This window comes from Gouania willdenowi, chromosome 12, assembly GCF_900634775.1.
Source record: "Gouania willdenowi chromosome 12, fGouWil2.1, whole genome shotgun sequence".
NCBI classification, from domain to species: Eukaryota; Metazoa; Chordata; class Actinopteri; order Blenniiformes; family Gobiesocidae; genus Gouania; species Gouania willdenowi.
The window spans coordinates 14,263,521-14,407,699 of NC_041055.1; the positions used below are offsets into that span (position 1 = coordinate 14,263,521).

A 144,179-nucleotide genomic window follows, 5' to 3' on the forward strand; every position below is an offset into this window, starting at 1 on the left:
TCACAGCCACCACCATTATTCCTAAACCACACACTGGTCACCAAACTGGCTTGACAACACAACAATAAACACAATATACACAACCACAATTTCACATCGCATCACTTAAAACTATTCCCCACCCATTCCATATCCTATCTTGTATCCCTCTTCCCTGTTAACTTCCCCACCCCCCTCCAACCCCTCACCTTGGTGTAACACTGCCCTCTCTTTTTTACATCCTCCCTTTAATAAAGTATTTCTTACCCTTCCCTAGGGAAAAAAAAAAAAAAAAAAAAAAAAAAAAAAGGAGGGAGCTGTGGGCCAAAATAAACACAAACAAAATACGGCCGCTCAAAAGTCTCTCACACTCGTCCCACACTCCTGACTGTTGTCTGCTCCAATGGTTGAGACCAGTGAAGAGTGACAAGGTGCGCCTCTCTCTCTCCCGCCGCGCCGTCAGGCAGCGTTGTCTCCTCCCCTTTGACTGGTCGGCCTGTGGAGGTTTGACCAATCAGGAAGGGACCCGTCACTCCATCCCCTCCTCCACAGGTGGAATGAATCCTGGATGATAGGCTGACAAGACACACCCACCAAAGCACACACACACAGCATAGACAGACACACTCACATATACGACCTCAGTCGTAAACACCCCCTTTCCCAAGAATTAAAACCATGGGACAGGGTTTTAATTCAAAGAGGATCGGGACAACGTATCTGCCAGCACATTTTCTGAGCCTCTCTTGTGTCAAATCGATATGTTAAAGTCCTGTATCAGAAGGGACCAACGCATAAGACGATTGTTGGAGTTCCTCATTTGTGAGAGAAACACCAGAGGGTTATGATCCGTAAAAAAATGGATGGGCTGCGAGCTAGAACCTAAATAATCTTCAAAATGTTGTAATGCTAATAACAAGGCTAATGCTTCCTTTTCTATTGTACTGTAATGCGTTTGATGTTTATTGAATTTCTTTAAAAAGTAGCAGACAGGATGATCAATCTCTTGAGTATCAGCCTGAAGTAAGACTGCACCGGCGCCCCACAAACTTGCATCAACTTCTAATTTAAAGGGGCGCTCAAAGTTAGGTGCCGTGAGAACGGGCGAGCTGCACAAGAGGGCTTTGGCTGACTCAAAGGCATTCTGACAAATGGAAGTCCAGACAAAATTTTTCGAAGCGCTAACAAGGCTAGTGAGAGGAGCGACAACCTCAAAAAATTCCTACAAAATCCTCTGTAGTACCCACACATGCCTAAAAAATGACGAAGGGCACGTTTAGACCGAGGAGCCGGGAACTCAACTATAGCTTGCACTTTAGTTGCAACAGGGCGAACCTGGCCCTGACCTACCTGTTTCCCTAAGTAGGTCACAGTTCCCTTCCCAAACTCACATTTTGCTAAGTTAAGCGTGAGAGATGCTTGGCCTAAACGAGTAAAAATGTCTGACAACGTCTTTTTATGGTCAGACCAATTGGATGAATAGGCAACTATATCATCCAAGTACGCCTCACAGTTTTCCACCCCAGCCAGTACTTTATGTACAAGGCGCTGAAAAGTAGCATTTTTCAAACCGAAGGGCATCACTGAATATTGTAGAAAAGCGTCAGGAGTAACAAATGCTGAGATTTCAGCTGCACGGGGAGTTAGTGGAACCTGCCAATATCCTTTTAAAGATCTAACTTTGTAACATATTTAGCAGATCCTACACGATCGACACAATCCTCCATCCTGGGTAGCGAATAAGAATCAGGTTTTGTGAGAGCATTCACTTTTCTATAATCGTTACAAAATCGGATTGTTCCATCAGGTTTTGGAACCAAAACACAGGGGGAGCTCCATGCACTGAGGCTAGGGATAGCTAAATTGTGCTCAACAAGATAGCTCACCTCATTTTTCATTATGGCCCGTTTTGTTGGGTTGACCCGGTAAGAGTGTTGTTTAATGGGGGAATGACCCTGTACATCAACATCATGAAACAAAACAGAGGTTTGATGGGGGTGATCAAAAAAAAGAATCAGATTGTCTTTGATTAGTTGAGTAACATCAGCTCGAGCAAGCTCTGACAAATAGGACAAGAATGACTCTAAATCATTTAAGATCTCAGAGTTTGGTAAACGAGTAATGGGCATTAACCCACTTTTCTCCATTAAACCATCGTCTGTAACTTTGTATAACGGGGGCGATTCACAACTGACCATCACAGGGGTTTTGACCGATGGCGTAGGGGTGTTATCGTGACCGAGATAACGCTTTAACATGTTTATATGACACACACGAGTCTGTCTTTTTCTGTCTGGGGTTTTTATGAGGTAATCCGTGTCACTTATTTTACGTTCTACCACATATGGTCCAGTGAACCGACATTGTAAGCTGGATCCGGGCAGGGGTAGTAACACTAAAACCTGATCACCGGGGTGAAAAACCCTCAGCACAGACTTTTTGTCATATCTACGTTTCATTTTAACTTGAGCCTGTGCAAGATTCTCCTTAGCCAGTCTACACACATGGTGGAGACGTTCACAAAACGAGCTGACATAATCAAGAACATTATGTTCAGTAGGAGGCGACTCAGACAGCCACCTCTCTTTAAGGAGGCGCAAAGGACCACGCACCGTGTGGCCGAATACCAAATCGCAGGGACTGAAACCTAACGATTCCTGTGGCGTTTCACGAATGGCGAACATAAGCAAAGGTAAACCCTCATCCCAATCTCTTTCAGTCTCCAAACAAAATTTGCGCAACATGGATTTAAGGGTTTGATGAAAACGTTCTAAGGCTCCCTGAGACTCCGGATGATAAGGACTGGATTTTCTATGTTTGATGTTCAGTTCTTTAACTACTTGTGCGAACAACTTAGATGTGAAGTTGGTGCCTTGATCAGTCTGGATCTCCTTAGGTAACCCAAACATAGAGAAAAACTGTACAAGGGCTTTTATTACTGGTTTGGTTCTAATGGATCGTAAAGCTATGGCATGGGGAAAACGAGTAGCTGAACACATTAAAGTCAAAATGTATTTATGTCCAGATTTTGTTCTTGGTAACGGTCCTACACAGTTTAAAATCACTTTGTCAAACGGTTCCCCAAAAACAGGAATTGGATGCAAAGGGGCTTGTGGAACAGGCTGATTTGGTTTTCCAGCAATTTGACATGTGTGGCACGATTTACAGTATATAGCAACATCTGCTTTCAAACCTGGCCAAAAGAAATTTCGCAACACACGTTGGTATGTGTTTTTAATACCAAGGTGCACTGCTAAGCAGGAATCATGTGCAAGGTTAAGAACTTGGGGCCGGTATTCTGTTGGCACCACTACCTGATTTACAGCACGTAATTCATCCGTATCAGGACTCCACCTCCTCATCAGGACCCCATTTTCTAAGAAGAAAGCTGGAAATGTGCTAGCAGAAACTGTGGCAGAAGAGAATCACAAAGTCAACGTGGGATCGCTTTTCTGTGCAGAAATCAACATTTCTCAATTTACATTCAGCTTTAGTGCTTCATCAGAGAACAATGAACTTTCATTATGACAAGTAGACTGATTTTCAGGTTTTACAACAGGCTCAACACAATCAAATTTAACATTTTCATCCAATTTTACCATGAACAACTCAGACAAGTCAATATCGGCAAGTTTCCGAGCCTGTGCGCGTGTCACAGCGCACACAGGAAACAGATCTGGGGCGGAAGGGTCGGCAGGAGCGGCTTCAAACGAAACAGAGACTGGAATGTCCGCAACGCAGGGTTGGAAAAAACGCTTCCTACGGCCAAATCATTACCTAAAATGAACGAGACCTCACTGATAGGCACCCGGTCACACACAGCTACTTTAACCTGTCCTGTCACTAGCGGTGATTCTAAAAACACCATGTGTAGTGGAGTTCTCAGCACAGTCATACCAATGCCCCACACTAACAGATCAGAACCACATGACGTCTCACTGGATAATGGCAGGACATCAGCCAGCATCATTGAATGAGAAGCAGCAGTATCGCGAAGAATTTTAATCAGAATCTTCTCTTTTCCTTCCTCTGACACAGAAACTAGACCTTCTGAAACGAATGGCTTAAAACGAACGTCAATGTCAGAAGATTTACACACAGCAGGCGATGGAACACTTTTAATAAGACACACCCCTGCAGGTGGTTTATTAGACTTGGTTGAATTTTACTTTTTAAGAAGAGGACAAACCGCGATCAGATGACCCGCCTCACAACAGTAAAAACACTCACGGCTGTCACCGTTAACCGTGGGAACATTTTTACGCTCAAGCTTCGGTGACCTATTTTTTCGCTCATACACAACATTTGGACTGCGAGAGGACGGCCACGAAAACACACTCTTATGAGTTAAAATAAACTCATCAGCTAAAACAGCTGCTTTTGTAACAAAGGCGACCTTCTGTTCATTTAAATAAACCACGATGCGCTCCGGCAGACATTTCTTAAATTCTTCAAGCAAAATTAATTCACGCATGTCTTCCACAGTTCTAACGTTAGTTGCCTGACACCACTTGTCGAACAAAACACATTTTTCCCGCACAAACTCAAGGTATGTCTGGTTGGTATTTTTTTCCCTATTTCTAAACTTCTGTCTATATGCCTCAGGCACCAATTCACATGCTTGTAACACAGCTTTCTTTAACGTTTGATAATCTAAACTCTGCTCTAAGGATAAACTAGCACACACTTCTTGCGCTTTTCCCACAAGTTTACACTGAAGAAACAAAGACCAAAACTCTGCAGGCCAATGGAGAGCTGCAGCTATGCGCTCAAAAGCACTAAAATACGAGTCAACCTCCGCTTCACAGAACGGAGGAACCAGAGCAATGTGTTGGCTCATGTCAAACCCACCTGAAGAAACAGGTGCACTGTGCGGGCTGGACTGTGGCATGGAGACGGGAGACTGGCTCCTCTCCAGTTCCATAGCTCGGAGGCGGAGCTGCATTGTCTGCACCTCCAGCTCTTGGTGTCTCACTTCCGCCTCTTTGATCGCCAGGGTCAGGCGGAGATCTTCCGCAGACATCCCTGTCAGAGATGTCACGGCCGATTTTCGGTCAACACCAGACGGGGACTCAGCGGGACCCATCGGTTCTGCTGCATCCACCTGGTGTGCGCCGCCGACCGGTTCACTCACACCGCCCCGCGCAGGAAGCACACCAGCGTCAACCAGCTGTTTAGCCAACACAGACTGCATCTCTGCTTTTCCAGCCTGATAGGACACATTAAAACTAAACTGATTTGCAATCATTAATAAATCAACTTTTTTACATTTATCAAATTTCTCCCAAGAGGGATTTTCACCAAAGTCGTCAATAGAGAAATCTGCCATCTCCCTTCCTAAATTCCTCCCACACTAAAGAGAAAAATACCAACCAGAAAAAAAACTTCACCACTGCGCCTAAAAAATCCGAAAAATTCGAAGGGAGAAAAAAAAACTAACGGACAAGCCCCCAATTCATGTTACGGCCCAGCCTAGGAGAACTGGACTGTAAGATGAAAGTGTGCCACCTTTCCCTGGTCTCAAGCAGACACATCGACAAAACAAAGTTTATAATTATTTATTCACAATTTTCTAAAACACAAAAGAGAATTAACTAAAGGAGGGAGCTGTGGGCCAAAATAAACACAAACAAAATACGGCCGCTCAAAAGTCTCTCACACTCGTCCCACACTCCTGACTGTTGTCTGCTCCAATGGTTGAGACCAGTGAAGAGTGACAAGGTGCGCCTCTCTCTCTCCCGCCGCGCCGTCAGGCAGCGTTGTCTCCTCCCCTTTGACTGGTCGGCCTGTGGAGGTTTGACCAATCAGGAAGGGACCCGTCACTCCATCCCCTCCTCCACAGGTGGAATGAATCCCGGATGATAGGCTGACAAGACACACCCACCAAAGCACACACACACAGCATAGACAGACACACTCATATACGACCTCAGTCGTAACAACACACAAAATATAAAACACCGGATAAAGAAGGTTTCTGTATCTAAATTATTGGGCAAGCAAAAATGAGAAAATATTAACAAATCTATTACGTAAAAATTAGTATTTCAAAATTACAAGTAATTACTGTACATACCATCATAACACGAAACTGAACAATTTATTAAATAAGTAAATAATGCAATAAATGTATTCAAAACAAAAAACAGCATTTAGTAAAAGGAACTTAAGTTAAAAATGAAATATGCTTTAATAAACTGAATTGCTTTTATTAATCAGGGGGGTATTTTGTCCAAACCAGGTCAGGGTTAAGTCCAGGTTTAACCAGAGAGTCCGGCTCCGTTAAGCCGGGTTCTAACTGGAAAGACGGTTTCATCAACGAGAAAACACCTTGGTTACCATGGTAACACATTCTGTGGGTCAAACCTGCTCCCGACCAGGTTTAAGCAGCACACTTGGCTTGAGCTGCAGACGCACTCTCATAAAACCACGTCATCATTTAACTCATTCAGTGCCAGCCATTCTCAGATTTTCTACCCTCAGTGTCAGCCGTTTTTGAGCATTTTGACTGATTTTAAAGACCCACAGAATATTTTCTACTATGACTATCTGAAATCTGACACCAGATTCTAAAAGATTGAAGCCTCTACTTTCATCAAAAAAAAAATTGCTTCTGGCTCGTTTCATTCTTTTGCAATCAGCCGTTGACTAGAGCAAGTTTTACACAAATCTTCAGTTTCAGAGCAAAAAGCTGAGAAAAAAGCCTTTTTGTAAAAAAAAAAACCCGTCAGTGACTTTAAAGCTTTTTTTTTGCTTTAGTGACAACTCTAATATCTGAACATCGTTTCCTTATATAAAACTAAAAACACAGACCGGGCTTTTGATGGCAAAATTATTATTATTTATCTATCTGGGTCAGAGTTGAATGGATTTCTTACTGTATTTTGGCGTTCCTCCAACTTTCTCTCCCGTCAGTCTGCACATACATAACTTCCTCTTCCTCCCGGACATGCAGAGGGTCACTGCTTACCCCGTTTTTTCATGGTTTTATCTCACAATCGCCACACTATCCATGAGTTCCACACTTGCTCTGGTCGGAGTGTGCGCTGCTGGGAACGTCAGCTCTGCACGTAGCGCCATTTTCTATCTCGTAAACTCCTTTCCTCTCTCCCTCTGAGCTCCAATGAGCATGGATGATCTCACATCCAAAGGTGCACTGCAACCTCCTACATGTCACCTATTATTTTGCTATCTGGCTCACAGGCTGGGGGTATTTTGTACCCACCTCCACACCCCACACCCTCCTCCCCCCTCCCCCCGACACGCAGGGATGACCCGTTTGGCCCTGTTAGTTGATAATTTTATCTCACGATCACAACGTTATCAATAATCCACTCAGGTCCACACAGGTTCTGTGTTAGTATGTGGTGCTGTGAGCTGCTGGATACGTCACAATATCACTTCATAGAGCCATAATCTCACTTCTTTTCCTGCTTCTTCCTCCTTTTCTGGGTAGCATCAGTGGCTAATCTCTCGTCTAAAGGTGCACTACTGCCATCTTCTGGACACAGTTGGTCACTACAACACCCCACAGCTTAGATATTGATGAGGGACCTCCGCCAGGGTGTTTTCTAGTAATCTCCGTGAAAAAACGCAAATGACGAGTCTCTCTTCAATGGTGCTGAGCGTTTGGATTTGAAATGACGAGATATCTCGTCAATGGCACTGAGTGAGTTAAAACATTCAACAAAGATCTACAAAAGGAGAAAAGAGTCAAAAAGACTTCTGTTATACTTTTTTTTAAAAAAATTTTTATTACCGCTTTAATGCAGTATTTTAAAAAGAAATTCAACAGAATATCATGGTAAATGTTTTAATATGATTTTAAATCCATACAAATGACGGTAGATTCATTGTCTAATCTTGTTTAATGTAGTACCGTATTTTTAAAGAGATATCACAGTCTCCATGTGTTTATACCATCAGTAATAATATATGCGCACATGCGTATCCATCACCTCTGTTTACAGCTGAGTTCAACAAACTATTCATCAAACACTCACAACTTTAATAAATTACATTTTATTTAATTGTGAGTTACATCATCTCTTTTATTAAACGTGTGTGATCACATGCTTCAAATTTTTGCTATGATAAAATGACTAAATAACACCTTCTTTAACCCTTTACTACTTTTAAAATGTTCAAACCACAGTCAGTCCTTTTTTTTTTTAAAGAGTCCATTTATTTTCACTGCTCTAATCATTAAATCTGTGATCGATCTTGTGGGTCGTATGAGGAAGTGCACATACGCTAAACACTGTCCGATGGCTCGGCTCAGCTGGAGAGATTCAAGCTGAGAAGAGGTTGATGAAATGATAAAAGCCAGCATGGTCACGGACGGCTTAGCTGAGAACACTTTGATGAAATACCCCCCTGGTCATGTATTTATAATTTTTAAAAAACAACAAGATTTCATAATTCCTTTGCTCTTCAATAAAAACATTTTTGAAGAAAGTCTAAAAAATGAGAGATGGCTATTTACTTAGATATCATTAATAGGCTCCCAGTTGTAATATCCACTGGGCAGACACATAAGCAAGTAAGACACAAATCAACTTGATCTTTACTAAACAAAAATAATAATGACCTCAAATGTCTGTCAACAAGTCTGTCAGTGTCTGTTTTTGCAAAACTCACCTAAAGAGAGGCACAGGCCAAAGAGAAAGACGGTCTGGATGGTATTCATCCTGCTTGGTGGAGGTTCGTCACAGAGTAGTGTAACCTGTATCCCCACCTCATCATTTTTGTGTGTGCGCTGTGGGCGTGTCTTGTGGGTGTGGTGACACAAGTGCAGATATTCAGCTCTGAGAAACACTCTCCACTTAAAGAGTAACTAAACTAAACTTGCCTTTTGCTGAGCTGCCACTAGGAGGGAAATGTAAAAACTTCCTTGATTATGGGCTTTACAGCAGTAGCAGTAAGACACGCCCACTTACAGTGCAAATTAATATCTATGATCAAACACTACAATCCCTATGTAAAACTGCACCCACGCACACACAACACTACACACACTATCACTGGCGCTCCAGCCTCTGTTCATGACCCAGCAGAGGCTGGGACGCTGCTTACACACACACAGGATGACGCACAGACCAAACAAAAACGTCTGCACACATGCAGAGACAGACGGGAATACACATAGGTTGTGTCTGTAAATACATATAGCTTGATAAACCCTCTGATTAGTGCAAATTCTGCTCTTTATAGAAGCACAGAGTTAAAAACATCACAGCTGAAAAGAGTAGTTCTTCATTGAAACTGTCAATCAATGCTCACTGAGGGCTGTGATTGGAGGAAACCTTCCTCCCTCATCTCAGTTTTATAGGAGAGGTGGAGCACACAGTGAAAGTTGATGACGCAGGGGAATCCGGAAGTATCTGTTTCAGCCAATAGCAAAATTAATTTGTAATAGCCGGTGTTCAACCCTTAGTGGCCAGTATGACAGACATTTTATAACTAAATATGCTAAATGAAATCCTTTTACTAAAATGTGAAGAGTGGGACTAGGATCAATCAACAGCACTACTTAATACCCAAATAAACATGTATTCAGCTGAAAAAAGTTGATTTGGGGTTTTGTTTCTTTTTAAGCAGCAGACTCTCAATATTAACAGAATACACTCTTGAAAACCTAAAACTGCTCATGTACTTTCGCTCATTCTCCCTTTACTATATTTGGCTCAGAAATGCTTGTGTTTTTATGTTACTTATTCTCTCTGTGTCCCTGGTTCTTGCTGTCCAGGTGTGCTGGAGGAGGATCTATTATTATCGATTAATAGAATAGAATAGAATAGAATAGAATAGAATAGAATAGCCTTTTATTATCATTACATAACATGTAATGAGATAGAGCTCCCTATAAAAATACAAACATAAGAATAAACAATGTATATACAATATAAATAGATTTTAAAAAAGTTCACATACACTCATATCAGTATTAACATAATACTGTGCCAGCGTATTGCATAGAAACTATTGCACATTGCCCAGTATATTGCACCAGTCAGATAATATTGCATAACAGTGTATGGATTGTAGATTTAGTGCATATGAGAGTTCAGAGTGGTTATGCCTTTCGGAAAGAAACTGTTCTTGAATCTGTTTGTTCTAGCTTTGATACATCTGTAGCGCCTACCAGAGGGCAACAGGTTGAACATGTGGAAACCAGGGTGTGAACTGTCCTTGATGATGCTATGTGCTCTGTTGAGGCAGCGTGAGGTGTAGATGTCCGTCAGGGAGGGGAGAGGGCAGCCAACAATCCTTTGAGCCGTTTTTATTACCCTCTGAAGCCTCCTCCTATCTGCCTCAGTGCAGCTCCCGTACCATACAGTTATACAGTACGTGAGCAGGCTCTCGATGGTCGAGCGGTAAAAGGTCAGCAGCAGTTTTGAGTCCAGGTTGTGCTTCCTGAGGACTCTCAGGAAATGTAGTCTCTGTTGGGCCTTCTTGGTAACCGCAGAGATGTTGTTTGACCAGGAGAGGTCCGCAGAGATGAGGACACCGAGGAACCTGAAGGTGTGGACCCTTTCCACACACTCACCGTTGATGTAGAGGGGGGCAGGGTCTGCTCTGTGCCTCCGGAAGTCCACGACAATCTCCTTGGTCTTTGTGATGTTAAGCTGCAGGTTGTTAGCAGAGCACCACGCTGTCAGCTTCAGGACCTCCTCTCTGTAGGCTGACTCGTCCCCCCTTGAGATCAGACCAACCACTGTGGTGTCATCAGCAAATTTCACAGTGATGTTGCTCTCATGGGTTGGCCTGCAGTCGTAGGTGTAGAGACCGTACAGGAGGGGACTCAGCACGCAGCCCTGTGGAGAGCCAGTACTCAGTGTGCGGGTGGAGGAGAGGTGGGGTCCAAGTCTCACAGTCTGGGGCCGGTTGGTCAGAAAGTCTCTTATCCAGGCACATGTGAGAGGGCGGAGGCCCAGGGTGTTCAGCTTGGTGATCAAAATGTTTGGGATGATTGTGTTAAATGCTGAGCTATAGTCCACAAAGAGCATCCTCACATAGCTCTGCTGGTGTTCCAGGTGGCTGAGTGCAGAATGGAGGGCTATGGCGATGGCATCCTCTGTGGATCTATTAGTCCGATATGCAAATTGGTGGGTGTCGAGGGTGGAGGGGAGACAACCTTTGATGTGATGAAGAACCAATCTCTCAAAGCATTTCATCACTATAGCTGTTAGGGCCACAGGACGGTAATCATTGTGGCTGACAGGAGGCGACTTCTTTGGCACGGGAATGATTGTGGCAGATTTTAGGCAGGGGGGGATGACTGCTTGGTTCAGGGAGAGATTGAAAATCCTACTGAAGATGGGCATGAGCTGGTGGGCACATGCTCTGAGCACCTTGCCAGGTACTCCATCTGGACCATCAGCCTTCCTGGGGTTCACTGCCAGGAGCACCCTTCTGACGTCACGCTCCTCAATAGTGAGTGAAGAGGTGCTGGAACCTGGTGGGGGCGGGGCTGAGGCTGGTGAGTGCTGTGGGGTCTCAAAACGAGCAAAGAAGTAGTTGAGCTCCTCTGCCAGTTAAGCACTTCCATCCACTGTTGGTACATCACAGCCCCTGTAGTTTGTGATGTTCTGTAGCTCCTGCCACACCTGCCGTGGGTTGTTGCTGGACAGATGGGACTCAATCCTCCTCTTGTAGTCCGCTTTGGCTTCCTTGATTCCCCTTTTCAGGTCGGCTCGGGCAATGCTGTATAGGGCCTTGTCACCAGATCTGAAGGCAGCATCGCGGACTCTGATGAGTTTGCGGACCTGGCTGGTCATCCAGGGTTTCTGGTTAGGGAAAACCCGAATGATTTTATCCACAGTCACGTTCTCGATGCAGAACTTGATGTAATCTAGTACAGTCACTGTGAATATTTCCAGATCCTGATGTTCAAATATGTCCCAGTCGGTGTGATCAAAGCAGTCCTGTAATTCTAGAAGTGCATTATCAGGCCAAGATGTAACAGTCTTAATGACAGGCCTGGTTCTCCGTCTGATGGGGGTGTATGCTGGAGTGAGCAGCAGGGAGAGATGGTCTGACTGGCCAAGGTGGGAGAGAGGTATAGCTCTGTAAGCATGCTTGATGTTAGAGTACACATGGTCCAGAGTGTTCTCCCCTCTCGTAGGACACTTGACATGCTGATGGAATTTTGGAAGTACAGTCTTTAGATTAGCCTTATTAAAATCTCCTGCAATAATGTGGACACCATCAGGGTGGACTCGCTGTTGTTCGTTTATGGTGTTTAGCAGGAGAGAGAGCGCTGTGTTGACATTGGCGTCAGGCGGGATATAGACAGCCGTGATGATGACTACAGTTAGCTCTCTTGGTAGGAAAAAAGGCCGGCATCTAATGGACATGTACTCCAGATCAGGAGAGCCGTGCTTGTGAGTGATCACACCATTGTTACACCAGTCATTGTGCACGTAAATACAGAGCCCCCCTCCTCTGCTCTTACCGGAGTCCTCGGTACGATCCCAGCGGAGCAGAGCGCGGCCTGCTAGCTGCACGCTAGCATCGGGGATCATCGGGTGGAGCCAGGTCTCCGTAATGATTAGGATACAGCTGTCCCGGACATAGCAATTTCCAGCCAGCTGTAATTCCAGGTCCTCTGTTTTGTGTACCAGGGATCTGGCGTTAGAGAGGTACAGGCTCGGCAGAGGTAGCTTGTGTGGTCGCTTCCTTAGCTTTAGCAGGAGTCCTGACCTGCAGCCCCGCTTCTGCTTCCTCTCCCTCCGCCGTCTGCGTCTCCTTCCAGACCCGACAACAATCCACGGGGAGCCCGGCGGTCTCGCCAACTCCTCCAGTATATTGTACGTATTGTGGAAGTCACTCGAGACAGCTATGTTGTGTCGGTAACCAATGTCCAAAAGGTTCTGGCGAGTGTAGAAAAAGTTCATCTTCCACATGTTCGCTATATAGTGTTGCATCTTCTGACAAAGGCCACGCCCACTCCCACGACATATTGCTCTTTGTAAGTCACTACATATCAAAAACCTACTTTTTTTAATTACTCCTTGGGGTTTTGTCAAATCAGCATGAAACTTGGCACGTAGAGTCTTCAGTTGGACCTGATCTAAAGTTGATAAAAGAAATTTGTTGGCTCAAAATATGCGTGAATAATTATTGAGTAAAGTTTTCTAGCAAAATAAATGCTAACAACACTAAATCTGAGATCCGTGATTGGCATGTGACTGTAAGGGTATGAGCAAAATTTTAATAATTTATGCCACTAGGGGTCGCTACAAAAATGGGAAATTTATTTTATCTCAAAGTTAATTGCGAATGGTCAAAGTGGCATATTACAACAAACTTTTATTTCAGCTGAATTATTATGTTGAGGGCTCTGAAATTTACAGGGTACATATATAAGAGCACACAGATCACGCATACCAAAATGTGCACCACTAGGTGGCACTATATTGGATGCAAATGCATTTTGGCCTGTAACTTTCACACTTTAAATCACATCTTACAAAACTTCATATCCAACTGTTCACAGCAAATGACACGTTGGCCTGTGTCCTGACGCTTGCCCCAAGCCCGTCATCCTTTGTGACTTACGTCCACGGGCTCCGCGAAAACTGGGGGCCGAGTCCAAGGCTTGGCTCCCTTTCATAACTGCTTGCAGTTCTAGTTAGGGGGCCAAGCCCGCGGGGCCTAGCGACTGCGTATGTAAGCATAAGCGGTTCCTAGGACCAGCGGTCCTAGGAACCCTAATGTAATTGTAAGGATTTTATTTAGGGGGCCAAGCCCCCAAATTCCCTGAGTAGCACTGAATCACCTGGGCTAGGCCCCGCCCATTTCCGCCTAAACTTTTGTTGAAGCAAAATCACAAAAACTGGAAAACCTACTTTTTCGAACTCCTCCTTGGTATTTTGTCTAATCAGTGTGAAACTTGGCACGTAGAGTCTTCAGTTGGACCTAATCTAAAGTTCTGCGAATAATTTTGTTCGAGCAAAATATGTGCAAATTGTTAACAAGTAAAGTTTTCTAGTTTGCTATGAAAACGCAAACTGGTACATGTCTCGGTCAAAATAAATGCTAACAACAACCAAATCTTGGTAAGCATGTGACTGTGGGGGTACGCGGCAAATTTGAATAATGTAGGTCACTAGGGGGCGCTGCAAATATGGAATTTTTATATCTAAGACTAATTTTTACCAAATTTGGTGGGTATGATCCTGGGTCCTTCCTGAGGCCATATCTCAAATTTGTTCGCGATTGGTTAAAGTGGGCGTAGCTTATTACATCATAACATATAAATAAACATTCATTTTAGCTGAATTATTATGTTGAGGGCTCTAAATTTTACAGGGTAGATATAGAAGACCACACAGACCACCCATACCAAAAATTGCGACACTTGGTGGCGCTATAATTGCAAACACATTTTGGCCTCTGACTTTGACATTTTAAAAACCACATTTGCATTGAAAGGAGTGCCAGTGGACTTTAGAGCTGAACTGACACTTTGCTGCCTAGAGGGGAAGGCCAAAAGAGAAATTTTAATTTTGTCACAAAACAGATGAGACACCGCAGAGAAAATATTTACAGAACTTGACAAACTGCATGGGGATAAAGTCACAGCCTCAGTGTTGCATTCACATCTACCTATAAAAGCAAGGAATCCCTATGTGCGTGTGTGTGCGTGGAGAAAATACCCCAAGTGTGTGCATCTGTTATTTTGGAGTAATTTGGTGAAGCAAAACGGTCAAAACGTTAGTTTTAAAATTACGGCCTTCTCAATATTGAGCACGGTATTGAGCGTGCCACTTGTGGTTGCGGGTTCATGATGTCACTGAGTCGCAGTTTGTTTGGGTAAAAAAAAAAAAAAGTCAATATCAAAAACCTTTTTGTACTGATAAAAGTTATTTAAGTTAATATTTCAGATTATTTAAAATTATCCCCGTGATCTCAAACTTCCTTTAAGTCGCGGGTCACGGAGTCCACTTCCTCTAAAAAGAAAAGAAAAAAAGTACACTTCCTTCTCCATCTCCATCTCTGTGCCTGCCAGGGTGTCGCGCATCTCAAAAACGGGAGCTCTCTGAATAAGTCATTTGAAACCGTCAGGTGAGTCTTTTACCGACAAGTTTCCCATTGTTTAAACTATATACAGTAACTGTCCGTGTAATTGCTTGCTGTTTCACTAGAGTCGGTATTGAACTTAACCCGTTTAATACTCCATCTGGAAAACTACAGATTTGCGATGGTAGCGCGCATGTAAGTTAAGCTCTGACTAGTCGGTTTGAAGGTAAACAATGATTTTTGTTTTTAAAAAAAGACAGCCAAATTGTTGATAATTCTTTAATTTACTTACTCACTCGTGTAGTTTGGAGCTTTACATTTTGTTTTGCGCAGTTTTGTTGTTTTTCTGATTGGCGCTACAATGCTTATGGAGTTTTGTTATCAGCGTCTCAAACATTTCACGGGAACACACACACAGTGTTTATTTATAATAAAAAAAAAATTCTAAAATAAAACAAAAAACTAAACAATATTTATACAAAAAGTACAAAGAAATTACTCCAGAATCACACTACAATGGCAATAAAACAAATAATTATACAAAAAATGCACAAAAAGATAACTGAAAGAAAAAAAAAAACATAGAATGATGACTCCATAAAACATACATTACAGAAAAATACTACAAAAACATAATGGCTCAAAATACACAAAACTAAATATTTACACAAAAAATACACAAAATGACTCCAGAATCACACTACAATAGAAAGAAATGCACAAAAACACAACAGAAAGATACAAAAATACACATGACTCCAAAAAACTAAAAATAAAAATGAAAATAAAAAAACAACAAACACAGTTATTCAAAAAAATGCACAAAAACACAACAGAAAGATACACAAATACACATAATGACTCCAAAAAATATACATTACAGAAAAATACACCAAACAAAAAAAATATAAAAGTGAGTTAAAAAAACAACAAACACATTTATCCTGCACGTGTCCCATAGAATTAAACCAGGAAAATTGCACCCACATTTTGCACTGACAAATACACCCCTTTATAACATGAGGTGTATTATCTGCGCCAATATGATATTCATTTAATACAATATACATTTTACCTAAAGTTGAGTATATGTGATCACCAAGCTGGATTTGGCCACCAGTGCTCTCACCGGAGTTCTGCCTTTCTCCTGTTTTTGGCCTGAGAACATGATTTGACCTCCTTTGTTCTCCCAGGGATTCTGTCTCAGCCCTGGTTTTTGATTCTGCTTGTTTTAATAAACTTTGTATTATTATGCGAGCCAGTTTCATTGATGACCTTTTTTCCACATTACACAACCTTTTTCATCGTCCACATCATCACATGGGGGAAACCACGACAAACACAACAGAGTACAGAGTCTGTACACCTCTTTTACATCCAACCTTCACATACTCATTTGGCCATAATTGACAACTCTACTCATGCTCCCACAAAAATGCATACTTCCGACGGGCACTGTACTAGTTCTTTTAATGCTAAACAACAGCTACATGAGGACATTTGTACTTTTGCTCTCATATTACAAGAGGATTTTAACGGACTCAAAAACAAAGACCCAAGAGAAATTAACGATAATGACGTTTTACTCAGAAACCACTTGATTGAAGGCCTAAGAGACCCAGCAACCAGGGGTAAGTTTCAAATGAAAATGTTGCTGGATGACACACTCACGTTTGAAACTGTCAAAGACAAACTGTGTTTGAGAGAACAGGGCTATAGTGAGACATTTGAACAGGCTCAGTGTTTTACTTTGAAGGGCCACGACAGTAACGCCGTGAATGCTAAAGACTTTGAACAATTGAAATCTCAATTAAGGGAAGAAATGAATGCTCAAATGATGACAAAATTCACTGAACAGTCCAAAACCATTATAGGTCCGAGCTGCAGAGGACCCCACCCGGATCAGCCCCCTCTCCCCTCCTTCTCACAAACCAGACCTGTTGGCAGGAGCCCTCATATGAACTCTACAAACCGGTATGATGAATCGGGGCAACCCAATTTGCAATTACTGTAGTCAGCGAGGACACATTGCTCGCTTTTGTAATGGTAGACAATGATCGGCATCTTTAAACTAGTAGACACCATTGTAGCGGCCCACACAGTGGGGTATCCAGAGCTTAAAGAGCCTAAAAAGAAAGTTGTTAACAAATTGATTGGACAAGTACTAAATGTTGATTTTATAATTGAAAATGTTCCAGTCCGCTACATCCTGGACATGGGATCTAATGTCTTTCTAATGAAAAACAGTTTCTCCCTTAGCCATTAAGCCACATGGGGAAAGGAATTAGAGGACTCAGGTCACTGACTAACACTAGAGGCCGCCTGTGGACCTAAAATCTCCTACATGGGTTATGTGATCTTCCCTATTAAAGAGGGTGAAGCTGAGCTGAGGGGCCGGACCAAAGGAGCAATCGACGGGAAGGATTATCAGTGGAAAATGACTTGAAGTGGGTGGACTTTCAATTGCTCGTTCTTTATCCACCGTTCAATGTGGACAAGATTTGATAGAAGTCAGAAACCCAAATAATTCACCAATGTACCTGTAGAAACACCAAATGCTAGCCAAAATGTGTGAAGTTTATTCTGCAGATATAATTCCTGAGAATAATGTAACCTTGACCCATGTCAATGCAATTGCAGTAAGAGTGAGTACAGACAAAAATGATGTGTGTGCTGAGCCCAATACCTTGCCTAATGTCAATGATTTTGACCTGTGTGCAGAAAGCAAAGAGCGCTTGCAAGCCCTCCTCCACAACACAGGGCAGTCTTTGCAACAAATTATGAAGACTATGGACGGACATGTGAGACATGTAATACCAACGGCATTAGAGAAGTCTATCGTCAAAAACCACCGCGAATGTACCAAGAGGTGTAGGCCTTGATTCAAGGTATGTTGGACCCTGAGTTCATTGTACCCAGCACCAGTCCGTGGGCTGCTCCATAGTGTTGGTCTGAAAAAAGATGGGACTCTTAAATTTTGTGTGGACTACCGCAAATTGAATGCAGTGACTCATAAAGATGCCTACCCACTGCCTCAGATAGAGAAGTCACTGGCATGTGCAGGTTGCTTCAAATGACAAAGAAAAAATTATTACACCATTGGGGCTGTATGAATTTACAAGAATGCCCTTGGTTTGTCCAGTGTACCGGCAACTTTCCAGCGGTTAATGCACACGTCTTGGAGACCAACATTTTCAGTCTGTACGATGTGATCATATATTCACTGGATTTTGGCTCCCATCAGACCCATTAGGACTCTATGTTAGAGAAATTGGGGAAACACGGCCTAAAACTGAAACCGGAAAAATGCCATTTCCTGAAAAAAGAGGTGCAATACCTGTGCCCTAGAGTGTCTGCTGTGTAGGAGGAGTTATTAATAATGGGTTATATGAATTATGATTATGATTTTCAATATTACAATATTTTGCCGGGGGTGCCACTCCTTTTTGACAGGAGAAATATTGTCTAAGTTTTTAGAGTAAAAACATTAATTTAAAACCAGGGAAATAGATTTGTACAGCACTTCTACACCTTTATACACAGCTTTAATAACTCAGAGAAATCAAGAAAGCAGTTTAACCTTTTATTTCATAATTCATTAGTAAACACAAGCAATGTGGTAATTAAGTTGTGATAAAATGCATTTCTAATCTAATAAAAGTGGGATTGTACGTAATAGGCAAAATCACTACTCTAAAAGAATGCTAGTCTACTAATTTAGGTATAAAAAGGTAAAATACATATTTGAATAAGAGGATCATAAAGCCAAAGAATAAAATCATAAAGCAAGCTTATAAAACAATTAAAAAGGGGAATTCAACACTTACACAAGCCTCACAATGGGGCTCCAATGGTTTCACACATGCACAACCTGGCCTGCCTGGGCTGCCATCGTGAGTTCACCCTTAAAGTCACTGACCTATTGTATTTCTTTATTTTCTCAAGTGCTCAACTGGCATCCTTGTCTGCTTTACCTCCTAAAGGAGGGTTAATCCCAACATGTTAAAGCTGTGGTACTCAAATAATTTTTTTTCATTTAAAAGAAAGATTCTTATTAGCATAATATAGCATATCGTAAAAGTAATCATTTCTGAAGAAAGTGTATGTCTGCGTGCTATCAGTGCCTTTTAATTAAGTATTTTAGTTAACACTAGAAGTCCCAGGATTTTCCAGACACCCTCTAAGTCCCGGCAATGGGTCAAAAGACCCTCAGCTCAACCTGACACCGACAATCACCATCCTTTCATTTGTAAATGAAGCAATGTGACCATTGCTGGAGGACTCAGCAGGGGAGGGGGAGAGGAATTTTTCACACCTTCCAAGCCTTTTCACACTCTCGCTCTGGTTCAGTACTTCCGAATTAGGCCTCCAAAGTAGAAATGATGAGTTAGCTGCTAAAGCTAATGCTGCACACAAGTTAAAAAAAAAATCAGGTTTTTCCTGGCTTTTCAACAGTGATCAATCAGCTAAACAGTGCTGTTTCACTTATCGGCCTGTCCATCTTGTGCGCTTCAAATTTGTAAAATAATATCTTAATGAAAATAATCATGGACCTGGTTAGAGAATGGTATACCTCGTAAATTTACCTTTTCAAAGTGAGAACGCATACTGTGCTTTTCACACTCGAAAATCTAGCTTTACTATCAATAATAACAATACATTTTATTTATAAGCACATTTCAAAAACACTTTACAGGTGTTAAAAAAGTAAATAAAATAAAAAACTATCAACAATAAAAGTAAATAGAGAAAATACAAGAGTAGGAAGCAGAGGAGCTCTAACTATAATACTGCTTCTCACATTGGATATGAGTATCATCAACTGTAATGCAGATTTCACTTGTTTGTTACTCAATTGTCTGACTGTGGCACAAAAAGAGGCGTACAAACAGGGGAGTTTTGAGAGGATCGTTCATTGACCATTTCTCACATTGTCATGTAGGGTCACCGGTCAGGTGTGAAATGGTCCAAATTTGCATATTTATAGAAATAGCTTATAGCTTGCTCTCAAATGAGAATTCATTTCAGCTGGTCAGCAAACCTGGGAAACCCACGGATCATTGCAACTACTGTATGTCCCGAAACCGGCCCCAAGACATCATGCGACACCTACGCTTTGATGACATGTTCACGTGCAGTGAGCGAGTGGAGATCGATAAGTTCGCTGCAATTTCCGATGTGTGGGGATTGTTTGTCACCAACTACATCACATCCTACAACACATCACTATTGATGAACAGCTTTTCCCGTCAAAGACTCGCTGCTGTTTCCTGCAGTACATTGCAACAAAACCTGACAAGTTGGGGATCAAATTTTGGGTGGCTTGTGACTTGAAATCCAAGTACATATGCAATGTCCTCCCATATCTTGACAAGGACCCCAGTCGTCCTAGTGGGGAGAGACTGTCAGAAAGTGTAGTGATGAGGCTGATGGAACCATTCATGAACAAGGGCCGAACTGTCACCACCGACAATTTCTTCACATCGCTCTCACTTGCACAATGACTGCTGGGATTGAAAACCACTATCCTTGGCACAGTTAACACGATTCGCAGGGAAATTCCTCTGTAAACTAGACAAACCGCATTGAATTCACCACTCAGGTATGTTGCAGGTCTTGTTTTCATCAACACCTGTGTGTCATTGTGTGTGCTGTGAAAATAACAATGTATCTTATTTAGTTTCAAAGTGGTTGACGATAAAGTTTGAGATGGCATTTAAGTTTATTGTGTTGTATTTTGTCACATTGAACTTAATCAAATGGAGCCCATCATAGCTTTCTGAACCACTGAATTAATATGAAGCAAATCTGTTTAAATGGTTCAGGATTATGAAACATTCCATACAACTAAAAACAACAAAAGGAAAATAAAGATTAATCCAGGGAAACAAAACCTGCCTTATTATTATATTAATATTTTTAAAAAAGGGGAGAGGAAGAGGGAAAATAATGACAATGAACAAAGGATGCACTGCAAACAAAACGCTTTTTTGTAGAACATTTGACTAGTGTTGTGGTGGTCAAGACCGGTCTTGGTCTCGAGACCAAATTTTAAAGGTCTTGGTCTCGTCTCGCCCTCTGAAGCATTTTGACTCGGTCTTGTCTCTGACTCGGGCTGCCCGGACTCGGGATTTTCCGTCAAGACCGTTCGAGACCAGCACTAATTCCTGCTATTTTTAAACTTTTTTATAATGTGATAATAACACGGAGAAGAACGGAATAAAACAATCCTTTATTCATTATTTAATCCACCCTGTTATAATGACCACAACCTTCCTTAATGTGACTGAGTGACGTGTGTGACACACTCATACGTGTGTGACACACTCATACGTGTGTGGCTACGGTGTCAGTTTGGACCGCGGAGCGCAAGGGAGAAATGAACTAATCACCGGTATAAATCCCAGTAAAACTCCAGAAAACAATCACCAGTAATAAATATTATCTCCCTGGTAAAGACAGTAGCTCTAATAACTGGTAAAATGATAAACTGATGATATTACAGCCTGTGAAGGCTGGATAGGGGACGCACTTACTCTGCTTCTGGGTCCTAGTGCCAGCCGAGCGGTGAAGTCTGTTCTGTTTACCGTGTTTACTGAGGTCCGTGTGTGTTTAATAAGTCTGTGTGTGTTTAATAAGTCCGTGTGTGTTTAATAAGTCTGTGTGTGTTTAATAAGTCCTTGTGTGTCCGTGTGAAAGTCTGCATGTTTATGCATCTGTCCATCCACTCTTTTCATTATATCCATGTCTTTTAAGGCTTTATTACATAATGTCGGCTGTCGTCCGGGCCGCCGCCATCTTGGATTATGTCGTCACCAGCGCGTCATCGCCGCAGAGTTGCACTAGCACAGAATGACTCAAATAACTGTAAAGAGGTCTTATATTAGTCTATTTTCTTTATAAAGTGGTGTTTTTTTGTGTCTTTAGACTCCAATTACATGTATGTATATAATATGTTCCCCACAATATAAACAGGTTCACAATATAATTATTTTTATAGTTTCTGTTTCCACTGTATCCAGAATAATAATAATAATTCTCAGCAATAACTATTGATTAATTTGTCACATGACTGTTCCAGGGTTTGAGTTTGTTTTATTTAGTTTCACATCTACCTGTAGCTCTATGTTTTTTACACTGATGACAACTTGTTTGTAGTTTTATTTCAGAAAGTTTCACTTTTACAGTTACAGTTGGAAACCTTTGTTAATTAAATATCCTAGTTACATTACAGTAACCAAATTACACTATATCAACTAAGTGAATTAATAAAAATAACCTGTGTAAAGGCTTTTTCAAACTAAAAAATTATCTTATGAAATCTGTGACCTGTTGACCTGCACAACTGAAAGAATCAGAATCAAGAATCATTATTTCTTGGCAGAAATGCTTTTAAACACTTGCTGTACATTCAGCTGACAAAAAAATCTTGTTTTCAAATATGTAGAATAATTGTGAATTTATCAGTAGCAGTAGTAGTTTTAATATTTTAGTTAATTTTTTGCAGGAACCTTTTTTGTCCGTCAAATGTATTTAAAATAAACTAAAATTAAAGAGAGAATGTTATTTAACTGTTGACCCTTGCCATAATTTTATTTATTTATATATTTTTTTAAATTGAAAAAAATAATGTTTATGGTCTTGGTCTTGGTCTTGGTCTCGGCTTGTCTCGGTCTTGGTCTTGACTCGGTCTCGGCTCCCGAAAGTCTTAGTCTTGTCTTGGTCTCGGTGCATTCTGGTCTCGGGCAAGTCTTGGTCTCGGATAGTGCGGTCTTGAACACAACACTACATTTGACCATTAGCAGCTTTTTTCCTGTAAGGTGTTGCAATTTATATTTAGATTGATATTTTTACATTTAAATATCCACAAAGCTGCTGCGTTTGGACATTAATATTATTATATATATTTTTGCACTACAAAGAAATCTAAAACTTAAAACACTTTAGTGGTGGTTTAAGATGCTTTGTTCGTTTGTCCTGTAGATTATTATTTTATCATCTACCTCAAACCTTGTGATTTTCTTTATTTGCAAAACCAAAACACTGCGGTGTACTTTATTTTTGGAAAAGAGCTTCAAACAGTTCTGCAATGCAACTTGTTGCACAAGTTTTGTTTGTTTTTAAAATCTGAAAAAAGGAAAGATTAAAGGAAGTGGAATAATTTAGTATTTTGTACAGCAATGCTCTAAACTTTTCATTTATATTTGAGATAACTACCTCATGTGCATTTAAAACAACACATTTGTATTGTTTCACAATTGTTCAATGTGTTACAATGAAAAAAGATTGGAACATTTAAGGTGTATGCTGCAGTTGTAAAAAACAAGTTCTGATGAACTACGGCCGGGCCCGCGGAACTTCCCAGCGCCGAATAGCACGTTTCACGTTCCTGAGAATTCAGTGAAATGACTCGGTTCCACTGAGTAAAACAAATGAAATTGTGCGACGTAAAAATGCAATCTACGTTGAATTGCCTTTGAAATGATATCACACAACTATGTTCCGATACATTTAGAAATGACCAGAAAAGTGGGTGGGCCCCGACCCCCCACCCCCCAACCCCCGCGGCTCTTGACATCCGCTCATAGAATATTCATGTCGAATGACAGCCCGATTCAACGAGCATTACCGGAGGAATAGTCATTTGAAAAATAGCCCCCCTGGAGCCCCCGTGGCACATATGGAGTGCCACGGGGGCACTCCATATGTGCTGTGAAAATAAGAATTTGTCGTATTTATTAGGTGTTTTCAACCACTGGTGCCACACTGACGGTGTATGCGCCCAAACGGAAGAAGACCGTCTACGTTCTCAGCAGCATGCACAGCATGGTTGAGACTGAGGATACCACCAAAAGGAAGCCAAACACCATCACCCGATACAACACCACAAAGTGCGGCGTACATGTGATGGACCAGGAGTACAGTGTGCGCACAGGAACACGGCGATGGCCAGTCGCAGTGTTCTACAACATGATTGACATGGCAGCACTGAATGCATATGTGCTTTATCAAACATGCACCGGGAGGCAGGAGAGACGGAAAGACTTCCTGTTGGAGCTTGCAACAGAGTTGTCTAACTCTCATGTGGGTGCGAAGAAGGCATGCAAGGAGCAACTTCTTCTTCAACAACCTCCCACACCTGGTCCTGGGAAAAGAGCCAAGTGTCAGGTCAACCATCGATGCATGAAATATTGTGCCTCTGTACGATGTGTTGACTGCTACAAATACACATGTGGCAAATGTAGAAAGAACATATATGGCAGTGCCAGGTATGTTCCGATCAATGCTGAGTGAGGGAGTGAGAGCTGAAATGATACACACACACACACACACACACACACACACACACACCTAATAATGCATACTTTTTTAAAATTGTAAAAATTTGTTTTATTACTTGTATTTTGTACAATTTTCCTGTTTTCCTAAACTATGATAAAAGCAAACAAAAAAACAAATCTCAGTTGTTCTTTTGTATATTTCTCATGTCACACACTCCTCATCAATAAACCTCAGCAAGAACTGAAAAAAAGTGGCTCCGCCTCCTGTGGTGCCTTGTTTACATAACAAAAGCGTCTGTTTGCAGCTTAGGAGAAGGTGTTTGGTAAAAATCTTGAGGTCAAATGACCCTTCTGTGGGCTTTATAGGTATAAAGATCAAATGACCCCCTCAATTGGACTTCTAGTGTTAATAACTCTTTTCACACTCTCGTACTGGTTCATTAGGTCAAAAGTCAAGAGGGATAAACTCGCCATGGCTGACAGTGTAGGAAGCGAGTCTGACAGAGATTTTGATTATTTAACCCATTTGAGCATTGATTTATTGAAAGATTTTTTGCGTAAACATGATATCGGTCTCCAAGGCAGAAAGCCTGACTTTTCAAACTGTTTCAGTTGATGGCATTACTTCATTTCACTTACCGACCTGTACATCTTGTGCACTTCCTTCAAATTTGTAAATTGATATAAAAAAACAGCTTAATAAAAATAATCATGGACCTGGTTAATGAATGGTGTACCTAGTAAATTTACCTTTTCAAAGTGAGAACTCATACGGTCCTTTTCACACTCGGAAATCTCGCTTGTCCCATCAATAATAATAACACATTTTATTTACAAGCACTTTTCAAAAACTCTAAGACACTTTACAGTTGTTAAAACAATTACAAAAGTAAAAAAAAAAGAAACCAACAACAATAAAGTAAACACAGAAAATACATAATAATCAAAAGTTGAAAGCTGGTAGAAGTAGTGTGGAAGCAGAGGAGGTCTGTCGCTTTGATACGGCTTCTCACATCGGTTTTACAAAAGTGTTCAGATTAGCGGAAAGCCATCTCCCTGAGTCCGAATATGTGCGTCATTCCCGGGTAGAGTCCGCTTGAGACTTGAGAGAGCACCATCAATGGGAGAGAAGTGTGGGAACAGAGGAAGTCTGTTGCTTTAATACTGCATCTCCTATGAGTTTTACAAAAGTGCTCGGATATGTGCATCATGTAAAGTCCGTGTCGGTGTTTTCATTCACCAGGGGTGGAAGCGAGGGGACTGCCCTTGCTGAGCTGCTCCCATCGGTTTTTAAAAGTGCTTGGATCGGCCGAAATCGGCATCAGCGGAAAATACTGGACACCTCCTCGAGTCCTAATATGTGTAATAATAATAATATACACTATTAAAACACTAACGATCTCTGGAATAACATTAAAAACGCTGTTAGGTTGGAAATATCAACAGAGTGGATGAGCTTGTTTACGTTTTTATCCCTCTCGACCTATGACCCCCGCAGGTTGCGCATGTAAAGTTCCAGAGTGTAAAAAGAAGAAGACAAAATCTTGGTGGTCACCCCCTCCAGCTCCAATCACAGGATTTAGAGAAAGGAGGGGTGAGCAGAGCCCACGAAGGAGCCTCCTGATTGGCTGCGATATATAGTGAAGTGTGTGCACGGTGCTAACTTGTTTTCAGTAAAGCATAGCTGCTGAACACCCACCAGGAAAGATCGCTATACCTGCGCTTGCTGTTACTGCATATACTGCTAAAAGACTCAAAAAGAGAAAATCAGAGAAAGAAAAGAAAGAGATAGGTAATAGGTATTACAATTGTTCAGCATGAATCATGGTATGCTGTACCTTGTAAAGGGCAGATTTTTTTTAAATATTATTATCATGGATTGGCTGTTATGTGCTAGGTTATGAAGATATGTTTTTGTTTAAATAAAGATTTAAGATCACAAAAGAAAAAATCAAGGGGTATAGCCTTAATATAAGCCTAACAAGTTAACCAAGAGATGAGAAACAAATTAGATGACATATACTTGTTTCAGTGTATTTTACAGCTGCTTTAAGACATGGTTAAGACATTTAGTAATTGAGAATTGAATTGTAATTGACTTTAAGAGGAAAAATAATCATAATTTAATTGTACTTAAAAAAAAATGCTGGTCAATGTAGTCGTAATTGAATTGTAATTGAACATGGATAATTGAAGACCAACCCTGGTCAGGGCATACAAAAGAGAAAATAGTTCACACTACAGACAAGCGAAAAATACATTTATTTTTCATGGCCAAAAACCACATGAGCAAATTTAGGAGGTCGCAAGGTGACCTCATACTTGTGTAATAAGACCATTGAGGATGACTCTTAGGGATGGTGTTTTCTTGTGGTATGAATTGGTGTGTGCATGCAAGATTCACACATTCCTGTCCTCAACATGTTTGAGAACTGTTGTGTTCGTACGTTACTAGTTATTCCATTAATCGGTGTCTGTTTACCTTGTAGCGTATACAGTACCCAAGCTGCCAACCCTTTTGTAACCTGTATGTATGGGTATGCATGGGTACACTCTGTCCAGGGTGTACCCATGCCTAATGCCCAAAGAAAGCTGGAGATAAGCACCGTAGACCCCTGTGTCAGAAAATGGAGGGATGGAAGTTAGCTCAGGTTCTTATTTGCACTGGTCACTGGGAGGTGCTCATGCTCGAGTTTCCGAGGTGATCAGGCAAAAACACTCTGCGGCCTTCCTGTCACACTCGCATATCAACATCCCACATTTGTCATTTGCACCTTAAAAAGATGCCTTTAATGCTTGGTTTACATCATTAGAGAGAAATACAAGTATAGTAAATAGAATTTATAAATGCTTATTTTTGGTTTTACTAACTGCCACATGTGACCTTCCTGTTTTTCTGATCATAGCTGTAGAGGTAAGGGTTGTCCACAAAGGGCCAGCAGTCAGGATTCTGAATGGCATCACTGTAACACTGGTCATGCACCTTTAACCCCAAAAGGCAAATGGAAAAAATGTTAAAGCTGACCAAATAAACTGAAATGTTGTTGGAATGTGGTTCAATAAAGACCTGTCAAGATCATCTTTCCACAGTAACAACCATAATCAGCATGGCCAAAAATTTGGGTTTTCACGGCGCATCAACCCGGAAGTCGCCATTTTGGAGATAAAGCAGGCTGTATCAATCGGTCAAACAGTGAGACACATTTGGAGTTTTATAGATGGCCAAAAATTAGAAGAAATCAGGGAAAACAATCTCAAGTTATCAGAGGAAAGGAGGCGCTTGTGGCGAGCAAAGCTAAACCAGGATCTACGAGGCAAAAATCTGGACAACATGCGATTTTGTTCGGCCCATTTCTTGTCAGGTAAGTAAATTGTCGTTTGCAGCAGCTCTTAACTAATTTTCTAGTGTGATGATAATAATATAATTCATATCAACACCAAAACAACCCATCAAAAGAACCGTTTCTTCCCCCAGGTTGTCACTCTAATGAACGCTAAACAGTAAAAGAGTGTCAGACCTGTTGCTGTGAAATAACCCAGGGACTAAATAGTAACTGTGAATGTACATACACGTATATTATTTAATCACCACGGCAGACGTTACTTACCTTCACGGCCGTCCGAATATTACATCACCTTGTTAAAGTGTGTCTGATTGTCAAAACAAACGTAATGGCCTTTTCCTTAGTCCTCTCCTAACACCTTTCCTTAACCCCATGATCCGCGGGGTTATATACAAGTGGATAAGAAAGGAGATAAGAGGGACTATTCAGACGCAGCCAGTGTCTGCTTTACCTTGTAACATACACAATACCCAAGCTGCCATCCCTTTTGTAACCTATAGGTCTTTAAACAGTATTGGTGACTGACTACATACTGAGTAACTGACTCTAAGTAAATAAGACCAGTGTTTAGTGCGGGCATGTAGGAATCAAAAAAAAAAATAATTGAAATGCAAACATCTTCTTAACGGTTCCGGAACCGGACGTTAGGAATCAGTTCCTATTTGGAACCGGTTCTCGGTGCCCAACCATAAGTATCAGTGACTGACTACATACTGAGTAACTGACTCTAAATTAAATAGTAAGTAAATAAGACCAGTGTTTTACTAGGATTTGGTACAGTCTGTTCTCTTGACTATAAAAAACTTGACAAAACAATTTTGAAAAACATTTATTATATTTTTATTTGATAAGTTAGCTCGGGTGCCCTGTCCAGGGTGTACCCATGCCTAGTGCCGGAAGAAAGCTGGAGATAAGCACCGTAGACCCCTGCGACCCTACAGAAAAAGAGCAAGCAGATCGTAAAATGGACGGATGGAAGTTAGCTCGGGTTGTTATTTGCACTGGTCACTGGGGAGGTGCTCATGCTCAGGATTCCAAGGTGATCGGGCAAAACACTCTGCGGCCTTCCTGTCACACTCGCAGATGAACATCTCACATTCGTCATTTGCACCTTAAAACGACAATGTGTATAATGTTCAGCTTATCATTACAGAGAAGTACAAGTATAGTCACGATACATGATAACATTTAATGTTTTTATTCTACTTACTGCCACATGTGACCTTCCTGTTTTTCTCATCACAGCTGTAGTGGTAGAGCTCAGTGTACGGGTTGTCCAAGATGGGCCAGCAGTCAGGATGCTGCATGGCATCACTGAAACACTGGTCATGCACCTGGCAGCACCTTTAACCCCCAAAGGCAAATGGAAAAAAAACATTACAGCTGACCAAATAAACTGTGCAATGTTGTTTGAATGTGGTTCAATAAAGACCTGTCAAGATCATCCACAGGTGTGCCTGAGCCTCCCTTTCCACAGTAACAACCATAATCAGCATAGTCAAAAATAGGCCAGCTGTCAGGCATTACACACAGGATCATGTTTCTGAACTGATTGAGTGCGTGGATGTCCAAGCATTGAGCTGAAAAACAACTTATTATCAGTGTGTGCAGTCACAAGGTTAAAACAAGATTATTTTTTTTTAGGCACACACACACACACACACACACGCACACAAAAAAAAACCCCATAAAACATTATTGAGCAAAGCTAAAATTACAATTTATTAAATAAGTAAATAATGCACTAAGTTTATCCAAAACAAAGATAAGCATTTAGTGAAAAAGAAAAAATTTAAGTTAAAAATAAAACTTTGTGCTTTTATTAACCTGGTCATGTATTTAGAATTAAAAAACAACAACAACCAAGATTTCAGACACATAAGCAAGACAGACACAAATCAACTTGATCTTTACTAAACAAAAACAATAATGACCTCTAATGTCTGTCAACAAGTCTGTCAGTGTCTGTTTTTGCAAAACTCACCAAAAGAGAGGCACAGGCCAAAGAGAAAGACGGTCTGGATGGTATTCATCCTGCTTGGTGGAGGTTCGTCACAGAGTAGCAAGCAGACCATTATCTGCCACCTTTTATTTGGACAATGAGGAGGCCTTCGTCCGTCAGCTGTTCATACTACAGGGAGTCACATGGAGCCAGAGGTTCAAAGACAAGCACACGCCAAGCACATAACCATTTTCACACTTGAGATTAGACCCTCACAAATTACCAGCAAAGCAAAATTTACCATGACAAGGAACAACGATGATATTTCATTTTCAAAGTCCATAAATAATCACGAAAAACTGCGTTTGATAGGATCATTTCACAGTACTGTATAGTTGTCTTGTGATGATAGTGTGATCATCACTATGTTGTTGTTGACCATTAGATCATGTATAGTTCACACAATTAAAAATCACTTTAACTGCAATATTGTTTAAAATAATTCAATTTTACAAAGTATTATGAATGTGTATATGAAAACTGAAAACCTTTTTTTTTTCTTCTAAATTCTCCATTTTCTAAAATGTAATTTTTTTTCCCCATCAGACGTCTACAATATCTGAAAATATAACCACGCCCCAACCCCTCATGCTAGAAACAGTAAAAAAAACAAATAAAAACAAACTATAGGCAAGTCAGATGATAAAGCTTTTGTCAATGTGGTTGTGTGAGTATGAGGCCATACCAGCCTGTCATTGCCAAATCTCCTCACTCAGTATCTGTTTGTATCTTTAGGCAAGACACTTCACCCACATTGCCTAGTATGAACGTGTTGGTGGTGGTCGGACGGACCAATGGCGCATTATGGCAGCTTCGCTTCTGTCAGTCTGCCCCAGGGCAGCAGTGGCTACAATCATAGCTTACCACCAGTGTGTGTAGTGAATTTATGTTTGTGTGTTTTAACTATATGTGCCATGTGAAAAGTACTACATAAAACCCAATACAATATAATTATCATTATCTGAAATACTAATAGATAATGGCAATACTAACTAATAAATTCCATTTTATTCAATCTTAGTGTCAGGTAAGAGTGAAATTATAAATGCAATATTAATAAAATAAAGTTATAATAATGTAATTGATAGGCTACGTTGTTGCCGAGTTAGCAGAGGCGATGGTGGAATAGTTAAAAAGGTTAACATGTGATGCTTCTTTCCTCCATCCATTTAAGCAAAATACTTTGAAAAGAAGTATCACAGGTAGACATTGCATGTAACACATCTTAAGCATATGTGTGGCATACATATATTCAGCCATTTTGGGAGGGGATCTCTATGTTCAATGGAATGTAGTTCTTTTACATGTTAACATCTCATGGGTTCCATCTTCAATTCTCACCATTGCACAGTCCGACAGCAGCCAAAGACATCAAATAGCTTATATAGCTTGTAATGGCATAATCACAATGCTTCATTGCAGTTCCTGAACACAATTCATTTAATTAATAGGTACTGCAGGTTTTCCCATTGTAACAAAGGTCAGGTGATACAATTGAGCTTATTGGATGAAAATCAGAAATTACAAAATAAAAGTCAATGTGCAGATAAAGTATTGTACCAGGAAGTCCAGAGGCTGAGATTTGCCATTTATTCACAAGTTAAGCACTGGAGTATCAAAGACATGAGATCTGAGGCTGGAGCATCACAGATCTACTTCTTTGCAGCAATTGTAGCAGAAATATAAACAGATCAGAAACGTACCAACTGCAACCACAGTCACTGTTGAATTGTGTAAGTGCACCACTACAGCAGGAAGTTTTAAGAAGCAAAAACAAAGCAAAAACCCTGTTAATAACTCTGTCGCTCTAAATTAAATACATTCACACTATATAAAAAAAACATAAAACAATATTAATTGTGTAAACAGTGTCTAAACAAAGTTAAATAAATAACAGTGTGTCTTAGAACATTTTCATGCTCCATGTGCTTCTATCAGCTAAAAAGATACTTTTAACAAGAATAATTTATACATAAATCATTCACCAACATTAAAAAGACAGCGAGTGACAAGCTAGATATTAATAGTATAGATGAGTGATACATTTACACCTTTCACCTTATTATTCTGAGCAAATTGAGAGGTACATTTGAAAGGTGTAGAGTGGCTTGTATTAACAGTGCATCCAGTTGTTTTCTTACTCTGAAACCTAGCACAGAATTGTGATCGTCTTGCCAACCAATGGAGATCCATGATTTGAAATTCAGATTTTTAGTCCCTGCTAGAGTTTGAGCAGTATCTCATTAAAATTGATTTAGTCCGTCCTCTTGTTCACATTATTATGTTTAACAGAGCAGTGCTGTATAACCAACACTGATGTGTGTTTTTGGTCAATGTAAAGTATTTATCTTTTTTTTTTGTTTAATTAAACTAAATACATCAAGGCAAAGTGCCATCCAGATATAGCATTGGTAATTCCTTGTCACTCCTGTATTTTTTTTAATGTTACACATTACTGAATACAGTGCGTGCAGCTGAAAAAAAGGGCAGGTTTTTATTTCCACATGAAATGACAGTGAAAAGCTGCTCCTGGGAGTGCACCCCCTTTCTATTTTCATTTCAACATTCATGATTTAGACTCCTGTCCTTAGATTCATCATCTCGTCTTCCCTGAAACGAGCAACAGCAGCAGTTTGACTGAGGACTTTCAGAGTCACTGGCTCAGCATTTCATTGCCTTTCAACATATATCCTTATTTTTATCAGACAAAAACAAGACAGAGCAATCTTAGCCCGTCTTAATTTTGCATACAGATGTGCAAAATAACTAAAAATTGCAGTCAGTGCAATACATCTATGATAGGTTGAAAGATTCTGTGACATTTCTCATTGAGGGACCTAATAAGCATAGTGAAAATATACAGGTTCTGTAAAAGATTTTACAGAAATGTGTTTTACCCCCAAGTTATCCTTTCTTATCTGTTCTGTCTTATTTTTTGCAGTCTTTAAAGTTCAGGTGGCCTTTGTAATTGTAGTTTAACTGAAATGACTTAAGATTTATTGATGCCTTCATTGTGGAAAAAAACAGAAGTGGATATTTCGTACACAGTGTACGATATTGGACACAATCGATTTAAACAAGACAACTGAAGTTCTTGGGAGTTTGGGAGCCTCTTCAAGTTACCCTTCAAACAAGTCTACATCCACCAGTGAAGATCTTTGTGCTGGAGTTGAATCACTGATCAGATGGGCTTGTATAGTAAGGTGGTGACATACTTCTTTTTATAGCGGTGCGTTGCGCTGAGCACCATCACTCCATCCTGTGACAGAAAAAGAGAAACAGGGAAAATCCTCACTGAAATGTCACACAACTACTTCAAACCAAACTGAAATGTTATCAGTGCCTGAATGTTAGACTTTTAAGTGTGAAGTAATAGAAAATAAAGTTTAATCATTATGCAATATCCCAACAAAGCAAACACTAAAGAAAAGCACTCAGAGCGCAAACATCCGCCAACTGCCAAATCTCCTCTTTGCCAAATATGAGCAGTGATCTGGATCAATAAACCTGATCATGGTACTATGATCATTCACACATTAATGGCTTATAAGGCATTTCTACCCCCATTAAAGGCTCAAATACACTCAGACAGACCCCGTACACAACGGGGACTGCGCTAACTGTCCGCTCTCCTCACAGCTGACATACTTGTGTGCACTGCCCTGTAGCAGTTTCCATTCAAATCCAACATGTCCCATGACTCTTAGCACATCTCTGTAGTCCTTGTTCTCCTGGGACATGTTTTAAATGTTTTAAAGGGCCTGTAGGTCTCTCCTCTAAGCTCGTGTTCATCTCTCCTGCTTTGCTTCACCAAGCAGGTGAAATGCAGGTCGGTGTTATATTTAATGTCAAGCAGTGTTTTGTGTGACATCAACTATGCAGAGAAGTCCGCGTGGTCGTAAAATCTGTGCTTTGCATTTAATTGGCCTGGCAGACCTCCGCCCGAGTATGTTTCAGCCTTAATAATGAGGCTGTGATGGTCTAACGGGGAATAGAAGCGGCCATCAATGTGGGACGTTGAGTCCCTTAACCCTAACTGCTCCTCAGGGATTGGTTAAAAGCTGAGAACACATTTTGTGTATGTACCTATACATATATGGCAATAAAGGTGCTTGATCTAACAATATGGTAGGCAGAAAATGAATGAGCAACCTTAATTTTTTGCGATAAAATGCACAATCCAGATATGATCCGGTTGAAACTTAGTCAGGTAATTAAGGAATCAACTCTACATAATTGGGTAAAACTTTATAGAGATCGGTCAATTATGCCAGTTATATATTTCAGAAAACTACCATTTTTTTTAAACTGATCCAGAGTCACTATACTGATACAGACCCCCTCCAAAATTTGATGAGATCTTCCTTGGCGTAAGGTTTATCTTCACTTAAAATGTTGACAAGATCCGTTACTTTTAACATAATCCTGCTTACAGAAAAATAAACCAAAGAAAGCCGATAAAATTATTAGCTTCTTTCGGAGGTCGAGATTGGACAATAATAAGTTTAGTGTGAGTTACAGTGGCACTCCAATGTGCAAATAAATTGACTAAAAACTCATTTTTAAATACAAACTTTACAAAACGATGAACCAAAGTGTGAAGCTGACCTGTACTGAGTGGTAGCAGTGTTGTCATGTGCACAGTGCATGAAAAGCATACTGAATCAGTGAGTTCAGTGGACATGCGAGCTATTGTTTTCAGACTATGACACAATGACAGCCTGGAAAGTGTAAGTGAAATAGCTACAGCATGTACAGATTTAATAACAGCGAGTGAAAAACTCAGAGCTGAACATGTTGCACCTGACACACCTTTGTGTAGGCTGGAAAAAACATGATAAAAACACACTGGAATCAATTATCATTTTAGAGGGGGGTGCTAGTTTTTCACTAATTCTCTGGTGATGGATTAAGCATGTTCTCGGATTTCTATGGCAGACAATGGGACTCTAAGGTTTTACCAACTGAAACCCTCTTTTACCTGCCAATACGAAACAAACCTGCAAAGCAGTATTTTGGTATCTCGTTGTTAAAACCAGAAACAACTTATTTAGTAACTTCATGTCAGTAGCTAGCTGATACTTAGATCAGTCAACAGACCAGAAACAGCTTTGCACTAGCTTAAATGAGCCATGGCTTTTGATTCTTCCTTTAATTAATACATTAATAAATGTTGGCTTCCAACCAGTCCAGGACCAGACAGATGCTCCCTCTAGCTTCCACACATTGTGCTTTGTCAAACTTATCACACAATGTTCAATTGATGTCTAATAAAACCCATCATTTAGTAATGTTATCCTATTCACATACTGTATCTTGGCCATAATGTTATGACTACATGTACACAGTGGTTTTAGCCTGGATTACCAAAGAAATTGTGTAGTTAGACTGCCCCCTGTTGGTTGTCATAGTGATAACCACAACAGTTGCTGAACTGGAGACTGATAAATCATGCCAACCTATTTATATTAGAATACATGCATCATTTCACAGTAAGCAAGGTCACACAGAATATTAGCTGGTTACAAGCTGTAAATACAATGGTGAAAGCAAAGAAGTGGCTGTCCTGTTGTTTAAAATGTAGCCTGATTTATAGCTTTAAAGAAGGTTTACAGCCACTTTGTGCAGTTGTTTGCTTAGCTCTAAATACTTGTCAGTCTTTGGTCTTCATTTTATCTTTGCTAACAGTCATCCTTTTTTGTGGGGTGGGGGAATGTGATGGGACACTTTCCGCTGTAAGATATGACTTGTAGAGTCCAATCTGTTGACTATTTTAGAACCCATTAATCAGCTCTAGTCTCAAATTCCCACTCCATAAGTGATTCATAATTTATACCAATTGCATAAAGTTTATGACGCATCATGACTACTCTCTTGGTCTTATGCTGATTGGGGTCTTTAAATCCTAAACTATCCCACAAAAAACATTTAATTCTCGGAGCACTTAAACCAGAGTTGGGGTCATTTCTAATTGTAATTGCATAATTGATCATTAATTGCAATTATGAATCAATTACAATTGTAATTTTAAAAATGTGTTAATATTGTAATCATAAATAAATTGTAATTGAGTTTAGATAATTTACTTTGTAATTGTAATTGCCATGAAAAATTATAAAAATTGTCAATTATAATTGAATGTAAAACTGGGGAACCATGTCACAGTTCTACATGTATGTAGTTAACAATTGTTAAAATACGTTTCATAACAAGTTTTCTCATATTTTACCATTTTAAAAACATTGAAATCTAGGGGTATACTGACAAAAAAGGCTCAGATGCCCACACCAAAAATAACCAACAAAACCAATAGATAGGAAAAAAAATAGATAATAGATAATTGTTTTTAGCGTATTTTACAGCTGATTTAGGACCTGTTATCATTAATAAGGGTGCACCGATCACCAATTTTTTAAAAGCCTAACCGGCCTATACTGATTTTGGCTGTTCCCGATTTTTCTTTATTTATAACTGACAGCATACACCTTGAATATTTCACTCTTATTTTATTGTAAAACAGTGAAACAAAATAAATGTGTTGTTTTAACTGCACATGAAATATAATATAACCGATCGATCGGTTCATCCTCAATCATAAGAGATGTTACCAGAAAGCTAACTTTTGTCAGGTTATTTATTTCAGGCTCGGTAATTGTGATTAATTGATATTTAATTATAGTAATTGAGAACGTAATTGTAATTGCCTTTCTAAGAATAAAAAATATTTGAAATTTTATTGTAATTAGGAAAAATGCTGGTCACTGTAATCAAAATGTAATTGTAATTCAACATGGACAATTGAAAATATAATTGTAACTGAAAAATGTAATTGACGCAAACCCTAACTCAAACCAACTTGGACTAAATTGTGTTCATTTAAACATGTATAACTACTTTATTATGTTCAGAAAACATCACTATTTCCATTGAGATCCTGATAAAGTGCACAGCAGAAATCATATCAGTCTATTAGGAATTAACATGTCCAACTCTTCCAAAGTTTAAAACTAGTAGAGATGCGCAGACTGCTCTGAACTTGACAATGTAGCTTTGATATCTGAGTTAGCTCCTTGGTCCAACAGGTTAAAGTCAGACAGACAAACCAAGCTTATTTTAAAGAAAGCGATTGCCACATGACCTTTTCTACAAGTGCAACTAGCAAGACAAATTCGATATCAGACTGCGTGAGCATCTGACGGCTGCACTGGAAAATATTCGTTATGGAAACACAAGCGTGAACTCTGTGTCTCCACTGCCTACGTCTTTGTCTAAACATGCTGTTTGTTTTTCCTGTCAGTGTTCTTTAAGAAGACCAATTATCTGCCCTTGACCTGTGTCCATCTGTACCATTCACCTTCTTTTATCAACGCGGCCACTCTGTCTATACGATCTGCTGTGAAAGCTGCATCTGAAGTCAAAGGCCCCTTAAGCTGTCAGACTTACACAAATGCTAACAAAGCTACACGACTTTCACAAATGTCAGCTGCCAAAAAAAGCTAAAAATATGACGGAAAAAAAACCGACATGAACAAAAAACCCACTTAGTCAGCATGAAGCCTTACCTTAATGGAGAGAGCATAGAGGTGGTTAAGCATGACGTGGTTGGGTTCTGGGAGGAGTGCAGGGTCACACTGAATATGAAAACAAAACAAATGGAAAATAAAAGCAAACTAAATACAGTATATTAGTGTACTTTGAATATAGTATATTTGCTAAATTTTTAGAGATTTAGATACAAAAAGCATCATCAGCATAGTCCTAAAAGACTTCCTTTAAGCAACTCAAAATGGAATTGTAAGATAAATCCTAGAGTGAGAACAAGTTACACAGTTACTTACAGAGATCCCAGTGTCTTTGTTAAGAATGACCTGTAGGAGGTGAGGGGGGAGTATGGGGGGAGACTTAAACTTCTCTTCCTGTTTGGGGACATAAGCGTCTTGATGATAAGGCCCCGGGGGAGAACTGGACAGATCTGATAAAGAGAAGACAGAAATATTTGGCACACAGCTTCATAAAGGAGTGACAGAAGGATTTCAAGTTTGTTTCTTAGCAAAAAGAAACTATCAGAGAACAAAATGTCCCAAAAACCAAGACTGCATTCCTCAGTTAGTTCCTGACTGAAAAGCAGAAGCATTTGTGATGAAAGCACCCAAACCGCCTACGTTGGTGAGAAGGCACACATGCTGCTTTTTAATGATCGTACACAACTCGAGACATGACGACACACAAACAAACATTATTTTGCAGCCTCTAGCCTAAACTCACATGTAGTTAACATGATCATGAATTAAACAACATCAATATCATGTACTTTTTTTTTTAATTGCCTTTACATTTTTCTTTAAAAAATCCTTATTTTTTTCCATAGGCGGGCTTAGACACACACCTGACATGTCGGAGCATTTTTGTGAGTCCACCATCAGAGCGTCAAACACCTCAAAGTCGGTTTTCTTCACCTGGATTATGTTGTTGACTGTGCCTAGTTGGCTGGTCACAACAGGCTGTCGGGAAACACGCCACAAATATAAACCACCTTGCACACTTCAAATCTCCATCTCCATCTCCATTTTGAGGCATTTTGGTTAATGAGGAGATAATTACATGAAACTACTAACTATCACAGGGTGCAGTGTGTAGAAGAAAGCTTTAATAATAATATTTAAAAAAAAATGCTGCACTCTTGTGCAAAATATCATTGTCACCTCAGCAGGATCATGGGTCCACTGGCCATCAACATAAAACTTGTACTGATGCTCCCCTTCAGGTAGATCAACAATCGCCACAAAAGTGTTCTGACTGTAAAAGATCATAAGAACACAGGATTTATATACAGCGGTGTAATTGATTTATTTCTATTGTTTTTTTTATAATGTTTGGGGTTGGGCTCCGAAAAGCAGTTACTACTTCAGCCCATTACATTTTTGGTTGTTTAAATTAATGTTTATTCTTCGTATTGAATTCTATATGTTGGCTGACAGCCAAGAACAAACAAATATCAATCATCACACACACACGCAAAATATATATGTATCTCTCATCACATTCATGGACAACACTTCATATCTCTAACAGTAATCCTGTACAGATACACAAGATGAATGACCACATTTGGATTTATATATGTGGTAGTAATCAACAACCTTTTTCTAATTATTGAGATAATTTCCATCAGTAGCAATGGCTACCTCAATTGGGAATTTTGATGAAGGAGGACACAATAAAAGGAATTTTAAAAAGAATTAACGGGACAATATGTAACTTTTTTTTGCCATCATTTGGTCAAAAATCCAGAATCATCTTTGAGCATATTGTAATCGAATTGGAATCTCATCTCCTTCTCCTGGATCTGTAAAATGACATTTAGAAATCCAGGAGCGAGACGCTCCTAGAATCTGCCGATGGCAGTAGCCGCTGCTCGGGACAGTAACTACAAAGTGATATGTGTATTCATGTTAGAGTCTCTAAAACACCAGGAAAATATCCAATAACACAAGATAAAGTGAATACACTTGTCACTAGTCTATATTGAGAAAAAAAGTCACCCAGAGCGTGAACAAAAAACACCGGTAAGGGAAGTTGAGTTTTGATTTCAAAATGTAGCAGAGAGAGGATTCTACAAACTGCAGCTTTAACAAGTAAAAAACTAGTTCCAAGTTTAAATCAAGTTGTTAGTGTAATAATAACACTGATGTATAATACAAAAATTGTTTTGACAAGAATAATTTAAAGACATTTACCAAAAAAAAAAACATTTGATGCATAAGATAATTCAAGTAGTTTTTTAAAATTGTGGTTTACCTTCTTATGAGAGGAATCTTGTTGGCCCAGTTGTTGAAAGATCCACAGAGGAACACCTCTTTTCCATCGCCAGTCCAGCGAAAGACAGTTGGTCGATCTAAGGTTGAATCTTTATCTTCTGCCTCTAGGTCTTGCTGCCATGCAAGAAACTCCTCTTTCTCTAAAGGAGCCTGAAATTCCCATGAGAACAAGATGTTGAGGTCAAAAAAATCAACTGTCATGTTAAATTTAAAAAAAAAAAAAAACTACTGTAATGACATACCTTCATGTCCTCAGAATGAAAAATATCTGCGTCTTCTGGGCTATCCATCAGGATTTTTGGTCTGTCTCCCTCTTTGCTTCCACGGCTGTCCCTGCGCTGGGCCTTCTCCCCATGGCCCAGAGCAGCCCTCTCACTGCTTGTATTCCCCATGGTTTCAGATTCTTAGAGGGTTTTTCAAGGTCACTTAAAAAAGAAAAAGAAAGAAAAATGACAAGTGAAATTCTACACAGCTGCAAACATCTTTGGGAAAATATCTGAAGCTGCTTTTCAGCAACTAGAATACAAATATAATCTTTGCAATGATTTATCACATGAGAAATTTTTTTCAACACTGTTTTTTTGGGACTTTTTCGCATTCCGTCCTTTTGGGTTACCATAGCGCGATGTGAGCCAGCCCCCTCTTTGTTTACCCTTTGATAAGGCTATATGTGTGTGCCATAGGCATGTTTCATTTTTTATTTGCACTATGCTGAGATGCTAAGGGAAGAGTTTATTATGTTTTTAATGGTAATGTTATAAAATATGTAGTTATCTAATTTCTTAATCAGACAATTTAAGCTACTGTGAAGTTGCTGTTGCATTTTTGCTTAAATCTGGGTTAAAGCTTGAAATAGTTGAATGACAGAGCCTCATTTACTTTTTTATTTTGGGATTGTTCTGTGCATTTTAACTCTTGAGGACAATCACAGCAATAAAGTTGTACTTTTGATAATATATCTGATGTCTGCAGTCATTTTTAAGTGCACTGAAAAACAAAAAAATTTTTAACTCAAATTTTTCTTAAATATTAAAATTCTGAGATTTTTTTAGGCAAAATTGCCCAGCCCTAGTCTATTGTAAAATATGCTCCAACCAAACCAATTATGTTGACCAGAAATTGTCTACATTTTTTAAGTGACAATAACTAAACTATGACAAATGTGGAAAAAATACATGTAAACAAAATTAATTAACAATATATTGATAATTTCATCGACCAATACATATTAGGGGTGTCCCGATCCGATATTGATATATCGGTCTGATATCAGCCAGAAAGCGATTATCGGATTTTATTAGATTGCATCTAAAATTTCCAATATATATTATATTTATTCAATTGTAAAATACTGTATATATTTTGTTGAAGGTTAAACTTTATGTAACCAATTAGTTTTCACATTTCAAAACAATGATACATACATGGATTTAATAATAAATGGGTCAGTTTTTCTCATCCCTACTGTTGCTGACTATTGTTCTCTGTTTGAGTAACATCACTTGCTCAAGCCTTTTCTAACATTCCACACTACAAAATAAGTAATAAAAGTATGTATGAGTCGTGCTGATATTGCATCGGATTGATATCGGTGTCGACCAATATTCAAGGCTACAATAGTGATATGTGAAAAAGTTATATCGGGACATCCCTAATACAATTGTTACATGAGATTGAAATCTAATACAAACTGATATTATCATGTATTCTTACACATTGATCTGTGTGCATTTAAAAACATTAATACCATCCCCAAAACAGGTTGATAAATGCTAATTTAAACTTTAAGAAAAATGCATAAACTAGGAATGTGCAATATTTTATCGTTTATGATTTATCGTCAAAAATATTCTCACCGGTAAAAATATGTCATCCCACAATATAAACGATAAATTCCCATATCGGAAATTAGCGAGGGCCACGGGCCATTTGTCCCTCAATTTAGTCGAGAATGCCCCTAAAAACCTTGTTCCACAGGCCAAAACTGCCCGTTTGTTGTCAACTTATAATTCTCTGGAGCGGAACGTTGTTTACGGGAGCCTCTGCAGCCACGGTGTGCAACACGCCTCCCGCCGCCGGCTCTCACACCCACAGATGCCGGTGCTCGTCAAGGCTACCTGGAGCTGCCGAGCTGCGATACATCATGGGCCGCTACTTGGTTAAGACCAGATAACCATCCAACAAAGTGAACCAATCCAAGTTCCTCCATCAGATCCACCCAAAGTCCCACAAACACGGGGACAGAGATGAACCCGTAGCAACGATTATGAACTGGAAACTCAACTAAAGCTAACTATGCTATGCTAACCCACCGACACACAGACTGGGCTAAGAGCTAATGCTAACCACTCCAAAGAACACGTCTGTCATAAAACCACAGAGAGCCACTGATTTGTTTACGGTCAGATTTAACATTTGTATGAAAGGATAAAAGCTAAACATGTCACACATTGTGTAAAATTAATGTTAGCATAATATTAATGTCACTATGCATCCATCCAAACTTGTGAAATGCAATATTTTTTAATTATATTTCACGTGTTCACAGATAAATTAGTCTAATGGGACCAATGTAACTACTGAGATTATTACACCAAAATATACTGAATGATTAAATAATCAGCTTGATCTGGTTTAATTATAGGAAATCACAGAGTTATTTATTAACCACACCTTTATGTAACTCATAAGATGAATGAATCAAGATTCAGCAACAGTAAAAACACTGATGGAATTATTTGTGCTCTTCATGTGCTTTTTTTAATAATTTAATTTTAAGTGAGGAAATAAATTAATATCATACAATAACACTAATAGAGTGATCCACATGCACTGATTTTAAATGTGTTGATGTATTCAAATGTATGTATTTAAAACCAGAGGAGACCTGGCGTTCCAGGCTGCAGCCCCCAGACTATGGAATGGTCTGCCCCAGTCTCTCCGGGAGATGAACTGCGTGGACACTTTTAAAAAACATTTGAAGACTTCGCTTTTCAAAAAAGCTTTTAGTTAACAAGATTTTATTTTTAATTTTTACTGCCCTTTTATGATGCTACACATGTGATGTAAATGTATGTTTATTGTTTCTGTGTACAGCACTTTGTGATTTTATCTGCGAAAAGCGCTTTATAAATAAATACTTACTTACTTAAGGAACCTGTTTACACTTTAAGTTGGGAATTGTTTTATTTATTTATAGTTTTTTTTTTTTTTTTTTTTTTTTTTATCGTGATGTTAATCGTTATCGTGATAAATACCAGAAATTATCGGGATATTTTTTTTAAAGTCCATATTGCCCATCCCTAGCATAAACCCTTGTTCTATATTTTAGTCGACGCTATACATCAACTAAAATTAGACTATAACTGAAATAATCCCAATGACTAAAACAAATTAATTAAACTTTTAGTCAGAAGACTGGGACTAAATCTAAATCAACATTTGCAGTCAAAATAACCTTGATAGCCTGTAATGGAAAAGCCTTGGTGAGAACTTTCCAGAGTCCCAACAATCCACCAGCACAAGCCGATCTGTGATGTTTGCTTTAATATTATGCTAACATAAATGTTCCAGGGGTGATACCTTATCTCAGCGTGTTGTTGCAAGATGTGTTTCCAGTCCATATCAGTTACATAACAGCAGCCCTGGGAACTACAGCTATAGGTTTGTATAATCTCTGTGCTATTTTCAAAGCAGCATCTCAATATCAGCAGTCACTTCATAACATAACATAACATAACATAACATAACATAACATAACATAACATAACATAACATACTATTGCCCTCAGACAGCTTAGCAAGTTCACTGAATACCAGTACATTTGTTCATTTTGGTTTCTCATTACTTTTAAATAGGAAATCATTTGTAATTATATATTGTTCAATTTAAATAAAAATAAAAAAAAACTTATTGCAGATTACATTTTTAGTCAAAGCGTACTTTATAAATTAACACAAATATCTTGCACCACACCTGTCTGAGTTCTTTACCTCATCTCCATTTCTCAATTGCTATTAGCTGTCTCCTTCCATATAATTTACAATTAATTATACTCTTGATTATAGTTACCTGTTTTTCTACTCGTTGTCACCGCTGGGCTCGAAAAAACAACTGAGACGCTGTGCCTAATGAGACATGCTAATAATGATGCTTAATGATGGAAGCAAATATCTTCATGACAAAACTACAAAACGTTCTGCAGAGGCAAATTCAGACTAAATAGTAGGAACAAAAACGGCTTGAGTGCAATTTTTTATAATATAGACTGAATGAATAAGGCCAACCCCCTTTTGTTTATTTCTTATTTTATGATCACCATTTGTTTTGCGATTTATATACATCATTATATGTTGTTGTGTGTATGTATAGATATACTTTATATGCATATAAAAGCATATTAGTAAATAAATACTGAAGAAACAAAAAATCCTAGATTTGGTTAAATATGCTTTGGATCAACGTTGCAGTACCAACATTTAAGAATATTATTTTATTCTATTTAAGCTAAATTCAAGCTGTGTTATGAATTAGCATTATCAGTTGGCTTCTGGTAGATTGGGAGAGGAAGTGAAGCTGTTGAGGGCGGGACATCAAGACGTTTCTCAGAAACTTCGGATAAGCAGCTTTAACCAATTGGTTACATAAATTTTAACCTTCAACATAATATCTACAGTATTCTACAATTTAATAAATATAATATATATATCGGAGATTTTAGATGCAGTCAGATAAAATCTGATCTTCATTTTCTGGCTGACATCGAATCGATATGCTATATCAATATCGGATTGGGACACCCCTAATTTGAACTGTGCAATGTCCTTTCTTGTCACTTGTCTGCTGTCTTTCTTTCTATATTGTGTACAGGCCCATGTGCATATATATCTTTTTATTTTTATGCTGCTTTATTTTCTTTTATTTATCTACTGCTGAAACTGTGCACATTTCCCCTTTGTGGGACTAATAAAGGTTATCTTTATCGTTTATCTTTAGTTTCTATATGAAGATATCAGCCTTGAATTATACTTTAAACAACACTGAGTAAAACCATCTCCCAGCTCCAACACATGTAGCTATGTAGAGGCTTTCTGTAGGGGTTCAAAATGAAACCATCACATTTAGGTCAGTTGGAGGACATTCTGTATTATCGTGGCCCTCCAGAGTCACATTTTAACACATAACTGCTAAATAATGGAATACAGTATAGTTGCAAATGAAATCGATGTCCAGTTAAATGAAAGGAAGACGGAGCGATTTATAACCACAATGTTAACCTAATTTCAATGTAAAAACCAGGTCAAGAAATAAGTGAGCAATGCACGTCAAATATTGTGTTTGGTAAGAAAATACTAAGAAAGATGTTGAAGTCAAAATGTTAACACTTTCTACAAACATGGGTGTAAAGGTAGAGATTTACTACTTTTAATGCTCCAAACGATGCGTTTAATGCATGTTAGCTTGAATTATGAAATCATACAATGTACGCAGCTGCTCCATTTACAACAGCAAACAATCAGCACTTATCTGTTGATTGGGCATCACATTCACAGCTGGTATTTTACGTCTTATTAGTTCTGAATGGGATCGTTAGTGGTTTTCTCGGGCTAGCTAACTGGTAGCATCCCGGCTCTGTGCAGGTAGGACGTCAAAATGTAAAACCGAACCATGCGTAACGAGGCGAAACAAGGTCAATAATAGAATATTCAATGTGCACACAGTCAGGTTAGTTACACTATTATTTTACCTGACGACGACAGGTAGAACATAGAAGCAACAGAGATGGCTTGAGAGTTACACTCCATCCGCGCTTCACCCACAACATCTGAAGATGCTAAAGTAACAAACCCGGCGCATGCGCACATGTAAAGACGTCATCTTAAAATAAATAATTCGAAATATATTTATTTGCTACATTTCAACTATTATTCCTCACGAAACTGAAACATTATTAAATATTTCTATTTTTTGGGAATAGTTAAAACAGATATATTTACCTGTGTTCTCCTTTGTAATTGTATTTACCTCCAGATGGCAGTGTAGGTCTAGTCCAGAGCATCAGGCAAGCCAAATAGACCATAGACATTATATACGTAGACGCTGGATACAATTTCTTCCTGAGTGATTTTATGAGATTGATTATGAACTAGTCTACATTTAAATTGTAATTTATTCAGTAATGACTGAAATGTTTATGGCTAGTATGTCTAACTTAAAGACAAGCAACGTGAAATTAACAGTAAATATGCGTTGACTTGTATATGAACTGTAAGTATATTAATTCAATAAATTTGCTTCATATACCCATTTTATTGTTTTAATTTAGGCTGCATTGTTATTTTTATTATTATTATTATTATTATTATTATTATTATTATTATTATTATTATTATTATTTGCAGCACTAGCCTACATTAGCCACATTGCACAATGAGCCAATTATCATGATGATACAGGCCTATATAGACAAAAACACATACATAAGCCTACCTTAAAGAAAATATATGCATCGAAGCTTTTGTAAGTCCTCATTTTCTCCGTTGTGTAGATGCCAGGGCTGTTAATGAGGTATTTGTAAATAGCAGGCCATTGGAGATCTGGCCATGTTGTCGGGTTGTTTTTCAATTAACCTTGAGGTGCTCTGTATGGACATGATTCCAAACCAACCAGATGTAACTTCCCTTCATATCGGTGCTTGGCCTTTGGCTCTAATCTGCTGAAATATTCACAACATTGAGTAAAACCTTTGTGTTGTCTGTGGTAAATAGCGGTTATCAGACAAATGTAAACCCCTCTTAAAATGGCGGAGGGCGTTGCTAAAGCAAATGTCCCGGATGATGTCACCGCGAAAAGGTGTATAGATGTAATGCACTGTAGGAGCGATTGCCACTGGTCCAAGATGGCCGCCCTGTGGACACACCGCTCTAGTGAGCGACAGCAGCCAATGCGGCGTCTATGTATATAATGTCTATGAAATAAACCCATTGATTGTTTGTAAAAATAGTGACATATTTTGTTGGGCGGGGCTTAACCTAGAGGCAAAACCACAATTGTCTTCATTTTTCTGAGTGTTTGCTGGAATCCTATAAAACTTTAATTTACTTCCATTAACGTTATTCCTCCTATTCTGACACCCAAACACACAACAAGACGATTCTATAGCTGTAACATTACTAGCCTCCACAGTCTTTAGCCAGTGGCGTTTCCTGTTTTTGCCTCATGACGTGTGCCATTAAGGGGTCTATTTGTACTTCACACGCACTAGTAAATAATAAACTATTCCAAATGTAAATTATTGCCCAAAGATTTTATTTATAAGATTTGATGAATTCCAGCAGGTTATTTTTGTCTTCTTTGTCTCATAAGGCTGAAAGCCATTAGAAGATGCTTATGTTTTCCTTATGAAAGAACTCGTTGGGATACTTCAAATCACCTCTGAGGAAGACTGGCAGTTGACAGTTCAAACATGTAAGGAGATAAAAATTTCCTGAAAAAAACTGAATAAACGAAACCGTAACATATTATAAGATTTGATGAAGATCAAACAACATATATTATTTTTTTTTCATTGGGGAACCTTCATTTTATTTTACATTGGTACAAGTTGTACAGATGTAACTTTAAACACAATTGTCCTTGATTGCAGGACACAAATGACAGGGTATTTGATTATAGAAATATCTGCAAAATAATTGTTTAGGATACCTTAGTAGTTGTAATGTATAGGACAACCATGGAAAAACAAATAATAATCTTGTTTTAAATCTAAAGAGTAGAATAATTGTTCTTGGAATAGCAGGCAGCTGTAAATTGCTAGTGTCAGCAGCAAAGACTGAATTGGCACCAAGAATTTGGCCTCGCTGTTAAAGGTGGGATGTGGAGGCGGATCTGCAACGTGGATCGACTGAAAGAACGGGAATGTTTTTCATATTGGTTTTTGTTTTGCATGTGTTCAAAATTAGATGGAAAAATACCTTGGCAACAAACGGAGAGGATTATTGTCCCTGATAACAGATAACATTTTCTATAGTTTGATTCAACAGGCACAGTTTAAAATGAATGTTTTTGTGGATTAAAAAAAAACAATGATGTCATATAAACTGTAAACATTTAAATAACATATTAGGTTGTATACATTCAAATTATGTTTGCAGAATATCTTTTCAAACGTGTATTATTCACTCTAAAATGTCACAAAGTATTTTTTTTAATAGAGACAAACAATGCATGGATGATTTTAGACTGATATCAACTCTTCATCAGTTATTCAAGTTACCAAAGTTAATATTTGACAAACCAAAAATATTTGTTTGTATTAATAAGTTAAATTTAGTTTAGGTTTAGAGAAAAGTGCACTGCACTAAAATAGTTAGGAACATAGCCAAGGAAAAGAAGACAAATAAATGTTCTGTTGGGGTTTTTGTTAATTTCTTTTATGGTTTTCTTGGTAATGACCATAAAAGATTACTGAGGAAACAACTGAATTATGGGATATGAGGTGTAATCAATAGATGCCTCAAAATACACTTAGTAAGTGCAATGTGTAGTAATTAGAAATGATGTTTTGATATTTAGAGATATTACCTGTGGAGTACCAAAGGACTTGCGCTTGGTTTAAAATTATTCATACCATACATAAATGATATCTGTAATGTTATTTTCACATTTTTGTGATGTATGCTGAGGTTTATTTTGCTCAAGTAGGAATTTAAAAGAACATTTGAATAAAAAAGATGCAGCTATATGTCTTTGAAGTAAATACAATACAATATGTACAGGACAGATACACACACAAATTAATATGTAGCGCCCGGGGAGCAGTAAGTGTTAAGCAACTTGCTCAACATCCCACAGTGAGGGCCCATCTTGAATTTGAACCAATGCCCGTCTAATTACAAGCTTGATTCCTTAACCATTAGGCCTGCACTGTCCAAACAATGTTTCCCACTATTAAAAAGAGACAACTTAATGTAACAGATGGTAATAATTTAGTATTTTTCAAAAGGTTATATTAAGGGAAATTTTGACAGAAAATACATTATTGGTTATCATTAATTGTGGAAATAACCAATCAAATAATATGAAATAAAGAGTTGCAAAGCAATAGCAAACAGTATTTTCCTTAACAAGAATTCATGGAGCAAAGTTAAACACAATCTCTACATGGAATAATTTGATATCAGAGTTCAAAGATGTTTTTTTTCTGAATAATGCACATGTTTCAGCTGTAAATAATGTTCAATTTTAATGTAGTGCTATGGACTTAATGAATAACTTAATCAAGAAAAAACAAACCTGTACACCAGGCTGTTCATTATTATTTTTTTACAGTGTGTGTAGTCTAGTGAGTATAAAAGCATCTCCACAAGTAAAATTCTAATGTGTATTCTCGTATGACTCATACAATATGAATTGTGATTTTAAATGGCTAATTTAACCTGCTGGTAATGAAATGAACTTGATAATTGAAGTACTCAGTCCAAAAAAGGTTTTTGAAAAACTGTATCAATTCTTAATTTAGGCCAGGGCAAGTTAATTATATGAAGGTTTCATTTCATTCTAATTTGGTGTGTGTTTGCAGCCGTAACTCATAATTAAACACTGAGATGCTCGAGATGTGAAGTTTTGCTGTGTTTATTTTCTGACACTGTTTCACTGGGCCATGAGAGCCAATGGCTCTCTTGTTTACCATCACTCATCCCTGCAGAGAAAAGCCATCACAGAAACAGCAGCCAACTACCCTGCTGCCCATCAGCCGACAGCTGGCTCTGATGAACTTTTTGTTGCCAGGGGCCTTATACAGTAACCTTTGTATTGAGCTCCTTTGACTTACTCACAGGGAAACGTGACTCAAACTCATCATTGTTCGACTGGCGCACACACAAGCTCACATCTGTGGAGGAAAGTCTGACACATTTGCAGTTAAGCATTTGTTTCGTTCAATGTTGGACACATATTGAGCTGCTATTAGGGTGACAATGGGTCATTACCAAACAATGCTATCTTGCTACCCAGGAAAAGAGACAGCATTTAGTTTTTTCTTTGCACACGTTTCTATAAAATTCAGAGCCAAGTCTTTGCCTTTGATTTATTTTGGAAATCATTTGAGGTAAAGACCTGTGATTTAGCTTTCACTATCTGTCATTGTGACAGTCTACATATTACAGATTTAATCAGTGATTTACCAAACACAAATCTGTAGGTACACCAATTATGAATGATGGGGGAAGAAGTGGAGGCAGGAATAGTGTGTAAATCAAGGTCCAAATAATGAATAATAATAATAATAATAATGCAACACAAAGAGTAGTTTGATGATATTATTCTAGCGCTGTGACTGCAGTAAAGGTAACGTACAACGTCCTGAGTGAGCAAGCCGCTAATCAGTAACAAAGGCTAATCTTTCGAAAATAAAAAAGCATGTATTTTTGTTGCCATGGCAACATGATTTCCACTTGTCTTTAGTGTTGCAAGGAACAACTTTTTCCTGCTGAGTGGCATGAAATGTTTGCATGCTGCATGACAATTTTTTAAGTTTTGCGCTGCTAGGAAAATAGTGCAAACCGATATTCAGTAGGTCAATGGCATCCATCACCTTAACCTAAATTATATGTTGTAATAACATTTAATTACAAAGCATCCTATTTGTGTCATCTGTTTTCCTGTGAGATTGTACAATCTTTTATTTCTGAATCAGAGTAGCCTGTCCCCTTTGTCCGAATACAACATTTTACTCAGAATACTATGAAAAAATTACTATTGAACATAATGATGGAATTAATGAGTGATTACACACATTTTAAAGAATCCTATTTTGTAAGCAGAATGAAACATTATTTAGTGCCTCTCGAATAGATTTATATTTATAGTTTTTATCATTTCCGGTCATCTCCTGCCTGGTGTGGGACCAAGACTGACTCTTGTATTTTCAGTTCATGTTCTAATCAAGATCATTTCCATCATCATTATATGATGATCTTTTTTAACTAAAAATAAAGATAAAATCCAATATTTTTAATGCTTTCATTTGTTAATTTTCCAGTCTCTCCCACTCTCAAGTACCCTCTGTACTACCGATGTGTACCCCCATTTGAGAAACACTGGTCTGTATAATTGTTCTTCAATAAACACTTTTACCTAAAGACCAGAACAAAGTCTGGCAGAGCCTTGCACAGTTTTCAGCATCATTTGCCAAACAAAGTATATCCCTGACAGAATGTCCGTCCTGTTTACATTTGTTTTGTTAGGTACTGTAATACCATTTAACAGAATTTAATGTTATTCATTGATTATGTGTGTATAGCCCATATCCAAATATAATTGTTTAACCTGACAGAACCTATTCATTTTCTTTCCCTGAACTAGCTGCACTCATAAAAAGATGTAGCAGTTCTATGTATATTAAGTGGATAAACAATACTGCTGACTCAAACCCAGGTCATATTAGCTAGGAAGCTGTTGTGTTTAACTGAGTAGCCATGGTCATTTGTATGACTCAAGTAAGGTGTTTAGACTTTGTTGTTATCACTGTGTTTTTTCTCTCTCTCCATTGTTTCAGTTTATTTCAATTACTTAATAACTCTAACCCCACTTAAATGCTGGCAGCAATTTTTTTAGGTTATGACCCTTTAGTTGATATTTATTGAAATACACATTTTTTAATAAATCAAACAGCTATTTAGACCTGTTTAATCTTCATGGATTATTGTTCACGCACCCATTGAGTCTGATTGCAAAAAAGATAACAATCTTTACTTGCCACATAATTAAAATAGTACAGCTATGTGTATCAGGTCTTTGTTTAAAGATAAAATGGCTCTTGTTCATAATTTTATAAATGATGAAAATGTAGCATCATCATGCTTTCCTTCCCACTCACTCAGTAATTTGTGTGCCAATTTGAGTGGAATCACCTTGAACTCATTCAAAGCTCAAGTCTCACATTTGACTCCCCATCTATTGGAGCAATTATTCTAGTCAAGAGGAGCATTATTGAATTTGTTATAAAATAATTACATAACAGCCACATTTAAGGATTTCACTCCAACCCTTTTAGCTGGCAACAGATGAACATCAAAGAAAGAAAGAAAGAAAGAAAGAAAGAAAGAAAGAAAGAAAGAAAGAAAGAAAATGCTATTTGACCAAAGCTTTACTATTTAAAACTTGCCTGCCATCTTTAAAAACAAGGTACACTGTATGTGCCAAACACAATATGAACTTCCAATTAGTTGAAAGTAACCTTTTATGTGACACGAGGAAAGCAACTTTTGATTTTAATTATAGACTAACAAAAGATGCAGTATCCATGAATCTCATTGAGCCACCACCTAACCCCAATTTGCTTGATGATTACCACTGTTACTTTCTCTACACTTTTACAGGCAATGCAGCTTCTGCTTTGGGTTATTAATGTTGAAGGAGATGCAAGATCTAATCTAATTAAATCTGATCCCTCAATGAGAATGATGATTGCAAAATGATGATTCCCCCCCCCATGACAGCCGTTTTTGAGCATTTTGACTGATTTTAAAGACCCACAGAATATGTTCTACTATGACTATCTGAAATCAGATTCTGAAAGATTGAAGCCTCTACTTTCATCAAAAAAAATAATTTGTTTCTGGCTTGTTTTGTTCTTTTGTAATCAGCTGTTGAATAGAGTGAGTTTTACACAAATCTTCAGTTTCAGAGCAAAAAGCTGAGAAAAAAGCCTTTTTCTGAAAAAAAAAAAACCCTGTCAGTGACTTTACAGCTTTTTTTTTTTTTTTTTGCTTAAGTGACAACTCTAACATCCGAACATTGTTTCCTTATAAAAAAAAAAAAAAACACTGAGACCGGGCATTTGATGGCAAAATTATTATTATTATTTATCTATGAAAAACCAGTTAAACCAGTTAGAAGTCCAGTTTATACCAGTATTATGTGTTAAAATCCCAGTATGGAAGGAAAAACCAGTTAAACCAGTTAGAAGTCCAGTTTATACCAGTATTATGTGTTAAAATCCCAGTATGGAAGGAAAAACCAGTTAAACCAGTTAGAAGTCCAGTTTATACCAGTATTATGTGTTAAAATCCCAGTATGGAAGGAAAAACCAGTGTAACCAGTTGGAAGTCCAGTTGACACAGCAGTATGTGTAAAAATCCCAGTTTGAAGGGAAAAACCATTAAAACCAGTTAGACGTCCAGTTCACACAGTAGTATGTTTAAAAATCCCAGTATGAGCAGAAAGTGAACAAACAGCTGAACATGTCAAAGTTTGAATGGTGGAAATCCGTTAAAAAATGGCTGAGCAGTGAAGGATCTAAGTTGTAAGTGTGAAATGAGAACCTGCAAACCCCACACAAAAGAAAGTTTGGTGATGAAGAGGAGGGCTGATGATGAAGAGCTGAATTTTTGACACATTTCAAAGTTTGAATGGTGAAAATCCATTGAAGTATCGCTCTGCGATTGAAGATTTATGTTTTAAGTGTGAAATGAGAACCTGCAAACCCCACACAAGAGGAGGTTTGGTGATGAAGAGGAGCAGTGATGATGAAGAGTAGAATGATGGAAATCGGATGAATAATGGCTAAAATGAATTCACGATTCAGAATCTATCTATTGCACTGAATCCATTTCACATGAATTACAAAGCAGTCAATCAATTTCAAATGAATGACAACCAAGTGTATACTGTACTGCACACTGGCTCTTCTTAACATATATAATCATTTTGATGCATTGCTCCAAAGTCAAAAAGTCATCCTCCCTAGCAAATTAAAGCATTTTTTTTTTTTGCAATTAGTCTCACTGATAGGTGTTTTTTTAAGGCTACATTCACACTGCAAGCCTTAATGCTCAATTCCGATTTTTTGTTTGTCCGTTCAGATTACCATTCAAATGTGACCTGTATCAGACTCCAGTGTGAACTGGCTCCAAAATGACCCACATGCGTATTGTCGCGTTTGTCTCAGTTTTTGTGCAGCCAGAGAATGAATGATCAGGTGCAGAAGAGGACTAGGAGAAAGAAAAAGAGAGACAAATATTTAGTTTTGGATTTTTGTAGTGCCGTTTTGCTTTTAAACACATTTTATGACTTGAACCTTCAAGCTTTGAACAGAACCCGACAGAGCAAAACTGAAACCGACAGGTCCAACAGACATTAGTCTGTGCCCGACCCGAAACCAACAATTAAAACCTAAATTTTCCTCATACAAATAACATATTTACATTGTAAATACATGTTTTAGTGGTAAGCTTGCTTTTGTCAACACAACAGATCAGCGCAAGGGGAAACCATCAGTACGTGCAAGAAACAGTGGAACTATTTACATAATCCAGGTATCAAATATGAGGATAATCCATGTTCTTGTGCAGAAAAAAAGATTGATTCAACAGTAGATGCTTCAAGCCTGTCCCAGTTCTGTCCCTCTCTGCTCCATGGTGATCAGAGGACAGCGCAGCAAAGTCACAGCTCCAGCTATTAATGATGCCAACGTATCAAATTCACATTAAATCAGCCTTGACCGCTCACACTGAGGTAGCATTAAAAAAGATAAGATGCAGGACCACATATGAAAGTGGTCTAAATCTGATTTGAAAAAATCAGATATGGGTCAGGTTTGAGTGTTCATACTGCTTTTAAAAAATCCAATCTGGACACTTGACCCCCAAAAAATGAGATTTGGGCCACATTTAGTCTGGACAGCACAGAGCTTAAGAACTTTCAGCCAATATCAAAGCTCCCTTTCTTGGATGTTTGGAGAACATGACATCCTTCCTTTAGCAACACAACCTCTACGACAGGTAGGGTTTTGGACGCACCACTCCACTGAAGCAGCACTGCTGAAAGTGTCCAGCAACATCCTGACTCAGGAAGGTGTACCGTACTGGTTCTGTTAGACCTGTCCTCGGCCTTTGACAGAGTTGACTACTGCATCATGGTACATTGGCTGCGCGATCTGGTGTGAATGAGGTAAACCTAGAGTGGTTTACCTCATATCTGACGTTTAGGAGCTTCAGTGTCTTAGTCATATTATGTTGAGGTCAGCTGACCTATCCTGGGGTGTTCTGCAGGGCTCAGTCCTAGGGCCACTTTTGTTTTTATTGTACCTTCTCCCTCTTGGACAGATAATTCAGAGGTTCAGTGATGTGTCTTATCACCTGTTCACGAATGACATACAACTGTACTGCTTGTTTAAGATCTCCAAAGTCCACAAACTTACCTCTTTAATGGATTGCCTGTCCCATGTAAAGCAGTGGCTGAGTGAGAACAGTCTCCAATTAAACTCAGAGAAAACTTAAACACTAATTGTTGCCCCTGACAGTGTCATCCCTGGTATTAAGTAACACCTGGAAGACCTGAGTAAAAGTAGTTTGCGAAACCTCGGAGTTATCTTTGATAAAGACATTCGAGACAGTTATTTAATAACTGTTTCCTTCAACTGCGTAATATCGCCAAGCTGAGACAGTTGGTTTCACAAAAAGAGTTGGAGACTATAATTCATGCTTTTGTGTCATTGCGGTTGGTCTATTGTAACAGTCTGTTCACCTGCCTAAATAAGAAGGTGCTGACCCTCCTACGTATGTTCAAAACTCTGCAGCAAGGCTCCCGACGCGCTCCAACAGGAGAAACCATATTACTCCTGTTCTGAAGTCTCTCGCTTGGCTCAGTGTTTACTTCAAAGTGAAATGTAAAATTCCGGTCCTGACTATCAGGGCGCTTCACGGACAGGTTCCAGATTATATCACTGATCTGATCCAGCCCTACGCTTCAGCTCGGAGTCTGAGGTCTGCAGGCCAAAACCTGCCAATGGTCCCTCGAACCCGTCACAAAACCCGAGGAGACGGGTCTTTTAAAGCCGTTGTACCCCATCTCTGGAATAAACTTCCTCTGTCCTTACGCTCCCTTGATTCTGTGGAGACTTTTTTTAAACAGGCTTTCCAGAGTCAATAGAGCTGCTTATATGATTGTGTATCTTATTATTTTGAATTGCATTGTGTTCACTGTAAAGCACTTTGTGACCTATGTGAAAAGCACTACATAAATGAAGTTTACTTACATTTGCCTGCAGTGTGAACGCAGCCTAATAGTTCCCTTTACATTGTGCATATGGAAATGTTCTTACTTTCACAAATAAACATAACATTGAGAGTCAACAACAAACCAAGTCTGAAAATGGATGGATAGGTGAGTTCTACAGTTGTTGTTTTTTACAATTTGATTTACTGTTTAAGTAATTGCTGGCCACAATCATTCAATATTTCTTTCTGACCATTTTCTTTTTTCGAAAAAAATGTTTTCCAATTGTCCTTCCAGTTCCTAATAATTTTTTGGACAATTATTAACCCTAATTTAGTAGTTTAGATGTTTTATCTATTTGATCCATAGCAATAAATGAACTCTTTTGAAAGAATTTAAGGCGGCGCAAGGTGGAATAGTGGTTAGCACCTCTACCTCACAGCAAAAAGATCGTTATCAGCAGACCCGCACGACCCTGAAAAAAGGAACAAGCGGGTCTGAAAATGGATCGATGGAAACAAATTAACAGCTTTTTCACAACCACAGAATGTTTCTTTAGTTGTTCAATGTGTGAAAAGCCACCCACTGCATCAGTTATGGTAAATTGTTGCTAGCAGAAACATAATCACCCATGTAGTATTTCCAATGGGAGTCTCTTGCTTACTGTATTTGCTTTATTGAATCCAGGTGGCAGCCAATGTATTTAAATCATGTGCAAATCATATTTACCAAGGTGAGATTCAGATTCAAACACCTAATTTATATTATTGACAGCTAGTTTGATGAAAATTTTTGTTAGCATAATTGCTATCGTCTCCCTCTGGTAAGTCTATAATGTTAGCCGGTTGTAGAAGAAAGTTAATCAATAGTTTATATAAAACCTGGGAAATTTTACAATAAATCTACTAAATAACATTTCATTATTATTATTTACAAGATACATGAATTGGCTTATGATGTTTTTAAGGAAAAACATATCTAATTTATAGAATTGTATATAAACCACCAAAATCACAAAACCATGGAATTGGCAATTAGTGCAGGCTACTAAGTGTATACTTTAAGACAGCGATTCTCAACTGGTGGGTCGTGGGCCTGTACTGGGTGGGTCACGGACAGTTGGTCAAAAAAAACAAAACATATTTACAGTCTCTCATGTTGGCTTGTCTTTGATTTTGAAAGAAACTTTTCTTTTGAACGGCATGCTGTGGAATGCATGTTGCACAAGAAAATATATAGATTTATGTATTAAAAAAGAATATATGTGTGTTTTCAACAGCTGTTTTTGAAAAACAAAATTTGGTTGGTTGAATTCGAAAAAAAAGTGAGTCGCGTTTTACTGACCGTGGCAAAATGTGGGCCCCAGGGTGAGACCAGTTGCGAACCCCTGCTTTAAGAGTACCTTATTGACTCTAAATTGCAAGCTCTTTTAAATGAAGTTTGTAAACTGGAAAATATCCACAAATTTGCCGCGTCATTGGTTAAGCCGCAAGGTTCAAAGCATGGGAAAAAAAAGTAGCGCCTTATAGTCCGGAAATGACGGGATGCACATATTTTGTTTATTGGTAATACATTATACACTTTTTATGTTATATACAGGAACCCTTTTCACAACAATACAAATATCTCTGACTGTTTCATATCATCGTAGTACTTTATTCACTCAAAGCATCTGGCAAATAAATTTCATTACATGGCATAAACGTTACATGAAGTCCCACTTGTTACAGCATATCAAGTACAGTGATTCTAGTGGCCAATGCAGGTGCATTAAAATCCTCATCCAATTTGTAACAACTGAGACAGTCCTTGTTTACCATAGTAGTGATTAGCACATTAACAAAGCATGGATATTTGCTCCAAAACTCTCATTGTTTGTTCAGTACATCATTACAGTCATTACAGTGATGACCATGGTCCTACTTTACCTCATTCTCACTGTGTAAATAATCACATTAGAACAATAGGACCCAATGTATTCACCTTAATTGTCATAAGTACACGAGAACATAATGTACTAAATGTACTGTGGCAATATATACACATCTCCTGCAGCGTTTTGATTAATGCTCAATTAACATCATTTTCACAGTTAGTATTTCAGCAGAACACAGATTCTTGGGTGGGAATGTGGAGTGAAAAAAAACTCATTGATAGGATCCAGGAATAAATACAGCATTTGAATGCATAACAATTAATGCTTGTACAGTAGGTGTAGCACTTCATTCAAATGTATAGCTTTATTCAATGTTGTTTGGTATACTGTGTGTTCTAATGATGAGGATTCCCCCCTCCCCAGAAATTAAATAGTATTTGTAATAAAGTTACATGTGCATTTGTGTAGTTGAATAAACATTAGATAGTGAGGAACACAATTCAATTAACGTAAGCATGAACGTAAAAGGATGGGATCTAAAAACAGTGTGTAACACCATTACAACCATTTGAAAAAAGGTTCTGTAATCTTTAAAGACTGTTGAGTCTTGAATTGATAATTGTGAGCGTCAAAAAGGTTTGTTTGACCATATACAATGTATTCAAAGTTGGAGCAAACACAGGGAGAAAAGAGTGGTCAGTTTTATGTTGGTTGTCATCACTTGTGTTGTCATTGTGTTTGTGTTTGGGCAGTAAAGGTTTGAGGTGACACACAGAAGGGGAGATGGCTTGATCCGCTTTATCCCAGTGCATCGTCAGATTTCTTGTTGTTGCCACCTTTGCGTCATTATGTCTACCTTCCCCCGCTCATCTATGAGGGTACAGCCGTCCTCTCTGCTGGGTGCATGAGGAGGATCCTGGGCTATAGTGGCATCCTAATGTGCATGGCCGAACTATTGGGCCGTGCAGCCAAAATGTAAATGGCACTCTCCTTCAAGAAGTCTGCCCAGGTCACTGGCCTGTGAATGGAAACAGGAATTATATCATTACTCACTCTAAAACACTTCTTTGGTAATTGAATTACATGGTTTAATTTTGTGTGTACAAACGTCAAAATTAGGCTATTTTCTCGCTTGTTTGAAAGTGTTTGTGCAGCATCTAATTGGTGTAAATTGTCTATTAGGGAAATCTTCTTAATTGTGGATCCCTGATGTTAATTGCTTATTGCTTTGTGCATTAGTTATATTAAGTAGTACTACAAAGTTGTTTAAATCAGGAAAGCATAATGCAGAGTATCCTCCCATATGTCACACAGGATTTTTGTTTTCACAAGGTCTTTTGTAAGGGTCCTTTGACTTTGAGGCATATTCACATTGGTAACTTGATCATTTGTCCTTGTTTCAGTTTAAGGAACATAGAAATGCCAAAAGAACATACAGTTACTTAGGAAAGGATACGTAGCATATAGCCAGTTGGATATTTATTACAAGCCTGGCCCTTTAGTCTAGAATAAGGCTAGGACAGTTGATAACAGACTGCAAAATAGTCTCAAGTTTTTTAATATAGTTTTAGTTTTTTCATTGGAAATGTAATTGATTACTGGGATAGTTTGCATTTATTACTTGTCTTGTTATAGTCGAATGGAAATGTATAGTTGAAGAAAACAATGAAACATGAGAACCACAATTCCCATCATTGCAGCCTGCGATTATCACCAGATATTATTCTGCTTTCTAGCCTGCCAGTACACAATATCAAGTCCACTGTATGTAACTCATCAATCTAATGCTGGGCTTCTAAATTATTATTGGCTGGGCCTGACACTAAAATGTGCACACAAAAGTGGATCAATGCATAGACACATTGATAAAGAGGTGAACAGAGACAGACCTGGTCTCATCAGTCTTGCTCCTCTCGCTGCCTGAGCTGGCTGGACTGCTCTCGCATATTGGGCCAACATGACTTATACTGGAATAAAAATCAAGATATATACACATAAGTTCACTGGAAAACAGGCAGTAAAGGACAGTAAGCATCAGTTCCTGAGAGAAGAAGGAAACACTGTTGAACAAAAGTAGATGTACTCTTTATTAACAGTACATTCTTGAAGTTGTCAGCATCCATGATAGTGATTTTTTGTGAAGTTAAACAAATTTTCTGATGAAATCTTGTCTGGTAACTGCACATTTCATCCAGGTGTAGTTTTTAAGAAATGCAAATCAGAGAAATAAAAACAATATTGTTAGCTTTACATCATTATTCCTTTATTCATGACATTCTGTGCAGATGCCTGTCATAAATTTTTTTCTTCAATAGTTTTCATTTTTATATATATATATAGTATGAAAAATGCCTATGCTGTGAGGCTAAAAGTAGGCTTAATATGAAAATGTTACCCAACAGTATTGCCCCATGTGGACAGTTTTGACAACTCAGATTGATGCTACATTGCTGCGCTGCGTTGAGGGATCGGCTCTAAAGTCACAATAATCAAACTATGTGCATGAACAATTTTGAGTCACGAGAGAAATATGAACTGTGATATCAAACACTGAAATGTGGCCATACCTGCCTGTCATAGCCCGATCTCATCAGATCTTGGAAGCTAAGCAGGGCTGTGTCTGGTTAGTAGTTGGATGGGAGACCACTTAGAATTTCAGGTGGCACAGTGGGGTGGCAGTAGCTCTAGTTGTGTCTGTCATTGTGTCTTTAGGCAAGACATTTCACCCACTTTGCTATGGATGTGGTGTGTCGGTGGTGATCGGTAAGGGCAATGGTGCACCATGGCTGCCTCGCTTCCATCAGTCTGCCCAGGGTAGCTGTAGCTACAACAGTAGCTTACCACCACTGGGTGTGGAGTGAAAGAATAATGCAATGTAAAGCGCTTTGAGTCAAAAAAAAAAAGTTCTATATAAATCCAATGTATTAATATTAGGGATGTAACAATTAATCGTAAGGCAGTTAAAAATTGATTCATAGGTATCACACGGTACACATCGATATTGTGAAAATTGAATCACAGTACTTTTTTTAAACAGCAGAGGGCGCTATATATATTTATCCTTCTCTTGTCCAGAAGTGTTGGCGGCGGGCGGAATCTGCTACTACTTTCTTTCTGGCCGCCTTCTACTCTTAAACATGTTCATAAATGATTCCTTAACCCTTTAGCACCGAAAGAATATCTGTAATATTACGGGTATATCTGTAAGAGTCACGTTTTTCTATTAGCTCTGTGTGCTAGCGCATAGCATCTCTTCTTCACTGCTAGAATTTCTGCATGCCATCCGACCACTGGGTTACCAGCGCCCTCTGCTGGTCCAAACAAATATCTGATGTAAATACAGTGAAATGATTGTTTTTTTGTTTTTTTAAGTTTAAGTCCAATTGTTAAGTCACAAAATACGTTTTCAGTTGCACTTTTAAAAAGAAAAATAATTATTATGCAACTATTATGCAGTTTTGCAGTGTTTACTATAGAACCAGAATTTAAACTATTAGGCTTCTTCTTCATTTGTATTATTCCTTTATTTATTTCATTCAAGATTTATTTTTAGTTAAATTGCATTGTTTTGAATAGTTTATCAAGGGATTCTTTTGACAATGAAAAATAAAAGGAAAATAGTACAGTATTTTCCCAAAAAAATAGAGGAATATTTTTCAGTCATTTGTGTACAGTCCCATTTTGTAAAATGAATTGTATTGTGAACCCAGTATCGTGAATCAAATCGTATCGGGAGTTGAGTGAATCGTTACATCCCTAATTAATATTGTTATTATTAAAAATTTAGTGATTTGAAAAATGTTTACAATTTCTGAAAAACATTAGGATGAACTTTTGAATGCAGACTTGGACCAAAACTGTCCAATTGTTTCATCATAGCAAAAGCAAATGTCATCTGCATGAATACAACAACTTGCTGGTTTTAGAATCCTACCATTCCCTTTGGGATCTTCTTGGCGAGTGTGTCCCTACACATTTGCCAACGGGACTCGATAGTTTTTGACTAAAGATTTGACAAAAATTTGAGTTGCATCATTTCATTCCACAGAGGGGGTGGTTGGAGCGGCGGGTGGTTTTTTCTTTGAGATTTGACATACAAAGTCTCTTTCGCCTCCGTTATTGTTATTATTCCTGTAGTAAGCTAGATGCAGCAGAGGCATGTTGCTGCCCATGAAGTTCAGCAAAGGTAGTGTCTGTGGACCGTAAAGAGTTCATGGTGTAGACCAGGGGTTGGCAACCTTTAGCATCATAAGAGCCTCTAAAGCCCTGCCCACCAAACAAACAGGAGGCTGAGATCCACAGATCAATAACTTTTAATAAATCAACAATAAAATGCAAATAAAAGAGAACATACACACCAACATTTATAGATGATACTAATGGCTGTATCGGTAGGATGGCCCGGTACCGAAGCATCCAGAAACCAGTGAAGGAGATTTTCTACAACCATTGGGGTTGGTTTACGGGGCGTTGAGGTGGTTTTATCAGCCGGGATAGTCAAGGTTAGGTGGGTCTACGAGGAAATCATGGGTAGGTTTGGTTAGGGGGAGTCTCTTAAATGTTTTGTAATGTTTTTAAAAGTAAAGTAACCTTTTTGTTTGAAGCACAGTATAAATACAATAACATTGGATTTCTGATCGCTTTCAACCTTTTTTTGAATAAAAATTCAGCCAGTGCCATATCTGACTACTACATCCGCTAAAAACATGAGGTTGCACATCATGTAATATCAATTGAAAATGTTAAGAGTCACACTTATTGGAGCTTAAAGGTCAAAAGCTTTACTGTTAAACATAATTACTGCTTTACATTCAGAGCAGGTTGCTTCTGACAGACTGTCAATCTAATTTTGACATTTAATTGCTTTCTAATGATCATGATGCATTTTCCTTTGTGTACTTTTTCCTAAAGCCTCAATTATTAGAATTGACCATTTAGGAAATGTCTCTTTCCTGTTTTTCTTTCTGTGTATTTCCTCATGCAAAGGTGGATTACACGATTATTCTAATTACAAGTCTGTCTCAGAGTGCAGACTGCTTGAGGGCGTGTAGTACGTGTGAAAAAAAAAAAATGGGACAAACCATGCAGCATTGAGTCACACTCACCCACAATTCATAGGAGAGCAGAATCCCATGAGTCTGTGGGAGATACCGCATGGTGAATGGATGAGAGGCATGAGATGATTAAACACACACTCACACACACAAATAGAAACAAGGAGTTCACCTTAGATTGATTTGATTTGTAACTGATTTGATGCGTGGTCAGTGTGATAATGACAAGGACAACTTATGAATGCTCAAGGTGACAGATGTATGAAGTGTGAAAGCGCTTGTATCATGGGTCAGCGTGCGGTATGTTTTATTAGAAAATGGGTTTGTTTCCCCTCTGGGGTCACCTGCATTGCTGGTCTCGCACATCTGTACAGACATACCTGGAGCTTTGTGACCGTTCTCATTGTGACATAATAGAAATGTTTGCTACCAACAAATAGCTCTGTCACACTTGTAAGTACACATCTACTTCCCCTGTTCACTCTTTGCTCATTGCAATGCTTCCACCAGTGACGGCTGGCCAATAGAGGGCGCTAGGGCGCCGCCCCACCACTCACCGTGTTTGTTTGAGGGAGACATAGGAAATAACAAAAAATTATATTGAATTAAAAACACTACGAAACAAATGTATATCTGTATTATGATAATCAGAATAAATATTATATAGATAATGATGATGTGTGAAGTTGTTTCGTCTGATTGGTGACGTGTTTCCTCCTTGGGGTGCAAAAATCTTTACCGTCCACTCTCGTTCAAAGTTGTGCATTCACAGTAACGCCTCTTCAATACAAGTCAATTAAGAGTCTCTGGGCGCAGGTAAACGCTGAGGCTGTGTAGAGTTGAATGAGGCCGGAACATTTACACAACACCTTCCTCCCGCCATGGAAGGGGCTGATGTCACAGTGGTCTGTCATAAAGTCGCTTTCACAGGCGAAGCCGTGGGACGGTAGAAGGAAATGCAAAATGAAGAAAGAGAAATTAAATAATTCTGCTTTCCCTGCCTACCTGCTGACTCAGCATGGAAAAAGACAGGTAGGAGCCATTTAAAGCACTTTTCAGAGAAGGCAAAGAAAATTTTGGAACTAACTAAATTTTTCACCCCCATTTTTATTGAATTACTTGTTAAACTAACTATAACTGTAGAAAAAAGGCAAAATCTGAAAAACAAAATTAAAAAAACAAAACAAATTAAATTTCAAGAAGTATAATAACCCTGAAACACACTCACTCACACTATTGTATATACCAGTGTTTCTCAAATTGGGGTACGTGTACCCATAAGGGTACGCAATGGCACTACAGGGGGTACTTAAGAGAAAGAGAAGGAAAATTAACAAATGAAAGCATTAAAAATATGGGGTTTTATAAAGTTTATATATTTAGTTCAAAATGATAATACTACTAAATATTACCAGCAATTCACAAAAAAATAATAAAAACACCAAATAAGAGAAAAATATACTGAATAAAAAAGAACAGACAACCAACAACAAAATCTGCAAAATGACACCAAAAACACACACTAAGAGATTAAAATACTTACTATTACCAGCAACACACAAAACGACAACAAAGACACATTGCTACATTTACAAAAACAAAACAGAAAAACATTCAAAATGACATAAGAAGCAGACTGAGATGGAATAATTTAAATAATACCAACCACACACAAAAACAAAATACACAAAATGAAACCAGAAACACACACATTAACACAGAAAAGCCACAACATGATGATAGAAATTATACTGATTAGAACACTGAAAAAACATCAGAATTCTCCTGGTCCCACATCAGGAGGGAGATGACCATAAATGATAAAAACTAAAGAAATGAATCTATTCATGAAGCACTAAATACTGTTTCTTTCTACTTATTTACAAAATGAGATTATTTAAAATGTGTGTTATTACTCATTCAAACCATCATTATGATCTATAGTTTTTTTTGTAGTATTCTGAGGGGGTACATGGATTTAGAAATGAGAGAAAGGGAGTACTTGAACCAAAAAAGTTTGAGAACCACTGGTATATACTACTACTATATACTATATTTGTTCTTGCATGTTTATGGGTTGGATGGCAATAAATGTGGTTAGTTTGAAAGCAGTTCTGTAAGTGCAATTGTCCTTACTTAATTGTTCAAAGCTACACAAAACCTGTTTTTGATGAATATCTATTTTGGAGTTGTAGCCCCACCTGGAAAAAAATGCACCAGCCGCCACTAGTTTCCACTAAATATTCAACATATGTCACTACACTGGCACAAGAGATTTCACTCATCTACTCAACAGTAGCATCAGATGATACCAACAGTACAACAACCAAAATAGCTTATCTCTTCTTCTGTCCTCCTAACCCTTTACCCTTTTATTTTCTCCCCTCAATCAGGTGGAAATCTGCTCTCTTTTTACTTCTTTACCTCCTAAAAAAAATTAGGTTTTCTTTTCTTAGGGAGGAATGGTGACGATAACAATTGTGCAATAAAATAAATGCACTAATTTAAAATTTGCAAGAAAAAGACATGCATAGTTGTGGCAAAAAGATTGCACTACATGTAGTGTCAATTTATAACAGTGGTTCTTAACCTTATTGAAGGTACTGCACTCTGCAAGCTTTGTCAGTGCATTCACCGAACCCTTTGTGATTGGAAAAAAATAAAACATGATTTCTTCAAAGCACAAGTATATGTTATTTGGACACACGTAAGCCCAGCATACTTTTTGCTTAGTTTAAAATGTTTTTTTAATATTAATTAAAATTTTTATGTATTTGAAAATGTAACATTGTTGTCATAATCTATCTTTTAATACACTTCTTTATCATGAAAATTAATTTTGTATTACACATTTTTACATGTGTCTTGATTCCAGCCGAACCCCTGGGTTCAATCAAACCCAGGTTAAGAACCGTTGATCTATGAGGGCAAATGCAGACAAAGAAAGAAAATAACTGTTTTGTTTTGTTTTGATGTCTCACTATGGAATATACGCCTCCGCGTCATATCACAGAAGCACTTTCTCATAAAGCCAACCTGATTGGCTGGTGAAATGTATTCATCCTACCCCCTATAACTAGAGTGGGTGGAGAATACATTAACATTAAAAAAACCTCTCATCAGGAAGCTTCTCGCAGCTGGAGCTCGACTGTCCACAGGTGGACCCTATTTCGAATTCCGTCAACGGACTCTACTGCTCTATCCTTCCCTGTGACCATTAGGTCAACCAGTGCTTTTTTCTGTGCCCCCACGGCCGTCGAGGAGGAACCAACCATTGACACCCCAGTCTTTGGCTCAGCCTCTCCACCTGCACACTCAACGCCACCCCACAGTCACGCCACAGCTCTCGCTACCCCATGCGGTCACCAGGCGTAAGTTGTCTGCCTCCACTTGCTTAGCGGCTAGTAGCTACTTGCTAGCTTCTTCTTCCTGCTGCACCCCAGCACAGAGAGGAAGAATGGAAGTCAATGCCCCACACACCGGAGGGGCTGAAGGCATGGGGGCCCACCTCTGCAGTTGTGGGAAGAAGAAATCTGAACGTGACAAGCACCAGTTCTGCTCCAGGTGCCTCGGGCTGGAACATGCCCAGCGGGCCCTGGACGCCCCCCTGTCCTGCCTCCACTGCGCCACCTTCATCATGAAAAGCCTCCACAGGCAACTGGCACAACAGGTCAGCCTGGCGGACGAGGAACCCCTCTCGACACCAAATTTGTTGCTGCGGAAAAGATGGAGATGGACACCTGAGCTAGGCCCCGTTGGGGTTCACAGTCCGACATTGCCTTTGTCCCTCCGCCCGGAGAGCACATTCTGGATTTGGACTGTGGGTACGATAATGACGTGACCTTGGAATTACTCATCTCAGAGGACGAGGAGGATGACAACATCTTCTTCACCCTGGTTTGGGCACCGCCTCTGCCACCTCCACAGAGGGAATGGAGGGAAGCACCCCAGCCTCTCCCCTCCAGTGTGACAGCTGCTCCCCATCTTCCCGGAGCTGTTGGATGAGGTGGCGCACTCCTGGATGGACCGGCCGTTCACCAACAGGGGTACCTAGCTCTTCTTCCCTGGCAGGGAAGAAGAGCTAGGAGGGCCTGGGCCTGCTCTGCATGCTTCCAGTAAACCCGCTGGTTGCTACGCACCTGCTTCCTTGGGCTCCTGTCGTTTCTTCCCAGAAACCAAGCCTGGAGCGGGCCTGCTGGCTTGACCTGAAGGAGACATTCTGGACATGCCCGTCATCTCGGAAGGTGTCTTCGGCTCTGCCTCCCCAGGAAGCCCCCGGTCCTGACTCCCATCTCCTCAGGGCACGTAGTTTAAAAGTTCATAACTGTCCATGCCCTGGCCTTTACAACCGGCGGGTCAAAGTGGTGCCTTTGGTTGGCCCAGGAAGCCCACGGCCCCGGCTGTGGCAGAGACGCCCGCTGTTCCCTCTTGTTGGGGGAGTTGGTAGTGTCTCCAACGCCGTGCTGCACCCTGGGGAGAGCGCTAGTCCTTTCCCCCGGGGGCGCCAGCACAGTCCCTCCGCGTACCACAGTGCGGACCCCTCTCAGTGGACAAGCGGCATCTCTCTCCTCCAAAGGGGGGAGATGGACTCGCTGCTTTATGAGAAAGGGCTTCTGTGATATGACGCGGAGGCGTATATCCCATAGTGAAACATCTCACTCATATTACTGATAGTACCGGGGTAATGTACCATAAATAACCTAAAGTTTTTTAAGATCATAAACATGTTCCAGGTTGGGTGTCTTTTATCAGTACTACCATACCAAACTTGATAAAACTGAATATATTACAGGGAGGGACTATGTGAAATATGATGTTATGATTTGTTTATTTTCTTGTAAAACTGTAAAATAACTAGTGGGGAGTGTGGACGTGAAATTATTCAGACAGATGTAAACTAGATTAGAACAAAGCTCATCTGGCTGCTTTGTCCTTGCTTTTTTCTGCTCTGGCTCACATTTTCTTTACAGTCTCAATCTCAGATGGGATTCACATTCACCCAAAACAACTGCCAATTGGTGTGCAGCTTTACTTGCCTCACGTTGCAGAACTGGGAGTCCTTGTTGAGCTTGTGGAACCAGGACTGCTGGGCTTGGCGACAGTCTGCTTTTGTGATCACACCATCTTTATCCTCGGTGAGGCCCTGGAACACTGTCCTGGCCTTGTCTCTCTCCTTGGCAGTCAACAGACGAACCAGTGAGTTCTACAGAAAGCAGATCCAAAAAAGCTTGGAATGAGGCATCCTTAGGTAACCTTTTTTAAACCTCACACTCACTCTTTCACCTTTTATTGTTTGGAGGATGTTATTTTGGGACCAGGCTCAAGGATTTTCTCTGGGAGGATTATTGTTGTTTTCTTTATTCAATTGTTCTCAATCACATTACTGCCATGACATGATCCTCAAGCGCTGCTTTACCTTCTGTCACCCCAGAGTCCCTCTCACACAGCAAGCTACATAGAAAACATGCACTTTAAAACGTGTTTAACTAATTTTAGTTTAGGGGCCACAATCAGCCCAGTTTAAGTTTAAGTGAGCCGTACTTTAGGTGTATTTGTAAGTAGGTGTATTATTATATTTGTAAGTATGAATCACAACTACAACAGATACTAGAGAACCTGTTGGAACAAAACATTTACCACTGGAACTATTACGGTGTTACAATGTTTTACCAATGCTATGATGGGCCAAGTTTTGCCCACAGACTTTGAGTGACACACATGTAGGTACAATTAGTTACAATATAAATGAAGTGTAGGACAATATATTGCGTGACAAAATATTGCTATATGGAAACGTCATAAGATATATCATCGATTATATAAGTGATATCGCGATTTTGCGAGAGGGTCAGCGGTACCTTTCCATCCCTGTTACATTCGTCCCAAGCGAGTCTTTTGAGCTGCAATAGACATAGTCAATGTCCAAATTTCTCAATTGCTTCAATATTATTGAAAAAGAAGAATGTCCATATCTGAAATCCCAGCACGTCGACAGTTCTAGTTTGTTTTTTTAAAAAAAAAAATTTATGCAAAGTTAATGCACACATTAATTTTTTTTTTGAAGAATGTCATGATGATGACAAAATTTGGTTATAATTTTAGCCTGGCATGAATTGTCAACCACTGTTTTTGCATTGTATTTACTGATTGGCATGTTTTGCGCTTGAGTTGAAAAGGTCATACCCAGAGCCAGTCAAACTAATGTATTTTTCCAACTGCATTGTTTTGTCATTTATATGTGTTTTGCCATTGTTCAGAAATGTCATCCTGTATCATTATGAGTCCAGTGTCAAATAATCTCATCTTGTGATCTTTGTATATCGTGCCAACCCATGAATAATTTGTCAATTTATTGACTAAGTCTCTTTTCTGTATTTACCTTAATTTTATCTTTGTAGTCTTTGAAAATATAATAGTAACCAAGCATTGCGATTAGGTAATCAGGTTAGGTGTTCCTAACTATTTGAGGCAAGGCTAAACTCCCATTATTTTAAACCTTTAAATAACTGAACATTCAACTGCAACTGGATTTTAAATCGAGAATATAAGATACTAGACAATTCCAGCCTCTGTTTATATTTTTAAACGATGCATTCTATGTAAAGTGTCATTAGACGATAGTCTTTTGAGATGCAGTATATGATTAAAATGTGACCAAAGGTCAACAAATCATGGCTTAGCAAGCTGTATTTTCAAACTAAAGAAACACATGGTATATATGGAATCAGAACAGTATCATAATGAATGAACTCTTGCAGGGTTTTTTACATATGCACACAATCTGTTTTGCAAATATATATTTTATGCAAACTTGTAATATAAATTCTGAAATGCACACGCTCTACTTCACAAATATTATTTTGAGGCACACTTGTAATATAAATCCACAGATAATGCAAACTGCTGAATGTGCATTTATAAACTGCTTCTGTGCTGTGAAACCTCTGCGCATTTGTGAGAGAAATCTGTGTGGTGAATTTTGAGACTGCCCTCACATCACGGGTCAACAAACGTCACCATTGGCTGATAAAATTGATGATTGACAAAATTCATCAGCCAATCAGCTGTGTTTGCTTTCAGCCAATCAAATGACTTCTTACATTTTCTCCACACTTTTGTTTGAACACTGCGCAAGCGCACATATCAGTAGCTCTGCAATTGGTTTAAAAGTGTGGAGAAAATGTGAGAAACAGATCGTGTGCATTTGTGAATTTGAAATACAACTGCAAAACAAAGCATGTGCATTCATGAAAAACCCTGCAAGACTTTATTCATTATGATACTGTTCTGATTCCATAGATAAATTCTAGTGTGAAATGTGTGATTCAAACAATACAGTGAGTGATTCTATTTGCATAGGTCCATACCTCTGTGCGAAACGTTCTGAGCACCACCAGAGACTCAAAGTATAGGAAGTCCGACCATTCAATGTGACCCTTCTTCTCAGGATCCAGTGCAGTAAACTGGGAAAGAACTTCCTCTTCCTGCTCATCTGTCAAGTCCTTATCAAACTGCTGCTTAGATACAAAGTGGCGGTACTGCAGGAGCTCATCTGACACCAGGCACGACTCTGTAGCAGTGAAGAGCAATTCATCATATCAGATTTAATTAGCCACCCAGCAGCTTTCTTGGGATAACTGACTTATGTGATCCATTTTCAACAGGGACAAACGCACCTCCCACTGGCTGCTGGGAAAAGTGTTATTCAGAAACCCAGTTGGGGAGTTGGCTTTTAGGTCAATTCATTTCTACTAATAATAATAATAGCAGGGTTTTTAACAATCTTATGCCTTTGGTGTATATTTTGGCATAATCTATGCATGACGAGTCAGAACCAGAACAAGAACCTTATTGCCATTGTAGGCAAATATTTAGTTTATTGTTAGTTAATGGCAATAAAGAGTTAAAGCAAACCTGTGTGGAGACATAAAGAAGGAGGAAATGCTACTCATTCTCTCTGCATACACACTGAAGAAGAGACAGGGGGGCAGTGGTGATCTAATTGCTAAAAAAGTGTATTTGTAACGGGAGAGTTTCTGACAGTGTTGGGCGGTAACGCGTTGCAAATAACGCACCATCGTGACCTTTGACAGTAACTAGTACTCTAATATTTTTTAAGAAATAAACCCAGTTACTGTTACAATATGGTGTTTTTGTCCGTTACTTGGCTAGCTGCAGTGTACTTCTTGCTTACAGTGGATGCCGTGCCAACCACCGTAAAACAGAAGAAGAAGCGTTGTCGGCGTGTCTCTGTTTGCTATAACGTGCGCTAATCATAGAGTGTCAATTCCAAAGCAAGACAAGCTTCTCAAAGTGGAAATACGTGCACTATTTTACTTCAGTAGAACATTGAGACAAAAACATTTCAGTGAAGTGTAAGCTGTGCTTTTCAGGCTCCAGGGTTCTATCTACTGCGACAAACAGCAACTCCAATCTGCCTCCAAAAGATACAATCATCGGCGAAACTCTAAGCTAACCCTGCGTTGGTGGACACAGTCGATGTGAGGTGAGCCCCTCCACCGAAACCACAGCGGCTAGAATTTAACCAAACTGTTAGCCAGTGAAAGATCAGCAAAGCTATTGCACCGTATGTTGTTGAAAATGTGCAGCCTGTCGCTACTGTAGCGTCACCCACTGTCAGGCAGCTCGTTAGCCTCATACATACCTGTCAACTTTTGAATTTGAAAATAAGGGAAATTTTCTGGCGCCCACTACGAGCCGTCCTACCCGCTCAACCAAGCTCCAGTATCCCTTATATTTTAAGATAAGTGTACAATAAATCTAAAATACCCACTTATCAATAATTAACTAAATACAATGATGTGATTAGAATCTGGTAGGTCGACCTTTAATAACATTTAAATTCTGTGAACATTTCTACTAGGGCTGGAAGATATGGACCAAAACTCATATCTCAATATATTTTCTCAAAATGGTGATATATGATATAAATCTAGATAATTTTATCAAATAAAGTCTGACCAGGAAAACAATTCTGGGTTAAATTTGCTGATGCAAAATGCTACACAGGGACATTTATTAACAAACAGGTGATCAATATGTGCAATCATTAATAATCTAACTGAGCTTTACATGTTGTTCTGAGAAGTAAAAGCAGCGACTCCTAAAACTAGTATTTTGATACATAATAAGCTATAATATACACATATATATACATAAATATATATATGTATATTATTATATATATATATATATATATATATATATATATATATATATATATGTATATTATAGCTTATTATGTATCAAAATACTAGTTTTAGGAGTATATGAGTATATTATATGAAATAATATAGTTTTCTATATCGCCAAAATAGAAAACTTGATGCATTTTGAATCTCAATATATCACCCAGCCCTAATTCCTAAATTATGAAACAGCCTAAATAAAAACATAAATGTGTATATGAAGCACATGTGTTTATTTAATATACTTACAGTTTATATACAAGTCAACACATTGCATATTTATTGTTGGACATTAACATTTTATTTTCATTATATATTTTATTTTAATTTCTCATGCTCACTCGTAGTTCTCTGGTATTCACTCATGACTTATTAGACACATTTATTACAGATTTTACATCTTTTAACACTTTTTTAAAGCAGTATATATATTTGTGGTGGTTGTGATTGGCTGATTTTTCATGGTGACTTACGTGGTTCCTTCTGCTGTGGTAGACGTTAAAATCTCAGTTATTAATGTAACAGAACGTGTAACTGTGTCACATCCTGCTGCTCTTTATGAAGATAAACTCTGTCACATTTCACAACATATTTACACCAGTTCTTTGTTTTTTTCACCGGAACGTCTTCATTCATCATCTCTCTTCTGAGTTGTTTCCGGGTTTGGTGCCACTGTCAGCACAAATATCGCTGGAGCTGCCACATCAGGCCATTTCAGGTGGAAGTTCTCACGAGGCTAGTGACGGCGTTCAGTTTAGTAAGGCATCTTTTATTTATTACATTAAAATACGGGATATTTACAGGAAAATACTAATACGGGAAGATGGCGGGAAAGACGGGTAAAATACGGGAGTTTCCCTGCCAAAACGGGATACTTGACAGGTATGGCCTCATACCATGTCCTATGCATTGTATTGTGTAGCTCAGAAAAATATTTACCACTGAGCATAGTTTAGTACTGTGAACGCAAATAATTAGAAACCTTAGGGTTGGATACAATAACATTTCATTTATCAGAGACTTTTATCCAAAGCAATGTTAATACAGGAGTAGTAGGGTTAGGCTGGATTCAAACCACTGACCCTCTGATTACAAGCCAGTTTTTTAACCACTATTCCTCCACAGAGATCAACAGTGGATTATTTTATGATACAGCACTGATATGAATCTGTATGGACACAAATGACTGAAAAAACAATACATTCTTTAATTCTAAGTAACTTAAAAGTCACTTTTACTAGTCACGCATTGGTTTTTGGTGTAAGTAATCAAAATAGTAACTGAGTTACTTTGTGAATGAAATAACTAGTAATGGTGAGTCGTTATGTTTTTTCAGTAACTAGCACAACACTGGTTGCTGGTTTAATTCTGCTGTGCACCATCATAGTGGGCCCTTGAGCAAGGCCCTTATCCCTAAAATGCACCCCGGGCACTGCATTGTGGCTTTTAACTGCGCCTCACGGATCGGTTAGATACAGAGAATGAGTTTTGTGTATGTACTTGTGTATATATCTGACATTGTGACAAATAAGTAAATATATATTTGTAAACAAGAAGAAGAGATTATGGCTCTTAAAAAAACCGTGCAACTAAAAAAAAAGTATCACATTAAGGTTTAAACTCACATTATTGTAAATACAAGACAAAGACCAAACTGATCGTGCAACTCAGACAACTGGCTACATTTCACTGGAAAATAATCAACCATTATGGTTTTTCCAATGTTCAAAAGTTTTTGTTTTGTTACTGGTATAATTATTCATTTTTTTAAAGAATTGAATTTAATAAATTAAGTTTTTGTTTTTTAAATGAATCAGTTTTTGTTTTTATCATATGCACAACTGCTGAGAAACTATAATTAGATTATTTGTGTCAATTTAGAGGTTAAAAAGTCCTCAATTTTAATGATAAATATTGCAGACTTATTGTTAAATCTTGTGCATTATTTGAATGTTGGTAAATGAATGAAAGAAATAGAAAATGTTGTAATTTTTGCATGGTTTGGTCAATGTAGCTTGGTACATTAGGAAACTTGCTCACCTGGGATGATCTTGCACTGCTTGAAGGTCTCCATTAGGCTGTACATCTCTTCCTCTGTTAGCAGCAGATTAAGATTGTCCTGCAGAAAACCATGAAACAAAATGACATTACATAAAATGATTTAAAACCAGTAGGTACATTATTCAAGTGAAATAAGGTATTGTTATTATTAGTGTGTGTGTGTGTGTGTGTGTGTGTGTGTGTGTGTGTGTGTGTGTGTGTGTGTGTGTGTGTGTGTGTGTGTGCGTGCGTGCGTGCGTGCGTGCGTGCGTGCGTGCGTCTTTTGTGTTTCCAGGGTGATAGACATGGTACTCTGTTCTTTTTCATTTATTTTACACCACAAGAAAGGGAAAGTCGGAAAACCTTGTAAGGTTAGTCTTATTGAAGGGATTTCATTTGATTACATAATATGTAGAACTTGCATTATCTTTTTAATATAGTTTAATATTAAATAAATGATTTAATAATTTGCTATGATATCATGTAATATGCTGAGCTTGTTGCATCCATGTTGTTACATTTTTACTACTAGAGCTTCATGAATCACACCCATGAGTTAAAGTGTAAAATGTTTGTCTTTATATCAACTGATCTTGTGGACATTTGGTAAGAGCAGTTGTTGCATGCAGGAATCTTAAAATATTGCATGTGGTAAGAATAATTATCCATCATATGTGACCAAAGATGGTCACATATGGAAGTCCTCATCCCCATCGTATTACAAAAATGAATTTTAATCTATGTTCTTCTCATTTTATGCAAAGAAAAAATGAGATTTAGAAGCTCTAATTTTGTGTTTTCAAATGCCCTGTTTTCAGAGATTTTTTTGCGAAGTTATGTGAGATGAGTATAGTAAAAACTACAGGGTGTTCATTGGCCATTCAGCATGCATATCATCATGCTATTGTTATGAGCAATGAGCAATCAAAATGTACAATAACAAAGCCTGCATGGGTCTAGCACCCAACCACATTGGGATACACAAATACAGATGTTTCACCACTCTTGTTATTATCTTTAGCAATGTTCTTACATAGGAATAACAAAATATTTATACTGGTTGATTTATTAGATGAACCACTGCCTAATTAGGCTGGATTGGCATGATTGACCTTTGAGATAATCCAACTTAGACCGTGGATCCTTAGGTATGCTAGTGACTCACACTATAGGTTAATCATGGCTATTTAATTCCCAAGTATAAATCCGTTCATTCCCAACTAAAGGCACAGGACTGAAAAAGTCTTTTAGAAAAAGCTGAAACGTGATATATGATAGGATGGTTTTTTATGGGGGTTTTTTTTATTATTATTTGTTTTTTTGCTCTGGGTAATAAATATAGATTTCTCAATTAAATCTGTTATTCAGTCTGGGTAGAACTTTGTTCTCATGAGGATCAAGAAGTCAATGGTTCTTGTTGGAGACAGGGAGCCATAGTCTGGTGATTTCTCAGGGTTACTGCTGTATCATTGATGAAGTGAGAATTGTTTTAATAGTTTTGAGCAGGTGAGCCAAGCTAAAGGCTTGTGGGCCAAATCTATTCCTTAAAAATTAGCCAATAATATGATATTGTCCCAGATACATATAATGAAATGCTTGGGAAATTCCAAGTAATTAATGAAGAGTTGTTTTGTGTAAACTTTAAGTTGCATTTATTTCCTTTTAAAAAGCAATGACCTTTCTGTTGCTGCCCACTTCATTAAAATAAATTGTGTAAGTGGACTTTGAACTAATTTAAGGTTGAGTATTACCATCCCCTTTGCATCTAATGTGTGGATGAGCTGCTTCAAGACAACCAAAACAATCCCAGAAAAACCATCACATCTCACCCATCCCCTGTTTGACCCTCAGCCATCTGCTCAGTGGCTGACGTCAAAAAATCCCACCAGACTCAGCAGCAATTCATTCTCACTCAACGTGTAAATCTTAGAAATATCTGTTCGGACTAAAGTCTAATAATAATGTATATATATAATAATGTGAGTTTTGTACATAAATAAGTTTTCCCCTTTTAGCAAAATTAAAATGCAATGTGTGTGCAACTTTATTGTATCACCTTACATCACACAAATACACTTTAGATGATTAGTCTAAAGCTGAAAAATAAAACCTTGGATTAGAAATGTCTTTGTATTCATTTACAATAATTATTATCCTTCAAAAAAAAAAAAAAAAAAAGTCCCATGGTAGTAAATGTGCACTTGTTGAGTGTTGTCTGTTAGTGGCCACTGCCTGAACCTCAGTATATCACAAAAAGGATTCTTTTAGCAATTTGGACTGGATATTTAAAAAAAGGGCTGCAAGATACATATACCACAAGAGTAATGGAGCCAAAGTGCTGAGTACTACATTTTGGAGTGTACTTGAATGCACAGATTTGCATTTCGTGCTTCAACAATCCTTAAAATGAGGATTAAAGGCCTCGGTCACAACTGAGCACTTCAGAATAGTTTTTCATGACTAAGATGACTTTTTATCCTAAAAACAAAATCACGTGTTAAGTCAGTTGGCTGAAAGTGAAAACACATTTTAGAATTACACTCATAAAAGAAACAGTGGCAAAATTTGGTCCAGGAAGGATGCGGTCCATAAGCTGATAATGTCATTCACCCCAAAAATGAGACCAACACATATAAACAAGCTGTGTGTGTTGAACTAAAACCAAACTGAAGACAACGTTTCCCAGGAGGAGGTAATTTAATATTTAAATATAATGTTTTTACCGCTGTCTATTTATATGTTTGTTTTTTGTGTGTCAGGATCACGTCAAAAGCACTTAATGGAATTTGACAAACGTTTAACGCTATGGAATATTTTTGGAGGAGATCTGATCAATACTAATTCTGGATCAGTTTAAAAAAAATGTAAATCAAAACTCTCATCATTGGCGAATTATTAAAAATTCATAGCTTGCTTAATAATTGTCCAATCTTTATTAAAGTGTAACCAAACCCCAAAACCATTTTTTTCTACTGAATGCAAATGTATTTGGGTATGAAGTAGTGTTGCTGATTGATCCTGGTCCAACTCTCAACATTTTAGTCAAAGTATTTCAATTTGGCATATTTAGTTTTAAAATGTCAGAGTGACTGTCCTCTATTGAAACCAGGCTATTGGCTGAGAACAAGATTGATTAGGAGATGTTTTGGGACCATCTTGGTGAGTAGATTGGATTGAGAGAAAGGTGAATAGAGAGGTATCTTGAGTAATGAGTAGCTAGTTAGCATAGCTTAGATTTTATAGTATAGACTGGGCATGTCTTTTGAATTTCCCTCTTACTGGCAGGTCAGGAGAAAGCAGGGGTTTAGTTACTCTTTGAGTTTGACTGTTGGCTTGGTTCTTCAATTAACCCACCGTGTTTCATCCTGATCAGATTTAGATCTTTTTTTTTTTTTTTTTTAATAGGGCTGCCCATACATTGTGATCTACTGTATCGGTATTAATTATTGGTCTTCACAGTGTGAATGATCATGGTACCTTGATCAGGGTTTCTGATCCAGATAACTGCACATTTCTGGCAAAGCAGATGTTTGGTGCTTGCTGGTGGTTTGTGCTTGAGTACTTTTGTTGTGGTAATGGTACAGTATCAATGTATGACCCATGTAGACTGGTGGTCAGTTTAGTCTGCAGTGTTTGGTTTTTCAAAGTTAATTTAATCACTGACACCTACATTTTAGCATGTTTTCGATTACTGTTGCAATTTCCAAACCAGTTCATACTTTTGCAAAGTTGCATGTTCTCTATCTAATCTGGTAAAAAGAGGTTGAAACAGAAACCTACAGTATGTGTGAGTTGTGTGTTGATATCTGCCAACCTTTGACCCATTGGCTCCAGTTACATTGACGCTAAATAAATTAAATAGTGATTGATCATTTTGTGCAGTAGAATTTTTAGTGTTTTAAAAAAATGAATTTAAATGAGTCATGGGGCGTAGAATCTTACTTGATATGATTTGTGTTTAAAAGTAAAAAATACTTTTCTTAAACTTTATAATCAACAAAATGTAACGGCAGTAATATTTTAGGAAACAACGTCTAAAGTCTGCTGAGCAGGTGGGACATTCAAAAAACCTCGAAGCAAAACGTATAAAAATAACTCGTTGTAGCTTTCTTGTGACAGGGTGTAAAAATAGTTATCAGAGACATGTGGGGAGAGGTGACAGTGTGGGTGCTGTGCTGAACACAAATCATTCTTGTTTAGTCTTTGAAGATGAGTTGAAGATTTTAAAATAGATGTTCTAGTTTTCTATTTATGTTAAAGTCAGATGACAAAGTGATATGAAAAAAAATAGCACTAAGTACCTGAAATGACACAAGCTTTGCAAAGTGAGTCACGTTCCATTAAATGTTAACAGCTCAAACGCAAAAGAGAATTGAAAAGATCTTCAGGTGTGTCATTTGAAAGGGTTCCATTTTACTGGTGTAATTTTTATGCTATATTGAATGTCAGTGCCGTCAACGTATATACGTTAAATATCTTTCTTCAACTAACCAAACTTCTGATATCTACATTATAATCAGTTCCCATAATCTGTTGTAAAACTTGGGGTTTAATGGCTGTTCTATTAGAAAACTGAACCTGAATTGATCTGAAAAATGCCACTGCTTCATTTTAATGCTGCAGTATGTAAGTTTTTTTTGGAGTCATTTGGTCAAAAACCCATAATCGTCTTTGAGCATATTGTAATCCAAAGTTTTTCTGAGTGGATGGCGAATCGCTTTTGCTTCTCCTGGCTCCGTAAATGAGCTTTAGAAATACTGGAGCGTGAGGGTGTACTTCAGCCAATCACTGATCTTTCTACCAAGAGCGCGATCCATTAGTTGTTTTTGCCATTACTTTTGGCTGCTTGAGCTGCTCGTCAAAAGTCAATGCGCATTCACAGTCTGAGAGTAGTGAAATTCCGATGGCAGATGTTCAAGCAGAAGTCTATAATGTGGCTTTTGGTACAGCTCTTACATGGCAAAGCAAGAGGAAAAAGGAAGACTGAGGTGGAGAAGCAACAGAATAAAGGCATAAACGTGTTTGGGAGGAACGGACTCCGTGTAGGTCCTTCTGACTCGGTGTGTGGGGCAGACTGCACGCAATCCGCTTTCAGTCCATGCGCAGTCTGCCCGACATATCGAGTTAGAGAGAGAGAGAGAGAGAGAGAGAGAGAGAGTGATAATTAATTAAGTCTGTTCTTTCCACCTTGGATAAGGTTTCTCTTAGCTTTTCAAGCTATTTATCCCGTCTGTTATTTCTCTCTCTCTCTCTCTCTCTAACTCGATATGTCAGGCAGACTGCGCATGGACTGAAAGCAGATTGCGCGCAGTCTGCCTGACATATCGAGTTAGAGAGAGAGAGAGAGGCAGAGAGAGAGATGGAGAGAGTAATAACAGACAGGATAAATAGCTTGAAAAACTAAGAGAAACCTTATCCAAGGTGGAAAGAACAGACGCAATTAATTTACAGTGTGGGTGTGGAGTGTCTGTCTGCTCTGCAGCTGGGATCAGGAGGTGGAGGAGCGGCTGTGAGCCTCTTACTGTCTTCACAACAACTAGTGACACGTGCTTTCATGTTTCTAAAACATCAGAAAACTCTCCAATAACACAAAACAAAATCCATACATTTGTCACGAGTCGCTATAAAAAAAAAACAGTCTCAATTCCACAGCATGCACATTCGTGCAAGCGTTCACAAGAAGACCGGTAAGTTCCATTCAGGAGGGGAGGGGGGAGCGTGGAGCATCTCACAATTCTACATACTGCAACTTTAATCCAAATCGGTATTAGAATTGTGCAAAATATAAAGTTTAGCAAATCAAATTCTGCAAAAAAATATCCTAAATGTTTTTGATTAACCACTTAAAAACTAATGGTGCTCCTTCAAGCCAGATGTAACAACAATAATGTTTGTACAGTAAGGACTAACTAATATGAATACCAGTACAAAATTAATCTGAAACAACACCATGTATTAGCCCTTTAGCTCACAGATTAATAATCCATACACACTTATTCTGTACAGAGTCATGTGGGTGCTGGGACTAATACCAGCTGATCAACAGAATACTAGACTAACTTATAAACTAATAACTTAACCTAACATTTAGGTTTTATGTATTATAAATGGAAACAAGGGTTTAAAGAACAAACCCAGTGACAGGGGGAAATGTTTGCAGAGAGAAGTGGCCTGAGCAGAACTATTAGGCATTCTTCAACTCACAGGAGTTTGACAAAAATTGAACCTAAAAAGGCTCAGTTGCATGAAGGAAACCTCTCTCCCATGACAGGTCCTTCAATTTTCTTTGAAAAATGCCTAAAAATCTGCTTTCAAGGAAACTCAGTCCATCTACCCGCCTGCAGACGGAAATGTCTCAACGAAATTAAATGTCACATCTGACAGAGAAGAGAAGAGGAGGATTTGTAACAGCTGGCGGACGTTCGCTAACATGACAACTGGTTTCTTCAGAAATGAGAAATACTTTGAATTACACTTATTTCAATATGAAAGAGTTACAGTCCATCTTTTTCTCTGATTGTGTGAAACATTCCCTCAGTGAGTTTTATAGGTATGCTGGCAGGTTAAGCCCCTACTTCATTCTCAGGAGTACTTCAGCAAAATGCACGCTTCAGCTGTTTACGCTTGGATTAAAACTGATTGCATTAGGGCTTTTAAAGGTTGGTGATCACCAGAGGATTCTTTTTTTAGAGGCACATTTTGCATTTCCTAATAAAGAAAACAATTACTCCTCTATAGTATTTTACATATGATGACATCCGTTCTGTTTTTCTTTTTTACAACATCAAATATTTTTCTCCTGCTTGTGAAAGTCACTGTTAGCAATGCAAACTTACACAATAATAGCAGCTCCAGCCAGTAACTGTGTGGGCTGTGTCTCTCATCTCCTGCAGAGCTTCTGCACGCAGGTAGCCTAACCCACTCAGGCAGCCGTCGTGGAACACCCGAGTGCAGATTCTGCAAGGGTAAAGGTCGTCGGCGGTCCACACCTCACACACATCGCACATCTCGTCGCTTCGTGGCTGAAAGAAATAAAAATTAAAAAAAACTTACATTACAATGAGAGTGCATATTAAGTGATTGATAGTATAAGTTGTGTGATATAATTGGAGACCAATTTGTGTCAGGAATAACACTTGTCATCTGAAAGATTATTGAGGAGTAACTACTGCACTACCCTACTTGTCAACACATTGCATATATTTGATGATCTCGAGGAAATACACAAGGTATGCTCTGTTGGTTACTCACAAAGACACTGTCAGTTTTGTTCCATGCAAGCTTGTATCTCTATTCGAGTGTCATTCACAGTCCTCGTGGGTGCAGGCAGTCACAGTTTCTGCAGTCTGCCGCTTAGTTTAAGATGACTTCGATTGTCTTGTGTTTTTCCTCACTCTCTTAATGTGGCTTCATTTTCTCTGGTTGCCTGGCTCTGGCTATTGTCTTGTTAACATTTCCTGTTTAATCCATGCGTCTCTTTGTGTCTTACTCAGTTCTTACTCTGCTTAGCTGCTCATGTCTAGTAAGCTGCTCTGCCGAACCTCTTTTTTTATTAAACTGATCATCACAACCCTTTTTCTTTTAGTCTTTCAGTTGACTTATAATGAGTTTGAGTTTACAATTGAAGACCCTAAATAAAGGAACACATTGAGCTTGTTTTGAAGAGGTTTTTTTCACTATCAGAGGGCAGTTTTAATAAAGATTTTTTACAACCATTTTTCCAGGTGAATACAAGGTTGAAATGGATCAAATGATGGCATTTTGTGAATAAATAATATCTTGACAGTACTGTTGAAGTGGCGCACGGTGGCTTAGTGGTTAGCATGTCCACCTCACAACAAGAAGGGCCTGGATTCATGCCCTGGGGTGGACACTTTGGTCCTTTCTGTGTGGAGTTTGCATGTTCTCCCTGTCCTGCGTGAGTTTCCTCCCACTACCCAAAAACATGACTGTTAGGTTGATTGGCGTTTCTAAATGGCCCATAGGAGTGAATGTGAGTGTGATGGTTGTTTGGCTGTCTGTGTGTTGCCCTGTGATAGACTGACGCCCTGTCCAGGGTGTACCCCCAACTAGCAGCGGAGTGTGAGCTGGAGATAGGTACCGGCTGACCCCTGCGATCCCACAATAGGACAAAGTCGGTCTGAAAATGGATGGATGGATGATGTTGAACAGCAAAACTGATCATCAGCGTAATACCATATTTGACTGTTGAATAACAAATGCTAACAGAGTTGCTTGCCTTCCTAAATGAGGGGAAAATAAATCCGTAATTATTTGCCATTACAGGTATGCTGCAGACATGCTGTAAATAATGACTTAAGCCCAGAGTTACCATCTTTCTTAAATGTTATTTTTTTACGGAAGATTCAGTGCAGGACTTTCTAGTTGTCAAAACCATCAGTGTTTCAATGTACTATAACTCCTTTTAGTCATGGCCACCCTTGCCGTAGGCTTCTTAAAGCAGATCATCTACAAGCTGCTCAATCTATTAACAACATGCTGCAGCTCGTGTGATGATAAAAGCCCTACTATGCTTGATACTATTTTCACTCTATTCAAACCAGACCAAGGAGCCCCTGTCTAAAGTATTTAGTCATAATGCCAAATGTGGGGGAGGAAAAGACATCCTTCTCTGTTGTTACCATGGGGATTTTCTGACATCACGCAGTCATTGATGTCTCATTCCATTGTAAATTCATGTTTCCTTATGCATCGGACCTAATATTATTCCCTATTTTCATTTGAGCTCCAAATCAAACAGTGATTAACTTGCCTGGCATTACTTGCATTACTGCGTGTGATACCTGTTCTTTTGTTTCTAGCTCCACCTCGACAGGCTGGTCATCATCTGCTTCTCTTTTGGGTCGCACAAAGGCAGGTGGCGTGAGCTGGTGGCTTTTGTCCAGATCCTCTGGCTCCACCCCTTTTCCGTCCCTTAGCCTTGACCATGCTTCCTGGTTAACTTTGCACTCCTCTTTTGGGGCGGAGGCCTGCTGAGAGGATGATGGACCAGCACTGTTGTCCGTGTCCTCCACCTCTTTCTCATCACTGTTTTTCTTGTTGGTCTGGGAAGTTGTCTGAGTAGTGCAATTGCCTTCCTCCGTTTCTCCATCTGCTGGTTTGACAGACACGGGTCGGTCTTTAATGCCGGCTTGGAAGGCAGAGACGACTGCACTACATTTCTGCACCTTCTCCACCTGTTGCTTCTTTGACATGAGCACCCCCATACCTACGAACAAACAGTGTAAGAAAAGGAGAGAGGAATTAATCAAATGTCCTGCATTTACATATATGTATCAATATATTTATCAAGTGTGATTACTGGACAGTACTGGCAAGTGGCAACTTGGACTTATTGTAGTCTGAAACACAAACCATGAAATTGTAAGTATCTCTAATCTGATATTAAAACTGTATTCGTTCTCTGCAAGTGAGGCTTGCTGGTTTACTCAGAAAGAACATTGAAACGTATGTTTTAAGATTGAGAACACATTGTATTAGACAGTAAATTGGCCATCAGCCTTTGTCTACATGAGCTACGTTATTAGAATTCTAGGCTTCTTCAGCCTGGCTTTAAGATTGAATGTGTCTCTAGGCGCTCACTGATTTTCCCAAGAACAAAGAACTTTACCAAGTTTCTCAGGTAAGTTTTTCAGGCCCTTTTGAAGCTGCCAAGGTATTGGGGGGTTTGGGGGTTTACAGAGGACATACTGTATCTGCTTGAAGTGAGACTGTCTATTTTATCCACTCAAAAACAGTCAACCTCCAGCTTTAGCCATGTGTAAAGCTGGCATCAATGTGTCTATTTATTCATTCATTTATTTATTACTCTGTCAGTAATTCATTCATTTATTGTTTATAAATCATCAATATTAGTGAGATGAAGCTTCTTTAAGCACATGATACTTTTATAGCATATGTTTTTCCTACTGCTGTTCCTTACGTCATGAGACGTGTTTACACAGTAAACGCAGGACACGACACACATTTTTGATGAAGACATGTGCCATGTGAAAAGTGATAATCCTGCTCTTCAGTGATTCTGCATTAGACTAGATCAGTGGTTCCCAAACTTTCCACAGTCCCGTACCCCTTCAGGCATTTACCCTTAAGCCATGTATGCTCTACTCCTGCAAATTTCAAAAGCATAATAATGAAATGCAGTGTTTTTCAACCTTGGGTTCAAATGCGGTCCCATTAAATGTCTAATAATTTACAATGATGATAAAAATACTGATCAAAAATGTATTTTTAAAATGTTTCGATTATTATTTTTGTTCAAATTTTAACACACAATATATAATAATAATAATAATAATAATAATAATAATAATAATAATAATAATAATAATAATAATAATAATAATAATCAGTAACCATGGGTAGTCTTACATTGGCTAATGTGTAATTTGTGGCAGTGCATGGAGGCTCCTGACTGCTGGTCCATTTATATTTTAGTTTCCAATTTAATTTTTGTTATTCATGTACCACAATGACAATTTGTGTACCCCTGGGGGAACCCGTACCCCCAGTTGTAACCAACGCCTGACACCTCTTGAACCAAGCCGGGACAAGTTTATGTAGCGCACATAGAAACCACAAATTAAACACCAAAGCGATGTACAATAAAAGAACAAAACATGTCAAATGACAAAAAAAAAAAGTATTTTGATAGAAATTAATCCCAGTCAAACCCAATCTGTTTTTTTTGTTTTTTAGATTTAGATGTAAAGTTGTCTTTACCAACAATATTAGTCTGATACCCATCTATCTACTATATTACAGCTTATTAAACGTTTGTTTCTACACCAGGATTCTACTCCTGAATTGGATTTGCATGTTCACTTGTAGAATCTATGTGGGAACAGCTGCATACAGAAAGGTACGGCAGAAATGTTGCTGGAAAGCTCTGCCACTTTATAGATCTAGCATCAAGTCATGGCACATACTACATATGCCTATTACAGATTGACTGATGTATGGATATCTACTTTATTGTGAGGTGTACAGTTTACCAACTGGAAAAGGATATCGTCAGTTTCCACATTGTTGAGTTTTTGTTTTTTTTGCGTTGTGTTACAAATGCTTCATATACTGTATATAAAACCCTTTTTTTGTGTGGAGGCCCAGAGCTGGATCATTACAAGATCCCTCTGATTTCCTAAAAGCCTTTATACATTTGTTTTTCAGAATATTCTTCAAGGGATTGCTATATCCCCCCAAACAGAATCAATGAATATTCTTTAATATGTGTTTTCAATATTTATCTACTTAAAGATATAAAGGAAGGCATTTTTTGTTGTATGTTTCATATACAAGGCAATTCAATATGTTTTACATGATTAAAAAGAGCAACAGAAACATTTAACAGTTTAAAAATCAATAAGAACAAAAAAATCAGAAATAAAATTTTTAAATCAACAAACAAAAAAAAATAAAATGTCCCTCAGTCATACGCAGTAGGGAAAATGAGTGTCTTTAACTTTGATTTAAACATGTTCACATTGGATGCTGACTTCAGCTCTGCTGGTAGTTTGTTCCATTTCTTTGCAGCATAACAACTAAAAGCTGTTTTACTGTGAGCTCTGGGCTCCACTATCTGACCTGTGTCCACAGATCTATGGGTTCATACCTGTCAAACATCTCACTGATGTATTCTGGACCAAACCCATTCACACATTTATACACCAGCAGCAGAACTCTTTGTGGTTAAGACCCGAGCTGCAGTATTCTGAACCAGCTGTGGCTGTTTGATGAAGACCATTACTAAAGTCCAGTCTGCTGGAGATAAAAGCATGGACCAACTTCTCCTGATCTTTCTGAGTCATGAACCTTTTAATCCTGGAGATGTTCTTTAGGTGGTAGAAGGCTGTTTTTGTAAATGATTTAATCTGATTGCTAAATGATAGATCCGAGTCTATCAGAACATCATGGTTTCAGACTTTATTGACCATCTACAAGAAACTATTTCGTATTTCTCATTTGGTAAATAAAAAACATACAAACGTATCTCAGGAGAATACTGTAGGTTTTCCTCTCATTGCCAAAGAAACATTTTATCTTCAGAGTATCTGAGCTCACAGAATGAATTATTCCAGCCAACATCATTTGTATGTGAGGTCATCCACGGTGAAAGCACAACATCAAACACCCTAACTCGCTGAGTGTATCCTAGTGCAGCCATCCCTGCTCCTCAACTCACCACTGTTCAACTAAATGAAAAAAACTTATATGATATGAGTAAGTGAGATCTACATCACTGATCCCAGAGGATATTATTTTCCCTCTGCAGGTCGTCAATGTGTTAGGCTGATTATTACAGCCAACACCATAAATTGGAGGATTTATCTCAACCTCTACTTTCATCAGATTTATATGGTTTTCATAAACTTACAAGCAATAAAGAATTAAAGTACTCTTTAGGGGAAGCGTTTTCAATTTTGCAATTGACAATCCCCTATTTAAAGACACTATATACATAATGAACTTGCAACCTTCTCTGTAAAACACAAATATTTCAGCCTTACTGGGATTGTGTGGCCTTGTTAAGCCATGTTTTTAATGGAATATTAAAAATGAGTAAAAAATGTGCATTGGATGATCTCTTAATGTGCACTATAACATAGTTCACGCTTCTCTGTCTATTGAAACTTTTATTTAACTTTCAACAATAAAAACAGGTTTAATTTGGTTGAAACTTTGACAAATCAAACCACCGAAACAAACCATTGAAAGTTTCAGAGTGCATGTGATTGGTCTCAGGTGCTGGAAACGTTGCAGCAAAGGAGAGATAGTGTTGGATGGGTAAGTAATTGCCCAGATCGTACAAAAGTCCATAACATATGGGTAACACATGAGTATGTCAGGGGCTAATCAGTCAGATTCAAACTACAAGCCTGTAAATTGTGTTTGCTGTTGTTGAGTTTTGTTTTGTATTGAGTTCACTTCTACATCAGCAAGATCAGTGTTTTTAAAGGGACTGAAGGGCTACACAATGATCATTATGGCATTTTGACCTCAAATTTTAATTTGTTTTTGGTTTAAGTGCTGGAAATGTGTATAACATAGGTTTCAATAGGTTTATTGCTTTACCATTAAAAAAAATAAATAAATAAAAAAAAAAAAAAAAAAAAAAAAATATATATATATATATATATATATATATATATATATATATATTAATATTTGTATTTAAAGAAAACAAACAAACACACATTTAAAGTTAAAAAAAAAAGATTTTATACCTTAAAATTATCCCATTTTTGACCAGACGTGACTGTGACAAAGTGGATGAGACTCCTCCTTTATTCACCACATAATCATCTCATTTCTCATATTTTCCAGTTTAGCTATAACTTACTTTTGTTTCTGTAACATTGCAACACTTAGTATCCCGAGTTTGTTTCTTATATGTATACTCACATGTGTTTGTTTTTGTTTAGTGTGCCATTTGGTCATCAACTAGAGTGCAGGACCATCATTTCCTACCTTTTCACAGAGTTGGTGATGTCACCTGGATCTTTCAACAAGACAATGATCCTAAACACTGCTCAAAATCTACTAAGGCATTCATGCAGAGGAACAAGTACAACATCCTGGAATGGCCGTCTCAGTCCCCAGACCTGAATATTATTGAAAATGTATGGTGTGCTTTAAAACGGGCGGTCCATGCTCGGAAACCATCAAACCTGACTGAACTAGAGATGATCTGCAGAGAAGAATGGTCCAAAATACCTCCCACCAGAATCCAGACCCTAAGATCAAGGATCACTGAGGTTACCAAAACAATTTTGAGTTCCAATAATTAGTGCTAAGAGTATTAAAATCAATAAGATGCAAGGGTGCCTAAACTTATGCACATGCCTAATTCTGTTTAAATAATTCTAGCACACTTTCTGTAAATCGAATAAACTTTATTTCACTTCTCAAATATCACTGTGTTTGTTTGCTATATGATAAATTTAACTGGAATTTGTTATCCAAACAACCAATTATTTATTAAGGAAAATCATGAACATTTACAAGGGTGCCCAAACTTTTGCATACCACTGTACATCTCTGGGCCATAGCAACTGAGGGTGATTTTCAGCAAGTACCGGTAGCTTTATATCATTTATTTAAGTAATTTAGTTATTTAAATTAAGTTAGTTTCAGTTTGATACCTTTTTTTGGTATAACGGGAAATGTGTATTTCCACCCCTTAGTTTAGTAGCCTACAACCAGCTACAGCTATTCCTGTAATTGGACATGCTTTAAAAGCCAGGAGAGTTTGCATGTAGGGGAGAAAGGTGAGACATGGAGGCCGTGCTGCCACAAACATGTGACTGCCTTAAATCACAGAAGATCCTTTTTTGGATGCCATTTTGTTAACATGTTGATCTTAAAACCACTTTAAATAAAAGCACAGTAATGGAGAAAAGACTTCTGCTTTTAGCCAGACTACTCTACAGTGAGCTGTTTGTGTTAGGTACCACCTGATTTCTTTATTTAGGTTTTTGTTGTGTTTGACTTCACATTTTCTGTAGTTTTTTTTCTTTCACTACAGGCAACACAAGGATTTGTAATGTAGCTACTTTTACTGTGTCTGAAGATGTTATTGTGAGCTTTTGTTGCACATCGGAGCAGCCACAGCCGGCAGTCAGCTGCACTGTTATATACAGTACGTGGCAGGGATCATGCTGTGCCACAAGTCTGGGAGGACATTCAAGCAATTTAGAAGAGAGAAATCTTTAATTTTTTTAATTTAATTTTAATTGCTCTGTTAATCCCTGAAGGGAAATTATGTTACACGCTGTTATTTTTAGGGACATGCTTCTCACACACAAACAGGACCTGTGAACATGCATCAATGGAGAGATGTCAGAGTGGGGCTGCTTCCACAATGAAGGGAGCACACCAGAGCAGTGTTGGGGTTTGATGTCTTGCTCAAGGGCACCTTGACAGTGCTCGAGAAGTGCCCTGGCACATCTTCAGCTACCAGAAAAACTTCTGTATTTTGGTCTGCATTGGGACTTGAACCGGCCACCCTCTGGTTTCCAACCCATGTCTCTACGGACTGAGCTACTGCCGCCCAGAATTGTGTGACACAGAGCCATCGGCAGCACTAAATGCCACATCATCACATCACTAGCAGTGTATGAGGTGAGCTTAAAGGCAGCCACTGTGTCTCATGAACGAGCAGGTTTTTGTTCACTCCTGGCTGCTCTACAAGGAAGAAAATAACCTGACCAAAGCTCTATTTTTTGTCATTAGAGCTACCACAGGTACCCTTTAAAATTTTACAGAAAGAATCATAAAAAATGGGTGATCATTTGTAAGGGGTATACTTCACTTAAAGCAGAACTAAGTAACTTTTTCACCTTAATAAATCCTTTTCATAGTCCCTGTGAGGGTGATACAAGGATTTATGGGGTGATTGGGGGGTCTTTCATCTCCTCCTGCTGTCTCTGGCCAGAAAACAGCACTTGCTACTTTCTTGCCTCCGACTCGGTGGCAAGACGTACTGTGATGAGTTGCTTCAACACAGTGGTGCTTTTTTTTGTTTGTGTTATGTTATTGTTGTGTTATGTATTATATTAATCATCGTATCATCAAATGTGTGTTCATGTGTACAATTTGTCATGTGTTTATGCACAATGACTGCATTATATTGTTGTACTTTTGAACAGAGACGTTGCTCCTTTGCTGAGTCATGTTAGATTAGATTACCCGCAGTACAGACAGATTGTGCTGTATTCACAGTGCCAGCAACAAACAGTCTCTGCTGAAGGTCTCATACCAAAGCTCTGATAAACAGAGCTCTGACGAAGGCCAAACTCAAACTCACATGTGGACTCACATGCAGACACACACACACACACACACACACCAACTGACACACACATGTAATCAAGACTGATATCACTGCTCCAACATCTCCACTGACTCCCTCCTTTTCTCTCATCATGGTGGGACTTTTCTCTATCTGTATAAAGTTTAAGCTGTGGAACTTTCCAGTTAGTTACTGGCCACTTGCCCTTCCTACAGGATGGAAGCTTTTTTGTACTTTTTCATTTAGTTTATAATAAATCCTTTTTTATAAAATCATCATGCTTTGACTGGACTAAATCATTCATCCGGAGCACAAATCATGTTTCCAAATGAGGTCAACTGCAAATTTGCCGTGACATTTGTTTGTTTTTTTTGTTTTTTTAACACAGTGGTGCTTTTTGGTCACTTCATCGCTCCAGTGACGTCATTACCAGTGTGTGTGTGTGTGTGTGCAGCAGGGTGTCAGGGGAGACCATTGGCCGATCACTACACTTGTCATGAACAGCACAGTTTATACGGTATAAATGGTCAACTTACTGAGTTACTAAAGGATGAGTTCACTCAGAATATAGGCTTATCCAAGATTAACCGCTTTAATTTTGCCCCGGTATGTTTAGGAAGCCTCCCGCTGCCCGTCTCACTGAAACTGTAGGGAGGAGCTGCTGCCTCGGGGTTGCACAGTTTTTACCACAGTGACATAACCAAAAGGGACCTGAGGGGGGGCGCTAAGTGAAAGTTACTTAGTTCTGCTTTAATTGACTAGTTGTAGATGAGAGTGGTAGGTTGCACGTAGCTTTTGTGGAAAACATTGGAATATAGTGAGACATGGAGCAAAACTCTTGGTTAATCGCATTTGGTGGCAATCATCAGTTTTGCATTTGGTGGAGCTGTATTGTACACTTCATAACTGCAGTCGTGTTGGACACATGGTGGGCATGGGTGAGTAGGGTGCTATCCAAAAAAAGGGGTTCATTGGGTTCACACATAACTGGTGTCATTAAAACAATATTTGGCTTTGTACTTAGAAAAAGGGACACCTTATAGCAGCATTTCTTTTTCTGCGCAACATCAATCAAGCTCCTGTCCTTAGCCCATAGCCTATTGGAAGGGAGAGTTCACCATAATTGGTGGCTAACAAACTGTCATTGCTACTTCCACTACGCTACCTCTGCTATTATACAGGAATGTATGCCCATAACAACATCTACAGTTGTGCAGCCAGGAGTTTAATTATATTCTATAGAGATTTTAATACAATGCGATATTAGCAATAATAGTAAGATCAGTTTATAAAACAACATCCAGTAAGATTTAATGCTATTGTTTTGTTTTTGTTTTGTCCAAATGCACTGGTAGTCAAATTAATGCATTTATCTGTGATGGACCTCACTTAAATGGCTCTTTATCGACACATGAGCAGTCTAAAAGGCTCTTTCTCTCTCTCTCTCTCTCACACACACACACACACACACACACACACACACACGCACACACACACACACACACACACACAGGCAACAGGTCTACTAGGATTAACTTTAGTCCTCCATTGTTTTAATTCAGTGTCTTTTCACTTCCACACCTGGAATTTCAACCAACAACCTCTTGAGAGAAAGAGAATGCAATCTTCCACATGTATAATAACAAAGATTAGATAATGAAACAAGATAACACAAAAGCAGAAAATCTTAGCAGGTAACCAAAAAAAACCTTTAACCTTTGAAAAAAACAAAGTGGCATGAACAGGCTTTTGTTCACATCGACTTTTGGTAATACGCTTTAAAGGAAACATATCATGCCTTTAAGTTCTTCCTTTTTAGATATAAATCATACAGTTGTGGTCTATATAAAGGAGAAGTGCAATGCTTGGGTCTGAATTCCTCATTATTATAGCTTCACAGGCCACTTTTCAACCCCTTTTCTGATGTGCTTCTGAGAGCAACTTGTTTTGGTGCGGTCTCTTTAAATGCAAATGAGACACTCCATACCCCGCCCCCTCTCTAGGTTGCAGAGGTGACACTCGGTTCAACTCCACCCTGTTATTTTTGTAGTTTGATAGAAGAGATACGGTTATGTAGCGGCGCAGAAACTTTTTATTCAGAGGTTATTTACAAAATGTCAACAACAGAATACTTGTCCATCCAGCCTTACATGTTACAGCCAGAGTCAGACCCAGCGGAGCGAGACGAAAATGAAGATGATGAACCTAAAACGAGCACACAGCGCTAACATATGAAGACGGTGAAACTGCTAATGCTAATAAAACGAACGGCGGAACTGCCAAATTAGTACATTAACTCCAGGTCCAACACTTTGAGCAATCCGCCATTTTTATTTCTCGCTTTTATTTTGTAGTCCAAGCTCAAGGATGCCGAAGTTACGAGAGGAGAAATCAAAATGTTCAGTTGTTGGATGTAGTAACCCACACGCTTCATTACAACGTCTCCCGGCATCAGAACCTTTTCGAAGTGCCTGGTTGAGTTTTATTTTTTATTTTGTATATGAAACGATAAGGTTGTGTGTTATGCTGTTTTGCGTTGTTTTATAATGAAGGTAGTTAACAGTCAGGATATAACATGTGTGAACTAAAGATATGGTTCATCCTGAGTTTTTAACGCTCATCGCTGTTGGCTGAACTGCGGCGTAGAAGCTAAAGCTAAAAGCAAGATACCGTGTTCATTGAAAGTCAAAGTAAATATGTAGATCTTGTGTTTAATTTAAATTTAATATGACAAAAAGATATTATTTAGTTGTTTTTTATTTAGTTTTTTTGGATCAAACTTAATGCTGTTTTTTAATTAACAAATGGACTATGGACTGGAAAAGTTGAAACTGAAAAATACTTTTCTGCACACTCGAGTCGTGTGCAGGGTTTTTTGTTGAGAGACAGCTGTTCCCACCACCACCAGATCATCTCTGCTGCACAGAGGAATCCTTCAGAACGTGGGGACGTGGTGGTACTCCTAGGAGCAGTAAGGAATCGAATCAAAGGAGCTAACTAAGGAGTTTCATATTTTATTTGATACTTTTTTCCTTTCCACTGAGATCTCATGTATTTGTCTTTTATCCTTGGGCCCAAGGTAACCAAAACTGACACAAATGATATCATAAATAAACTCAGGATTGAATAATTAGCAGAGTAACATTCCAAGCAAAGCAGCTTGAAGTTAACAACTTGATTTTATTTTATTGTGTTATTTTAACATTTAACATGAGAGTCTGAAAAGAACTGATATTTGGTTCGGGTCCCAGAAGGGATACATTTATGGTCATTATACATTGATTCAAATTTGGTTGTGAGCCAATTTATTTGACTTAAGGGTGGTTCAAAGATCTATAAATATATCTTGTTTCATATAAGTTGAAATACAACATACAGGATGCAACATGATTGTGAATACATTTCTGTTACATTATTTTTCAAACTAAGTTCATGTAGGTTGGAGATTTTATATATATATATATATATATATTATTTTTTTTTTTTTTTTTTTTTTTTTTTTTTTTTTTTTACCCAGCATTGTTACTACCAATCTCCCTTTAGCTGAACCTGAGTTTGGAATTGAATTAACCTGTGATTTATCAAACTGTAGGCTCTCGGTGTAGAATATATTTTTTTAGAGCCATAGATTTAGATATTATACGCCAAGGTCAACAATATAGCTCACCCATTACTGGGGAACACAGGACACAGGTTACACACATGTAATACTATGCTAATGACTTGAGCATTTTTTACTGATTGTTCGTCTAACAGAGAGCTGACAAGCAGACTGAAGGCACAGACAGCCAACTGGACCTGGTGCAGGTGTTATTGATAGTTTGCAGTTGCACCGTCTGCTCCCAGTACGTGTCAGCGAAAAGAAAATTGCATTTTGAGTTGGTGGTGGTGGTATTCTAAAAACTGTTTGTGAGCTGGTGGATTTCTAGCTTTATCTGGCAGGAAAAGCAAAGCCCGACCTGTCCAAGGTGACAGTTTCTGTCTGCGGTTAGCGCACGCCCACTGAATGAATGCACTTTGCAATCATGTGGGGGTGTCACTAACAAACAACATGTTTCTTAGCTACCTAAGCATCGCTACAAAAACAACACCTTGGTTCCTGCTGCCAACTGCATTTATAACCAATTTTTACCTGTTTATTTATTTTTTTGTCAAATGTGTCGAGTTAAAGATTTTGCAAGCTGACTGACTGCTTTTACATCAGAACATTTTTTTAAAATAAAAAGCCTAATACATGTTTGATTCTTATTAGAACTACACTGAACTGTTCGAAATGTTGGCTTTTTGGGTGATTTTTTGCCATTAACATTAGTTATCAAAGCTACTTTAATCATTATGGTATCAGTTAATTATTCAGCATTGCATTGTCTCTTTGTTAGTAGCACGATGTACTAAAGAGCCAAAGGGCCTTTCCACTGGCACAATTTCTTCATGTTTTATTATATTTTGCAAAGCAGCATAAGATGCAAAAAACTACTATGGATGGAATATGAATCAGCCACTGCACAGATTGTCCAAAAAAAAAGGTGCTAAAAGATATTTATTGCTAGTTCTGATCTATACAGTTAAACAGTTGCATATTAAATGTACTTCAATGGATGGTTTGGTTTGTGATTATAGATTGTCATTTCACTTGGACAGGAACAGATCTAAACTGTCCATCAACAAAAAAAGTTTGTTTAGTTTTCAATTTTGAAAGCATTAGAAATTAGAAACCTATACTATAATATGAACAAAAGCACATGTATTTGTTCATTTTTAGCTTCATCATTTTTTATGGAAAAACTTTTTGCAAAAACACTTGAATTTGTTTTTTTTTATTATTGGCTACAGACGTTCAACATGTTCTTTTGGAGAGAAATAAAAACCCTTATTATAGCATCCCTAGTTATTGTTAATATTTTATCTATTTGTTGGTTCACCTGATCTCCAGCTTCTAAATTAATACAGCAGATTGGTCTTCAGCACTCAAAAGATAAAAGTCTCACTAAACTGAAAGTATATCAGTATTATAAGCATGTGCCATAATAGCTTGACTGCTTCGCGTCTCTCACTCCATACCTGTGCTCAGGCTGTAAATAGAAAAAGATAGTTAAGTGGCTCTGTGGGTCAATTCACTAATGCAGTGACATTCCCACCTTGGCTCAGCGCAACAATGACACAGACGTTAAACATTTTCAGCATTTACATAAATTCGATACCAGCAACAACGTGATTAGTAATTTGACATGATTGAATCGAGAAAATAAATACTATTTTGAAGAGTTTTCTAAGCTAAAGGATGAAGCTTTTGATGCTTGTAATGCATATAAACCTACAGCTGTGTGGCAGCTTGCGTACTAGGCTAAAAAAACAACTCTTTAACGTCTAACGAAGGAAATTAGAGTTCATAAACGAATGGGAGAAACAAGGAACAATAACCATAAACTAAAAGTCAAAATGCAACATAAGTGTCATATTCATCAATGTCAAAGTAGGGTAGTCTAAGCAGTGTTGCAGAAAAGGTGGTGAATGTTTTTTTAGTTTTTTTAAAATTGTCATCATTAGCCTCGGAATCAAACTGTATGGCATCTTTAAAGATTTTTCTGTTTCAGGAGGATTTAATGCACGCTGGAAGAAAGCAGCTAAAAAGATGCTGGAAAGCCATTTATATTCCCTTAATAGAGCCTCGTCTGATGAGGAACTATCAGAGTGCACAGAAGACCTTGTCATTTTCAGGCTCGCTCATGAATTTTAAATAAATGCCTTGTGTGTGTTTTTTTTCTACCTCACTTCACGTAGAAGTAGATTATGACACAAATGGGTCAGAGTCTGGCTTTGTTGGCTCAGTTCATTAGTTAACGCTGACTAACCTGCCACTCGGTCACCCAACAAGTCTGAAACTCTGTCAAACGGATTAACCCTTCATCTGCCTGACTGACAGCCTGGTGTTCAGATAGTGCAGACATCATACTCTCGAGAGACACAGGTTTGTTTTTAATCCTGGACAGTTTTATATTTACTTTCTGCAACACATGGTTTTCTCAAGAAAACACATAAATCTTTGTCCGTCAGACAGTGATATTACAGACTGCATCTCCAAATATGTCTAGCCCAAAGTAACTGAATGGAATTTCTTCCCTCGCTGTCTTTTTAAGAAAAGAAACATCTGACAGACACATCTTAGACATTATTTGAATGGTTGAACTCATTTCTGGCACAACCCATAAAATGTGTTGCTGCTATTTGGTATATATAAGTCATTACCCACAATGCTACGCTGATTGCCTTCCTCAACCCACAGGCACCTGGCCATCCATGTGATGGAAAAAACCAAGCTTAATTAGACCAGACGGGCCACCTTCTGTCATTTCAAATGCATAGCTGCATGGACATGGTAAGTATAGGCACCCTGACTTTTCTTTCCTGCTGAATACACAAAGACCTAAGCCAACATTACCTCACTCAGCCAGGCCAGTTACAGAAGCTTGGCTCTGATCGTTACACATCCCCATTTCTCTGAATCTAACAGTGTGGCTTAGAAGACAAAAGGCTCTTTTAGTTTCTTGTTAGGTTTCCTCACATGAACCAAAACCAGCACATTTTGACATGAGTTTCTTCTAAAATGAAGTAGCTAACATTTTAAATTGCAAACATTTAAAGGTGGAGTCTCAAATCTTGTTCAGAAACACTTTTTGTTTTACTGGGTAAAATGGCCCTTCTATCCTAACCCAGGATTTCCACTGGATACGTCTCCACTGTGCCACGTCTCCGATCCGGTTTTGCTCCGCTGTTCGCCGTCCGGCAATCCTCACGTCACAAGACCAAGGAGTTCTCGCGATATTTACATAATCACGCAAGGACGCAGTTAACTTTTTTTTAATTTTTTTAAATAGTGAATTACAATGACATATACAATAATAAAGTGCAGCAATAGGGACAGGGAAACACATTAACACTTTTCAGACATATATGTATATATTACATTATTTAGTTTCACAGCTTTTTTTGTTTGTTACATGTTTTAACACATTAAAATATAAAGTTTACCTTTTGTTGTTGTTGTCCTAGCCACATTTTTTACCTACAGCCAACAAAGAAGAGATAATATGATGAAATATGAGCTGAAGTGTTTTATTTTGAAAAGTAACCGGATGTTTTAATGTTTAGTATGTGCTTAACGTGCTCCGGCATCCACAGATATAAAAGTCCTGCGTATCTCTGCCGGAGGGCTCCGGACTGTCGCAGCTGGGAAGGAGCAGACACGCAGCGCACCGGACCCGGTGGAAATTAACACATACATAAAGTGTGAATCCGATACTCAGTTGGCAGATGTTTGTGTTGCAACGCCACAAGATAAGGATCCTTTCTGTACAAACCCTCCCCTCAATGCTGGAAGATTTTGAGATGCTTGTTTCTTTAAAACTTGGAAATTAAAACAACCAGAAAAAGACCTTGTTTTACTTGAAAAATTGTCTTGTTTAAATGTATTATGTTGCTACATTGTGTCTGTCATGTAGACCATCACCACTAAAAATCTTCAAATATCGTTGCCTTTCACTTTAGTAATTTACATGTGGGCCAATAGTTTAAAATCATTTTGTAAAGATAAACCACAATCCATTAATTTTAAGTGATATGATCCCATTTCTTGTACCTTCATGTCTTGTTTTATTTTTATAAGTGATACCACCTCGACACAGCTGTGTCCCTGAGTTACCCTTCATAATATTGTTTGATGGCTATAATGCACAGAGGAGAACGAGGCTCCCACTGGTTCAACAGTCATTGGAATCCTGCAGGAGGAGCTGCCTCTCCTGCTCTGCTCTCTTTTCAAGACCCCTTTAAATGATTTAAGTGCCTCAGTATAAAAAAAGATGCAGTTGAAGGGAGAAAAAACAGGGTTTCTCCTTAGGGCAGAAGCCAACACGTATGACTGGGCAAATGTTTTCCATCAGGCTTCACTGCGACATAACATTGAGGTTATATTTCTCGGAAAAATATCAGCACTTCATTTTACCTTCATGTCTAATAATGCTGTTTCCGTTATTTGTATGTATTCCAGTACACTGGTTTTAATAGACAGAAATATAAAACATTAATTTCCTCATTTACATTTTATTACCTTTTGGTACATCCAAGAAAGACTGTCGCTTAGTTTGTATTCGGACTCCTGATTCAAGAAAGTAATCGACAATGACAAGCTCTCAGACAGCGAAGCTCTCAGCATCTCAGTTTAATTAAATATTAATAATATCAGGGGATGGTGACGCCAAAGTGCTCTTTAGATCTGAGCAATTTTATTCTCCCCCTTTAACTTTTTTTCTGAATGTCAGTCCACACTTCATTCATCAGTTAAAACTAAACACGGCATTGCAGAGCACACCCTCTTCACCCTTCGATCTCTTCCTGGCAGCAGCTGTAAGCAGCTTCCCGCGCTTTGCCCATCTCACAGAAGTGATCATGACTTTAAGAAGAGGTCCTGCTCCCTCAAAGTGATGCTTCCTTTTAAACTGTAGCTACAGAGCAATCCAGGTAGCTTAAAAATAAAATCCAGCAATGCTGAATAGCAGTAATAGTTGCAGGAAACAGCAAAGGGTGAATCTGGTTAGTATTTGTGCCCTTGCCTCTCTCAACATAATTAGTTGTTATGGATGGATAGATGTATGGACAATATGCTAGCATCATCAATACTTTGTAGGTGGAGTGTACCGTATGTTCTTCTCTAATGCTGTGTAGATCCTAAGACATAGAAAACAATATTGCTGCATCTAGTCATTAGGATAAATGTACATGAAAATTAACAATTATATTTGAAATGGGTTAAACCTCTGTTCAAAACAAAAAAGTCATAACTTATTAAGAAACTATAAAAACATCATACCTTGTCCTCGTTGCTCCTAAAATAGCAGAATTGCCCTAAAAGTTAATGAAGTGGATTTAAGACAGAAGTGTCACTGTCACAAGCTTGTGGCAGTAATAGCTGTAGAACGAGTAATTCCCATTACTAAGAATCCACCCACTGTGGGCCCTTAAAGAGTAACCAAACTCCAAACCCACTTTTTTCTGCTGAATACATATGTAAAAAGGTCTTAAGTAATGTTGCTGATTGATCCTAGTTCAACTTTTCACATTTTAGTGAATGTATTTTAATTTTGCATATTTAGTTGTAAAATGTCAGAGTGACTGCCCTCTATGGGTTGAACGCCAGCTATTTCAATTGAATTTTGTCATTGACTGAGACAGATTATGACTCGTCATTTCAACCAACGTGCTTCACTAAACTGTCACTTTTGGCCCCGCCCTTCCCATTAAAGCTGGGAAGAGGGTTTCCTCCAATCACAGCCCTGATCAGCTAGTTCCATGTGAAGATGCGCTCTATTGTAACTCTGTGCTTCTATAAAGAGCAGATTCTGCTCCAATCAGAGGGTTCATAAAGCTATGTGTGTATTTACAGACACGTCATGTGTGTATTCCTGTCTGTTTCTGCATGTGAGCAAACGTGCATGTACTTTTTGTCACTGTGTGGGTGCGTGGGAGTGTGTGTGTGTGTGAGATATTGTTCTATGGCTCATGGCTGGGGTTGGTTGCCTGTGAGTGCTGTAGTGTCTGTGGGGTTGTGTGTGCCTGTGACAATTGTTTGTGCCTGCATATTGGAGCTGTGACTGGGCGTGTCTTATCTGCTACAGCAGTAACGCCCATAATTAAGGCGTTTTTTTAATCCCCCCTCCCCCCAGTGGCAGGTTAGCAGAAAACAGTTCATCTTTAAAGGTCCCATGTCATGCTATTTTTCACTCATCTCCATTTGTTCTAAGAACACAAAAACAATATTTAAGGTTTATTTTCCCAAATTCACCTATTTTCCAGAGTTTTAGCCTCTGAAAAGTCGCTTTCTGAGCAACTCTACACACACAAGCTGATTTGCAGCTCACTTATGCATATTTATGAGTGGGCGTGTCTATAGACAGGACACTGACTTTCTCCTCCCCGCACAGTGACGTTGGGCCAGAGGACGGCAACCCTCCGCCCACTAACTCCGTAGCCGAGCTCATGCTGCTTTATAAACATGAAACAGAGCGTGGGGGCGGGGCGTTCACCAGTACATACATAGACTGTAGAAAATACATTCATACATTCATAAACAGACATGCTCACCTTCGTGGGCGTGTCTGTTTATATGTCAATCACGGCAGAGAGCTTCCTGCAGGCGCGGCTTCTCCAGCTCAGTGCCACGTCAAATTCGTCATCAAAGTGGGAACATGTCATCAAATTGGAGCGAGATGTTTGTGCTCACCCTGCAGTAAGAAAGGAGAAAATCACCCTCTAACTAACGATTGAGGGAATCAATGAAAAAAATACTTTGGGCATATGTATGCAGCTCATATAGCAATTTTATGATGTTTAAAGCACAGAAAAGTCAATTTAGCTTAACATGGGCCCTTTAAGAGAAGACCTAAACCCCAAACTCATCGAGAAGGGTTTAAAGGATATCTGTAGTAATCATGTTTACATCAATTACAACTATTTTGATTATTTGAATTACCTGCGAGGATAGAACCAAATAGGGAGCATCCATTGTTGGCCGGATGTGACGTAGAGGTGTATATTCCAGAGGAAACGGTGTGAGTAAACAAATAGCGTTCTGTAGGACGAGGAGGTTTGATGATGGTGAAGACAGTGAGTCATTGCTTTTTAGTAATTCCAAGTAAAAAAATTCCTCTAGAGATGAGCGAGACAGTTGTTCCAAAGTGCTACCTTATCGTATGTTGTCGATTTGTTTCATTCATCATATCTGATATGGAGTCTTGCTCTGAAGAAGGAACAGGAACTTATAGTACACTGTCTGGAAGGCTGCATTATATCTACACCACATCAGACAAAACAATCAAGACCGGTTCTAAAGCAGTGGGTGAAGGAGGCAACATGGTTCTGACCGTGCCTTGCTTAACTAGTATCTCCTTAGTGCCCATGGCTACTTGACAAGGACTTTAGCCTAATGTTGCCTGACTGAATTGCTATTATTACATGTGATGTTTTGATAAAGCCTGCCTTTTCAGTTTACCATATAGTACACTTTAAATTAGGGAAATAATTTCATGTATGGACTTACACCGTATGTATAAACCACAAAGTAAGATTCTACTTGTATAACGTTGAACATCCCAGCGGCCTCGCTTTAGTCTTCTCTCTCTAACAACTCCATAGATCATCAGATGTTTTCAGCTTCTTGTTACTTGACTTGCAGCATCTTGTTTTGGTGTGATTTTTAACTGCTGTGCCACTATGTGCTGCAACAATCATTATTTATCCTTAATCTCTTTAAGGTTCTTAGATATTCCAGAATGGCTGTTGTTACTAGAGTTGTTCACCAATGAACTTGAATGCTTCTTTGTCTGGATACCAGTGACTGCCAGGAAGGAGTACATTAAAGTGTACCACAATACTATTTTCAACATATACAGTATGAGAGTTATGGCAGAAAAACAAACTACTAATTTCAGAGTGTGAGCATGATTAGTAACATGAAACAAATGTGTGTGTTTTTTTCTCTGTACCTGACTATACACCTCAATGTACTATTCACTGCTCAGGGTGTCAAAGAGAAACATTGCGGTTATTATTTGAAGAACAGACAGTGCTAGGGTAGTACATGATGGATATGCATGCTCAGCAATTAGGTGTAAGAGAAATCACCTTCAAAGGTGAACACCAAATATCTCTTCACCGTATTTAACTAAATAAGGAAAAAGACTCAAAGAATCAAATTTATTATTGCAGACATTGCTTCCTAATTATGAGTGCAACTTATTGTGAAAAATAAATAAATAAAGAGACCATAAGCGAAAAATAATTTTCTTTTGTTTTTTTTAAAAAATGATGATTATTTCTAAAAAAAAAAAATACTAACAGTTAAATAATCATTGAAATAAATGTTAAATGGTAAAAAATGGACTTGATTTATATAGCGCTTTATCACCACACTGAAGCAGTCTCAAAGCGCTTTACATATCAGCTCATTCACCCAATCACTCTCACATTCACACACCAGTGGATTGGCAGGACTGCCATGCAAGGCGCGAGTCGACTACTGGGAGCAACTTAGGGTTCAGTGTCTTGCCCAAGGACACTTCGACACATAGTCAGGTACTGGGATCGAACCCCCAACCTCTCGATCAGAGGACGACCCTCTACCACCTGAGCCACGGTCGCCCGTTGTCATTATTGGTTCGCCACTTCCAAACTACTACCTAGTAGTTTGCCCTAATCATGTTTGCAGTTACACCTATAGATAAAAAGTTAATTTAACCTATTAATTTATTAGTCACACTCATTTACCTTTTTTGTTTGCGACCACTAAATGTTCGTAAGGTCATCAATGGCTGTTCGACTATGATTTACTGTTATTAACAGGCCAAATTTAAAGAGTACACTTGCTGTTGCTTTGAACTCTAGTTACACAGTAGTAAATGTTATGATGCATTAGATTTACTTGAAACTTCAGTTAAATGACACATTTCCCATCATATTGAGGTTGATAGGTGATGGGTTCAGCATTCCTTCCTATTACGTGGGTATTTTTTCCTCCCACACTATGATTCCCTTCCCAAAGCTGTTGGATGCCACTGCCATTGGTATGTGCTGATTAGAATCCAAACTAGCCCCCCTTTTCATTTCTGGTTTCAACAAGAAAGAAAAGGCGAGGGAGGGGGCGGGAAGAGTTTTTCAATGGAAGTACCACAAAGGGTGCCTTTTCATGGGAAACAAACCGCCTTTAGCTGAAGATCTCACCCACAGACCGGGGGAGCAAAGACCTGGAACTAATTACACTAACGAGTTCATCCAGACCCATGTAATGGTGGGCGAGCACAATCACTAACAGGCCATCTGAAACATGCAGATGTACGTACATACAGGTTCCCCAAGACAAACCAGAGCGTTTTAGGATTCTACTTTTGCTTTTGCCAGTTTTTGTTTTGCACTGGTCACTCATGGAAAAATTGCAAGCATCAAAGAATAAACCACTGACTCTTTTCTCTCTCATAACAGACTTCAAAGCTACAAAAGGCTTCAAATCTGAGTTGTGAAGAAATGTGTGAAAAAGTGAGTGGTGCTTGAATCAAGAAGGAATTTAAATCTCAATGCATCGTCAAGCTGGAAACATCACGTTGGCATTCAGATGCTGCCAGGCATAGGGAAATGTGCCAGCTCTTAGAAGAGTTCAACAATAAGCAGAAAGCCAGCAGTCATTGAATCAACTCGAGGCTGGAGGAAGGGGAATCTGCAAAAGCCTGGGATGACAGGACTCACTCAAGGTTGACACCAAAAGTGGCTTGTTTGCTGGGCAGGAACAATTAGGTTGTAAACAAAGACTGATGGAGATCTTAATGGAGAGCAGCAGTTCCCCCGTGGGACCATGCTGGAAGGGAAGTGGACAAACAAGCTGGAGAGTAAACGCAGATCCAGGTTTGCAATCCCACAATATTAGGCTGCAATATACAGCTCAGTCAGGCAACCAACTGGTGCTTTAACATTTTTCCTCCCAATGACGTACATGCTCTAACTATAGCCCAAGAAATTCCCTGTTTTCCCTTGAGTTCCTGCAGGATTTTGTGCCCAAAGGATGAACACAAAGACAAAAGCCAATACAATAACTGCTAGTTTTGTTACCAACATGTATTGATCACCTAAACCTCATATGAATGCTGACCTAAATATGTTTCCAATTCAAGCATCTCTGCTTCCTAAGCACATCAATCCAATTGAGTTCTGTCTGAGAGTAAAAGCAGCATTTTACTCTAGTCACTAATCTTTGTTATATAACATTTCAAAGAGATAGGAGGAAAAAATTACATGTGCCTCGTGCGGACTTACCTTTAAAAGGATCAGATCGGTGGTGGTCACCGCGACTTATTGACGAAAGGAGGGACTTTATCCTTCTGTCTCAAGCCCAGTAGTGCAGCATGGCAAAGACTTGGCTCAGATGAAGTATGCCCGCCTCAGGGAGGCAGAGAGATGGTACGGCTGTTTTATTACCCTTTCAACCCCCTTGCAGCCTCTACAGAGTGAATTTACTATCGGAAGCTACTCCTCTCCTGGTCTTTTTCCACGCAAAGGGATAAAGTCTTCTGTAAGACTGCCGCGGACAGCTCCAGTGCTGATATCTTCTGTTCGACCTCCCTCCCTTCCTTTCTGTTTCTCTATCTCTCCCCTTTCCCTCCCTCCTTGCCTGTGCTACTCCCTGAGCCTGAGTGGAGAAAAACGCAGCCTGCTGGTAGTTCAGGCAGCAGAATAGAAAAGGGAGGAGGAAGAACCTTGGTGCACTCAGACAGACACTAAAGTAAAATCTGGGATTAATTATCAATCATCACAACCCTCCTTTTCCTCTATATCCTGTTAGTCACAAGCTTTCCTGTAAATAACTTTAGAACCCCCTGAACTCCATTTGAAAAATTCCTACAAACATGTTTTTAAAGTAAGGGGCATCTAAAGCGTGAGTAGATGCTCATTTTAGAGAGAAAAATGGACATGTGTTGGAAGGAAAAGATGCACAGTTAATGGAGCCTGAAGATATCCAGCATATGTGAAACATGAAGCATCTGATGCACTCAGGGCTACATCTGCACCGTACCGATTAGAGTTCTCTTCCAGACTGCTTCAAAGATGTGGAAATATAGTGCTCCAGTTGTGTTGTCTGGGTTTACAAACTTTCTATGTTAGAATGTTGCAGGTTTGTGCACTTGTTAACTATGTTTTTTTCCACCTCATGTCATTGAACATGTTTTGGGTCTTGGTTTTATTATAGTTTACAGATACAGGGATGTTTGTGTAATTTCCCTGCATCGGACAGCAATTTTAATAATCTATCTTTGTAAATATTATTAAATCTGTTGTTTTTTTCAGGTTTTAGATGTGATATTTAAACCATTGTTTATATATTTTAGAATTATGGCAACATTATCATCATTTGATCATGATTAATTAAAAGAAAGAAAAAAAAGTCATTCCAAAAATTTGTTTTAAGAACTAAAATATTTTTTTAGGTTAAAGTATATGGATGAAGGAACAAATCAAGTTTAAAAGCATCACTTTTGAAATAGTGTGCATTAATTTCTTTATAGAAAATAAATCTAAAAATTCTATGCTAGATTGTATGTTTAATGTTTCTATTCTATTCTGTGCTTTGAATATGCTAGAGCGAGGGTGTTTATTACGCCGATTGTGATCAACTGGCAGATTGCGTAATCGATCGTGTTTTTGTTTCCCCTCTCAGCTTTACCTCCACATCCATAAAACAATGCACACTATTTAGCTATGTTGTGTTATTTAGTGATGTAAACAAACAAGCTAGCTTTGAGAGATAAGATTCCAATATTGCACTTTTCAAACTGTATGTGTAACTGTAGCTCAAAAAAAAAACTTTTTAGACCAAACAAAAATTGCACAGCATTGCAGTGTATAAATGTCAGAAATGAATAAGTGTAATTGTTGCCAAATTTATTTCAGCTCTTAAAGAAAACTACTTCTCTATAGCAATAAATACATTTGCAAGTTGGAATAATGAAAATAATGTATTCCTTAAACATATATATATATATGTATGTATGTATGTGTGTGTGTGTTGTTCAAACAATACATTTACCAATGATACCAAAGCAAGACTCAAGCAATGACCTACATATTTACGTTTGTTCATTTTATTTAAATTGTTTATTGTTTAATAAGTAAACATTGAAAGGATGCTTTGTGCTGCTTATATTATTAGCATACATGATTGATACATTTAATACATGACCAATTTTGCACATGGAGCTGATCAATTCCAGCCATTGTCAGCCTGTGAAAATAATATCAATACATCGATTGACATCATATGAACTCTTGTATTATTCAAAGTAAAATGCATTTGCTTTGATTAACTTTGAGTTTTTTTTTTAATTGACGGTCCACATTGTAAAGGCGAAGCAGTGTAGCAATAAATCTCTGAACTGAAGGTTCTTTGCAGCAGGGTTTACTGTGGTTAATGTATGTCCCACTGTGTTGTTCCCCTGCCTGATGGTTGAAATGGAGGGTCATGAATTAATGATGAAGACATAAGTGCACACTGACCCAGGTGGACCCACAGGTCTTGAAACGCTCGGCCTCTTTTCACGGTGGTGGTGGGGGGTGGTTGTGGGGTGGGGTGGAATGGTCAACTGTGGGATGTGGTAAGGGTCACCTGACCTGACACTTTTTCCTTCCCAATGATTTATTTTATAACCCAAGAATCTGCATAAATAATTTAGTTTTTGCCTTTAACATTTCACTTTCACAGCAGTTACAAAACAGTCTACATAATTAGCTCTTTTTTGTAAGATACAAAATGTGATTTGTAATAGTGTGGCCATGGAAACAAAAGGAGCACCGGCTTGATGTTGTCATGTGCACTCGAAGTAGTTTGCACTTGGATTTGATTTCAACAAATAAAGGCTGAAATCACTCTTTTGTGCTAAATCAAACTAGCACTAAAGTACTAAAGAACACAGGTGTTTACATCTCATCTACAGATCACCTCTAACACTAATAGACAGGAAGGCTGAGAGCCAACTTATAGAGGGGAGGGGACATGCTATGGGGCCAAATGTTGCTCCATGTTGATGTATTAAAAGAAATTTAAATATTAAAATGTTGGGTTAATTGAAATTTTACATTTAATGCTATATACGAAGCGTTGCTTCTTACCTCCTCCATCCAAACTCTGTAATGAAGAACTTGATGTCCTTCCATTATAATTTTTAAGATGTTCCATCACTAATTGATTTATGCCAATGTGAAGCAGTGAGGAGGGGCAGGCATGTGTGGCTGTTAGTAGAAAGTCACAGGAATAACCAGGTTTTAGCATATTTGTTTTAGCAGATGTAAGACATATGAGACACACATATATCCCTTGCTTTGATAGAGAGATGAGCACTACCTTTAAAATGTTAATGCCACTTTATAATAAGATTGTTTTAGTGTGAAGGAATGATAAAATTACATCTTCCCCCTCAGCTTCCAATCATATCAGGTTTCATTATTCTCAAGTTTCATTCCCAACAACCAGGCTTTCACTCACCACAGTTTTGTATTCTCATATTTCATTTCAAACGCTCCTATTTCATTCTTTTTTTCTTGTAAATTATTCATGAAATCCTAGTGTTTTAGGTACATACTGTACATCATGTATTGTACACGTCCTCCATTGCTTTTCTTCTCCATCTTGCTTCATTCAGGAAATCCCCTCAGTCCTGGTGAACCTTCATTTCTGCCTTTCTATGAGCCATTCTATGGACTAATACTGTTGTTTATTCAACAAAATAATCTCTTGTTCTCCTTTGAAGGCCTTGTGCTCTGAGATGAAAGAGCTGAATACATTGCAGAGAGTTGGTTTTGTTTTGTTAAATTGAGACTCGGTTGAGCATTTCTTTGAAACACATTGTTTTAATTAAGCAAATGTAAATTTTTACTGTATTTGTTTGCATTAATATCCAATGATCTTCAGCACACGATGCAAGTGTTGTCTTAGAAACCTTTGTATTGACAGATGTGATCTTTGATTTGTTTTGCCCTAGTGTTTTACTCTCGGTTTGTTGTCAACCAATCACTGTGAATGTAATCATGTGACCAGCTCATTAATGAACTGTTTTAATATGTGTAAATAAAAGTGGTGCCTGATTCAGTGGAACGAAGGTTAACACTGTGGGCCGATACTACGAAGCTAGATAATTATATCCTGGATTTATCTCCATTAGCAGGCTTCTCCAAACCAAACATTCTCCGCCAGAGAGAAGCTGTCCTACGAATCTCGATTACAACATGCTAAGTTAAGTAAGTTGATTTCAGCCTGGCTACGTGTGTGCTCTTGTGACAGAGGAGGAGATTACAGTGTCAGAGCAATCACAATCACGGATAAACTGTATAGAGCAATTTACGTCACAATTCAGGAATAATTCTTTAAAAATATTAAGAATTAAAATCCATAATTCAGACCAAAAACAACAATGTTGCTGCAGTAAAAGCAGGAAGGAATAAATGTAGGAATTAATTAGTGTTAAAGCTTAAATTAGTGAGATTATAAATGGAGAATAAATACTTTTACCTTGTCTGTGGCTCTGATGCTACGTTCATACAGCTCAGCCTACATCATAAGGTGGACAATATTTGTATTTTATATTATCTTACAGGACTGCGGTTCTTTGCATCACCACAAAATACATTAATAAATTCCTTAATTTATTTATCGTCCTGACAGCACCCAATGCACACAGGTTTCATCAGCTGACTAATGTAGGTCAGTCAATCAGATATAAACCAATATCTTTCCTATAGAAGGCGGGACTTTCATACTCGCTCAGATCTAATCCAGAACAAAACCTGGTCCCAACCAGGTTAGGTATTCAGCCTAAGTTACCATGGTGAATTATCTCTGTAAGACATTAGCGAGCTTAGTAGGACAGCACACACTGATCAAATCCCAGAAGTTAACGCAATAAGAGGAAATCCAGCCTTTTGTGTTGGAGTTACTTTGTTGTGTATTCAGACCATCATCTACCCTGAGAGATTTTAGTCTTCAATTGACAAAACTAATAATAAACAAATCAAGTCAATTCAAACAGGTTATTGGGCGAATTATGGAACCAAACCCAGCGTTGTCTTGACATGTGAGGGTACACCATTGGATTTAAGCGGTGTACACACACAAGGATTTTCCAAATCTGAAGAGGTTTTTTTTTTTTTTTTTTTTTTTTTAATCTGTTACATACCCCACACATTAAGATTAAAAATCAGGCATTAAACAGTTTATATAGCACTCTGTGTGGTGTGCTCTGATGATCTAAACACAGCACATCACACACAACGATTCTGTCTTGTTCTTTCTTGTTTCACAGTCACCTTACTTTGCCTCGATCGTCAGCTCCGATCCATTTCGGGTCCAATTATAGAGACAAATTCATACTTAACACACCACAGACCACAGACGTGAGACCTGTAACAGAGACACTGAAAAGTTGCCAACTAATAAAATGTATTTAATGTGTAAAAAAACCATGTACTTCATATTAACAAAAACAACAAACTGAAATAGCGATTTCATTGTCTGAGAGTTGCCTTGTATGAGGAATTAAAGGAACTTTACAACAGTTAGTTCCGACCGAGTGATTTGATTGGACAACAGACGTTCCAAAAGTGCTGCTATTGAGCAACAACAGCACTGGGACTTCTTACGGAAGATAGTACAGCTGATCTAAATATGGTAAACTGCCGTTACATCTGGGCTACACACTGCAGTACACTGTACTACGTTCACACTGCACGTCTTAATGCATAATTCAGATTTTTTCAAAAAAAAAATTTTTTTGGTGTCATCGTTTATATTACCTATTAAATGCATCTTCAATCAGTTTGGAGTATGAACAGAATGTGACCCTGAAGTGACGTTTATGGAATTAAATATGGAGGCATCCAGTGTAGGACTGTATCACCCTGAGAAAGTTTCTTTCCAAAAGAAGTCAGCTCTTGAGAGCCAGGTTTATTGCTCTTGCCATTTGCTGTGTGACGGCTGCTACATCTTTACAACGGACTGTTTGGACGCAGAGTCGCAGTCAACTGGTGCTGTTCAGACTGTCTTTAACAGATTGAATACAGCTCGCAGATGAGCAAAAAGATCAGATTTGGGTGGCATTTCCTTGTAGTGTGAACATAGCCTGTGTGCTCACCACTTGTGGAACTATTTTTGTTGGTGGAGCCAAATTATTAAATAAACAAACAAATCAATATTTCTCGTTACTGTTAACTAATAAAATGCCACTGTAGAACTGTTGTAAAAAAGCAATATCACACTCACGGTCGCACTGGTGTGATTATCTCAACCAAACTAGGCCTCGTGCTTTCAACCGAATCACACCAGTGCTGATATTTCATCACAACAGCTCTCCCTCCTGTGTGATATTGCTTAAATTAAAGCCATGGTACAGCATATTGTTAACATAATAGTAACCTTATAAGAAATTCAATAGAAGTAGTGGAAGACTGTATTGTAAAGTATCTTGTATAATCATACTGTGCAATACTCTATTCATATTTTGTGTGCATATTTCTAATCAAATCTATTGATGTCTAATGTTTATTTGATGCAAAAGTTTTCTAAGATGGTGTATAGCTCTTTGTCTCAATATTCATGTCCTCTCAATTTCAGATCAAGTCTCTACTGCGTTCAGAGACCACTCCTGTGTCCCGCGGTGGTTGCAGTTAAATTTACATTAATGTGTTCAGTTTTTGCAAACAATTAAGGCAAACAGCCAGCTGAACACGCGTCATGCTGGTTTTGTATCACTTTCACTCGCACATTATCCTCTTCCACTCTTCCAAACAACACCCTCAAGATGACATTGTATTGTAACTTTGACTCCTGGTTGTTTGTCTCAATTAAGTATTACAATTTTTTTCTTCCTAATACTGTAGTAAAGATGGCTTGAAAATTTTAACTGTCAAGTGGGGGGAAAAAAAAAACTTTGTTGATATGCTTCATTACACAACATAAAAATCACACATTTCATTGCTCTTTCACACTAATCAGGTTTATCTGAGCAGACAGCTGGGAAAATAATCATTGGTGCAGGTAACTAAATATCTAAGGAGGAAGCTGTTGATACACACCACCTGTTTTGAGGTGAAAAATGCTAATTGTACATTAATATGCACAAAAAGATCAAATATACACTGTGTTATTGTAAATCTTAGCACTTCCAATCATAAATGGTCTTTTATGTGCATTATGCCCAACTTTTTAAACTCATATGGTTTAGGTTTTTTATTTAGTTAAAATGCAGAATGGAGACATACAAGTAAAAACTTCTTCTTATTAAGGCATATGTTTTCAGAGTTAATGCTTTCATTTTTTGATGTATAAAGACTAGTGAAATGTACCCGTTATCCTTTCACTGGCGAACACTTTTTGTTTTGTGCTAATTTTTCTTTTTAAGTCAATCCTGTCTCTATGATCAGTGTGAGAACACCTGGTTATGTCTGTGTAGGAGGTAAACCTGTTTGTCTCCATGGTAACGACATTGACTTAAAGGACTTTCCAAAAGTTAAACTTCTTGGATGTAGTGGAAGCTTTATTGATGGTTAATACAGTATCTCTCTCTCATATTCCAGCAGCTGTGGTTGTGTCCTTTTAAAATAACCAAAGTTGATGACATTGTAGATTATATTACATTTAATTTCACTTTGAAATTAGTTCATACCACAGGCGTAACTATCGACGGTGCAAAGGGTGCAGCAGTGCACCGGGGCCCAGGCGACGTAAGGGGCCCATAAAGGAAGACAAAAAAACTGTCCAGATACGGCGGTTTTGGTGAATGAAATAGCTTGGAGCAGGTCGGTAAGGTAACGCTTAGTGGCTAGTATAGTGGCTTATTGGCTAGATTAGCAAGGCCCAATAAAATGTGTTTTCCACTTTAATTTTTTTAATTCAGTTTTGTTTTTCAGAAATATTGATAATTTTTCAAAGAAAATATTAGTTTTTAACTCCTGTGAGGAAACAAAATAAATACTAATAAATTTTTAAAAAATTCATAATTAAAAAAAAATGTATGTCATTATTTATGTCATATAAATATGTATAGTTTAAATTAACCTAATTTACGTTATTCTATGTTCTGTAGCTCTGATGTGATGTTCAAATGTAACGTTCGAATAACGTTGCTCCAAAGGACTTTTATTTTGTAAACCGGAAGTTCCCACTGAAACGGTTGTACTTGAGGTAGCTTGCTGACTGTAAATGTGTACCTACGAGGCACGGACAAAAGGCTGGAATAAAAAGAACTAAAGGACAACATGGACTGAGTTATTTTTGATTAGCCAGGCACAACAGTTCAAACACTGAGCAGGTGAAGATGATCAAAGCTAATGCACCACTGAGCTACACGAAAAATGGAATGGAGCTTTACAGGCACAGGTTTACAGGTTGTTTTTAGACGATGTTTGTGGTAATTTAGGCAGAGTTTAATGCAGCCAGGACAGGAGGGAGGAGGGCGGGGCACCTAATAAGCGGTCCCCGGAAACATTTCCCCATTAAAAAAAGTTCCTTTACAATTCTGTCTATTTCCATGTTTAACCGTTTTCAATGGTCAATTCCACGATTCCGTTAACGCGGATTTTATAGGGCCCTAGATTAGGATGAGCGTAAAGCTAAAATGACCAAGTTAGATAAGTTTTTTACTCAAACCCAGGCAACGATTAGCGTTCCGCTCGAGGCTAGAGCTAGTTTGCCATTTAGCTCCAATGAAGGCACCGACAGCATCATCGACACTACCAGTTTCTCCGAGCGGTCATAAGGAGAGACTTCCCCGCTACCTCAGCCTCAGAGGTCGGACTCGGCAGACTCGGCTGTGCCCGGTACCAGTGGACCTGTAACAGGGATTATTCGGCCTGACTAATTCGACTGTACGACCTCACTCTGCCTCCGACGCCAAGACAAAAGCCTATATAATGGCCATAAGATGAGTTTTTGATGAGTGAATACAGCTTCTGTCTGTTTTGAAGTAGGATTTAAACCTATAGCGATGCACTTGTAACCTCATATGTATGAAATATGTGAACTGTCTGTCATCCTTCTGGGTTGATTCCTAATTTTTGCTACCCTTAGGGGGTATGCTACGAAGCTAGATAATTATATCCTGGATTTATCTCCATTAGCGGGCTTCACCTAACCAAACATTCCCAGTCAGAGAGAAGCTGTCCTACGAAGGTCGACAACTACACACTAATTTAAGCCAAGTGATTTCAGCCTGCTACATGCGGGGGTGGAGATTGTAGCGTCTGACTTATCACGACAACCTGGTCTCGACCAGGTTAGGTGTTGCTTAAGTTTAAAAACAACACTGTTGTTACAGAAAAGGCAAAAATTAAAGAACACAAGCAGGAAGCTACTGACATTATTAATGTGTAAAAGCGTGAGATTATTTATGATATCAATCCACTGAATGATAAACAGACAGCGCTCTGATCAGTTAAACTTAATTACAGCACACACATGTTTCTATTTCGGTAGATCTCTATTTATCACACACATTGGGATGAGAGCAGATTGTTTCACTATAGTATGTTCCTGCTGATGCTGTCAGTCTCACTATAGCGTATGAATGATTGAATGAATGAATGAACGAATGACTTCACCCAGTCCGCGCGTACGAAGACAGGCTTTATCAGCTGTCTGTAAATCAGTCCATTAGATATAAATCTATATTTTTCTTAAAGGATGTCATCAGTAAATGAAAGGATTGCATCTATCCATTAATAATCTTTCTTTCCTAAATGCATCTGTCAGATCTGCACCAACAAGGATCTTCGAGCAATGAGCAGGTCATTTTGAACTGACTGGTCAAGAGGTGGTACTTTAGCACTTGCTAAGATCCTAGCAAGAACAAAACCTGGTTCCGACCAGGTTAGTCGTTAGGCTAAGTTACCATGGTGATTTAGCTTCGTAAGACGTTAGCGAGCTTCGTAGGACAGCACACACTGATTAAATCCCAGAAGTTAGCGAGATAAAATGTAATCTAGTTTAACGTAAATGTTCTCTTCAGAAAATGAAAGGTATTCTTTATTTGATTTGATCTATTACATACAATATAGTTCACCTGTTCTCCTTCGCAATGATTTTGGATAATTGAAAAAAACACATTTGTGAAAAATGTGGTCTTAAGATGCATTTTTATGAAGAAAAACAGTAAAGACGGATTAAGATCTTGTAATAAGAGGGAAGTTTCACTTGCTGTGCCTGTGTGTGTCCAAGCATGTGTGTATGTATTTGTAATTAGAGTGGGCGCACAAAAAATATTAACACCGGGGTCTATCACCATGTTACGCCACGGGTACATACCATGTTACATTCAGCTGTTTGTAAAAATCTTTGGTTATGAGATTCTACAAACATGTCTCTCTCTGTACATGGGAAACTTTAATCAATATGTACAGTCATGGCCAAAAATATTGGCACCCCTGCACTTCTGTCAGATAATGCACCACTTCTCCCAGAAAATTGTTGAAATTACAAATGCATTGGTATTCACATGTTTATTTCTTTTGTTTACATTGGAACAACACAAAAAAGTAGGGGGAAAAAATCTGATATCATTCTACAAAGAACTCCAAAAATGGACTGGACAAAATTATTTATTCATTCAACAATTTTCTGGGAGAAGTGGTGTATTATCTGACAGAGGTGCAGAGGTGCCAATATTTGTGGCCATGATTGTATGTGCAGGATCCTTTTGAATGTGGCCAAAAAAGCCACAAACAAAAACTGGCTCTGCACTGAGATACAATGAACAGTGGACTTGCATTGTCAAATAAATCAAAGCAGAAAGACTCACCTACAAACTAAGGACAAAATAAGCTCCTACCTATTTCTTATGAATAACTAGGTCAGTTAGTAAGGAGAGGTTACAGTCTATAGTTGTTTTGTTGTTTTCCATTTAAATAAATGTGGCTTGTTTTATTTCTCATTTTCCTGTTTTGCTTTGTTGTGTTTAAATAGCTTAACGGAGATTGTTTGTGTTGTTTGTTAAAAAAAAAAAAAGACAATACCACGTTATCATTTACACCAGTTGCCATGGTGTTTATTGGTAACCCAAATGTTTTACAGTTTTTCTTAGTCTTTAATAGTTGGTTTAAATTAAATTCAACCTTTTTGTTTTAATTATATGCACAAACAAAGTACTTCTCTAGTTTTACCTCAACATTTTATCACACAGTTCATACTTTAACGTTTTTACTTCTACAAAAATGATTGCATAGTGGATACTGATTAAACTCTTGAACATATGATCATACTATTCATGCATTCTCAGTGCACTATATTTTAGGTTACGCTACAATAATGTAAAGGCCGCGAGCCATCAATCAGGAACCACCAGCTCCAACATCAAGACACCTGAAATGGAAAAGGTGAGGAGAAGGCACAGACTGCAGGAAAAACATGATACACTTGTTCCTAGTGGTTGGGTTAACATTAAACGTCTTGCAGCATCCTCCATGCTCAGAAATGCTACCACTACAGACAAGGTTTCGTCTTGTACTGGTTGCACGTATTGATATATGGGGTGGACATCAGTGTAAATGGTGTGAAACAGTGTGAGCAGTATGATGGGTTATGCATTTAGGACATCATATCTTGCTTTTACATGTAACTACTTCACTGATGGATATTTTCCCTGAGTGTTCACCTTAATGCTCCAAATACATATTATCTTCTGATCCAATATTTTATCCTCAGATCTCTTGGCAAAGGAGACTCATTTTCAGCATTATATTCTCTTAAAACGCACAAAATAATCTTCAAAATGCTCAATTACAAATAAATACAACGATGAGACTACATAGTTGGAGTTATTATACAGTATCTCTTTAATTTCATTACAGAACATAATTTATTTGCTTTCATAATAAAACATTAAAGGTTAGATACATTATCTGTTTATTTTTGTGTTATGTACACAAAGATGTCGTCTTTTTGGTTTTGTGATTTTTTTTTCTAAATTTCTTCACACACTGTGCTCCTTTCTGTTTGCTTTAGCTGTGTTTGAAATTGTTCCCTGTGTCTTGTTTTTCTTGCCACCAAATGTGATCTTTTATAGTGGACTCAGGGTAGAATTCTTTTTATTCAGCTCAAATCTTCTAAAACATGTTACTTTGGTCTCTTGATTTGTTTTATGAGAAAAACTATTTGAAGTCTACAATTCTTAATGGCAGTAGTTATCAAACCAGGAAAAAAAGTAGCTTTTTAATTCAACATTCTTTTGGATAAAAGTCAATTTCACACTGATGGTGAGTATTATAACCAGAATGAGTGGTCTTTACAACTTGTTTTTTTTTGTCCTGCTTAAAGTTAAATTAAGGATATCATTTAATGATGAAGATATCATTTTTTTTTTGTATTTTATTTAAATGTACAAATAACTGCATGTTGTAGCTTTTAAATTGAATGTTGATGTTTCCTTAAGCATACGCTTCTCCAGAGTGACTGATCCTGCGCTCATACACACTGCTTGATAGGATAGAATGAGGCGGTAATTAGATTTTTATTCTCATGCTGAAATCCGAGAGACTCCTGGCAAATTCTAATCTTTCATCTCCCTGCCCATCAACTGCAGAGCAGAATGACGAAGCAGGAAGAGGGATCACTAATCTGGCAGTGATGGAGTTTATTGGATTGCAGCTGTTTTTTGTCACACTGTGGCTTTTTCTCATGACATTTTGCTCTTACCATGTGGGTAGCTGCAACTGAGGTGATTTTTTTTTTTTTTTTTTTTACACAGTATATCTGCCAACTGATGCTGAGCTACGTTTTCTTTTTAACCTTAGCTTTAACAGAATTGCTTTTTTTCTATACATCTTCAAACTATGGGGTGCCAACTGTAAAAATTTTGTATAAAAGTTTTAGCTAGCACATTTTCATTATTTATCTCACTTTTCTCATATTTAGCACATCTAAATATTTAAATCGAAATCGAAACGATATATGTTATATCTAAATGTTAAATCTATATCTAGATTTAATGCTTTTTTTTACCTCTATATATGTGGTTAAATGTTGTGTTAAATGTAGGAAAATGTGCTAAATATGAGAAAAGTGAGATAAATAATGTGTTAGCTAAAACTTTTATACTAATTTTTTATACTTGGCACCCCATATCAAACCAGATCCAAAAACTTACTGATAGAATGAGCACTATTTACCTTTTCTTAGTTGGACAAATTACACTGATACGAAATTACACTGTCGTTATGTGTTATAACACCTCATTTGACAAACTACAAAAGACATTTTGCTAGTTTTACTGGTCCCAACTTAAAATGTTCTTAGTTTCTAGACCTGATTATGAAACAAACCCTTTATCAAGTCAATTATATTCTCATTTAACATTCTAAATTTTCTAGATCTGACTGTGGCAGTTGGTGTTATAGTTGTAATGGATGTAATGGTAGTGAACCCATTTTACAGAGATGAGGAGGAAGCCATTAAAATGTCCAATCAAAACTATATTTAATGGTAAAGGCTAAAATCCAACAAACGAACAGAAGAAACCTTGGTAGTTAGGGACACGTGGGTTGACATCCAATGAGCAAGCATACAACCAGGCCCTGTTTATACGACAACGTTTGGCTTGTTTTATCGTTTGTTTCCAAAAAGTTCCACGATCACACTGCAAAGTTTTCAAAACGATCTCTGTTTACATGAGACCATGGGAAACAAAAAAAACAAAGTCTTATACATGCCAGGCCAATAGAAGGCAGCGTGATTTTGTAATGAACCAAAATAAGCTGTCCAAAATAACACTTCCTCCGAACACAAGTAAGTGTAAAGCTTAAATCGGACCAACAAAGTTAGACCGGACAAGGGCCGTCAGAACCCGAATAAAGCCAATCTCTCATTAAGCCTGAACCATTGCTGCCCGACACTATTCAAATCTGTGTGCGGCGTGCACATGTCGAAGGATCAGAGGCCAGTTTCCTTAATAACTCAGCTTTATTTACTAGCCACTCATTCTGCACACAACTATCAACGTGTGCTGCTACATGCTATGTAGTACAGCTCCACAACGAGTCAAGGACAAGGTGGTTATGTTTTTTTTTCTTCTTTTTTTAACATTATTTATTCATATACTAGAGGACATTCACCATTCACCTCCTCAGCATCCATTTGTGCATCTTTCTTGCGCTAATCGAAATGCATCACCTGACTGTTTGTTTACCATACATTATCCGAGCTGAGCCCAACCAGAGTCTGTGTTAAAAAGATGAAAAATTAAGCCGAAGTTATTGGCCCGGGTTCAGGCAAAAAACTAAAGCTCTAAGTATGAATGCAGCACTGTGATTGTCGTCAGAATCTGGTGCAGGCATGAAATACATCTCCACTAGGGATGTAACGATTCACTCAACTCCCAATACGATTCGATTCACGATACGATTTATTTTACAAAATGGGACTGTACACAAATGACTGAAAAATACTGCACCATTTTCCTTTTATTTTTCATTGTCAAAAGAATCCTTTGATAAACTATTCAAAACAATGCAATTTTACTAAAAATAAATCTTGAATGAAATAAATAAAGGAATAATACAATTGAAGAAGAAGCCTATTAATTTAAATTCTGGTTCTATAGTAAACAATGCAAAACTGCATAATAGTTCTTTTTCTTTTTAAAAGTGCAACTGAAAACGTATTTTGTGCCTTAACAATTGGACTTTTAAAAAAAAAAAAAAAACAGTCATTTCACTGTATTTAAGCCAGATATTTCTTTGGGCCAGCAGAGGGCGCAGGTAACCCAGTGGTCGGTTGGCATGCAGAAATTCTAGCAGTGAAGAAGAGATGCTATGCGCTAGCACACAGAGCTAATAGAAAAATGTGACTCTTACAGATAGTCACGTAATATTACAGATATTCTTTCGGTGCTAAAGGGTTAAGGAATCATCAATACATGTGTAAGAGTAGAAGGCGGCCAGAAAGAAAGTAGTAGCAGATTCCGCCCTCCGCCAACACTTTTGGACAAGAGAATGATATATAGCCTCTGCTGTTTAAAACAAGTACTGTGATTCAATTTTCACAATAACGATGTGTACCGTGATACCTACTGTATGAATCGATTTTTAACTGCCTTACGATTAATCGTTACATCCCTAATCTCCACTGATCCAAGTTATGGTGATGTAAATCAACACTTGGTTGGAAAAGTTCAATTAAATTCCAAAGAGTGAGGCAACGAACAGAGTGCCTCTGAGGCACCATAGCCGCAGTGCCCGTGACACAGAAAGTGTTGGTTACCCATTTACAGGGAGACGGAGAGCAAAACTTTTTCAAGCTTTTGCAATATAATTGTGTGGAATATAAGAAGAGGTGAAGTGTACTGAAAAAAGGATTCATGCAATTACAACAAATAGAGCAAAAGAAATCAAAATGTTATGTGCAATAATAGATCAGCCATGTTTTCTTTTTCATTTTTCTTTCACACTTTTACTTTTAACCTGTTATTAGAAAATGCTTTTTATTCTCCAAAATTGCACTTTCTCGTGTTGCACATGTGATAGAAAAGGGTGTGAAGAGGACATTTCATGGAAACAAAATAATATTTTTCCTCTTTAACTGGAAAACCCTGATGCTTTAATCCATTGCTTGTAACCCTGGTGAGAAAAATAAAACCTTCGAACTGAAAAGGAGATAAACAGTTCGAGTCATATCCTGTAACTCCTATGACCACAAACGTGTTGGCATGCCTTCATTATCTTCCTGTGGGGACCCACAGATGTAGCTCTATCAAGGAATCAGACTTGCATAAATGACATAAGCTGGTACAAGAGACATACAAAATATGTTGAGGGTAACCATTACCTGCCTGCTCCAAATAACCTAGCTGCAATCCTCCTTCTCCTGAGCATTTGCAATTTAATGAACTTTCTACTGGGCAGCAATATTCAATCAATGCTGAAAAAGTACATATCACAGTGGGTTGAAAAGATAAGAAAGGTTTTGTCCACAACAAAAGAACTATGATCCATCCAAAGACAGATGGCTGAACAAGAATCAGACACTAATTATCATTCCATTCTTGCTTTGTTTGCAATATGCTCAATACTGTTATAAGTAAATAAGTGAAAGCTTTTAAGCAGACATGGACTGTCAAAGTAAGATAATTACATTTATAAATATAGAGTAAAAAGCAATGGAAAGATTAGATTCTTTCAAACAGGAGCTTGGTTGAAAATGTCTCTGTGTAGTGATGCAGCCAGGCTGAAAGTATGTAGGAGTGCAAACAAAATACTGTGAACAAGCCCATACTGTAGCGAAGCCATCTGTTGCTTCAGTGTTATGGTATGAAGCCTCAACCATACAAGACATTGGAATTACGATTGATGGTGACTTAGCTTTAAAAAGAGGGTCAGGGTCAGTCAACAATTAAAAAAAAAAATAAACATATTATGGTTGATTTTATTTCCAGAAGGTAATATGATTTGCTTTACAATATTTATTTCTTAGTCTGCCATTACCTTTGGGGCCAAAGTTTTGACAGCCTCTACACAATAAATTACAAAAAACTCTATCAATGACTGACACAGACTCAAAACAAAGATGCCTAATAAATTTGACACCATACATATAAAAAATAATCTGCTTAATGAGTGCATTTAAAGAATATTATTGTAAGTGGCTTTCATAAAAACTTATTGGACATGATGTGATAGAATAACATGTGAGACCACCAGCTATGATTAAGAAGTCAAATCAAAATATCTGATTTAAGATGATTTTTAATCACTTGTGTAGTCGAGCTTTATTATACAGAGGACGTGCAGTAATGAAAGGAAATTCCATTAGCAGTGCATGAAAGCAGATAATTATCCCGAAATCACACGTAGATAATGTGTGCAGTACAAACGACAGTTCATATTTCCATGGCAGCAGCTCAACGTAGCATTTTAGCCCAATTTAATATTTCAAAGGTCATTTTCCAGTAATGGAAACACTGTGTCAGATGCTTTTACTGGGGAGGATCCCAACAAGACAGACTGTGATTAGTAGTAAGGATCTCCTGATTGATCGACTGGATGGCAATGGTGCCAATTTTTGCTGTATTTCATGCCTTGATGAGTGTTTAAATTGAACTGATCCCCATCTGATGTTTTGTTAAGTCAGCGGTTGAAATCAACTGATTTGCATCAAATCCGGAATGGAGTAAAGATGGAACGATTTTTGCAGCTGCACACAAATACTATGGAAAAATATAATTTGGATGACTATATTGTATGAACCATATAATTAGATTGTACAAACATGATATTATACTGAACAATAAAATTATATTGAAAAACTAATAATGTATCCATAGACTGCCACTCTGCATACGCAGCGCCCCTCATTGGCCATTTAGGTCACGTGATAGGTGCACCACGTGACTTAAAGTTCCATCAGTTGTATTTTAGCTCACATTTATTTTCAGCTACCCTGCTAACCCTTTCCCTATCCCTAACCCTAACCCAGGATATACCCTAAAAATATATATATTTGTCATTTATATGTATTTTTAAAGGTGGAATTTGCTGTTAAATATGTTAAAATAAAAAAATATAAATGACAAAAGTGGGATTGGAACCCTCAGCAGAGAATCCTTGAGTTAGGCACCTTAGACCACTCGGCCATCCTGAGACAGTGAAAACACAGGCACATTACGCTTATGGAGAAAAAGGTCCGCAAAAGGTCTGGCAACGTCACTCATAGTCCCGGGGGCTATGGCTACGTTTGACGGATCTCTAGACACTTTCAATATGATTATTTCGCTCAGCAGGGGATTTGGGGGGAGGGCTCAGCAACGAACATCAGCTATGTAGGGAATTGAGCTTGAGATTGAAAGTGAAACTGTTTCACTATCTCAAATAGCTGCTGCCTGGTTACGTACTATAGACTAAAACTGTTTGAGACACTATTTTTTTTTTCTCTCTTGTCTGCACATGCTGTCAAAGGTCAACACTACAGGAAGTGCAATCATTATGAGACAGCAATGCATGTTTTGTTATTGTAATAAAATAAATTGATTTATTTTATTGCTTAATTGTGATCATCACCAGAAATCTTTTATTATAAGGAGGATCTTTAAAGGGAGAGCAATGTTACACCTAGGTGGAGGGGGGGTTAACGTGTCTAAAGTTAAGCCCAGTATGAGTTTTATTCCACATCCCAAGGCATGCCAGTGCATCGTAGACCAGTATATGTGCAAAAACCGCGACCGCAAACCCAGGAACTGCCCCGGGCCCGCAGATGCAGCCAGGCCAGCAGATAGAGCGGGGGCCAGGGAGCCCCAGGCCACCCCCCCATGGTCGAGCAGCCCCCCAGAAACCACCGGTGGGCCCAGAGTCAGCAGGGACCGGACCCCAGGCCAGAAGGATCCGGAACAGAAGCAGCACCGAGAGCAGCGCCCCCAGAGACGACAACCACGCCCATAGTCACCGAGGGCACCAAGGGGATGCTACAAGTTGCCCCACCGACCTCAGGCGCACCGACCGAGCACCCTAGAGCACGCCAGATTTCCTTTCCTTGATGCCACCCTCGCAATGAGCCCTAGACCCCCAGCCCCACGAACCGGCCACAACCCAGCAAGACCGCACAGCCCCAGATGGCGTAAGAACAGCAGCCCAGGCCCCGCTCCCCACCGGACAGCACAAGCCACTGGGCAATGCCCCCCCCAGGGCGCAAGAGCGAACGGTGGCCGCCACCGCAGGAGAGAGACACCCCAATGGCACACAACCGATGCGAAGCAGCAGCCCCCAGCCAAAGGCGCAGAACCCACCCACCCGCCAGCCCGCAGATAGCAGGACAGACCTACCAAGCGGCCGATACCGACCTCAACTACTGGAACAGCTAGAGCCACCCTCAGCAAAGAGCACCATCCCAGAGCGGCAAGCAACCCCGCCCCAACCCTGGCGTGGACGCCAGCAGCCCCCAGCGTGCCCACCCCCCACACCGGCGCGGCAGGCCACCCCAGACCCACACGCCGCGAGGTGCGCCCCCAAGGCAATCAGGAGACGAGACAAGCACCAAGCCCCACCAGTAGGGAAGGGGCACCCCCACGCCCCACCAGGCTGGCACCGCCCAGAGAGACCACGCAAAGAGAGCCCCCAGCTTTGTAATTATCATGAAAGTTCTACAAAAATTGTTAATTATAATTTAACGCAAAACTGGGGAACCATGTTACAGTTCTATATGCAGTTCTATACATATGTAGTTAATTATTATCACATTTTTCCATTACTACAATGGCAGAAAAAAGGATCAGACCAAAAATATTAAAACGGTATTTTCATTGATTAGGAAGCCTAACAAGGTAACCAATAGATATAGGAAAGAAATTTGGAGATACTGTATATATTTGTTTTTAGTGTGATTTACAGCTAATTTAGGACCCGTTATTATTAGAGATGTAAAGAGAAAGCTATCACAAGAGGAAGATTAACTTTTAGTAGGTTATTTATTTCAGGCTCAGTAATTGTGCTTCATTGTAATTGAACTTTAGTAATTGAGAATGTAATTTTAATTGACTTTCTGAGGATAACAAACATATTTAATTGACTTTCTGAGGATAAATAATAATAATAATTTAATTGTAATTGGGGAAAAAATGTTGTTCACTGTAATTGAATTGTAATTGGACATGGATAATTGAAAACGTCATTGCAGTTGAAAAATGTAATTGACTCCAACTCTGGTGGTGGGACTAGAGTAAAAAAAAAAAGAAATCTAATTAATTAGAGACTTAGGGTTTGAGACTCAAGCAACACCGAACAGACTGATTAAGATAGGATTTGTTTTATCCTTTATATTGAAGTCCTCATTAGAAGCTCAGTGAATAATTATACATGAATAGAAAAAGATAACTCGATGTCTGCACTGACAGAAAGGGAACAATCTGACAAATGCATTTGGAAGAACTAATGATCTAATTACTTTCTTCCGTACATCCTTCACAATTAGAGTACTGCTGTCTCCCCAAGTAAGTGGGGTCACTAATAAGTAAAGTATCACATGCTAGCTACAACTCAGTTATGCTGAAACACACAGACACGCTACGAGGTGATCAACCTGTCTAATTCAACAGTGCACATTGTGATGTTAGGGGTTCTAACAACCTGTTATGGAAGATGTTCTGAAAAAAAAAAAGCTTTGGCAGAGGCACATGATAAGTTGTATACATTTGGTACACTAAAGGAGGAAAGGACTTGAATAGTTTAGCAGGGAAAAGACAATAATATGTTGTGAAAGTGGATGGAATACTATGAGAAGATGAGAAGGAGGGAAAGTGAGTGGGAATTCCTATCATCAGGAAAAATGATGTCCAGACCTGCAGTAACAGAAAACAAATCAAGCTGATGAGTCACAACACAAAGCTGAGCTAAACAGTATAGAGGTGAGGTTAAGACAGGCGTTTCAGAACACTGAGCAGGTGACAGGTCACATTCATGCCAGGTGACAGTAACTTTTAGCATAATGACAAATATCATTATTGTCCCATCACTAAACAGTGTAGAGAAAAAATGAGCCAGGTGATGGAGCCATTTGCAGCTTTGCTGAGAGAAACGTGATTCTGTCCATATGATGTCACAAGCCAATATGCTTAATGCTAATGTGAATTTAAAAGGAATTAAGTTTATGAGCATTGCATTCCTAGTTCAACACAAACACAACAGTCATAATGTGACTGCCCTTTAACATTGAGGTGGTTTAAGTTGAAAGAGCAAATTGCCTAATAAGTGCAGAGCTACATAGCAACCATAGCTTTATAAAAATAAATGGATACGATTTTAATGTCTTCCAACAGCTAAAAGGAAACCATGAATCATATTATACATTTAGAGAGTTAGCTTTATACAATAAATACATATGGAGAGATTTTGATGTCCTCAATAGCAGGGGCTTTCAAACTGTGGGGAGCCAGAGTTGTTCCGGATGTGGGGGAGATGTGCAAGAAGAAAACAAACCAGAGAAAAACTCAGTAAACATTATCACACAAAGAAGAAGAAATGGAAAACGTGTTGTAGACAGCATCCCTCCAGGTATTTATAAGGCTTTTTGCCTGGTTATGACGTTATTCCCCGTTTATGGTAGCTGAAGCGTCCAATCACAGGTCTCAGTGAATAGGTGTGTGGGAGTGTGATCTTTATGGTGTATCTGTCTCCATTCTGTCTCACTGCCTGTTTCTTCCTCTATACCTGTGTCCCTGTTCCCTTATAGTCTCAGCGTGTATCACTAATATCTGTCGCTCTGTGTCGGAAGTTTTTCCTCCTGTTTTTGAGAATATACTGTAGGGGTGAAAGCTGCAGCTGCTACTACTGTTGACTGACTCGGTAACGTTTCAGGTTTGCTGTTGACGTTGATCATTTTGATTCCTATACCCACATATAGGGATCAAGCATACTTCATCCAAGCTGAAACATCTGATTTTCCTCAATGTCAAAGGACTTGTTGATCCTGATTTTCTGATGTGTGTAATGTATATTTATTTTTCTAAAATGTAAGCAAAAGTAAATATGCTTTTAAAAGGTTTGCCAAAAAAAAAAAAAAAATTTAAGCCCTGCATTTTCTCGTATTCTGAGATAATTCAAAATTCTGAGATATTACTTCAGAATTTTGGCTAAAATTTCAAAAAAAAATGTTAACACAATATTTAGAAAGGCTGCCTGATCCTGGAGAGGTCGGACAAGGGTCAACAAATTAAACTGAAATAATCCTGCTTGAGTCGATGTTAACGATACAGTTAACTCTATTTAAAGAAGACAGGCTATGTGGTTTGTGTTAGAATGTAAACAAAAATGTAATCTTTCAACATGTTATGTGAAATTTTAAATACCTTTGCAGCTAACAGAATTTGAGAGAGAATTATTATACAAGCTGGTTTAACACAGCATTGCATTGTGTAAAAAATAAAAAATACTACATAAAACAATGATCCGACTGGATAAAAAAGAAAAAAACCTCTACAAATAGCTACTATGACAGCTAAATGTGTTATATCATGACGCCCAACAGGCTTTCAGGGCTTTTACCATCATTGTGACTAAGATACTGTATATTGTAGCATTTTATCTTACAAATCCCTTTGTAGCAGCCTTTTATCCTTAGCGAGAGTGGCTTTAAAGCATGATGGATGACTAAAACCTCATTTTTAAGCTCATATTTACAGCTTATACCTCTTTTCAAAATGTCAAACCTGTAGAATAAATTTCAGATATGAGGTGAGTCTTGTAAAAGTGGAATAAGAAAAGAAAAGTCCTGTTATATAAATGATGTGATTATGCACCTAAAAACTGCAACATGATTAAGGTTTAATGCTGTTCTGGACTTAAGTAAGACAATAAATCTTTAGTGGACATCAATAACTTATCTAATCACTGAGATAGATGAAAGAGTAATTTGTTGTTGTGCGAAAGGAGACAGTGGGGGGGTGGGGGGGAAACATTTCCCCCTTAGTCAAACACTAATGTGAGAGGAAATGGACTGGTACTTATCTCAGATGCAACACTGTGTCCTGGGCAAAGATGATGTAGTGGCTACTAAAAGGGATAGGCAATGCCTTTAAGGTTATTTAGGTGAGATTAAATCACTGCTGAGTCACACTTAAAAAAGCTGAATACATTTTTTTTCCTGAATATCTTTTTTATTTTGTCCACCACATCTCAGAGACAAATTATCAGAGCAAATAGTGTATCTGGATGGCATAACTCTGTCAGGCAGTACCACAGTGAAAAACTGAGGTGTTAACCTTTAACTCTCATATTAAGTAAATCCTGAGGACAGCCTTCTTCCACCACCGCAATATCTCTAAAATCAGGAATATCTTGGCCCAGAGTGATACTGAAAAACTAATCCATGCATTTGTTACATCTAGACTCGATTATTGCAACTCTTTACTGTAACTGTCACATGTAGGAGACAGGCCTCAAGGCTTCATTGAGATCAGACAACACAGACTGACATGAAAAGAAGGTTGATCCTCAACCTGGGAGGCGCAGCCAACATAGACTCCAGACAGTAATAAGGATGGACCAGACAGCTGGATAGTGTCATGGCAATTTTTATATTCATCATCATATCGTCAAATGTATGTTCATGTGTACAATTTGTCATGTTTTAATACATGATGACTCCATTACTCTTTGCACTTTTGAACAGCTGAATCATGTTAGATTAAACAGTACAGATCGTATTGTACTCAGTGCAACACAGTCTCTGCTGAAGGCCAAAACTCAAACTCACATACAGATACTGTATACACGAACACACACACTATCAAGGATAGATAAGAGTGGCGCCCAATCTTCCTCATAATATACACGTCTTCATCATCCTCAAATGTTTCCACTGTTGGGAATCTGACTCCCCCCTTCTCCTTACCTCAGGGTGGAACTTCTTATGTTATCTGTATAAAAGCTGAAGCTGTGAAACTGTTGGACAGAGCTGGTCTCTGTCTTCGGATCGCCTGGCCAGGCGGTCACCAATTTTTGTTCCACTTTGTACTCTTTTATACTTAGTTTTATAATAAACCTTTTTTATTAAATCATCAATGCCTCGCCTGGACTCCATCACTCAACCAGAGCAATAAATCATGTCTCCAAATGAGGTCAACCGCAAATTTGCCGTGACAATAGCAAGGGTTAACAGGCCAACAAGAGTCACACACAGACAGGCATATATAGGTTACACAATCATGAATGCAGACTGGCTCCAGGTGTGGTACTGACAGGACCGCCCTCAACATGTGACCCAACAAACAGTTAATGTGATTCTCAGCCATGTCCCTGACAGTACCTCATTAAAAAGTCTGCAGGTAATCCAAATAATGCTGCAGCGAGAGTACTAACAGGTACAAGCAGGAGAGAACATATTTCTCCAGTATGTGGTTCCCTTTATTGGCTTCCTGTAAAATCTAGAATATAATTTAAAATCCTACTGCTATCATACAAAGCTCTAAATGATCAAGCTCCTGTACATCTTACAGACCTGTTAGTGCCCTCTTGTCCGGGTAGAACACTCTGCCCCCAGGTTGCTGGCCTACTGGAAGTTGCTAACGTGTCTAGAAGTAGAACAGGAGGCAGAGCATTCAGCTACAAGGCTCCCCTCCTTTGGAACCAGCTCCCAGTCTTAGTACGGGAGGCTGCTATGATCTCCACCTTTAAAGCTATACTCAAAACTCACTTATACAAAAAAGCACATATTGCAAACAAGCGTAAACCTAACAAGAGAAAAAGCCCTAAACCTCATCACCACCCCCTCCTTAAAGGTGCAGTCTGAAACTCTTATAAAAGTGACTTTTGTCATATTTGCAAAAGCTGTCACTATGTAAGGACAGCCTTACACGAAACTAGTAGTTTGAGTGAAAAAAAAAAAAAAAACAAGCTCATTGAGTACCCCCTGCTGCTCCTGCAGCCTTTGGCAGATTGCCAGAATGCACCGCGACCGAGCAAAAAGAACCAATCAGAGCCAGGATTGTGTTTGATGGGCTGTCTGACACCTGTTGCTCACAGGCCCCGTTCTTTTTCTGAAGCTGGACCGCCGTCTTTTTTACAGTGTATGGTCTGGAGGAGCAGAAGATGGAATTGGTGACTTTTCTGCTTGAAAGGTAGTTAGTGCTGCTTGATTTACATTATGTTTGATTTGTAATTATTACACTAGAACTCTGTAGTGCATGTGTCGTGTGCACGCAGCAGCCTCCATGTGGGCTGCTGTAAGTGGCACTGTGTTGTTGCTGCTGCTGCTGAGGTGTGTGCACATTGAGAGAGAGAAGCGCTGCAGTAATGTGCTTTTAACACAGCATGTTATATTACTGTGATGTTGCTGTCGGACTATTGTTAACTTGTTAGCTCCTCTGAGGGAGGGACTTTGGAAAGTTTGGAGGCAGGGCAAGAGAGCAGCGGAGAGGGAGGGGGAGAGAGGGATTTGAGAGTTGCGGACTGCACCTTTAACCACACCCTCATTCCATCTACACACATTCCTCCAAAAGATGCTGTTCAGACAGACACAGTAGTGACCGGGTTGTAGATTATTCCTCACTTCTGACCCCTGTAACATACCCACCACACTGTTTGCACACCATTTACACCGATGTCCATGCCACACATTATCACCCCATACTCATTCTCATTCCACTCGCACATAGTCTTGCACCAGGTGTCAGATCCATGCAGGTAGACCTGCTAATACTGTATCATGTTTTTCTGCAGTCTGTGCTTTCTCCTCGTCCTTCTCTCCTTTTTTTTTGTTTCAGGTGTCTTGATGGTGGAGCTGGCAGTTCCTGATCTGTGGTTCGTGGGTCAACTAGTCTGAGAGTCTCTGATGTTCTTTCTCTCTATCCTGTTCTGTTCTCATTTTTCTGTCTACTAACCTCAACCAGTTGAGGAGGATGGCTGCCTCCTCTGAGCCTGGTTCTGCTGGAGATTTCTTCCTGTTAAAAGGGAGCTCTTCTTCTGTCCACTGTAGCTGATGCTTGTTCATGTGGGAAAATTTTGTGATGAGGACTACGAGATGATTATTGTTGTAATTAGTGCTGAATGAATACAGTTGAATTGAATTTATGGATTTGCTGCAATAAACCGCAGCAATCATAACTACAGTATGTACGTTTCTTCAAGTTAAGTTATTTTGCCTTACAAAATTTGGCCAAAAATGGCCTTAAAAGTGCATTTCCGGTGTATCGTCAAAACACTTTTATCACCAAAACAACCCAGCTGAAACAGGATGTTATGATGGCGCATCAAAACACGAGGCCAGCATGAACTTGTCTGGATATGGGTCAATGTGTTTGAGGTGTGGGTGTGTTTCAGCATATCTGAGCACAAAAGCGTCTTTTAAATCTAAAATACTATAGTGAACATTAGTAATACCATCACCAATCTCGAGTGATTTTTGACCCATACAAAATACCCAATAAAAAGTATTTGTCATCAAACTATGACAATACATGACAAACTAGAGTAGTACCCAATACGATATACCCAATAAAAAGTACTATATTTCTATGACCAGTGCTTTTTATTGGGTATGTTAATACCGGAAACAAGTACCTGGCATTACTGATGGTGTTATTAATTTCAGTCATGAGTCCCTGGGTGGCTTCAGCATTATTGTCTTTGATATTTTCCCTCTATAACTTGAAATTTCCTTTTGGCTGTTACCGTCCAAGGGCACCACCGCGTTTTATTTGCAGGGTTAATTTGGCATAGATTCAGGTGTAAAGATGATCCCTCGTGTTTGCATTTGTTTTGCGAGGATCCCTGGACTTCGGAAATTACTGACACAAATCCAAACCTCTGGAAATACGAGGACTGAGAAACCAATACAACAAAGAAAATCAATTCTACCAGCAAACACGCTGTGACCAATCCCTCCCCAAAAGTGCACAGAATGTAATAAGGGTAAAATATTTAATATTATGCAATGCCATACATTCCAAAACTGATGGATGAGTAAAAACTTCCTTCAACTAAATCATGACAAGATGGAGGTGTTGTCCCAGCAAGTCGCTCAGATCTATAGACACAGGTCAGATAGTGGAGCCCAGAGTTCACAGCAAACATAGTAGAAGCTTTTAGTTGTTATGCTGCAAAGAAGTGGAACAAACTGCCAACAGAGCTGAAGTCAGCATCCAATGTGAACATCTTTAAATCCATGTTAATGGCACTCATTTTTACTACTGCGTATGACTGAGAGGGAGATTTGTAATCAGTTTGTTGTTGACAATGTTTTTCCTGTTGATTTTTAACCCTGTTTAATGTTCTGTTTTTATTGATTTTTAAACGATTTAATGTTTTCTGTTGGACTTTTGATCTGTAAAGCATATTAAATTGCATTGTGTATGAAATGCGCTATAAATACATTTTCCTTGTTTTAAAATTAATTAGACTAATACCCTCACTGACCAACATAATGTAAAACAGCTTTTTTTACTGCCTTGTTAGATTACACCTTGAGATGTAATCAAAGTTTGAATAATCTAAATTGTAAAAATATTTCTTCCTTTTCATCCATCAATAATCATGCAGATCAGCCGAACGCTGAATAATTTAAACAACACATTTGTTTAAAACCATTAGCCAAGAAACATGGCGATGCACTCTTCTGTCCCATTAATCAGGTATTAACTAACCATTTGGTTGGAGAAATGCACTTAACCAACAACTTGAGATGCAGGTCACCCTCACCACTCTTCCCACCTCCAAAGGTCATTAGGGATACATTTACTAATTCTAGTAAAAATGTACGTATGAAGTAGTTTGGACAAGGTATTAAAAGAGGATTTTGACAAGATGACAGTATACAGTATATACCTCCATAAATATGTAAAAAACATTAAAATGTCTACCTGACAGCTCTGTTGCATGTGCTGTATATGAATGGGATGCTGTCAAAGATTGAGTTTGCAAACAATAGATTTCAAGAATCAATCCAGGGACCATTCATTTATGTAGAAAGTTATGCCTTTTATTTCTGTTTTTCTAAACCACCACCTTCAATTTTTCTGTGCACCATTACAGACAATGTAAGTTAACATTATGTCAGCTATCATAGAGGAAAAAGGTCTGTCCTTAAGCAAAGATAGAAACGAGTTACTTTCTCTGGTTTAGAAAGATCTTTGCAATTTTTTTTTTAGATAAAAACAACCCAAACTGACAAAGGAAAAACTCAATGGGAAATGTTGTCCTTGCTGTGGTAATGTCTCTTTTTATTGATTCTTAATCTCGAAGTAAGGGATCAAAGCATAAAAAGCTAGATGTTGTTTTTCTTTTATATCTATTGCTATGTTGACTCCCTAGAGCCATGAAATGATACATGATAGACCACTCCTGTTAATCAATGCATTCAAAGCATATTATCAATAACTACGACAAGCTCGTCTATGATTGACTTTCTCATGAACTCATGAAACATTTTCGTCTTGATTTCCAGACCAGCCGGGAAAAAAAGGCTTCATTTCATGCCACTACCCTGTGTCCATTGACCTTTAGGTGTAAGCACTCAGCAGTCTTTATAAAAAGCACAACACATTTAATGACCTTGCGATGTCACTGTGAGAATGTCAGCAAGAGGAGCAATGTATACATGGAATGTTGATGAGAAGAAATGCCTGTGTTTATTGAAAACCAGGCATTCAAAACAAAGTTCTTTATGTTCAATATAAATACAAGTCGCAGGATTCAGATAAAATTTCTTTTAATGTTGATGATTATAACTGACAACTAATGAAAACCCCAAATTGAGTATCTCATAAAATTAGAATATTGTGGAGAGGTTCAATATTGAAGACACCAGGGGCCTCATTTACAAGTGTGCCTAGGTAAGCACACTTCAGCTGGCATACGCTAAAAACCAGGAAGTGCGTACAAATCTTTTTTCTACGATTCATAAACGAGGGCACACGTACGTCCCACGCCTGTTTCCGTTTATAAATCACAATCAACTCGAAGGTTGGCGCACGTGAAGAAACATCTTGCTCCACCCATATGGTGCCCATAAAAGGGCAGGTGACAGACAAATATATAATATGGCCATTAAATTGTTAAATAAGGATATTGATATTTGGCGCCAGTGAATCGATAAAGTAGCACTAGACGAAAGCTCGCGATATATTGTCGTATCAATATTTTGGCACACCCTTAGGAGTTTCCATTAAAATCTTGGGATTTGTTTTAAAGGTGTCACTACTGTCTCACCATGAGGGTGAAACAGAGCAGGAGGGTTGGTGTTACGTTGAATGCTGGTTGATACAATGCCGAGCAGTGCTTTGTGTTACACCAACTTTGCGGAGAAGTCCTTGCGGTAGTAAAATCTGAGCTTTGCATTCAATTGGCCTCGCAAACTCTGCTTTGCAGCTGTCCGCCCAAGTATGTTTGAGCCCTAAGTGGCCTGCCAGCTACTGTGGTCTTTAGCATGGGTGATAAATCAACACTACCATCACAAAAAAACGGAACATTGTATTGTATTGGGTTTGTGGAAACAACTAAAATCACGTTGAAGAAACAACGGAAGATTTCTTTTAAAGCAGTGCCACTCAAGAAGCAAATAATGCACTAAAAATTTCAACCTGTGTATACAAGCCATGATAAGTGCAAGAAAACAAACTGCATTTCAGAAACCACTGTTAAAGTATTGTACGTTTAAGTATCACAGTATAAAGGAATAATGATTGTGTGTGACATTCTTGTAAGGCATCATTAACTCAGATGTGACCTGCCAAGGGAAGAAGGGCCTTATTCACAAGACCAAACACTGTTATTCAATAACCATGCCTCTTGGAAATACAACCAGAATTACAACTTGTAAGGTATCATTAAGTCAGATGTGAGCTGTCAAAGGCAGAAGAGCCTTATTCACAAGACTTAACACTGCCAGTCAGTAACCATGCCTTGTTCGTGAAAACACATTCTTGGAAATACAACCAGAATTATAAAGTTGGCAGGCCTTATTATAGGTACAAGATAAGTATTGATAACTAAATATAAGAATAACTGGTATAATAATTATAGGGGTGAAAGATCACATTTATTGTTGTCACATATGTGGAGCTACATACATGAAATTATTTCTCTGCATTTAACCCATACCTGAGGAGCAGTGGGCTGCCACAGTGTAGCACAAGGGGAGCAGCTATGATTAAGGGACTTGCTCAACATCCCCCAGTGATGACCCAGGTGAGATTTGAACCGGTGACCTCCATTCCTTAACCACGAGGCCACCACTGTCCAGTATACAGTGTCCGGGAGTAACAGATTACATGTAACAGCATTACGTAATCAGATTACTAAACTATGAGCAACTGTAATCTAATGTATTCCTTTGATTCATCACTGAGGAGAATCCTTGATGTTAATCTGCGTTCAGCTGCTCGCCTGTTTCACAGTGTGTACAGTTCACTAGTATTTAAATTAATAACTAGTTATACAGATGTTTTCAGATAAATATAACATGTATTCAATATTTTTAAAGGCAATGTTTTGACCTCGTACTTTATTTCTGTGTTTGATTTGAGCTGTTCTAGAAAAACATCACATGATAGACTAGTCGACAAGTTCATAAGGAAACTTCAGTGTACTTGACAAGGAAAATAATCAGTTAGCAACATCCGTAATCTCTATCTACTTATTAATGTGCAGTTAGTTTCAGACAGCCTACTGTGTTCAGTTAGTGCTATAGGCAACTGTCTTACGTTTCCTTACATACCAAGTCCTCCATGATATATTAACAAGGTTTGTTGAATAGGCTAGTAGACTTTGCACATTCCATTTAAAACAGAAGAGTACGCATTATTATTGTGAAGTGGAATGTCACCAACAGCATTGAAGATTTTGTATGTTTCCTATCTATTCTTACAATTGTTGGCTGCAGTCCTGCATTTATAAATCTAATTCAATGAATGTTGTGGTGTGTGCACGGACACAAGTAAAGAGAGGTGGCTGGATGGAGTTTGCTTTACTTAGTATTCATTATAATCCATATACAGGCACATATGTAGCTCATCCACGCTCGCACACGTCTTGTTCTGATGCGTCTTTTAGTTGCTCTCTTTTCTTACGCATGCGCACACACACAGGCATGATGCATTCAAAGACAGCACAGTGATCCGTTACAAATGTTTCTGTAAACATTACAGATGTGACTATGGATGTAACGATTAATCGTAAAGCAGTTAAAAATCGATTCATAGGTATCACGGATCATATCGATACTCTGAAAATTGAATCGCAGTACTTGTTTAAACAGCAGAGGGCGCTATGTATTTATCCTTCTCTTGTCCAGAAGCGTAGGTGGCGGGCGGAATCTCCTACTACTCTCTTTCTGGCCGCCTTCTACTCTTAAACATGTTCATAAATGATTCCTTACCCCTTTAGCACTGAAAGAATATCTGTAATATTACGTGAATATCTGTAAAAGTCACGTTTTTCCATTAGCTCTGTCTGCTAGCATAGCATCTCTTCTTCAGTGCACAGAATAGCTACATGCCAATCAACCACTGGGTTCCCAGCGCCCTCTGCTGGTCCAAACAAATATCTGACGTAAATACAGTGCAATGACTTGGTTTTTTTTCATGTCTAATTGTTCAGGCACAAAATACATTTTCAGTTGCACTTTTAAAAAGAAAAAGAACTATTATGCAGTTTTGCATAGTTTACTATAGAACCAGTATTTAAATTAATAGGCTTCTCCTTCATTTGTATTATTCCTTTATTTATTTCATTCAAGATTTATTTTTAGTTAAATTGCATTGTTTTGAATAGTTTATCAAGGGATTCTTTTGACAATTAAAAATAAAAGGTAAATAGTACAGTATTTTCTAGTTTTTTCCCAAAAAAAATAATTTTTCAGTCATCATTTGTCTACAGTCCCATTTTGTAAAATAAAGTGTGAGAGAATCATATCTTGAATCCAGTATCATGAATCGAATCGTATCGGGAGATGAGTGAATCGTTACATCCCTAGATGTGACCCAAGTAATCGGATTACGTTACACAGATTGCGTCATGTAACGGATTACATTGCAATTTACATTTTTCAGCAAGTAATCTGTAATCTGTAATGGATTACATTTTGAAAATAACCTTCCCCACACTGCTGGTATATAATCTTTAATTGAGTCCTATGAGTAGTACAGAAATAGTTCTGTGAGGCAACAACCCATTGTTCTGCCCTGTAGATGTGACACTATGGTGTTCTGGTGGTTAGTTAGAGTTGCTTCACCACATAACTGGGATTTTTAAAAATGTCACCCAAAAGTTAATCGGATACATCCTGTGATAGGACACAAGCAAATGTCAACAATAACAAGTTTGAATTTGACCCCATCATAAACAGACAGGTGTTATGTGACCTGAAATGGTGGCGTGATGGTTAAGGAAGTGGGGTAAAATCGGAGGGTTGCCGGGTGAAATCCAACCTGGGTTATCACTGTGAGATGTTGAGCAAGTCCCTTAGCCCTTATGTTTTATGTCGCTTAGAATAAAAGTGTCTTCTAAATGAAATGTTAGAATTGTAGAAAAAATGGTTTACATATTCAACTGTGGGATTTGGGGTCCTGTAGAACAGTGCAAAGATTGCACCAAAGCAGAAAAGTTTCTCAAATAAGTGTTTTACTTCATTCTTACCATGATTTCCTTGTGTTTCTATGTCAGACAAGGAAAACAGTGATTCGCTTGATGTAATTTTTGTCCTGCTTTGTTTACTTTGTTCACTGTGATATACAGTCTCTCTGGTTTCAGGTGTTAGTGGTGCCAGTGTGATGCCAAAAACACTGCCAAAGTAGCATCAGGAGTGGATAAGAACAACATACAGGTAGAGTTTAAAAAAACTTGATTTTTGTGGCTAAGCAGCTTTAAGACCAGATTTAGTAAATGAAGGGTGAGATGTAGAGGAAGAACTAATAGCAGGGCTATATCTGCAGGCAGGCAGAAAAAGCTTCCAAAAACATTGTCCCATTAATAAAACCCAAACTCCAAGTCTTAGAATTGAACATGATACAAAACAAGTCTATAACTAGTCAAAATTAAAATCCAACAAAAGGTAAATCAGAGAGTAACAAATACATCTACTTGGGAAAAGAAACTTAAAGAACACAAAGTAACAAACCATAGAAAGAACCAGGAAACACAAACATTAGGAGACTTCTGAGAATACTACACAAGTAGGCAGGTATTCTTATAATCAAATATTTAACCACCCTTTGTTTGTTTTTTTAAAAAAAAAGTTACGTATACACAATAGTTATTGATTAAAATTCCATCCACAAAACTGCATAAATGTGCCATTGAGCGCAATAATAAGCATGCGAGACCTGTAGTTGGCAGTATTTGCCAAAAAATTTGACCCATTCAATCCAACCTTCCTTTTCTCATCATCTGCATGAAAAAGGGCGCAAGGTGTTTTGTTTGTGTGGAAAGACAAGAAGTGAATAAGATAAAATACAGGTTGGAAGTCATGTCAAAGAAAGTACATGGACATATTGACGCTGTTTTTGGAGCAGTATCCTGTAGAGACAACTAATGACTTTCCCCATAAAAAGAGACGGCTAACGCGGGCTATCCTGAGCACGAAATTAAAGGCAGTTAGGGGAAAATACCGACAGGCAGTCAAACACAGAGTCAGATAGCAGTGTAGCCCCAGTGGTGAAAGAGAGGAGAGACCTGCTTCAGGTACACATTTGACTAACTATATTCCAGTTTTGATTGTGGATGACTTTCGTTATGTTTAGTAGTAGGATCTTTGGATATAGATACACGTGTGTTTAAGTATCTTCTTTGCTTCTGTTGTTTAAGGCTAAACTGAAAGGACACTGGCATGACCGTCTGAAGTTTCCAGCAGAAACCCTGTGGCTGAATGCAGTTGAAGAGGCTTAACGCATAAAGAAGAAATTGGATGACCTTTTGGGAACATCAACAAAACAATCATCTGAGAATTCAGCTAAAATGTCCAACACACTCAAGAGGCTTACTACCTCCATTTCTGATGGTTTATCTCTCCTAAGTCAAGCAATGCAAGCTCCTGCTGCACAACATTACATGCCATATGATGTGAGAGGGCACATTTATTCACACATACCCCCAGTACATCCAACCCACTCAAATCAAACTTTCTCATTCATCCCCAAACAACCTATCTTCTGACAGAGAATAAGACATAATCCCCACAGCACCTGCAACACACAGAATGAACACCATTTAAAAGCACAGGGCCGTTTTCATACACCAAAGCCCTCTCCTTAGTAATTATTAGATAATCTCCTATGTTGTTGTTGACATACTTTTAAGGCACAGTTTGATTTTGAAATGTGAAATTCCAACTAATGTTGTTTACAGTTGTTTGCAAATAGCACCCAAGCCAAGACTTATATTTAGAAAAAGTGTTTATTGTTTTAACAGATGTAAACTACATTTTTGTTTTTATTTGCACAAAACTTAAAGGCCTTTTCCGTCATCCATCCACGCATCTTCTGACCGACTTACTTCTTATTTCAGGGTCACGGCGATCTGCTGGTGTCTATCTCCAGCTCTCATTGGGCGTTAGTTGGGCGGTACACCCTGAACAGGGCACCAGTCCATTGCAGGGCAACACTCAGACAACCACTCACCCTCACATTCACTCCTACAGGCAATTTAGAGACTCCAATCAACCTAACAGTCATGTTTTTAGATTGTGGACCCGTAGAAACATGTAATTGTTTTAGAAGATACTTTACTATGTGTAGACAAGGCCTAAGAGTGAGACATATAAGATAATATAGTGATCATTGAGAGACTTTAGCATTCCAATCCAGCTAAACATGATTACCTACCTTGGTTCTTCGATTTTCAAAAAGTTTTTCATTTGCTCTTCATTACTGCAACCAAAAGCAGCTCTACTGATAAACCTGCGTCACTTTTGCATGTCCAGAAGTCCAGTGCCTGTTATTGGATGTGTTTTGTATTTTCAATGACAAATGAAACTTTTAAGATTACAACTTATTTAAACTTGAGACTTAAAATATACTCACTCATATAGTTATTTTAAAGCTTTCATTGACTGTTTACATTTATTCTATCTGTTAGTATGTGGAACAATCCATATTTTCTGACCATTCTGAACAGTATCATACTCTACTCAGATATTGCCTTGCTGAAGCAAATGCTCTTCCAAAATGCACTCCTAGAAAGCATCCTGTATAATCTCAGAGGGAGGGTAGCATTTGTCCAACATGCCTTGGATGGATAATACATTAGTGTGCAGAGGTTACAGAAGGAGTTTGGAGACTGTGGGGGTTGAAGAGCAGTCCACTAGCTTCATCCATTAGGCTAATGTCTTCTTTTTCACTCAATATCCAATAGCCTCAATGCCCCAGTGAGTACTTTGTCATGTGCTCTTCTCTTTTCACCTTTCTATTGAGTTTAGGGAGATAAACATAATGTGTCGCACTTTGTTGGGAATTTCAAAATGCTATTTAACAGCATGTTTTGCTATAGTAATCAAACTTACTTCAGTGACATATCTACATGAAACAAGACACAGTAGTGCATGAATTTGCAACATTTTGTTTATAAAAGACACTCCCAAAATGTAAGTTTGAGAAAGGACTGAAAGAAGCATATCGTGTTCAGTCTTCTCTAATTTACATTATTAAGCATTATATTGCAACAGGTTTGTACAAAATTCAAAAACCTAGCTTTGTGGTAAAGGCCTCGAAGCCCTAGACAACGAAGCTGGATAAACATATCCAGTCTATCTCTCTGTTAGAGGGCTTGACCTTAATAAACATTTACAAACACAGGTCAGATCAGCTATACTTAGAAGCTGGTTAACTTGACCAAGGGGGTTCCAATATGGATCAGTGCGTGCTAACGGTGTTAGCAGCATCTGACCAATCGCAAATACAGAGAAACACAGCAGAAAACCCTGCATCATCATGGAGATACAATTATTCTTTAAAAAAATCCATTATTCAGGACTAAAGCAATGCTGTTGCCACAGAAAAAGCTAGGAAAAAATGCTGACAAAACAATTTGTGAGTCTGTTAAAGATTAAATTTGTGGGATTATACCAAAATAGTTTTTTAGACAATAAATGGACAGTGCTTTAATCACTCAGTTTCACTTTAATACAGCACATACATTTATCTTCACGTAGCCCGCCTCATTTTTACTTCCACAGATGGGGATATTGGTGCAATCCATGGCTCAGCTAACTTTGTGGAAGCCTACGAAAGGGAGATGCTGCATCCAGTGTAAGGCTCAGTAAGCCCATAACATTTTGTTGCACAGATTGCAAAAGTGGGTAGGACTAACTGGAAAAGAACTGCAATGGTTTATCTGAGGGTTTATGTCCTACTTGGAGGAGTGAAAATATTTTGTAAGCATTGGAAACATAGAATATGTCCTGTGGGGTCCTCAGGGTACTGTTTTCTATCCTTTCTGTTCAGCCTTCATATGCTTCCTTTAGGACAAATTCTGCAGAGCTGTAAAGTTTGTTATCAGAACTACACAGATGACATACAACTATAGTTTTCACTAAACTCAGTTGAGTATGATTCCATAGAGGTGTTGTGTGACTGCTTAGAAAAGGTAAACTGCTGGATGAGTGAAAACTTCCTTCAACTAAATCATGACAAGATGGAGGTGATTGTCTTTGATGAAAGGGAAAAGAGGACTGCTGTCTTTGATGAAAGGGAAAAGAGGAGTGCTGTCAGCGAGTATTTTGAGTCTCAATCTTTAAAAGCTAAAGACCAAGTTGACCAATCCTTGGTGTTTTGATAGACTCAGATCTGACATTTAGCAGGCAGATTAAATCTATCTCAAAAACAGCCTTCTACCACCTAAAGAACATCTCCAGAGTGAAAGGTTTCATGACTCAAAGATCCTGAGAAACTGGTCCAAGCTTTTATCTCCAGCAGACTGGACTATTGTAATGGTCTTCTAACAGGAATTCCTGAAAAGAGCATCAAACAGCTATAGCTGGTTCAAAACGCTGCAGGTCTCTCAGATCTATAGACACGGATCAGTTAGTGAAGCCCAGAGTTCATTTCAAAATATGTTGAAGCTGCTTTTTGTCATTATGCTGCAAAGAAGTGGAAGTTAAAGGTACTCTTTTTCTCTACTGTGTATGACTGAGAGGGATATTTTAATGTTATTTATTGATTTTTAAAGAGTTTAATGTTTTCTGTTGCACTTTTTGATCATGCAAAGCACATTGAATGGCCGTTACATCATAATGTGAACATAATTTGTATTTTACACAGCATATATCTTACAGGGCCCTTGCCACTATGTGTATACAAATGCAGCATGTGTTCTCATTGAAGCCCTAGCATTGCCAACACCATGCAAATAAGTAGCTATGAATGAATGAATTAATAAATTCATTGGTCTGTGTTACAATGAGCACCCGATGCAGGCTTCACCAGTTGACTAATATAGTGCAGTCCATTTGATAAAAATCTATACTTTTTGAATTCAGTGTTATTGGATAAATTGAAAGGATTGTATCCAACCCTATACACTCAGCAATTTTCAAGTTTTGATCCTGCAGTAGTTTCCAAGACTGTCCGTCATACAGCAGATGCCTTCCTACTCGAGTTGGCATCTGCTGCAGCTACAGCACCATACGTCTCACAGCTGTCAGTGCATTCCCGCTACTTTGTCTTTGTATCAACAAATTAGGCAGGCCATCAGCATTTCATCGGTGCTGTTAATGGAATTCAGAAATAAAGAACAGTACGGCGACGATCTGTCTTGTGACTCAGTGGGTATACATTAGGCAAATGTTGACAATACAAATGTAGTCAGGTTGTTGTCATGAAAGCTTGCCGGATCAAGAAGGCATTACTCTACTGAGTGAACCTTCCAGTAACGTCACCACACAGAAAGTCAGTTGAACTTAGCCCACTTGACAACGCACCAGAGTAACTTCATTAAAATATCAAATTCCCAAACTGAGTCAAAGAAGGAGAAAGAACTTCTAAAAAGGTTGCCAAAAAGGTACAAAAACTTTGCATTAAAGGGGGTGTATCAAGTTTTTTTTCAGGCACATAGTACATTCTATAGCATACTCAAATAACTATGCTACCCAATATTTTTGGGAAAATGCAGCAAATAAAAAAGAAACTTCAAAGAAATTTCCCTCTGTAGCACACAGTTCATGACGCTTTGATTTCGCCTCTGTTTCTTTAAGAAACTCCAAGCTTGTCTGACGTGCCCATGAACACGCCCTCTTCAGTACTCATACAAACACACATTTTCACATTGCTACAATACATTAGAATGATTATCAAAGTGAGAAATGCAAATGTACGGATGGAGATATCTCTTTCCTGTCACCGACACACACACACACACTTTACCTGTGCTGCTACTGGCTCTGGAGAAGTAGTCCAGAGTAGGGAACGCATTGTTTTTTAGTGTCAGTGTACTTATTAATCCATTTTAAAGCAGTCATCTAAAAAGTGCCTGGAACAAACAGCAGATCCTTTTAGGACGAGGGCCGCTTCCAAAGATAAACTCCAACCATTTTTGACGAATTGTTTCATCCAAAAGAGGGATGTTTTCTTCACATCCAAAAATACATTTTCTCACTGAAGGCATTTTCTTAGAAAAGTATTTAAAATAATTAAAGGCGGGTGCTGTGGGCTGAACTAAGAAAGAGAAAATAGGAGGGGGAGGGGCTCTGCTGTGGAGCGGTTGCTCGACTGGTGACAAAAGGTCCGAGGCGTTTCCAGGAGGTGAGGGCGTTCCTTGGAGGACTCAGGCGTAGCTACACCTAAAATGGCTGCCGTCAGAGTTTTTAAAGATTACTCAAAGATACATGAATGAGCCAAGGCAACACTCCAGGTATGTTTTTAATGAGAGAATGACATAGTAACATTATATAAATCTTGAAAAAGTCGATTTTACATTATACCTCCCCTTTAAGATTCCAAACTATTTCATATTGGAAGCAGGTATCTAAATACTCAATAGGCAGCCTTTCCCTAAGAATGGACGGTATGGTAAACATTAAATGGCTTGATTTATACAGCACATATTACACCACCAAAATCGTCCCAAAGCACAATAGTAGTTACATTAACCCATTCACACACCCATGGAGACAAAGACGCCATGCAAGCCACTAATCTACCATTGGGAACAACGTAGGGTTTGGTGTTTTGTCCAAGGACACTGCAACAGGTGCCGCATTGAGACCGAAAACCTCCTTCCTGAATCATGGCCGCCCATTGTGTGAACTTTATTACTTGTTAAAAATGTGTTTCCTAACCTCTCAACTTATACACATCTAGATTCGTATTTTTCAACATGAAATTCATTAGTATGATTAATAAACATTTTATTAACCAGTTTGACTGACTCATTGTAATTTTACAACTTCGTTTTAGAGGCTATGATAAAATGTTGACATAAAACAAAGGAGTAAATGCTGGTGTAGCATCAAAGATAATTTACTTTGCCTGTTATCATCAAATCCTGAGGAAGGCTGCATGGCAGGATGGAACTTTACTGGCTCAACATCAAAGAGGTTGTACTTCTGTGGGCTGTAAATGTGAACAGAATGAAAAACAAAGCATTATTTGCATGTCAACCCGGTGTGATGATCAGGATGATACATACTGTAGTTCATGTATTTTTTTTTCCTTCTCCATATTTTAACCTGTTTATCTGTAAAAAGGAAATGGAAAGCAGTGAAATATTTTCCAAATGTGACATCACCTGGCAACATTTAGTAGGAATATCACACATTGCAGGGCTAATTGCTTTCTTTTCCAAATAGTTTTTGTGGTGTTTGTGTGAAGAAGGCTTTGTTTCACTAATCCCCAAGCTGTGCAATCTGGAAAGTGTGATCGCTGTTCTTTCAGGGCAAGTTGTGTAAAAGACATAAACAAACAAACTGAGGAGACATGGGGGTATTTCACAATGGAAAATTAGAGCAACTGAAGAATTTATTATCAGACCCTGATCTATGTGTGTTTGTTGAGAAGTCACTGTACTGTGTGGGATTTTGTTTTCTACATCAATATACATTCACTTAGAAAATGTGACTGGAAAAAATTATGATGCAACAAGTCAATAATAAATAATACATAAATGATTAGACTTGAGATTGTTTTGATAGTTTCTTGATATTCAGATTAAACAAAATTCCCTAATGTGCCTCTAATCTGGGAATTGTACATTTTTTGCAACATTCACCAAGTCAAATTAATTGTGTTGTCTAAAAACTGTACTTGGCAATAAAACTGATTCTAATTGTATACAATCATCTGAGCAGCCTGTCTGGGCTTCTCTGGGACATCAGGAAGTATAGGTTAATCAAAGATTTAAAAAATATATTTTTTATTTTGTAGGTTTTTCCCTACATAGAAATACTGGAGCTTGATCTACATTGCCGACAGTAAGTAGGACTTGTTTCCAGTGAGGGTTGGACTATACCAGGGCTGCCTTTTGTCACCAAGACTGAGTTTCTTCCAGATTGGGTTGCTACTGAGCCCCTAAAGAGACACAGATATATATATATATATATATATATATTGTGACACTCTGCACAGTGAAAGGAACCAGGTAGGTCGGCACTCAAACGTCGGTTTATTTAACCAAACAACAAATGTCACTGTGGGCCGTGACAATGCCAAAACAAAAAGTAAAACTAGCGAGGCTCGTAAAATCCACACGCTGTCTCCTCTGCACAGTTTTTACTTCCACATCCCAGCATCCCTCTCGCTAATAACCCTCCCCTTAGGCCCGGTGCCTTCCTGTTGCCATGACAACATGACAATAACATAAAAGATAGGAACCATGACAAAATAAAAGTTTACAGCATGAACATTAAACACTTAAGTCATTACACTGCCCCCTCCCCACAAAAACCCTCGTCTCGAGGGGTAACAAACAAAGTCACGCAGGTGGTTCGGCCGCTGTATTCCTCCTTGACCGAGTCGGAGGAGTCACAGGAGACTGCATTTTTGAAACTGAACCTTCTTGCGATTCACTGGAAATCACTACATCGAGTGAAAAGGGCTGTGTCGCCACCGGTGTGGAAACAGAAGGTGCTTCAGAGGGCGTGACCGGCTCAGTAACTTGTGAGGTTCTGTCAGGTAGGAGGCACTGATGAGGATCTGCTCTGCCCCTGTACTGTGCCAATCTGTCTCGGTGGAGAGCCACCCTTCTTCCTCTGGGTGGTAGCTGTACCCGGTAGACCACCTCGCCCAACCTTTTCAGTACAGCGCACAGCCCCACCCAGTGACAGTCCAGTTTCGGACACCGCCCTCTTTTTCTTTTTGGGTTATAAACCCACACTATAGTCCTGTCCCTTTGTTTGCACATCATAATTCATTTTCTGCCTTATCACTAACATGTCCAGAGAGATGTCATTTGACACCTATACCTTTAAAGTCCAAGCTGGTGTCAGATGGCGGGTGTGAACAACTCAGCTTGTGACCATTGTTATGTTACTGAGGCCACTACTCCCCCCTCAGCTAGGGTGGGGGGGTGGCTGGGTAGGTTCCAGGACACAAAGACCTTTTGTATTTTCTTTTGTGTTTCCCATACAGCAGCTACATAGAAGTTGCAACTTATATTTCAACTTTTGCGACAGAAAGTCGTAAGTAGTAATAGTGAGACGTCAACACAGTTTGTTTGCATTCTTGGTGAAATTTATTTCTTTGAGATTTTGTGAACATTTCTGGCACTGCCACA

General features: G+C 38.5%; 3 protein-coding genes across 5 annotated transcripts; all 3 read right to left on the reverse strand.

Annotated features, from left to right (window-relative positions):
* Positions 1-28,493: 28,493 nt before the first annotated feature.
* Positions 28,494-29,750, reverse strand: LOC114473357 (phospholipase A2-like). The gene is made up of 4 exons (XM_028462925.1): positions 29,616-29,750; positions 29,064-29,211; positions 28,842-28,975; positions 28,494-28,742 (listed from the first exon to the last, which is right to left on the reverse strand). Exons 1-4 carry the CDS (start codon positions 29,704-29,706, stop codon positions 28,624-28,626), a joined length of 492 nt encoding a protein of 163 aa, XP_028318726.1. The 5' UTR covers positions 29,707-29,750; the 3' UTR covers positions 28,494-28,623.
* A 1,459-nt stretch (positions 29,751-31,209) lies between these two features.
* On the reverse strand, positions 31,210-45,325 carry prkab1a (protein kinase, AMP-activated, beta 1 non-catalytic subunit, a). Of its 2 annotated transcripts, none has more exons than XM_028462669.1 (8): positions 45,199-45,325; positions 39,694-39,876; positions 39,432-39,601; positions 38,336-38,429; positions 38,020-38,134; positions 37,472-37,605; positions 37,196-37,264; positions 31,210-32,892 (listed from the first exon to the last, which is right to left on the reverse strand). In XM_028462669.1, the coding sequence occupies exons 2-8, from the start codon at positions 39,841-39,843 to the stop codon at positions 32,815-32,817; spliced, it is 810 nt and encodes a 269-aa protein (XP_028318470.1). In that variant the 5' UTR covers positions 39,844-39,876; positions 45,199-45,325; the 3' UTR covers positions 31,210-32,814. The 2 variants fall into 2 exon arrangements, with proteins under 2 accessions (XP_028318470.1, XP_028318472.1); XM_028462671.1 differs by lacking the exon at positions 45,199-45,325 and adding an exon at positions 43,524-43,623.
* Positions 45,326-57,086: 11,761 nt separating this feature from the next.
* phf24 (PHD finger protein 24) lies at positions 57,087-103,654 on the reverse strand. Of its 2 annotated transcripts, XM_028463451.1 has the most exons (9): positions 103,293-103,654; positions 82,435-82,859; positions 80,467-80,652; positions 73,631-73,709; positions 69,749-69,951; positions 67,418-67,584; positions 62,433-62,465; positions 59,217-59,294; positions 57,087-58,345 (listed from the first exon to the last, which is right to left on the reverse strand). In XM_028463451.1, the coding sequence occupies exons 2-9, from the start codon at positions 82,855-82,857 to the stop codon at positions 58,249-58,251; spliced, it is 1,266 nt and encodes a 421-aa protein (XP_028319252.1). In that variant the 5' UTR covers positions 82,858-82,859; positions 103,293-103,654; the 3' UTR covers positions 57,087-58,248. The 2 variants fall into 2 exon arrangements, with proteins under 2 accessions (XP_028319252.1, XP_028319253.1); XM_028463452.1 differs by lacking the exon at positions 62,433-62,465.
* Between the last annotated feature and the right edge of the window lie 40,525 nt (positions 103,655-144,179).

Bases quoted from the DNA above. Each gene is read 5' to 3' on its own strand.
- prkab1a (XM_028462669.1), bottom strand. From the start codon at position 39,843: ATGGGGAATACAAGCAGTGAGAGGGCTGCTCTGGGCCATGGGGAGAAG. The intron at 38,430-39,431 runs GTAAACCACAAT...GATCTTTTACAG, and splicing joins AAGATTCCTCTCATAAGAAG to TCAGAACACTTTTGTGGCGA. The intron at 37,265-37,471 runs GTAAGTAACTGT...TTTCATATTCAG, and splicing joins ACAAAGACACTGGGATCTCT to TGTGACCCTGCACTCCTCCC.
- phf24 (XM_028463451.1), bottom strand. From the start codon at position 82,857: ATGGGGGTGCTCATGTCAAAGAAGCAACAGGTGGAGAAGGTGCAGAAA. The intron at 69,952-73,630 runs GTGAGCAAGTTT...TCACTGCTACAG, and splicing joins GCAGTGCAAGATCATCCCAG to AGTCGTGCCTGGTGTCAGAT. The intron at 67,585-69,748 runs GTATGGACCTAT...TGCTTTCTGTAG, and splicing joins TCAGAACGTTTCGCACAGAG to AACTCACTGGTTCGTCTGTT.
- LOC114473357 (XM_028462925.1), bottom strand. From the start codon at position 29,706: ATGGTCTGCTTGCTACTCTGTGACGAACCTCCACCAAGCAGGATGAAT. The intron at 28,976-29,063 runs GTCTTTATTGAA...TGGGGGTTAAAG, and splicing joins CCTGTGGATGATCTTGACAG to GTGCTGCCAGGTGCATGACC. The intron at 28,743-28,841 runs GTAAGTAGAATA...TGTCGTTTTAAG, and splicing joins CAGGAAGGTCACATGTGGCA to GTGCAAATGACGAATGTGAG.